Source organism: Saccopteryx bilineata, chromosome 2, assembly GCF_036850765.1.
Source record: "Saccopteryx bilineata isolate mSacBil1 chromosome 2, mSacBil1_pri_phased_curated, whole genome shotgun sequence".
NCBI classification, from domain to species: domain Eukaryota; kingdom Metazoa; phylum Chordata; class Mammalia; order Chiroptera; family Emballonuridae; genus Saccopteryx; species Saccopteryx bilineata.
In genome coordinates this window covers 311,085,127-311,229,305 of record NC_089491.1, presented here as the reverse complement: position 1 = coordinate 311,229,305, position 144,179 = coordinate 311,085,127, and the positions used below count along the sequence as shown (strand labels likewise).

Below are 144,179 nucleotides of genomic sequence, written 5' to 3'. Positions count from 1 at the left end.
TGAAATCTGGCAACATTGTGACACAGGGATGGGGATGCAGATATCACAGCTCTCAGGCTTTTGACTAACTCCCTCTTCTGGGTTAGTCCTATGGGCACTTCTCTTAGAGCCACCAGGGGTCTTCAGAGAGCTCCCTGATGCCTGAGTGATGGGGATCCCAGATCTGTGTTGTACTGGGCACTGGAGGCAAAGCAGCCCAGCCCTGTGCCCTTTCCTCCCTCCAAAATGTCTGTAAGAGTTGAAAGGGGTTCTTGTTTTCCCAGGCCAAGGGTTATGGGGAAGGAGAAAGCTGAACCTTGGTCTGACTACCATACCTTCTGTGGGACTCCTGAATTTACATTTACCTTTCTCTTCAAGTCTCCAGATCTTAGCACTTAGGAAGAAAGTCTTTGATCTTTCCAGGACCCAACGACTATCCCCTGATTGGCATTTGCTCAGGCTGCAGACAGCTAGGCTCCCCAGACCGCTCAGCCCCACAGGGCTCCCACTAGGAAGTGTGCTCAGAAGGGCCATCAGACTAGCTTCCTCTGATCTTGGCAGTAGGCCTGATTCTTTCTGAAAGTAGTGTTGTTTTGTGCCTCACAGTGAAGCATGATAATGAGAACTCAGAGAGGATCTCACAGTGATATAAGTTTGAGAAACAGATCTATGCTGAATGCCTAGAGAGCAGAGGTAATTTCACTTAACGAAAAGGAGAGATGTACAGGGATGCCCACTCTCTCGATGACCGAGGCAGATTAACTTAGGCCAGAGGAGTGAACTTTGTATGAGAGGTTAAGGTTAGACAGAACTTCCCCTTGTAAAGGCTGTGAAGGCCTTGAATGTGGTAAGGAGGTGGGGCAAGAAGATTGTCAGAGAGACTGAAGAGAGAATTAATAGTATTTCTGCTAATACTAAAAGTTACAATAGTTTAAGGAGGAGTAAAGTCATGCCCACAGTCAGTGGTTGTGGTAGGCGTAAAGCTCTCTGGCCTTCAGTGCTCCCATCAGGGCTAAATTCTACCCTGTTGCACTTGAAGGTAGGTACAGGGTAGTGGTAAAGAAAAGGAGGAGGAAGAGGACAGTGGAAAAGGAAAAGTGATAGTAATTGCTGGGGGTACACTTCAGTGGTAACACAGATTGCCCACTTCCAGTAACCCTTAAGGTCTTCCATGGCCTCTGATATGGAATCTGTTTGAGAAAGCAGTATGGTTTAGGGTAATGAACACTGGCTTTGCAATCAGACCTGAGGGTCCCAAGGCTGTTGTATACAGGCTGAACAACTCTTGCTCAACAAGTACTTTCTAGCCTCTGTTTCCTCATCTAGAATGGAAGCCCCACGAGGACAAGGAGTTGGCCTTATTCACTATAATATCCCTAGAGCCTCATGGGGCACCTCGCAATACATATTTACTAAGTGAATAAATAAACCTATAAAACAGAATAATCTTGGTTTAACACTACTCCAGAGCCAATAAAACATGGTAATAAAGAACATGGAGCCTGACTAGGCAGTGGTGCAGTGGATGGAGCATCGGACTGGGACACAGAGGACCCAGGTTAGAAACCCAGAGGTCACTGGCTTGAGCGTGGGCTCATCCAGTTTGAGCATGGGCTCACTAGCTTGAGCAAGGAATTGCTGGCTTGAGCGTGGGATCATGGACATAACCCCATGCTCGCTGGCTTGAGCCCAAAGGTCGCTGGCTTGAACAAGGGGCACTCGCTCTGCTGTAGCCCCCAGGTCAAGGCACATCTGAGAAAACAATCACTAAACAACGAAGGAACTGCAACAAAGAATTGATGCTTCTCATCTCTCTCCTTTCCTGTCTGTTCCTCTCTCTGACTCTTCCTCTATCTCTGTCAAAAATAAAATAAAATTTAAAAAAAGAACATGGACTCCCTTAATCTGAACTCAGACTCAAACCTTTCTACCACTGTCACTATAGCAGGTCAATGAATCTCTATACCTCTCTGTACCTCAGTTACAACTGTAAAATGGAGACAATAGGACATCTATTCTACATCAACAGATTGTGGTACAACTGAAAACAAGTTCATATCTGAAATGTATAAAATAGTGCCTGGCTCTATATTTGTTAGCTATTATTAGTGTTATGAGGATTAATTGATAAAATCCAGAATGCTCAGCATCTCATATTTATTGATTCTATATACTACTGAACTATTCAACTCTCTTATAATGAAATGTACCAGTTATTGTTATTAAATATTTTTAAATGTAAAAATAAGCAGTTAGCTCATCACCTATTATATGGCAAGCTCTCACTAAAGGTAAATTATTATTGTTGTTATTGCTGTTTCTGTTATAAGAAAACCATTATGATTTCACCAGGCCTGCAGGCTGATGATAAGGCCAAAGGTTCATCTTCAGAGTCATCTTGGAAAAGGAACAAGAAAAGGCAGGTATTAACTGAGGAAGAATAACCAGGAAAACTGCTGTTGGCATTGAACAAGATGGGAATAGTGGGAGCTGCACTGGTTAAAATATTTAGCCTGAAGCTAGAGACACAGCCTTGAACAAGAACAGAACAGGAGAAAAAGAGTGATATGAAGAAGCACAGACACTGGTTAGAATTTATTGTAATACATCAGACTAATCTCTGTGAAATTTGTTACTTCTATTACTCATCACAGAGGCTGGTTCAATTCCTCAAGAAATATTTACAAAATTGATACTGTTTTTTTCAGCACTGCTACCAGAATCTTGGGAAACAAAAACACATTATAAGGCAGCCTGTCTCTGGGGCTTACAATCTCTTGAAGAGAAAATAATGTTAGACAAAATAAACAAGATTATTTATAGATATGACCCAAAGTGGTCAAAACGGATCACTGCTACTATAAGTTAAGGAAGATATCAATTCATTTCTTCATTCTTGCATACATTCATTATTTAATAGACACTGAGTACCCACTATGTTGAAGGTCATCAAGGATAGGGAGCTTGGAAAGCTACATGCCTCCCCTCAAGAAACACGTACTTTAATAAGTTTAATAAGAAACTGATGGTGATATGTATGAGAATAGCTTCAATACACAGCAGAATACGATCTTGTGTAAGAGTTGCTTGGTGTTAGTATGACTAGAGGAGTCTACTTGAATAGTCTTACATGGCTTTCTTCTTTTTTCTTTTCTTTTTTTTTTTTTTTTTTTTTGAGAGAGAGGGAGGAACAGACAGACAGGAAGGGAAAGGGATGAGAAGCATCAAATCATAGTTGCAGCACCTTAGTGGTTCACTGATTGATTTTTCATATGTGCCTTGACCAGGGAGGCTCCAGCAGAGCCAGTGACCTCTTGCTCAAGCCAGCGACCAAGGGATTATGTCGATGATCCCATGCTCAAGCTGGCAACCCCACATTCAAGCTGGTAAACCCACACTGAAGTCAGCAACCTTAGGGTTTTGAACCTGGATCCTCAGCATCCCAGGATGACACTCCATCCATTGCACCACAGCTCATGACCAGGCTCATACAGCTTTCTGAGGATGGTGGGACTTGATTTGACTTGAACAGTTGATATAATCTAAACAGATGGAGGGGGCATGCAGAAATACAGTCACAAAAGCAGAGATAAACTTGAACTTTATTTTACTGATTCATCAATGCATTGAAAAAAATTTTTTTGAAAATATCTATTACAGCTAGATATCCCTTATAAGGTATTTTCCCCGCCAAGGAAGAAAGAAGGCCATACCCACCAAGTGTGAAATAGCAAAAGCTTTATTTAGTAGAGTGCTTCCCGGACGAGGTTCTCTGGTCCACGAGACGAGACGGGGGCCAGAGAAGTCATGCGGATTCTTCCGCATTTGTAGGTCAGTAGAGTGATGGCAAGTTGATATGATGTGGCGAAATTTCATTGGCTAACAGACAGTCATTCTTTTTCAAAGGGCTCCTGGGAAGTTTCTTTTGGTGTGCATGAGTGTGGGCGGTTCCAGCCAAAGTTCCTGGGCCTGGTTCCCCATGTGACCCTCCACTATTGCCAACTGACCTCACACCGCTGCTACCCAAAAGTAGAGTGTTCCTATGATACCTTTGTAAGTCAAAATGGGGTCAAGCAAAGAAGCAATTACCATTAATTTATACAGAAAAAAATTTTGAGCATTCCAGACCCCAAAAATAACCTGCTATAAATCATACCAAATAAACTCAATTACATCTAGTTTTACGCTATGCTTATCACCTTTACAAACTCTCTTAAGCTTTTTTGATATCTCCAACACACCTTGCTAAGGGATACATAAAATGAATCAAGATAGAGCACAGATGCTCAAACAGTTCAAAGCTATGTAGCTTGATGCTAAGATGCTGAGTGTAGTTCCCAGGGAAGGAGCTTGGGGAGGACACTCTGTGGCTAAGGGTACACACCACCTCTGTAAGAAACAGCTCACACAAAACAAACACCTTTATTTAAATTTTTTGTAAAAGTGGAAATCCTCTTTGTATTTCTTTTAGTCAGCAAAAACAGGTACTATTGTAGATCTTTTGTAAAAGCAAACTGGCTTGACCCAAACTTTTTTTTTTAAGTGAGAGAAAGAGAGGGACAGACCAACAGGAAGGGAGAGACATGAGAAGCATCAGTTCTTCATTGCAGCAACTTGGTTGTTCATTGATTGCTTTCCCATATGTGCTTTCACCATGGGGCTCCAGCAGAGCCAGTGACCCCTTGCTCAAGCTAGCAACCATGGAGTTATGTTGGTCAAATAAATTTGTAAATATGATATATATGTTTGCTCGCTTATAGTTTGCATTGGGTGTGGGGGACAGGCTGTAAGCAGGCAGGGACATTATAACCTAAGGCTCAGTTTTAAGACTAAGCTTTTCCCCACACCCTTGACTGTTGCATGATGTGGGGTGGTGCACTCTCATGAGGAATCCCATTATGCCTCAGATAAGTGACTTTGTATCAGAGACTTTCTTGTTTGTATATTGGATTAAAGGTTTTTATTTCTACACTATAAAATGGGGCAGAGAAGCCCATGAAGGAGGAGAGCAGAGAAAGGCCACGTAAAGGAAAGGAGAGGCAGCCAAGATGGCAGAGTGCTGAAGGAGAAGCCAGTTTGTGCAAAGAGGAGATGGGGAACAGAGGTGAATAAGGCTGGTGAGGTACAAACTTTTGATTCTAGGAAACTCAGATGAGTCAGTGGCTTTGGGAGCCCTGAATGGAAAGGGAAGTATTTTCCCACTGTGTGTATTTCTTGCCCGCTGGGTGCAAGCTAGGATTAAAGCTAATGGCCCACCAGTTCTTGGATCCATTGTTTCATTACCGTCTGTCTGAATCAAACCCAAACCTGCATGGGTCAGGCAGCTGTGATGGTGGCCGTGGCAACTGGCTTTACAGGTTATATCTATGATCCCATGCTCAAGCCAGTGACCTCACACTGAAGCTTGTGAGCCTGCACTCAAGCAAGATGAACCTGGGGTCAAACTGATGACCTCGGGGTGTTGAACCTGGGTCCTTAGCATCTCAGGCCAACATTATCCACTCTGCCACTGCCTAGTCAGGCTTAACCTAACTTTGGAAAAGCAGGGATTATTCCTGAAAGATGAATAAGACAACATTCCTTCCCTCAGATAGTTTGCAGTGTAAAGCAGAAGTCAGACACAAAGAGAAAAGTATATTACAGTGTGATAAATGCAGTATTTGAGGTGTTGGGAATCACCTCTATAATCTTGGACCCTCTATAACTTAGATAAAGGAACTTTAGTTAAAAAGTCCTGAGTGTGGCCCTGGCTGGTTGGCTCAGTGGTAGAGCATCGGCCTGGTGTGCAGGAGTCACGGATTCAATTCCCAGCCAGGGCACACAGGAGATGCGCCCATCTGCTTCTCCAGCCCTCCTCCTCTCCTTCCTCTCTGTCTCTCTCTTCCCCTCCCGCAGCCAAGGCTCCACTGGAGCTAAGTTGGCCTGGGCGCTGAGGATGGCTCTGTGGCCTCTGCCTCAGGCACTAGAATGGCTCTGGTTGCAGCAGAGCAACGCCCCAGATGGGCAGAGCATTGCCCCCTGGTGGGCATGCCAGGTGGATCTCAGTCAGGCGCATGCGGGAGTCTATCTGACTGCCTCCCCGTTTCCAACTTCAGGAAAAAATAAAAAAGTCCTGAATGTGAATGGTGATCTGAAGGTAATCCCCTGCTGCAAACACAGGGAAATAGGTTTCTTGGATGCAAACACCAAAAAACTGAGTGGGTGACCTTTGTGTAAACACAATGGAATGCATGTGAATGGGCTTTAGGAAATTAGCCTAAAGGTTATAGGTTGCCCCTCCCTTTGTGTTTTTTAATTAGCAAAAGAAAATAAATGTACTGCCCTTTTTCTATATGAATAAAAAGTACCTTACTTATTCTTTCTCCTTATCACCTAATCTCCCACCCTTGCAATCCTGTTATCTTTGTTCTTGCAAAAAAAGTTTCTGCTTCTGATCAATAAAAGCTGTGGGAGAAGGAGACTCAGGAGGTTAGTCTCTCTTGACTGCCACTCCCTCTTCTCTTGATAACAGTTTGTCTTGAGCAGTCTTTCCACATGACACTGGTAGTTCCCAGTGGGCTGAAGAACTATATCGAGGTATGTGTAAAATTGCATGCAGAAGGGTATCGTTCTCCTGGGTAATGAGGTAGGGGCTCAGTGAGTGACAAGGGAAACAAGACAGTGCAGGCACAAGGGACAGCCCGTGCAAAGCCTCTTTAGGAAGAACATTGGAGGCCAATGTATAAGGGCAGATGAAGAGTGACAGGAAATGTAAGGCCAGTATCCCCGGCCACCATCACAGCCACCCGGCCTGTGCAGGTTCGTATTAGATTCGGATAGATGGTAATGAAATAATGAAGCCAATAACTGGTGGGCCATCATCTTTAATCCTAGCTTGCGCCCAGTGGGCAAGTAAAAACACACACTGGGCTCCAAAACCCTCTCATTCAGTGCTCACAAAGCTACTGACTTATCCGAGTTTCCTAGAATCAAAGGTTTCTAGTTCACCAGACTTATTCACCTCTGTTCCCCATCTCCTTCCTTCTCCCTGCATGAACTCTGCACAAACTCACTTCTCACTCAGCACTCCACCATCTTGGCTGCTTCTCCTGGCCTCCACCATGTGGCCTTTCTCTGTTCTCTTCTCTAATGCTAATCTCAGGAACTGAGAGAGAGAGAGAGAGCAAGCTCCTGGTCTGCCCCACTTTGTAGTGTAGAAACCAAAACCTTTAATCCAATATACAAACAAGGAAGTCTCTGATACAAAGTCACTTATCTAAGGCATAATGGGATTCCTCATGAGAGTGCACCACCCCACATCGAAAAGATTGGGAAAATCTTAGTCCCAAAACCAAGCCCCAGGCTACAAGGATCCTGCCTGCCCACAGCCTGCCCCCAACACACATTAATATAATCACACCCATCCCAAGCAAGAAGGGCAACTAATATCATCACGACAGGCTTCCACATGGGCAGTGCCATCTTTAACAAAGGGAGCATAATATATTTTATCTGCCCAACAGGAAATAAGGTAGTTAGGTAGAAATCAGATCATGAAGGCAGAGAGGATAGTCTGTGACTTTGAGCTTTATTCAAAAGACTGGGTAATTAATGCAAGGTTTCAGGGAAATGACATACCAAATTTGCATTTGGGAAAGATAATAATAGCAATGTCTTAGTTATTATGATTTAGGGCCAGCTGTGGTTTATAAAGCTCTAACTCACAATTACCTTTATTGCCCATGGTCACCCAAGTAGTAAGAAGTAAAATAAGAATCTTCTGTTTTGAAGGCCAAACCCTTAACCCCTACATTTTGCTATCTCTCTGAACTTGTGGGAAGTATGGGAAGGATAAAAAAAGATATGTCAAGGGAACAAGCAGAACTTTAGTCATAACTAAAGTGGTGGGGATGTATAAGGAAACAGTTGTGTTAGGTTTTCTGGCTATAAGCACTTTACACGATTAGTACATGAGTATGTGGTGGAAAGCCACATGTGTGTCTTTATGAAAAACTATGGGTACTCAGCAGGCAGATAAGATATATTTTGCTCACCCTGTTAAAGATGGCCTCTGCCCACATGGGGTGCCTGAATGCCCTTCTTGCTTGGAAGGGGTGTGGTTATGCTAATATGTGTTGAGGGAGGTCTTTCACCCCAAAAGGTCTTAAAAGGAGGAGCTGGGAGGCCATTTTAAGAGAGTGGCTAGTTCTTGTAGGGAGAAGGAGCCCAGGCTGGAGCAGGGTAGGGAAGCCACGTGGACGAGGCAGCCAAAATGATGGAATAGGGGAAAGAAAAGCCAGATCGTGGAGGAGAAGGAGATGGGGAACAGAGGTGAATAAGATTGGTGAGGTGGAAGCCTTTGATTCTAGGAAACTCGGATGAGTCAGTGGCTTTGGAAGCCCTGAATGCAAAGGGAATTGTTTCCCGCTGTGTGTATATTCTCTCCCACTGGGTGCGAGCTAGGATTAAAGGAAAATGGAACGCCAGTTTTCGGCTCAATTGTTTCTTTGCGATCGATCCAAATCAAACCTGAACCTGCATTCTCCAGGCGGCTTTGATGGCGGCCACGGTTACTGGCCGTACAGTACTTTTCCTCAGCGGTGATTCTCCCAGATCACTCTCCTGCCACAGCAAGATGCAGTTTCCTGATCCCCTCAGCCACCACTGCCACCATGAGGGGTGGTGTAATGCTGGTGGTTGAGGCCAAGCAGGTTCAGGTTGAATTCAGACAGACAGTAGAGGAACCTTAGAGCCAGAACACATCAGAACATACCCAATTATTGGGGGGCTTGCAGAGGCAGGTAGGCAAATAAATAAAGGGAAACCTGCTTTTCACAGCGGAGGGCAAGGGATCAGGAATAATGCCCCTCATGGTGGCTGATGCTATGGTCATTCATTTTGCCTTAATTAGTGTCTTGATACCTTAATTGAGTGTGTATATCCTGCCTCCCAGATAAAACTGTGAACAATTCAAAGGTAGTGATGTGGAAAGTACTTGACTATATCCTCCACAGTACCTCCTGGCATACTGAAAGCAGGTACTCAATCCCAATATAATTTATTAATTGGTGTGAAGGGTTAAGATTGATTTTAGGTAAAATTATAAAATAGGCAGTTTGCTCACAGGAACTTCCTACTTTCCCTTTTCCCTTGACCAATATCTGTGCCACTTGCTCTTTCTCTCCCAGTCTGAACCAAGCCTCACAAAAACATATGCTTTCCCTAAAAACCCAGAGTTCTTTCCTCTGCCCCTTGGAATTGATAGGCAATTCTCAAAAAGAAGTTTGGTTGAAAAGGAGAGAAGTGAAACAAGGTAGAGTAGCTAGAGATGGGTAGGAGGTCCGAGAAGCTTTCTATTTTATTTTTTAAGATGAGCAAGACTTGAGTTTATTAAATACTGAAGGAAAGAAGCTAGCTAAGGAGGAGAAGTGATGGTATAAAATGAAAAGATATAATATTTATATATACGGGGGCTGGGAGGTGTCTATTAGAAAGAGGATGGGTTGGATTCAGAGTGCAAGGAGAAGAATTAGCTTAGAGAGGAATAGGGACACTTCTCCCACTGTAAATCAAAAAAGGAAAGAATTGGTTTAGATGCAGAAACAATAAGGTTTTAGACTCTAGGTGACTCCTAGCTCTAACATCTTATGATTCCATGAAATTAAATTGCCACAGTGTCAGTAATTTAATATGTCACCTCTCCTTGGCAAATCTCTAACCCAAAGAAATAAATCTTTCATGAGAGACAGTCAGGCTATGGGAGGCCTGCCAGTGGGGTACTGGGGCCTTCCTAGTGAATTTGAACACCTACCATCTTGCTATACAAGGTAGAATTGGAAAAACAGGACAAATATATCCAACTGTGACAATATAAGGTCTGGAGCAAGGTCACAGAGCTAATAACTAAGTGCCAGAACCAGATTTAGAACCATTCTTCACCTCACGCCAGTAGCCACCTAATCCGCCCATCTCATTCATTCTCCAACCACCTAAAATTGCAAGTAAGGGAAGTATTAAGAACAGCTTCTTCCTAGCCCTTGGAATGAAGACTTGGGATGCCATGTCCATCCCAGACCAATGCAGCCTTTTCCCATCTCTGGGGCTCTGGAAAACACATGATGGCAATAGAAATAATAACAGCAATAATAAGTTATCAAATGCCTCTTTGATTAAATTAACATGCAAAGTGTTTGGTACATTATACAAGAACCTGGGTCATAGGAGGAGGTCAATAAATATAAGTTGCCTGACCTGTGGTGGCGCAGTGAAAAAAGCATCAACCTGAAATGTTGAGATTGCCAGTTCAAAACCCTGGGCTTGCCCAGCCAAGGCACATACAGGAAGCAACTACTAAGAGTTGATGCTTCCCACATCTGTCCCTCCCCAAAATCAATAAATAAAACCTAAAAAAAAGAAAATAAAAAAATAAATGTAAGTTGTCATTAGCATCTCCCACTTCCTCCTCCTAGTATCATCATCACCATCATCACTATGTGCCCAGGCACCAGTCTATGCATATTTATTTATTTTTAAAGTACTATACATGTTTTTCCTAATTTCAAAAGTAATAGATGGTTAGTATTAAAAAAAAAAAAATTCTAGCCCTGGCTAGTTGGCCCAGCAGTAGAGCATTGGCTTGGTATGTGGAAGTCCTGGGTTCAGAGGTAGATTTAACGGTGGGTGCACCAGCCATGCACCCTGGACCCCGACTTCTGAAGGGCCCTGCAAAACGTCAACTTTGTACTTTTTTTCTAATGACACCAAGTTTGGTTTCATATGTGCAATTTTAACATTAATAGTACATAATGTTTTTATTTATTTAAAAATATAATTAACATGTATTTTTATTTTCCCCATCTCTATCTTTTTTTTTAAGGAGCCCAATATTTTATTCTGTGTCTGGAGTCTCAACCAACCTTAATCCCAGTCAGGGCACACAGGAGAAGCTACTATCTGCTTCTCTACCCTTCCCCCTTTACACCCCACAGCCATGGCTCAAATGAACAAGTTGGCTCAGGTGCTGAGGAAAGCTCCATGGCCTCATCTCAGGTGCTGAGCAGTGGAGCAGTGGTCCCAGATGGGCACTGAACATCAGCTTCAGACAGGGGTTGCCGGGTGAATCCTAGGCAGGGTGCATGCAAGAGTCTGTCCCTCCACCTCCCTGCCTCTCACTTGATTAAAGAAAAAAAAAAGTTCTAACAGGAAAAGCATAACAAATCCTGACCAGATGGCTCCATTGGTTGGAACAACATTCCGACACACAAAGATTGCCAGTTTGATCCCCTCTTGGGGCACATACAGAAACAGATTAATGTTTCTCCCCCCCCCTCCCGTTCCTCTCTCTAAAATCAATAAATTTTTTTTTAAGTTTTTTTAAGCATAACAAGATTCGAAGATAGTAGAAGTGACACTCATCTGTTTCTGGCACCAAACTGGATTTACAGCTAAATTATAGAGCAATCAACCTGAGTAACCAACTGAAGGCTAAATAAACTGAAATACTATAACTAAGATTTACAGAGGAAGACACATAATGACTGGTAAGAGGGGAGGAGACAAGAAAAGGGCTGGTCCCTGCACCCACATACAGTGGGTGAGAAGCCAGAAAGCTATCTCAACTGCAAAACTCCCTCAGCCCAGGAACAAGAGATCTCAACCCCTTGCAAGAATCCCCAAACCAGAGCAACAACAAAGGGAAGAGGAACTGGCATAGCATCTGGTGGTGAAAATCGGTAGGAATTCAGTCCACCTGGAAGAAAAGGGAGTCTATTAGCAATCCAGACACCACCTTCCCAGGGCCAAGCATTCGTTCCAGCACCACCGTGGGAAGTGCACTGCTCAGTCTCTCAACTACTAGCAACACCACTCTGCTGTGTTCAGGTCCTGCATGCAGTAGAGAAGTTTGGGGTGCTTTTTCTTTTTTTGGAGAAGATTTTGGTGGAGATTCAGACAGTAATTGAACTGTGTAGCTTTGGAAATGGGACCGTTCTTTTCCACCTCTAGTACCCTGCTTGTGTGATACACTCTACCCACCAATAGAATCACTGGGCCTGCCCTGCCGCTCTCGCCCCAATCCTGCTGAGTTCAGTCACACAGTGGGGTCAGAGTACCACACAAGCCTGAAACTTTTTGGAGTGGCTCCTGGGGAGGTTTTTGTCTGGGAATGAGACAAGAGGCACTGGGTTGTATGACTACATCATGTAGCGTGAGAGGGTCCCACTCCTATCTCCCCAGCTAAATCAGCCCACACTATCTTAAGAAGGGAAAGAAGTGCCTGCACTTCTCTTACAGGCTTGCTGGCAACACTCCTAAAGGGTAATTGCTTGGATCAGGTTTCCCAAGTCCCAGTTGCCTCACTCAGCTGAGCTCAGTTCCACAGGTGGGACAGGTGTGCTGCTGGGAGCTGGGACATTCAAAGTGTGTCTCCCTCAAAGACTGTTGTCTGGGTCTGGGAAAAAGTGCTTGGCCACCTCTAGTGGGCTCAGCTGGCACCACACCCAATGGGAGTCTCTTTAGATTTATCCTCCAGAGCCCTGGTAGTTCCACCTTATTGAGCTTGCTCCTATAGAAGGGGTGGCTGGCTGCACTCATCCTGAACCTACAGCATGCTCTTCCTAGGGGAGCTATAATTAGAGAATCTGGCAAAGACTGAGGGGTCACTTTTCCCTCAATGAATGCCTGATCATGTGGCCCCCAAGTAGGGGTCCACTTGCCTCATCCTCCCAACCCCTGTTATCCTGCCCTACTGAACTTGTGACCTATATGAGAGACTGTACATGTACACCATGGCCAGCCTGGGCTCAGTCCACAGTCTTTCTTTAGAAGGTTCTGGAGGTAGACCAGGCAACCTCTGGGGGAGATGGAGTAGCTGACAAGTGGAGGAGGACCTCAAGAAGCCTCAAACCTTTTATAGATCTTCCGCCAGCTCTAAGCTGAAGGAAGCTGACCCTATACACAGATCATTCCCTCCCATGCACACCCAGGCCCAACCGACACCACCAAAAACAGTGAATAGTGTGATAGCTCCAGACAGGTAGCCTAAGGCCAGTTATACATAATGTCAGACATTGACTGGTACCTGAACCCCACCCAAGTGGACCCAGAACTAACAAAACCAGTGGTGAGCTTCAGACCACACCAGAACTCAACACAGCTAGTCACACAAGGGCGATTCCAGCAGGCACCAGACTCTGCTGGGAACAACTCCTCCTCAGGGGTGTGGGGGACAGCCTCTGCACAGCAAATCATACACAGTGATTGAGGCTTATCCTTGTGCTTAGTAAGTCTAAAAGGTTAACTCCATCTGAAAAAAGGGCCAACAGCATTTAAAACACAACTACAATAGGAGGGTGCGTATATTCCAGGAGCACCAAGCTCAGGTGATCTGGAAGATAGTTCCACTGAGATCAACAAGACACCTACATCATAAATCCACCATATCAAGTTTGGGAGTCATAGCAGATCTACCTAATACACAGAGACAAAATGGGGAGATAAAGAAATATGTCCCAAATGAAAGAACAAGAGAAATCTACAGAAAAAAAAAATTAAATGAAATGGAAACAACCAAGACACCAGACACAGAATTTAAAACAATGGTTATACTGATGCTCAAGGATTATAGGAAAAAAATGAGTAATCTAATTGAGAACTTAAACAAAGAGATATTAAACATTAAAAAAGGGCATAGAAACCATAAAACAAAACCAGTCATAAATAAAGAAACCAGTATCTGAATACAAAAAGACTTTGCATGAGGTACGGGGTGGGGGGCAGGTAGACGGGTGTTGTATTGAATGGGACACTTGAAACCATGTCAACACGATACATTTGATTTTTTTAAATTTTTTTAATTAAAAATTTTTTTAAATTAAAGATCAGTTAAATATTTCATGCATAATATAATAGAAAGAATCAACAGCAGATTAAATAAAGCAGAGGACTGAATCAGAGATTAAGAGAACAAGATAACAGTAAGCATCAAAAAGAAAAAAGAAATTTAAAAAATGAGGAAAGTCCAAGGGACCTCTGAGGCAACATCAAACATAACAACATCCTCATTATAGGAGTACCAGAAGAAAAAGGGCGTAAATAAAGGATAGAAAACCTATTTGAAAAAATAATGGCTGACTGACCTGAGGTGGCACAGTAGATAAAGCATCAACCTGGAATACTAAGGTTCTGGGCTTTCCCAGTCACGGCACACTTGACAACCAACTGATGAACAGCTAAAGTGAAACAACTATAACATGGTACTTATTTCTCCCCACTCCCTGTAAAATCAATAAATAAAATCTTTTTTAAAAATGAAAGATAAAGAAAGGAAGAAAGAAAGAGAGAGAGAGAAAGGAAGGAAGGAAGGAAGGAAGGAAGGAAGGAAGGAAGGAAGGAAGGAAGGAAGGAAGGAAGGAAGAAAGGAAGGAAGGAAGGAAGGAAGGGAGAAAGAAAGAGAGAAAGAAGAAAGAAAGAAAGAAAGAAAGAAAGAAAGAAAGAAAGAAAGAAAGAAAGAAAGAAAGAAAGAAATCGATGCAGAGTCGATCCATTGCATGTGATGTGACGTATTTGTATCTAAATGAGTACTTTTTCTTACAATTATTATTAAAAGTTAATAGGCATGTAAGCATAGTTACAATATAAAATATTACAGATGTTCTTATTATGCATTTGTTATATTATAGGGTATTATTGTTGCAATGAATAAAATGTTTTTTATTTATTATATTGCTTTCTTCAATTTATTTTTGTCTTCCTTTTCATTGTAAAAAAGTTGGTCACCTTACTCAATAGAAACACTTAAGGCCAAAAAAAATTAGTATGAAATATTCAGAGTGATGAAAAACAAGAAACTACAACCAAGACTACTTTATTTAGCAAGGTTATCATTGAAAATTGAAGGCAAAGTAAAGATCTTCTTAGACAAAGAAAAAAAAAGCTAAGAGTCATTACTACCAAACTAGTGTTGCAAGAATTCTTTAAAGAGGCTGCCTTAGAAGAAGATGAAGAAGAAAGAAAGTGAGAGAGAGAGAGAGAATTATAGGTATAAAGAATAAAATGGGAGTAAATAAGTACCCTCTTGCAGCCAGTGGCTCAGTTGGTTTAATTTTTGGCCCCAGGTGCTGAGAATAGCCTGGTTAGCCGAAGTGCATCAGCCTCAGGTGCTAAGAATAGCTTAGTTGATTTATTGGCCCAAGATGGGGGTTGCTGGGTGGATCCTGGTCAGGCACATGTGGGAGTCTGTCTCACTATCTCTCCTCCACTCACTTAAAAAAAAATCTGACCCTACACCTCAAAGAATCAGAAAAAGAACAACAGACAAAGTCAAAATTAAGTAGAAGGAAGAAAAGAATAAAGATTAGAGCAGAAATAAATACAAAACAATACAAAAGATCAATGAAACCAAGAGCTGGTTCATTGAAAAGGTAAACAAGATTGAAAAATCTTTAAGCAGACTAATTACAGGAAGAAAAAGCCCTAGCCAAATAACCTCGTTGGATAGAGCATCATCCTGATGTTACCCTGAGTCAAATTGCTGGCTTGAGCCTAAAGGTCACTTGGCTTGTGCCCAAGGTCACTTGAGCAAGAGGTTCACCACTAGCTCAGCTTGAGCTCCCCCCCCATCCCCAGTCAAGGCACATATGAGAAGCAATCAATGAACAATTAAAGGAAAGCAAGTATAAGTTGATGCTTCTCATCTCTCTCTCTCTTCACTCTAGCCTCCTTCCTGTCTCTTTATCCCTCTTTCTCTCTCTCTCGCTCTTTCAGAGAGAGCGAGAGAGAGAGAAAGAGAGAGAGGACCCAATTAAATAAAATCAGAAATAAAAGAGAAGTAACAATTGACACTTCAAAAATACAAAGAATTGTATAAGAAAATGTTACGGACAGCTATAGGCCAATAAATTGGACAACCTGGGATAAATAGATAAATCTCTAGAAACCTACTATCTTCCAAAACTGAATCAAGAAGAATCAGAAAATCTGAATAGACCAGTTACAACTAATGATATCAAAGCAGTAAGCAAAAAAACTCCGAGCAAACAAAAGTCCTGTACCAGATGGCTTCACAGAAAATTTCATCAAACATATAAGGAAGAACTAATACCATCTTTTTTTAAAGTATTCCAAAAAATTCAAGAGGAGGAAAAACTTCCAAGCTCTTTTATATAAAGCCAACATTATTCTAATTTCAAAATCAGATAAAGACACTACAAAGAAAGAAAATTATAGATCAATATCCCTGATGAACATAAGTGCTAAAATCCTCAACAAAATATTAGCAAACCATATCCAGCAATACATTAAATAGATCATACACCATGATCAATGGGGATTTATTCTGGGGATGAAAGGTTGGTACAGTATTCACAAATCAATAAACACAATATGTCAAATAAACAAATAAAGGACAAAAATCACATGTTTAAATCAATAGTTGCAGACAAAACATTTGATAAAATCCAGCACCAATTTATGATAAAAACTCTCAGCAAAGTGAAAATAGAGGGAACATAGCTCAACATAATAAAGACCATTTATGAGCCTGACCTGGTGGTCTGGGACGCAGAGAACCCAGGTTCAAAACCCCGAGGTTGCCGGCTTGAGCATGGGCTCATTCGACTTGGGCACGGGCTCACTGGCTTGACCCAGAGATAACTAGCTTGAACCAGGGGTCACTTGCTGTGCTAGAGCCTCCCGGTCAAGGAACATATAGGAAAGCAATTGATGAACAACTAAGGTGTCACAATGAAGAATTGATGTTTCTCATCTCTCTCCTTTCCTGCCTGTCTCTCTCTCTGTCTCTCTCTGTCACTCTTGCTAAAAAACAAACAAAGAAACAAAAAACAAAATAAAGGCTATATATGACAAAACCACAGCCAACATCATACTTAATGGGCAAAAACTACAAATGTTTCCCCTAAGATCAGGAACAAGACAGAGATATCTGCTTTCACTACTCTTATTCAACATAGTCCTGAAAGTCCTTGACATAACAATCAGATAAGATGAAGAAACAAAAGGCATCGAAATTGGAAAGAAGAAAGTAAAACTGGCATTGTTTTCAGATGACATGACACTGCATAAAGAAAACCCTAAAGACTCCACCAAAAAACTCCTAGATGTAATAAATGAATTCAGCAAAGTAGCAAGATATAAAATTAATATTCAGAAATTGGTGGCATTTTTATACACCAATAATGAACTATCAGAAAGAGAAATGAAGACAACAATCTCATTTGTTATTGCAACAACAACTACAACAACAAAAATACAGTACCTAGGAATAAATTTCACCAAGGATGTAAAAATCCTGTACTCAGAAAATTATAAGATTCTGAAGAAAAAAATTGAGAAAGATACAAACAAGTGGAAGTATATGGACAGGAAGAATTAACATCATTAAAATGTCTGTACTACCCAAAGCAATCTATAGATTCAATGCAGTTCTTATTAAAATACCAATAATGTATCCCATAGATCTAGAACAAATATTCCAAAAATGTTTATGGACCCACAAAAGACCCTGAATAGCCTTAGCAATCTTATAAAAAAAAAACACACAAAGTTGGAGGTATCACACTACTTGATGTCAAACTATACTATAAGGCCATAGTAATCAAAACAGCATAATTTTAGTACAAGAACAGGCAGATACATCAATGGACTAGAATAGAAAGAACAGAAACAAATCTATGCTATTATGGTCAATTAATACAGTAGGTCCATAAAGTCATGGTGCACTTTTGACTGGTCACAGGAAAGCAACAAAAGACGATAGAAATGTGAAATCTGCACCAAATAAAAGGAAAACTCTCCCAGTTTCATACCTATGCAGTGCAGTTCGATGTGGGCTCATGCACAGATTTTTTAGGGCTCCTTAGGTAGCTATCCCGTATAGCCTCTACAGACTCATCACTGACTGATGGCCTACCATAACGGGGTTTCTCCACCAAATTGCTGGTTTCCTTCAACTGCTTATCCCACTGAGTAATGTTATTCCTATGTGGTGGTGCTTCGTTATAAATGCGCCAATATTCACGTTGCACTTTGGTCACGGATTCAAATTTAGCAAGCCACAGAACACACTGAACTTTCCTCTGTACCGTCCACATCTCAACTGGCATGGCCGTGGGCTGCTCCACTGTATACACAGTGTTATGTCATCATCTGCACATGCTGCCACATCATCCTACAGAAACTGGGAGGGTTTTCTTCTTATTTTGTGCAGATTTCACATTTCTATCGTCTTTTATTGCTTTCCTGTGACCGGTCAAAAGTGCACCGTGACTTTACGGACACACTGTATTTGACAAAGGAGGCAAGAACATGCAATAGGGTAAAGACAGTGTCTTCAATAAATGGTGTTGGGAGAACTAGACAGATACGTGGGAAAAAAATGAAACTAGATCACCAACTTACACTGTACATAGAAATAAACTCAAAATGGATTAAAGACTTAAATGTAAATTGCAAAACCACATAAATCTTAGAGGAAATTACAGGCATTAAAATTTCAGACATTTATTGTAGCAGTATTTTTGTTGATATATCTCATTGGGCAAGGGAAATAAAGGAAAAAATTTAAAAATGGGACTATGTCAAACTAAAAAGCTTTTATACAACAGAAGAAACCAGCAACAAAATGAAAAGAGAACCCACTGAATGAGAGAACATATTTGCCAATGATACATCTGATAAGGGGTTATACTACTCAACACCAAAAACACAAACAACCCAATCTAAAAATGAGAAAGGACCTGAATAGACACTTCTCCAAAGAAGACATACAGATAACCAATAGAATATAAAAAATTGCTCAACATCAGCAATCATCAGAGAAATTAAAACCACAATGAGATATTACCTTTCACCTGTCAGAATGCTATCATCAGTAAATCAACAAACAACGGCTGGTGAGATTGTGGAGAAATGGGAACCTGTGCACTCTTGGTGGGAATGCAGACTGGTGTAGTCACTGTGGACTATAATATGGAGTTACCTCAAAAGATTAAATATGGAACTGCTTTTTGACTTAGAGACCCCACTTCTGGGAATATATTTGAAGAAACTCAAAACACTGATTTGAAAGAATACATGCATCCTTCTGTTCATTGCAGCATTATTTGCAACAGCTAATATCTGGAAACAGCCCAAGGGCCTATCAGTAGATGAGTGGATAAAAAAGCTGTGGTATACAGTATTTATACAATGGAATACTACTTGACCATAAAAGAAGGAAACCTTACTTTTTAAGGTAGCATGTTTGGACCTGGAGATTATTATGCTAAGTGAAATAAGCCAGTCAGAGTAAGATAAATACCATATGATTTCACTTACATGTGAAATCTAATGAACAAAATAAACTGACAAACAAAATAGAGACAGAGGCATGGATACATGGAACAGACTGACAGTTGTCAGAGGGAAGGGGTGTTGAGTGGCTGGATGAAAGAAGATAAAGGGATTAGCCAAAAACATATGTATATAACACATAGACAACAGTGTAGAATAGCCAGAGGGAATGGAGGCTAGGATGGGTAATAGGCAGAAGTGGGCAAAGGAGGGGAAACGAGAATGGAAAGACACTTTGATTAGGGCAGTGGTTGTATGATGCAGTGTTCAGATGCTGTTTTGTTCATGTGTACACCTGAAACCTGTGTGATCTTGTGAACCAATGTAATCCCAATAAAGTCAATTTTTTAAAAAAATATAACATAAAAATTTTAAATGTGGTGTGCTGGCAAGACAGTAATCTCTGGATAAAGATTGCTTGTGTTTACATTATGTCTCTACTAGTACTAACTGTGATCTTGGACATGTAACTCTTCTGTGCCTCAGTTTTCTCTTTTATTAAGTAGTAATAATTCTTATATCACAGATTTCTTTGGAAATTTAATAAAATGATAAATAGCCTGACGAGCTGGTGGCGCGGTGAATAGAGCATTGGACTGGGACACAGAGGGCCCAGGTTCAAAACCTCGAAGTCCTCAGCTAGAGCCTGGGCTCATCTGTTGAGCGATGGCTCGACAGCTTGAGTGTGGGGGTGCTGGCTTGAGCTTGGGATCATAGGCATGACCCCATGGTCGCTGGCTTGAGCCCAAAAGGTCGTTGGCTTGAAGACCAAAGTTGCTGGCTTGAGCAAAGGGTCACTCACTCTGCTGTAGCCCCCAGGTCAAGGCACATATGAGAAAACAATCAATGAACAACAAAGGTGCCACAACGAAGATTGATGTTTCTCATCTCTCTCCCTGCCTGCCTGTCTGTCCCTGCCTGTCTGTCTGTCTCTCTGTCACAAAAAATAAAATGATAAATAAATAAAGCATTGAGCACAGTGCTTGGCACATAGTAAGCAGTTGATATAAAGTGGTTATTATTGATACTGTTGCCATCTTATAAATAAAGTTCTCTATAATTCACATCTTAGGTATAATCAGTATTGATAGCTCTTTGCATATTTTTTCAGGTTTTTTCTATTTATATTTATATCTCTATATCTATATATAATACAGGATCCAAAGAATATATACTATTTCACAATTCTTTGTTTACTTCACAAATATTATGGATGATTCTCAAAACAACACTACAAAGTACATAATAGTATACCATTTCATCTATAAATGGATATTAGATCTTCATATACCAAATGTTCAAAGGAAATCTCTGGAGGCTGAAGTATAGGGCATGGGTCAGCAACCTTTTTCTGCAAAAGGACAGATGGAAATAGCCTAGGCCCTAGGCTGTGGAGCTCACATGGTTTCTTTTGTAACTGTTTAACTCTGCAGTTGCAGTTGGAAAGCAACTACAGACAATATGTGAAGGAATGATGTGTTCCAATAAAAGTTTATTTATGGAGAACAAAATGTGAATTTTATATATATATAATTTTCACATATCATGAAATATGATTCTTCTTTTGATTTTTTTCAACCATTATTTAAAACTGTAAAAACCATTCTTAGATTGCAGGTTGTAGTATACAAAACAGCAACAGGCCAGATTTGGCCTGTGGGTCAAAGAGAACAACTAGATTGCCATTCTGAGCCTGGTTGAAAATTAGAGATATACCCTCACTGGTTGGCTCAGTGGATAGAGCATCAGCCTGGTGTGTGGATGTCCTGGGTTCAGTCCCTGGTCAGGGCACACATGAGAAGTGACCATATGCTTCTCTTCCCCTCCCTCTTCCCTTTCTCTCTCTCTCTTCCCCCTTCTTAGCCAGTGACTTGATTAGTCTGAGCGTTGGCCTCAGGCACTGAGGATAGCTCTAGTCTGAGTGACAGTCCCAGGTAAGGGTTGCCACGTGGATCTCAGTCTGGGTGCACGTGAGAGTCTGTCTCTCTGTCTCCCCTACTCTCACTTAAAAAAAGAAAGAAAGAAAGAAAATTAGAGATGCAGTGAAGTGTAGCAGTAATATCTTAATACAAATTTCCTGCCTTCCCAGTTGAAAGTACCTTCTTATTTGCATTATCTCACCAAATCTGTTTAAATCTTACTCAAGGTCTAGATCACATGCCACATCCTTTGGGAAGCCTTCCCAAAATTCTCCTGAAGAAATAAAAGCTGTTTCCTCCTCAAAGTCTAATGGCACTTCTTTTGTAGTACTATATACTGTACTGTTTTCACTTACCAAACTCACTACTGGGCTTCAACATCTGGAAATCAATTTATTTGATGTGCTTGGCAACTGAGGTTCCCTATCACTCTACTGGCTGAAAGAAAAAGAAGCCCACTAGAACTAGTCTAAGGGGAATATTAGGAATCAGGAAGATCTAAGGGACTTAATTCAGGAAGCCTCTACCTAGGCTAGAGTCATGGTTTGGAAAGATAACAACCAAGATCTACCTATCATCTATCTATCTATCTATCTATCTATCTATCTATCTATCTATCATCATCATCATCATCATCATCTATCTATCATCTATCTATCTATTATCTATTTATCTCTCTCTCTCTCTCTCTCTCTCGGCACATGGACTTTCATCTCTACTTCTCTGAATTGCTTTTTTCCCCCCTCTCAGCAGTCTGCTCAATTCAAAAATTAATAGAAATCAACTAGCTTCTGTGAATCTTAATTTTAAATTTCTGGAAGAGAGAATCTTAATGACCAGGAGAACTGGTTGTATGGTATAAAATGCATGCTGGAGCTTATTTGAGTGGGTAGTACGGGGATTATTCTCTAAGAATGGAGGGAATGCATTGAGCATATACCTCAAAATGCCTGTAATACTTGCTGGCCTCAATTATCTCATGATGGCTTGTACTGTGGTTACTTGTGGAAGCTCCCACTTTCCCACTGTCTAAACAATGTGCTTCTTTAGAGCAGGGACAGAGTCTTACTCATTTTGGTGGCCCCAGTCCTATCAGTGTTTTTCACACAGAAGGTAATAGCAAATGCTTATTGAATTGTATTGAAAACACCACCTTCTATTCAGTCTCTAATGCATCTTTCATCTTTTAAAAAAGTATACATTCCATTACTAGACAAAGGCATGTGGCATGAAAGACAATTTTTTTTTCCTGGCTTTAATTTCTTTTTTATTCAATTGTTCTTAACTCAGAGAATTGCAATATTTCCATTCCAGGTTTTCAGAGGTCAAACAACCTCAGGTCCAGATGTACTATGAAGGCAACATTGATAGATTCAGATCAATTATCTCCTTCCAGCTTTGCAGGGCAGAACAACTCCAGCTCTGGAGCCAGACTAGTAAGAAATCTCTTTATAAGTACATCTCTCAGTGTCATCCCAAAGTGAACTAAAGACCCATTTGAGCAGAGAATTACTTAGCTGTGGCGAGTACCCTTGGTAGCTGCTGCGTATGTTGGCTTCTAAGCAGGCCTGGGAGCAGCTGAGTGCCCCAGTTCACACCTGAACCTCTGTCCATAAACCAAGGCTGGGGTAGCTCAACCACTGCAGCCACCAAGGTCAATCAAGAGAGACAGTCCTTTCCTGGCTGGCTCAGTAACTGCTGGAGAGTTTTTCTCCATTATTGATTACATCTACTCTGATCTGCTTTCTTAGAAGAGAAGTTGACTCATTGTTTACCAAAACCAATTGCTCCCACCAGTGGCACTGCCGCCTCTTTCTGCTCTGATAAGCTGTAAAATTCACGGAAAAGCAGATTTCAGGGAAGGAGACACAGATACAGCCATGGCAAATGCACTGTGTTTTACTTTGTGTCTTTCTTGTCTTGGCTAACATTGATTCTAAGGTCTTTCTCAAGGTCTTCTAAACTCCCTTCCACATCCTGATTGGAAGAGAGGGGACACAACACAAAATGGCTTTTCTGTCCCACTAAAATACCAGTTGTGTGTGTGTGTGTGTGTGTGTGTGTATTGCTCATAATAGATAAACACCTTAAGACTTTCTTAGTTGGGATACTTAATAATGTAGATCAAGATGATCTTTCTCTGATTATCCTTTATCCAGCTGCTTTAAAAGCATTCATAGGTCTTTCACAACAATTAGAGCTTTTTCAAAAAGTTACCTGGAAAAATAAAAATAAAATAAATATGGTTTAAAAATATGGTATGTTGTATATGGATGTCCTGGATTCGATTCCAGGTCAGGGCACACAGGAGAAGTGACCATCTGCTTCTCCACCCTTCCCTCTTCTCCTCCTCCTCCTCCTCCTCTTCCTTCTTTTCTCTCCCTCCCTCTAACTCTCTCTCTCTCTCTCTCTACTCCTCCTGCAGCCATGGGTCGCATCTGACTGGTCACTGAGGAAGGCTCTGTAGAGCTTCCACCTCAGGAGCTAAAAATAGCTTGGTTGGGAGCATGGCCCCAGATGGGCAGAGCATCCACCCAGATGGGGGTCACCAGGTGGATCCCAGTGGGGGCACATGTGGGAGTCTATTTATGTCCCCTCTTCTCACTTGGAAAAAGAAGAAAAAATGGTATGTTAATACCTTGAGCCATTCAATCTGTTGACTACTTCTAGAATAGTTAGTACTTCAGCCTACCCATATGAGCCCATTCTTCTAATTTATTAAGGTGACCAACTTTTTTACAGTGAAAAGGAAGACAAAAATAAATTGAAGAAAACAAATCGTAAATAAAAGAAACACTTTATTCATTGCAACAATAATACACTATAATATGATAAATGCATAATAAAAACATTTGTAATATTTTATATTGTAATTATGCTTACATGCCTATTAACTTTTAATAATAATTGTAAGAAAAAAGTACTCATTTAGATACAAATACGTCACATCACATACAATGGATAGACTCTGCATAGATCGAATATGGACATTTACAGATTAGTCTTCCAATATCAAAAAGGAGGACATGTAGGAGGATACTTTTCGAAGGAGGACAGAACTTACAAAAGAAGGACTGTCCTCCCTAAAGGAGAATGATTGATCACCTTAGATTTATAGTAGTTTAAGGAAAATGAAGAAGCTGTATTCATTGATCTTGAAGGAGGGGGGTTTCTATTTCTCACTATAATAATGGTCTATTTTTACCTGTCACCTCTCACCAGAGTTCACTAATGTGAATCTCTTATCAATACATTTTTTAAAAAGTCAGGTATGGGTTCTGGCCAGTCAGTTGAGTGGGTAGAGCATCAGCAGGCATATAGACATTCCAGGTTTGATTCCTAGTCAGGACACACAAGAAAAGCAATCATCTGCTTCTCTCCCCCTCCATCTTCCCCTTCTGTCCCACTTCCCCATCCACAGCCAGTGGCTCAATTGGTTCGAGTTTTGGCCCAGGCACTGAGGATGGCTCTGTTGGTCCCAGCACATCAGCCTCAAGAGCTAAAATTATCTTGGTGGATTCAAACATCAGCCCCAGACAGGGTTGTGGGGTGAATCCTGGTAGGGGCACTTGTATGAGTTTATCTCACTATTACCCCTCCACTCACTTAAAAAAAAAAATAAGTCAGGTATGTTTCCTTAAACTTTTTTGGAAGTAGGGGCTATAAAACTGTAGTTCTCAATTTTCTACCCATCTCTTAAAGCTTTGGGGTAGAAGTATATTACAGTTTGTGGATTACTAGATGCCTCTGTCTTCTTTCTCTTTTACTGTAGCTTTTGGCCACTTTATTTACTGACCTGAAGCTTCTCTGGGAAGAGAAGAAGATGAAATTTAAATTAACAATTTTTAAGTTCTAAAACATGAGTTTATTATGTTCTGAGTAACTTGAACTCTACTCAGGATTATTTTGAGGGGATTCTTTCATGGAGTATTTTCAAATAACGACATCATTTCTCCTAAGATGTTCTGCATAGAAAATATTTTCCTTGAGTGGTTATGTTTACAGTCTGACAACAGTTCAACTGAAACCTAATAAAGGTAAAACAAATGATAATGCAATTAGTACATCCTTTAATTATCTGTGGTTCAGAAAAATCAATGGCAAGATAGATAATATGAAAGCAATAAAGAGCAGGGGCTCTGCATCAAACAGAACCAGGTTTGAGATCCTTATATTTATGAGCTGTGTGGCCTTGGGCAAAGCATTTAATATCACCAAGTCTAAAACGAGAACAAATATGACATCTAACATTTGTTGCTTTTTATGTGCTGGGCACTGTGCTAATTATGTTACATGCATCCATTATCTTATTTTTTCCTCACAATCATCCCATGAAAAGGGTACTATCAATATCCTCACTTTACTAATGAAGAAATTGAAATTCAGAAAGGTTGAGAAATTTGTCCAAAATCACAGAGCCACAGAACCTGAAATGCAATGCCATGTTTGCCTGGCTCTAGAAACCAAGTTATATTACCAGCTAAAGTTCTGTATAGCACTTTACTATTTATAAAGCTCATTGACATAGCAACTCAATACTTCATGATTTCATAGAAATATCAGAAAAGTATGGCTCAGAAAAGTTAAAAGACTTTGTTAAGGTCATTTAGCTTACAAGCTCACCAGTATCAAAATTCAGATCTTTTAATTCCAGAATCCAGTAACTGCATCTTGCCTTTTAATCATTGAGGGGTGGCTGTATTTTCATATAATTTATTTATTATTAGAAGAGGGGGCTATTTTAAGATTAGGTAAATACTAATCTTGCCTGCCTCTAAATTGCTGCTTTATCTGGGTAAATCTTGAAACTGGTTTTTCGATTTTCTTCTTGATTCTCTCTTTTATGTCAGACTATTTACCTTCCAGAATTGCAGAGAAGCCTCTTTTGTCTGACTCCTACATTTTCTTCCACACTTAAATGTATATGGGCAGAAAGATTTCAAATTATAAATGGGCTGGGTCTTTTCGCTTTAACTTTTAAGTTGGATGTTTGGAAAGCTGAGCGGCTTTCCTTCATTAAAGAAAAAAAAGTGAGCATCGGCCTGGCGTGCAGAGGTCCCGGGTTCGATTCCCGCCCAGGGCACATAGGAGAAGCGGCCATCTGCTTCTCCACCTCTCCTCCTCTCCTTCCTTTCTATCTCTCTCTTCCCCTCTCGCAGCGAGGCTCCATTGGAGCAAAATGGCCCGGGTGCTGGGGATGGCTCCTTGGCCTCTGCCCCAGGCGCTAGAGTGGCTCTGGTCGCAGCAAAGCGACCCCCCCCCCAGGGGCAGAGCATTGCCCCCTGGTGGGTGTGCCGGGTGGATCCTGGTCGGGCGCATGCGGGAGTCTGTCTGACTGTCTCTCCCCATTTCCAGCTTCAGAAAAATACAAAAAAAAAAAAGTGTTTTAAATGGAACTTGAGCTCCAAAGACCCTGTAGGAACCTATCAAGAGCATGTGCTAGATGCAAGGAACAGGGGAGAGTGTGTGGAAGAAGAAGCCAGAGCCTTCTTCCTTTAATTCTAGGCTTACCCCAGATACAATTTTATTTTTAGGAATAAAGAGAAGCATCACTCATTGTTCCACTTAGTTGGGTAGTGATTAGTTGCTTCTCATATGTGCCCTGACCAGGGTTCATCCAGTGACCTCAGGATGGAGCCAGTGACCTTAGCACTTCATGGGGATGCTCTATCCACTATGCCACTGGCCAGAGCATCCCAGATAAAATTTAGAAGCAGACTATTTGCCTCTAGTAGCTCCTCAACCTCTCATAGCTTATGCCATCTCTCAGTGCCCTTTCTCTTTCTCTTATTCCTATCAATCCCCAGGTCAGGCCTACCTTACACCAAAAAGTCTTCTAAGTTCTAAAATCATCTACCTGCTTCCCCTTGTCTTTCCACTTTATCTTCTACTCTAAATGACTATTTGGTATGAACGAGGTGAGGAAGGTAGCCTAATGAAGTAATTCACACTAAAGTCTGGGAGACCAATTTTCTTTATCCTCTCCAGAGGTGTTTTCATTTAAAATGATTATTACTGATGCAAGTGAATTTGTTATTGGTGGGAATTCTAGCAGGAAAACAAAATAAAGTGAAAAATGGCTGTTATATAGAATTCTTTGGAAGAGAAGTGCCATAATATGGGTATACCAGCTTAATGGGGGGTGGGGTGGGTCTTTCTTGCTCTATCTCGTTATGCTACCACTGTCTCCAGAACACATATCATCTTCTACCTTAGCTTTTAATCTTTTCATCATCAACTGAATGATTATTAGAATGATAACATTTTGGTGCTGGAGAGGGTTCTAGAGCTAATGTAATTAGTTCATTTTATAATTAAGGAAACCAGGCTCAGACAGCAGGACCCAGTTCACACACTGGTAAGTGCGAGAACTGACTCTAGAATCAACAATTCCTGGCTGAGGGAAGTTAGCACATTACTGAGCCTCTATGCCTCAGCTTCTTCATCTAGAAAATGAGAGCAATAATAGTTTATACCTTATGGGGTTGTTTAATATATATATATATATATGCTTAATAAATGTTAGTTGTTGTCAACATCATTATCATCAACACGTTGTGGGTGGATTTAGTTTGCTTTTTAAATATTTTAAGGAAGGAAAGTCTTCTAGGTCTTTGTAATCCATTGCCTAGGAATCTGTAAATTGTGCAGTCATTACAGGTTAAGTCGACCCTTTATGCATTCTTGCCTAGAAGATTTCATTGCAGGGGTTGGGAACCTTTCTGGCTGAGAGAGCCATGAACGCCAAATATTTTAAAATGTAATTCCGTGAGAGCCATACAATATGTTTAACACTAAATACAAGTAAATGTGTGCATTTTATGTAAGACCAACACTTTTTTTTTTTTATTTTTTTATTTTTTACAGAGACAGAGAGTGAGTCAGAGAGAGGGATAGACAGGGACAGACAGACAGGAACGGAGAGAGATGAGAAGCATCAATCATTAGTTTTTCATTACGCGTTGCAACACCTTAGTTGTTCATTGATTGCTTTCTCATATGTGCCTTGACTGCGGGCCTTCAGCAGACCAAGTAAACCCTTGCTGGAGCCAGCAACCTTGGGTTCAAGCTGGTGGGCTTTTCCTCAAACCAGATGAGCCCTCACTCAAGCTGGCAAGCTCAGGGTCTTGAACCTGGGTCCTCTGCATCCCAGTCCAACGCTCTATCCACTGCGCCACCGCCTGGTCAGGCAAGACCAACACTTTTAAAGTACAATAAGTCTCTGAATTCTTTTTAATAACATTGTTATGCTGTTGCTAACCAATGATGAATAAAGTACTTTTTACCATTAATGCGACTTCTGGTGCTGCATGGTTTTGCTGATGGCTTTGTAGTCTGGTGATACGTGGTGAGGTTAAGCTTCATGCAGGCGTTGAGACTTCCAGCCGTTAAACGTGATCATAGGTTGGTCTGAACATTCTTTAGATGTGAGAAAGACTGCTCACATGCATACTTAGAGCCAAACATTGTCAGTACAGCAATACTCACACGCTGCAGTGTGTGGTATGTGATGGGAAGCGCATTCCAAGTTTTGACAATCAGCTGGTCCGTGGGTTGAAGTTTTTCCATTTCTCCCCACTTGTGTTTGCTCGTCAACTCTGCTTGCTGTCATGCAAGTCTTTCCAAATCTTCATTCAGTGACTTGAACTTATTCACCCACATGTCTGAGGCCTTCAGGTCAGCAGCTTGTAGTTCAAAATCTCTGACAGAGACACCGGGGATGTAACTTAGGTTGGCACTGTCCACTGCACACTTGTGTGGATGAGTGATGAACTTAAAAAGACGAGTGTGTTCACGAAATTCTCCAAAGCGTTCTTTGAATGACTGCAGTAGATTAGATGTGAAGCCTGCTAGCTGCTGGAGATCAAGATGTTGAGCAGGGTCACTTGCTGTGCATGCATCTTTAAACTCTCCCAGTTTTTCAAAGTGTAGTAAACGACCTGTTTCAATGTTGGCGATGAAGAGTTCCAGTTTGTTTTCAAATGTAAACACTGCTTGTCGAAGGGTAAGACTGTATTTCCAATGCCTTGCATTTTCACATTGAGCTGGTTCAGATGTTCAGTCATGTCCACGAGATAATAGAACTTCAGGAGCCACTCAGTGTTAGCTAACTCAGGATGCTCAGCATATTTCATTTCAAGAAAAGTCTGGATTTCTCTCAGACAAGCCGCGAAATGGCTGAGCACCTTCCTTTTGACAACCAACGTACACTGCTGTGCAGAAGCAGACCAGGATAATTATTCCCAACTTCATCCAGCAGTGTTTTAAACTGGCGATCATTGAATGCTCTGGCAACAATAAAGTTGTCGCTGTCGAATGTCCAGCGACATCACCTCACCAAGCTGCTCATCACATATCTGAGTACCAAGCACCTCCTGATGTAGGATGCAGTGAAAACTTAGGAAGGGTCTCTTTTCATGTTCAGGAAGAAGCGCTATGAATCCTCTGTTTTTCCCCACCATGCACGGAGCACCATCAGTACACACTGAAATAAGTTTATCCATCGGTAGATTTTTTTCTTTAGTGAACTCAGTGAAAGACTTGAAAAAATCCTTCCCTCTTGTTGTCTCTTTCATAAGCAAAACAGCAAGACTTTCCTCACATAGTGTGTCACTGACAGCATACCTTGCAATCACGCTGAACTGGGATAAATGGCTTATGTCTGTTGACTCATCCAAAGTGAGAGAAAAGAATGGTGCTGCATTTATGTCCTTCACTGTGTTGCCTCAATTTGATTTGCCATCATGATGATATGATCATGAACAGTTCTTGCCGACAGAGGCATGTCTTTTATTTGTTTGATCAAATTGTCTTTATCCTAAAAGTCGTCAAAAAGTTCATTGGCAACATCAAGCATGAATGTTTTGGCATACTCCCCATCTGTGGATGGCTTTCCATTTCTCACAATTGCTAAAGCACCAGCAAAGCTAGCCGAGTTCCAGTCACCTTGTTGGGTCCAAACGGAGTTGCTGCTGACTAGCTTGCAATCTGCACAGTAGCTCTTGACATGCTTTCTTCTTGCTGTCCCCGCTGGATATTTCGATGTAACTGTAGTATGGCGTGTGTCAAAGTGCCGCTTTATATTTGACAGTTTCATCGATGCAATTTTATCATTGCATATTAGACACACTGCAAAACCTGCTCTTTCCACAAAGGCGAATTCCTCTGTCCATTCCTGCTGAAAAGTACAATAATCCTCATCTTTTTTTCTTTTAGCCATCTTCTTCGTCAAAAGGATTTCTGCAATTAGCTAGCTGACTACTTGATTAGAAGGAGGGAAGTTTACTTCCTGACCTCACAACGACCGTGTACATTATGCATTATCCAATAAAAATTTGGTGTTGTCCTGGAGGACAGCTGTGATTGGCTCCAGCCATCTGCAACCCTGAACATGAGCGGTAGGAAATGAATAGATTGTAATAATGAGAATTTTTATATTTTTAATGTTATTATTTTTTTATTAAAGATTTGTCTGCAAGCCAGATGCAGCCATCAAAAATGCCACATCTAGCTCGCTAGCCATAGGTTCCCGACCCCTGCTTCATTATGTATAATGAATCACCACTCTTTAGAAGAGGACACTGAGTCTGTTGTCTGTTAAGGGGTTGTCAGAAGCTCCCCTCGCTCAGTGAGAGAATCCAAACCCAGCACTGGGGTGCAGAAAGAAAGAGTGTGCTTTTATGGCTAACTGTACTGGGGTGCCATGGAGAAGCTGGGTTACTCAAGACAAAAGGCATAAAGAGATGAGTAAATGCTGGGGCGTATGAACTGCAAAAACCTGAGTCTGATTTCAGCTTCACTTCTACCTTTCTGTGTGATCTCAGTTAACTTATTTAACCCTCTTGGTGCCTCATGTTTTTTATAATTTCTGAATGGAGATGGTTTTAATAGAAATAACCTCCTGGTATAGCTGCTTGGGAAGATGCTGAGAATCAAGTAAATATTCAATCAAAAGTAGTTGTGATTACCATTATCACCACCACCATCATCATGAATGGGAATCATCAGGACACACAGTTCTAGGGATCAGCCATGATGAAGAAGCACACTAAGGAGAAAAAGAAGCAGGAACAAGGATGTTTCTTGGATGTGGTGAGTTTTAGGTAGTGACAAGCCATTTCATTAGTATTAAATGTAAAAAGTCACAATGTATTCCCTGTTGCAGCCCCGCCAAGGAATGAGTGATGTGTGTTCACATAATTTGCATTTTGAAGAGAAAGATTCCGAAGTATTTATTATAAGCCACCTTCATGCAAAAATACAAAACTGGTTTAGCTCCAATTAGTTGCTGAGCTTCCATTCAGATCCTGCCCCTAAAGGGGTAACCATCCTGGTCTGGGCAGGAGACCTTGTCAGTTCTGTGATTCGACAACATGCTAAAATTATGAATGTCACATAATCATGCTGTCGTTCATCTTGATCTTAACTGGCCCTCCTAATTTCATGCCATCTGCAAATGTGCACATCCTTTGTGTTCCTTTTTGCTCACATTTTATACCTTCCTCTGCCATCTCATTTACTACGCATGTTTCAATTTCTGGGCTTCCATTTTTCTTCTTCCTTTTTAATGCAGTGTTTTTTATTCCTCTCCACCACTCTTTACACCCCCACCTTCCTCCTCCCTCTACACCAATCAAATTCCTGCTTGCTTCTTGTATTCATTATCCTACTTCATTCCCAACCCCCCCCCCATTCCTAGAAAACAGTTCACAGAAACTCCCCCTCCCCCCTGCAACTCGCAATGCCCACCCTCCATAAATTCCAGCAGCCTGGCAATCAGTAACTTTAGCATTACACTTCACAGCTCTCAGAGTTTACACTACTTGTTACTACTCTCCTTGCTCTCTAGGATTTCTGCTTTTAAAAAAATTTAAAGATCCACTTTAAAAATAAGTTTACTCACACATTTACACATGAAATAGATTTATTTTAACTAGTAGTTCAGGTCTTTGCTCAGCTATGCAGTGAAGAAAGGCTAGATCCTTGGGGAACACATTTTTCCTTACTATAATGAAGAAAACCACCTAAACATTCAGCAGCAACCCCGGTACTGGGTCCGCCCACTCTCTTATCTCCCCACCCTCTCACCCCCCAATCTCAAGCTGATGGGACATTGCTTTTTCCTTTGTGGAGTCATTTTCTGCTCTTCATGGAGCTTAGACTGCCTCCCAGTGTGTGTATGTGAGCACATATGTGTGGCCACCGCTGTTTCTCCAAAGGGCTCACCTCTCTTCTGCCATTTTACCAGGACCCAGGAGGTGGCTCTCCCGCTCTCCCTCTGCCTCTGCTTTCCTGCTCCCAACTCAGCTTGGGCTTTTCACTGTCTCATAACTCCACCAGTGCAGTCTGCAACTAGCTTAACTGCGTGTGTGTGTGTGTGTGTGTGTGTGTGTGTGTGTGTGTGTGTGAGGGGGGGGGGGCGGGGGGGCGGAGAGAGAAACGGCACATACAGCTAGGCCAAGCCTGTGAGCCTGCCGGTCACTGGAGAGTTTTACTTTGCATTCAGAAGAAAGGAGGAGGGGAGATAGGGGTGGGGGTGGGGGGGGCGAGGAGGAGGAAAAGGTGGAGAGGAGAGGAGTGGGGGGGGCTCAGAGAAAGGAGGGAGAATGTCTTGTTTGTGGCTTGTCAGCAATTGCTTGAGACAAGCTTCCATGTGTGAAAGCTACTTGGCATGAATGCCTGGGCCGTACCAAGTGTCACCGCAGCAAGAGGGGGAGTCAAAAGAAAAACAGATCAGACCAGAGCAGACAATAGGCCCCTAAAGTGTTCCCCCTAAGTTGCTTTGATGTTGTCCTAGTGTCTTGATACCAGAAGGCCAAGGATTGCAGGAAAAGGGTCTTTTTTGTCTTCATTCACTTTCCCCCCTCAGTTTCTGAAATGATTCTCCAGAATTTCTCCTCATAAAAAAGGTAAGAGCCCTAACAATTCCTTCTTCTGTGGCAGGGTTGTCTGCCCATGCCTGGAAGTGGGGGTCTCATTCCTGCGCTGCTCAGGAGCCCTGGGGTCCTGCGATGGGAGCTCCTGCCTTGCCCCTGGAAGTCTTGCAAGGCGCTCTGGGCTGGGGGTGGCCCCTCTTTCTAGGGAACCCCAGTAACACGATCTGTGCCTCTGGGTTGGAGAGGGAAAAGGGGTGGATGAAGAGGAGTGGGAGGATGGTAGGAGAGTGGAGGGTGTGAAGGGAAAAAAGAAGAGAAGCCTGAGAGAGAGGAAGAGGAGGGCAGAGCCCTCGTTCAGAGCAGCCCCAACGAGAGCCCAAGGCCTTGCGAGCTGGAGTTGTGCGTCCTCAGGCTGAGCAAGGGCCACCCGGGGCTGTGCTGAGTGCCGGCAGAGGATGCATGGAGCTTTGTGTGTGCGAGTGTGCCCGTGGGTCTGTGCGTGTTTGCGTGTGTATGGACTTCCCACACACTGCTCTGGCGTGCCCCATTGTAAAGGGGAGGTACCCCAAATCTCATCCCGAGCCCAGATTCACCGAAGCAGAGCGGCAGAGCGGCATAGCAGGCAAGAAAAGAGAGCAAGAGAACTCTGCCACAAGACAATCCAGAAACTTTTCCAGTCTCAGGGATTTCTCTGGGGGTGGATACAGTAAAGGAGCTGAAGGGTGCCCCGTGCCTTAGTTTCCCCATCTGTAGAATCCAGAGAGCTTACTGGAGATGCTGGCTGCCTCCCTGGGATTGGGCAAAAGAGGACAGATCATTCTGTCTAAAACGAGAAGAGAAATCTTCCAGCTAGAAGTGTTGGACATCATAAAGGCAGAGGGGTTATCATTATTCTTGATCATCACCATCATGATAATAAAACCATCATTAAAGACACCCTGAGACAAATAGATCGGGGACACAGATCAAGTGTTGGAGCATTTCTAAGAAAACAAAAAGCCTTTTTCCACCTGTTGGCTTCTGTCCTTTTCTCTTGTGTCTTTTTGTTAGATCTATTGGCCGATTTGTTCAGAGAATGGGGTGGGAGGGGTTGGGTTTTCCCCTTTCCTCCTCCCTTGTACATATTTTTTTAAAAAGAAGGTCAACTGAGATGCTTGGGAGAGAAAATGTACCTCCTGTTCTAGTAGTTTATCCAAGACCTTGTGTTTCCTGGCATTGGCAGGGCATGTAGACACATCTGTAAACTCTGCCTTGGAGGTTAACATTTTTTATTGTAGCTTTTACAGTTAAAATGAGATTTATTTACAATTGCTGTTTATCAGAGAGTATGTATCTTACTGTGTGTAAGAAGGTGAGAATGTGAAGGCTGTTTACTCTCTGGCGGTTTTGTGGATAAAAACCTTTCACTTTTTAAAGTGACATCTTGAATGATGGGAGCAGAGGTCTAAAATCAGTGCGTGATACTCAATTTTAAAAATTTTTTGAAGAAAAAAAAATGTATGCTTATTTTCTTAAATTGTGGCTTTTCTTTCTCCTGTTCTCTCACAGTGGCTGCTTCCAGACTCCCAGTTGTAGCTCTCTTTGAATTCTCTCAGGGAATTTTGTTTTCTTACCTAATTCTGGATTTTCTGTGACTCTACTAATTGTCCAGAAAAACCTGTAAAAGTCTGGAGATCATGTCTCCTTCCATTCTAACTACAAATCAGACTGATTCCCTGTGATAGCTAGAGATTGAAGCAAAGAGCCAATTCCAGTCGAAAATATTTATATTTACGTCCTTCCTGTAGAGGCCTGGAGAACCTGACTTTTCTGGGTTTGAGGAAGGATGAAGGCAAGATATTAATTGGTCTGGATCTGGCAAGAAGCCATTCTCCCCCTCTGACCTCCATATAATGATTTATTTGAAAGAACTGAAATTCATATTTTAAAACTTAATTGTTTTCTACTTTGTAAGCAGAAGATCATACCATGGTTTATCTCTGGCAAGATTTCAGGGTGCAGAAATCTTCCAAAAATGTTCAAATTTCAGAACTGCAAGGGAAAAGAAAGGTGATTCATGGAATTTTTAATGAGGACCAAGCCTGACCAGGGAGGTGGCACAGTGAATAGAGCATCAGCCTGGGATGCTGAGGACCTGGGTTTGAAACCCTTAGGTTGCCGGCTTGAGCATAGGCTCACCAGCTTAAGCACAAGATTGTTGGCTTGAGTATGGGGTCATAGACATGACCCCATGGTTTCTGGCTTGAGCCCGAATGTTGCTAGCTTGAAGCCCAAGGTTACTGGCTTGAGCTTAAGGTTGTTGGCTTGAGCAAGGGGTAACTCACTCTGCTGTAGCTCCCCCTCATCAAGGCATATATGAGAAAGCAATCAAGGAATAACCAAGGTGCTACAACTATGACTTGATGCTTCTCATCTCTTTGCCATCGGTCTGTACGTCTCTCTCTCTCTCAAGTAAATCAGTAAATAAGTGACTAAAGCCCAGGAAAGTTCAGCAATGATCTCAAGGGGCTCAGTAAAGCTGAACACCACAGGGTTCAGAGTATTCTGAGGGTCCTTAGGCTAGCTACCCTTTCCCTGGCCTCTACACTTGATCTTGCACACCTAGCACTTGGTTCACCCAAAGACTGACAACCTTTTGGAGTTCTGCTTGCTATGCTAGATTATAGCAGCACACTCAGCCCTGCTCATGGCACAACACGCATACATGGCACATATGCATCACAGCATGAATTTTCATGGATTAATTCATATATTCATTTGTTTATTCAACTCATTCCTTAGGGGCATTTACTATGCACTAAGCATTTTACTGGGCATGAGGACGTAGGAAAGATTAGATTAAAGCCAATGTGCCCTGTTCTTAAGGAGCTTGCTATCTTGGTATAATCAATATTAACTACACAGTTAAACAAATTATAATAACACTAATAGCCTGACCAGGTAGTGGTGCAGTGGATGGAGTGTCAGACTGGGATACAGAGGACCCAGGTTCAAAACCCCAAGGTTTCCGGCTTAAGTGTGGGCTCACCAGCTTAAGCGTGGGGTCACTGGCTTGAGCATGGGATCATAGACATAACACCATGGTTGCTGGCTGGAGCCCAAAGGTTGCTGGCTTGAAGCCCAAGGTTGCTGACTTGAGCAAGGGGTCACTTGTTCTGCTGTAGCCCCCCTGCCAAGTCAAGGCACATATGAGAAAGCAGTCAATGAACAACTAAGGTGCCACAGTGAAGAGTTGATGTTTCTCATCTCTCTCCATTCCTGTTTGTCTGTCACTATATGCCCCTCTGTCTGATTCTCTCTCTGTCTCTATCAAAAAAATAATTATAACACTGATAATATACATTAGATGGCATGCGGATACTATAACGCAGGGCATAAAGTTGTATAAATAACTGACCTAAAGTTTGTAACTAGATACAGCTAACTGTTCTTTTCCTTTTGTGGCTAGTTCTTCTTGTCCTTGCATTTTCAAAGACACTAGAAAATTTCCTCTCCTTTTCCCTGACCCTTATCTCTCTACACAATACAACAGAAACAGAAGTAATATCTGCTAACCCTTTACACTTGTATCATTAAAGAATTTCACACTCATGAGCTGATCTCATGAGATTCATAAAGTGAATCTGGTTGATTCACTTTAGTTATAGCCCTGTGTGCTGTGAAACCCTAATGAGCATTGGAGGAGATGTATAATCCCTGAGGCTCTCCTCATTTTACTTAGTCTATAGTTCTTCCAGTTCATGCTAAAGGTTTAGCTGCAGGAAATGCCACCATTATCACTGTCATCTTGGAATTCCAAAAACAATAGAGTAATGAAATGATTTTTCCCATGTCACCCAACAAATAAAGGGAAGTTTTTAGAACCTCTTTAATGGGTCTCCTTTTGGTAGAGTTATTAAAATCTTACTGGTTTCCTGAAGTAAAAAGGTAGGAACACCTTCCCTTCCCAAACTCCTCACCCCCAGTTTGTGGTCTGGAGAGAATGTAAGGTTGCTGCCAGTCACTTCCTTGGAGGCAGATATGTGTTAATGTTTGTATCACAGGTTTCAACATTTTCCCTAGCACTTAGAGGTGTTGTCTTCATTGTTATCAACCTATTTTTTTAGGTTAATTTAGCAATTTAAAAGGAAGAGAGCCATGTCCACCCACACATAAATCATAGGTTTGGTGCCTGTACCTTGGGAACCCATACAGGTTGTGTAATTAAATCTTTTGATGAACAAAATAAGAGTCACTTCTGTGCACCCAACATTATTAGGCAGTGAAGAAGTAGTTGGCCCACATTGTACATAACTTGCCACCATCTGCATTTGGAACCTGTGGCCATTGCCTTCTCCTATGAGCACTATGACTTCATTTGCGAGTCTTTGATCACTTCCGGACCCCTACCCTCCCTGCGGGGGAGGCTTCTGAGTCTCCTCGGAAGTGTAATCCAAAGAGAGGAGTAATCTGAGTGGAGAGTTAGTTGCAAAGTGAATAAAAAAACAAGAATCTGGTTGAGGGGAAGATTTAACAGAACCGGGGGAGCCAGACAGCAATGATCCAGGTCACCCTTAACTCTGGGGAATAAAAATGAAGACTGATGACATTTTAAAAGGTTCAATATGTGGATACTGTGTATAAATAAAAGTGTTAAAGCCACTAGTACTACTGAAGGTAAAATCAACACAATGTGTAGGACATCCCCAAAATTCCTAGGTTACAAATACCATTTTTGCATGTAGCTTTATTGAAGGAATTTTTGTTTGTTTGTTTTTCCTTCCCAGAGACATAAAAATAAGGTGTAAAATGGAACTTTTCTCCATTTCTTTTAAGCCTGGACATGTTAATACACTCTAAAATAATATCTGGTTAGCCCTGACCAGGTGGTGGTGCAGTGGTTAGAGCATTGGACTGGGATGCAGAGGACCCAGGTTCAAAACCCTAAGGTCACTGGCTTGAGTGCAGACTCATGCAGCTTGAATAGGGGCTCACTAGCTTAAGTGTAGGATCATAGACATGACCCCATGGTCTCTGGCTTGAGCCCAAAAGGTTGCTAGCTTGAAGCCCAAAGTTGCTGGCTTAAGCCAAAGGTCACTGGCTTGAGCAAGGGTTCCCTCACTCTGCTGTACCCCCTCTCGTGAAGGCACAAACGAGAAAGCAATCAATGAATAACCAAGGTGCCGCAATGAAGAATTGATGCTTCTCATCTCTCCTGTCTGTCTCGCCTCCCTTCCTGTCTGTCTGTCCTTATCTGTCCCTCTCTTTGTCTCTCTGTCACAAAATAATAATAACAATAATAATATCTGCTTAACCCTCTTTTATAATAGTCCTGTCAAATAAGTAATATTACTATTCTTATGTTATATTTGAGTAAGGTTATGTGACTCACTCAAGGACACACAAGAAAATAAGGGATTAATAATGAAACAATCACCATCATATTCAGGTTAAGGATATTGTGTTGACATGGCATTTAAATAATTGCCTTAGTTTATCTCCATTATTTAAAAACTAAGATTTAGAGTGTTGATCAAAAAAAAAAAAAAAAAAGAGGGATTTTCCCAATTTTAATTTAATAATTACATGTTTTTTACAAAGTACATTGGAGAGTTTCTGGTTTGGGGGTTGCTAGTTTGTAACCCAGGACTTTCCATTCTACTTCTCTGAATTCAGGATGGAGGGATTAAACCAAATCATCTCTAAGTTTTCTTCTGGCTCTGTTATTCAGTATTTTTCTGATTCTATGAATAGAATCTTCTATGCCTCTGGTCTTTTGGTCACCTTATACAGGTCCCAATTAAAGAACTGCAGTTTCCAAAGTGGAAATGTAAGTTTTGTGGATATATGGGACTCATTCCTATACATCCAAACTATGCTGACATTTTGAAGTGAGAAGTACAATAGAAAAAAGTGAGATTTTTATTTATGGATTTTAATTTTTATTTATTTTTTAATTTTTTTATTGATTTGACAGAAGGAGAGAGAGAGACATCGATTTGTTGTTCCACTTATTTATGCATTCATTGGCTGATTCTTATATGTGCCCTGACCAGGTATCAAATCTGCAACCTTAGCACATCGGGATAACAGTCTAACCAATTAAGATACCTGTCCAGGGCTAATTTATAGATGGTTAAAAAATTTGGCAGTTAGCAGGCAGGCACATGTGTAAGGAGATTTAAGAACCATTTTCAAAAGAATAGGCTGTTATGGATGCATGCCCTTCTGTATAATAATATGAGTTTAAAATGGATGGGCACTGAATACGTCTCTTAGCCCCACCATTCTTACTGATTTTTCACGGACATCTTACTGTCCTTTTGGATTTTTTTTTCCTATTATGCTTACATATTGTTTTGAGGATGCAAGGGAACATTTTAAGCAACTGTACTGCTGATGCTCCATGCTGTGTGTTTTATACTATGCTTTTGGGGATGGCAGGACTCTTGACAATCTTTACAATATGCAGCTCCTGAAGAATATTGTTGAAGACTTGCTGATACGATGATATATCTATTACATGTACCTTCAGGATGTGAGTAATAAACTGCTTCTGAAATGTGGCCAAGAGTGGGACAGAGAGGGTAGAGAGTGAATGATGTTTTCATTAATCATGTTTCCTATGAGTAATTCTAAACACTATTCATTTGAAATTGGTTAGAGCTTTAAATGAATATATTTTAAAATTTCATGTGGTGGCTATTAGTGCAATTTTTAGATCCTCAGAATAAGTTCTTCTACCATGTTTTAGAAATATCAAGGCTGCTTTAACAATTAGTAAATCAGTGACTCTTTGAATTGGTTACCTCTATCTGAAATGAAAATAAAAGTATGTAAGTTATAATTACTTTCTAATTGGGAAAGGGAACTTAAGTCTTTTGATATCTTTAATTTTTAAACATTTTTGTTTGGTTAAACCTGATTGCAAACTTGAAAATAAATGTTAAAAAAACTTTGCAGTACACATGCCTTATATGCATTTCTTTTTCTGTAAGTATAGTAATAGAAGTTTCTTTTCCTGTTATTTAAATTATTAAAGATAATGTAGGTCAAATATATATAAAATATAAAAATATAAAATAATTTTGACTAATTTTATTCCTTTATTCTTGGTTGCTTAAAATTCTTTTTTTAAAAAAATATTTTTAAGATTTTATTTATTGATTTTAGAGAAGGAGGAAGGAGTAGAAAGCATCAACTCAGAGTAGTTGCTTCTCACATATACCTTGACTGGACAAGTCCAGGGTTTTGAACCTCAGCATTCCAAGTCGATGCTTTATCCACTGTACCACCACAGGTCAGGCTTAAAATTCATAACATTGGATATCTTGCTTAACTTCATAACAATCCTGGAAAGTAGATACATAATATAAATGTATTATTAACTGTAAAGATTGGAAATAGATTTGTGAAATGGTATACCAACAAATTTTTTAGAATGTAAGAATATACTCTGAAGAAATATGTGACATGTTTGGTTATCAATGAAGGGAAAGAAAAGCAGGTTATATGCATTATTACCAATTTAATTCTTAATGGTTTAAGTAATTATCAAAAGTATTTTTATGCTATTCACTTAAAGATTCAAAATGCCTCTAATATAAAGTGTTGGAGAGTTTTAGTAATTTCCGTAAAGACCATAATCACTCTTTTTCTTGAAAAATAAATACACAAACTGAAAATTAACAGTAATGACAGTAGAAAAAGACCAAACCATCATTTGCTCAGGAGAGAAACTGGTGAACCTTGAGGGTTTTTTTTTTTTTTTTTTTTTTTTTTGTCTAATACTAGATATATTGGATTTTCTATCCTTGGGGCTTGTGTAGTTAGTATATGTTTGAGGGGAAAAAATTGCTAAGGGTCTGTGGACAAGGGGCTTTTTAAATGTGAGTCAAAGGCATGCTTGCTCTAAGGATGCCTGAATTGGTGAATTAGTGTGTAAAAATCTGTGACATACTAGGGTGTTTAAGGCAACAATCATCTAAAGAATGCAGGATTTTAGCTCCTATACCAGTGCTGTACCAGCTACCTCTGCCTGAAACTTCCTTCTGCCTCATCTTTTCCAAGACAACTCCCAGAGCTGCTTCAAGACTTATCCTGAGCATTTCTTCTGAGATGCTTCTCAGACCCAAACCACCCTGTCGCTGCTCCACTGCTCCTGGACTGGGCCTGCACGTATACAGCCCTATTATACTGTCCTGAACCCATCTGCTTCCTGCTCTGGGCTGTGGCTTCCTCAGGGTTTAGGACTGTCTTTAGTTTTTGTACCCTCAATGCTAACACAGGGCAAAACAGATTAATAAATGTTAAATGAATAACCAGTTCACACAGAAATATGTTATTAATAAATTTAACTGAATATAAAAAGAATAATAGCTAAAAATCTGAAATTTTACAACCTTATATACCATATCAGAAAAAAAAGAATTTTTTTTTTATATTGAGGTATTCACTCATCTCCCCCCTTGCAAAGTATAAATTGCACATTCATAACAAAGTACTTTGTATATCCCTGAATCCTTACTTTTCTTATGCCTAGCTTTTCTACTCTAAAGTTTGTCATGTTTCCATTCTTGGGCCTTGTGGTTCTCTACTTAAGAGTTTATTTTTTATGTCAAAGAATCATAGATGATAAATGAGTTGGTGAAGTTTGTGTTAACATTTAGATAGTAGCTAAAAAGAAGTAGAAGTTTCTCCTATCTTAGAAACTGGAAAATAAAGAGATCTTTGAGGAAGTCTGGACAATCAGAGCATAGTCAGATAAATGACTGATTTCCAGGAATCTGCAATTGTGACTCATCTGAAACAGAGATGGGGCCATACAATTTAACTTTCATCTTCTAAAAAGGTTTTACATTCTGAACCTTCTAGAAAAAAATGCCTTCTGGTTGCAAAGAACTGGCTCACTAAAATTTCCTTCAGGAAAGGGGCGTTGGTTATGAAGATGCTCTCAGAGGGAACCTGAAATCAGAACTGGAAATATTTCAGATTTTTTAAAATTTATTCATTTTAGAGAGAGGGAGAGAGAAAACGAAAAAGAGAAAAGTGGGGGGAGGAGTAGGAACCATCAACTCCCATATGTACCTTGACCAGGCAAGTCTAGGGTTTCGAACCGATGACTTCAGCATTCCAGCTCTCCGCTTTATCTACTGTACCACTGCAGGTCAGGCTGGAAATGTTTCAGATGCTGACACAGCTCTAGAGACAACCACCTCTCTCATCAACCTTGTTCTCTCACTGTGTGTTTGCTTTACCTGGCCTCCATTTGCTTCCTGCTGTTTTTGGGTCTTCAAGATTTATTCTGAGTAACATCTCTCAATCTCATAGCTTTTGCTTAACCCAAGTGTTCCTTTTTTGTCTTGCCAAGACCCCCATATCTAGAACTGTACACTCTCCACCTTACTCCCTTCATGGCTTTTTTCCTTATATTTTTTCATTTGTATTCCCCCCTGATAATTGCTTTATTCTCTCAGAATTTCCTAATTCAGATTCCCAAGAAAAAATTAAATTAATTCACCTCATCTTTTCATTGCCTTGTCTTATAGGTTCCTAACCAGCTTATGGTTGGTATTGCTCAAGGGTCAGAAACACACCTCTTATCAAATTTGCTATGGTGCCTGGCCAGGCGGCAGCACAGTGGGTAGAGCATTGGACTGGGACCCTAGAGGACCCAGGTTTGAAACCCTGAGGTTACCGGCTTAAGCGTGGACTCATCTGGTTTAAGCAAGGGTCACCAGCTTGAGCCCAAGGTCGCTGGCTTGAGCAAGGAGTTACTCGGTCTGTTATAGCTCCCCAGTCAAGGCACATATGATGAGAAAGCAATCAGTGAACAACTCTAAGGTGCCACAATGAAGAATTTGATGCTTCTCATCTCTCTCCCTTCCTTTCTGTCTGTTCCTCTCTCTGTCTATCTGTCTCTGTCACAAAAAAAATTGCTATGGCAAAGGGAGGTGGGTCAGGGTAGGGTGATTGTCACTTGGTATAAAACTGGATTTTCTTTCAGTAGGAACTATAGAAGAGCTATCTTCCCTTCTATGTAGCTGGCAACAAATGTATTTGACATATCTAATATAAGTCTATTGGGGAAGTCTAAAAAATTAAGAATAACTAGATTATTAAGAATTAAAATGTTTCATGGATGCCAGGCCTGTGGTAGCACAGTGATTAGAATGTCAACATGGAACGCTGAGGTCACCAGTTCAAAGGCACATATGTAGTTGCCCGGTCAAGGCTCATACAACAAATAAGCAATGAACAACTAAAGTGAAGAAACTATGGGTTGATACTTCTAGCTCCCCACCTCCGCTTTCTGTAAAATCAATAAATAAAATCTTTTTCTTTCTTTCTTTTTTTTTTTTTTTTTTTTTTTACAGAGACAGTGAGAGAGTCAGAGAGAGGGATAGATAGGGACAGACGGGACGGACAGGAACAGAGAGAGGTGAGAAGCATCAATCATCAGTTTTTTGTTGCGACACCTTAGTTGTTCATTGATTGCTTTCTCAGATGTGCCTTGACCGCGGGGCTACAGCAGACCAAGTAACCTCTTGCTCAAGCCAGCAACCTTGGGTCCAAGCTGGTGAGCTTTTTGCTCAAACCAATGAGCCCGTGCTCAAGCTGGTGACCTTGGGGTCTCGAACCTGGGTCCTCCACATCCCAGTCCAACATTCTATCCACCGCGCCACCGCCTGGTCAGGCAACAAATAAAATCTTTAAAAACAAAATGTTTCATGAATGATGATTAGTATAGCTGAGAGACCATGGGAACAAATATCAAATTTATAACCAGGAAAGAAATTGGAAGAGGGAGGTGTATTAGCGTTAGTTTTAGAAGAGTTACATCATTTCATGCATTTATTTAAAAAGCAAGAGTAGGTAAATAGTGAAAGTGAGAATATATTGACATGGATCACAGAGGCTAGTTTAAAAAGCAAGCATAATCTAGAATCCTTAGTATTTCTATTAATTAGGTTAATATTAATTAGGTCAACCTAATTAATAGAAATACTAAACTTCTTAGGGAGTTTCTGTCTATATTTTCTTCCTCTACTTTCGTATTTCCTCAATCCTTCTTACCTTTAATTTCTGGAATAATCTGTCACCAACTAGTGATGTGACCTTGGACTGATTATTTATTCTCTCTGAAATTCAATTTATTCATCTATATAATAGGAATAATGATTATTATTTCAATAGCTTTTTATAAGACTTCAATTTTATGGCATACTATATTTAAAGTGACTGGCACTCTTTACCCAGTACAGGTGCTTAGTCAATTGTAGCAATTATTCTAGCACATAGGAATGAAGGAAACTTTAAACAATGTGCTGGGAAAATTTTGTTTGTTATATTGTTTACTCCTTATAACAACCTTTAAAGACAAAACTATTATTTCTATTTTATGAATAGAATGCAATAATAATATTTAATTTGTATTTTCTGTGTGCAAACCACTGAGCTAAACCCTATATGTGTTGCATTATTTATTTTTTATTTTATTTTTAATTTATTGATATTTAGAGAGAGGAGAAAGAAAGAGGAGGGAAAAGCGAGAAGCAGTAGTGGTTGCTTTCTGCATGTGCCTTGACCAGGCAAGCCCAGGATTTCTAACCGGTGACCTCAGTGTTCCAGGTCAACGCTTTATCCGCTGCGCCACCACAGGTCAGACTGTGTTGTATTATTTAACCCAAGATAGGTGCTATTAATGTTCTCATCACATAATTGAGGAAACTGAGGACTAGAGAGTTTAACTTGCCTGAAGTCATACAACTAGTAAGTGACCATTAGAGTTTGTGTATAAATTTACCTAAATTTTGGTCAGTCTGACTCCAGAGTTTTCCAAAGTCATATTTGATGAAAATTCATGTGATTGAGTCAAGACTCAGGTCTTGTTTAGTGCAGTACTTCTGCAATTCACTACCAGAAATAGGTGCTGATTCAATAAAGGGTTGTGGTGCTTCTGAATCTGGGTGCCATGATTAGACAGACAAGGGCAAATTTGGGAAAGAGTACAAAGGAAAAATTATTCTACATAACTAAAATATGTCAAAATAAGGTCTCTCAGACCCAATCAAACACTTTGACAAATGTGTTGAATGTCTATTGTGTGACAGGCAATGAAAAATGAGCTTGGCATTGTATGAATGCAAGATGACTAAGGCACCTGTAAGGTGCTTTCATTCTGGTAGAGAGAGATATTCATACAACTAATTATAAAGTATATAGCAATGGATCAAGGAATGGTGGTAGGGCCTGACCTGTGGTGGCACAGTGGATAAAGCATCGACCTGGAACACTGAGGTTGCCAGTTCGAAACCCCAGGCTTGCCAGGTCCAGGCTCATATGGGGGTTAAATGTTTCCTGCTCCTTTCCCCTTCTCTCTCTCCCCTTTCTCTAAAATGAATAAATAAAATCTCTGTAAAAAGGAAGGAAGGAAGGAAGGAAGGAAGGAAGGAAGGAAGGAAGGAAGGAAGGAAGGAAGGAAGGAAAAGAAAGAAAGAAAGAAAGAAAGAAAGAAAGAAAGAAAGAAAGAAAGAAAGAAAGAAAGAAACAGTGGTAGTTAAGAAAGAGAATAATTTGGTGTTGAAAGTAATGGTGGAGGAAGGGATAGGGGAAAGCTTCACCTAGAAGATGACAATTGCAATGGTCTTTGAGGGGATGAATCTAGAAGGACTAGAAGTCCTCCATAGTTTCCCTTTTCTTCACATCAATGGTTTTATAAAAGGTACTATAAAGTAGCTAATTACTAAGGTAATATGTGTTTTCAAAGCTTAGGTTCTTTGACTGAAAGTGAAACATCTACTCTTATTAATCATAAGAATATATTGGCACTAATTTATATTTCTATTCAAAAAATAAGAAAATAGAATTCTCTGTTCTGGGCATCATAGGTCTGGGATTTATGGTTGTCTGGCAATTCAACAAGAGCCTTCAAATCCCTCTGGTGGCCCAATGGTATACCATTACCAGTTTTTGTCTGTATTGTGTGGTAGTAGTACTAAGATGCTGGAAGGTAGTTCATTTATCCATCTACACTTTGGTTGAGATTGTACTCTGTAGTTGTGAACTACCAGTTTCCTTACATGCAGTACCGGATTTCTTGATTTTTATTTTTGAGACAGTCCTAATTTAAAACATTCTGTCTTGTCTTCATAAGTATATTTATGATTGGTAGTTCATGTATTTTAATTGTTATTTCAGGTTTCTAATTAGAGTTTCTACAGTTTAATCCTGTTTAAAGACATCTTCTGCATATAGACTTTATCCACCTGCACTAAGAATGTACATATCTTTATGCTGTAAGGTAAAAACCCAGCTGAGGTCTTTTGTTTGGTTTGATTTGGTTGTTTGCTCAAATCCTCTTTTCTTAGTCTCTGTCAATGGACATTATGCTCACTCTTTCTTCAAGGCCTGGCTCAAAAGTTACTTTCCTCACAAGTCTTTCTCCATTCCTAGATCCAGCCCCATAATTTAGCATGGACTATTTATATAATTATAAAACATTTTAATAATATACATTGATGTTATAACTTCACTGTAAAAAATCAGAACTTGGCATTGGGCTCTTCCATTTCAAAGAAAACAAATGTTTTCTTGTGCTTTTTTTGGAATGATCATAATAGCTATATGTGTTCACTATCAGAAATACCTTAATGTGTGATAAACAACACAAGGGCAGGGCTTCAGGTTCTCTGCACCTGTCTCTCAAATCACCCAGCAGGGATTCTGCCTTACAAGTGACTGGTTCTCAGAGATGTTAATTGAACTAAATTGAATTCTTAGCTTTGTTGTATTGGCTTTGGGTATGGTAACATTGCTGTCTGAGCCACAATTCCCTTTTGGAAAAGAAACATTACTTAAAATAAAATCTTAACTGAGGCCCTGGCCGGTTGGCTCAGCGGTAGAGCGTCGGCCTAGCGTGCGGAGGACCCGGGTTCGATTCCCGGCCAGGGCACATAGGAGAAGCGCCCATTTGCTTCTCCACCCCTCCGCTGCGCCTTCCTCTCTGTCTCTCTCTTCCCCTCCCGCAGCCAAGGCTCCATTGGAGCAAAGATGGCCCGGGCGCTGGGGATGGCTCTGTAGCCTCTGCCCCAGGCGCTAGAGTGGCTCTGGTCGCAACATGGTGACGCCCAGGATGGTCGCAACATGGCGACGCCCAGGATGGGCAGAGCATCGCCCCCTGGTGGGCAGAGCGTCGCCCCATGGTGGGCGTGCCGGGTGGATCCCGGTCGGGCGCATGTGGGAGTCTGTCTGACTGTCTCTCCCTGTTTCCAGCTTCAGAAAAATGCAAAAAAAAAAAAAAAAAAAAAAAATCTTAACTGATTTTAGGATGAAATCACATAACATAAACAGTAGTTGTAATTATTATCAATAAACATCATTAATATAGCATGAACTGATAGAATTACTTCCTCTGCATGCTTTTGCTGGCAGAGTGGGCAGTCTTTATATCCTGATATCTGTGATTCTTTGAAATTTTATGTAGACAAGTGCAAGCTAATGTACACTGGAAGGAACAATTGAAACAGCTCATACTCACTGATGGTCTCTGAATTACTCTACTTATACGTGCTCAGGAAAAAGATCTCGAATTCATTGTAGATTGCTCAATGGAGACAGACATCTGCTCGCTGTGCAGCGGCAGTCAAAAGAATGAATGAGGTATAATAGGCTGTATTAACTTTGAGAATGAGATAAAAAATAATGCATAAAATAATATGGTGCCCACCATTTGGCATTGACTGTTTCTATAATTACAATGAAACATTTTAATGATACACATTGATGTTATGACTTCACCTTAAAATCAGAATTCTGTGTTGGGCCCTTTCATCTCAAAGAAAACAAAGCAGAAATACAAAAAAATCCAGAGAAAAACAACAGAACTCTAAGACATACAAGGGATTTGCCTGTAATGAGAAACTGAAAAGACAAGGACATTTTAATTTGGGTAAAGAGGGGGAAATTACATTGTATGAATTTACTTAAAACTAATAAAAATTTCAGAAAATTGCTAGCTTCTGATTATCCTTGGTAATGGAGGTCAGAGATAGGCAGGATAATTGAAATCCCTGATAATCTCCAACCCTCATTTTAGCTATTAGTTGCAGAATCCTGTTCTCTGAAAAGTTTTAACAGATGAACAAATGCAAGACACCATGGCCCAGGGTTTGTGTACTAAATGGCCCATGAGAAAGACAGCCTGGGGTATTGGGAAGCACACTGAATTTGGAATAAGCTGACCAGAGTTTTAGAACCTGTTCTCTATCATGTTCTCTATCTTATGTGTCCAGTCTTGAGTGATAAGTTTATCTTCTGTGAGACCTAGTTCCCTCATCTGCAAAATGGAGATGATAGTACTAGTTATTTTATGGGTTTGTTGGGAGAACTAAATGAGCTCATTGGAATTAGCTGGTGAGCTGTGATGTATAATGTCGAGAACTGGTTCTTAAGAGCCTGCTTCAAATTTGCCTTGCTCATCTCAAGAGTAGGCATGGCTCCCAGCACCTGGGTGCTTACACCAGGCCTTCCCTTCTTTTGCATCTTGTACTACTTATATTTACAGCAGGAGATTTTTAGAAGATGTATGCAACATTTTTCTTTATCTCCAAAATCATCCTCACTGTACCTATTCCCTTGCTTCCAGGAAGGTTTAAGATAATTTTACATGTTTTTACTAATGCATGATTATTTAAAGATCATATCTCATGATTTTTACAATAGCCCTTTGAGATACATACTGCAATTATACTCATCTTCCAGATTCAGACATTGAAATACAGACAGTTTTCTTTAACGACACATAGTAACAACAGAATAAAGAGTTAAGCCTATATTAACTTGATTTACAAAGTCTAGAAAACTGACTTATGTGACTGTACTGATCCCTCCCCTGGGGAGTGACTGGCCTTTCCTTATATTTCCCCAGGAACTCCTGTTCTGTCTGGCATACGATTCACCATGGTGCATGTCCTAAGCCCTCTCTTTCCCTGGAAGAAGTCATTTGTCTGCCTTAGCACCCTGTATTGTAGCTCTTAACAAATTATTATGTTAACAATAGTAGAATTCCTCATACCCTATTCAATTAATGTTGGTGATTTAGCTGAATAATTTAATTAGAGCAAGAATCATACAATATGATGGAATCATTTCTTAATCCTTTATTTCAACTTACAACATCCCTTGAGGTTTTTTTTTAATTTAAAAAATTTATTGATTGATTTTAGAGAGAGATAGAGAAGGATTGACTTGTTGATCCACGATTATTTATTGGTTGACTTTTTTTTTTTAAGTGAGAGGAAGGGAGATTGATTCTGTATGCGCCCTGACTGGGATCCACCCAGCAACCTCAACTGGGTGTCTGGGGGTGATGATGGTTGAATCAACTGAGCTATTTTTAGCACCTGAGGCTGATGTGCTGCGACCAACTGAGCTATCCTCAGCTTTCCAGCCAATGCTCAAACCAATCGAGTCACTGGCTGTGGGAAGGGAAGAGGGTGAGAAGGGGTAGGCAGAGGAGGGGAGAGAAGCAGATGGTTGCTTCTCCTGTGTTCCCTGACTGGGAATCGAACCTAGGACATCCATATGCTGGCATGTTCTATCCACTGAGCAAATCGGCAGGGCATTGGTTGATTTTTGTATGTGTCCTGACCAGAGATTGAATCTGCAACCTTGGTGCATTGGGACAACACTAAGCAACTGAGCTACCCGGCCAGGACTCAAGTTTTTGATATAGGGCCAAAGCCTCATTATTTGAGTATGGGGCTTCCATTAAATCTTTGTGTCTTATTTATTGTATAAGCTGTATCTCTGAAGTTTTCATAGTGTTTTAGTTTTGGTTTCTTTAAAGTGGAGCAGGATCTTAAAGACATTTTGTGAAGCAATAAAATTTTTCCAGATTTAATGATGTTTTACAGTTAGCTCTCCCAATGCCTAGGTTAACAGCACTTTTTTTTTTACTAATTCACCTTTAATGTGTCTTTTCCAAACATTCAGCCTAGATCTTGTAGATACAGCTGATCTCTTTTGCACTCATATTTCATTACTGTAAGTAAGTTTAATTAAATTGTGTAATTATAGTATAGGCAGAACTAGCACAAATAGGTTTGGGAACAAACATACTGGCTTCTGATGAGCAGACAGCTCTACTGGTGAGAGTAGTGGAGGCTAGGCATCCTAGATTAGCCTACTACTAGCTGTGATCAGTCAGCATGTCATGGGCATCATTTCTTCACATTTACTGAGGGAATAGAGACCACAAATTAATCAGTAAGTGTTGGTCTCTTAAGAGAGCTCCTGCTCAGTGTGGCTTCTGCTGTTTCATGTCTGGCTTAGAAGATAAATGCCTTAAGGTCTAGCTTGTATCTTTCTTGCTAGTCCCAGAACCTAGTACAGTGATAGGTATATAATGGGCCCTCAATAAACATTGACTGACTAGCTAACTGACCATACCAACAAAAACAAAATTCAGGTTTGCCATTGCACATCTTCTGGTGGGGTTTCTTAGCAACAAATAAGCCACTGTCCAGAAGAGTTGGATTAGGGAGAGAGTCAAAGAGCTACCAAATGAATTTCTAATATTGCTGTAAAATAAGATATAAATACTTAATGCAAGGCAGCCTTAAAGAAGTGTATTTGGTGCAATAGGTAATTAACCTGCGTAACTCACTAACATAATAACAATGAGACAACGCTCTTGATACAATTTTATAAAAAATTAGAGATGTTCTTATATGAGAAAAAAACCCACACTTACAAATGCAATATCTGACTTCAAAAAGCCTCTGTCATGATTATGTTCAGGTCAAGAAAAAAGTTTCCTAACTGATAATATCCTTGCAGCATTGAGTTTATCATATGCTTCTTGCAACAAAGTAAAACAGCTTGAATTGGCACCAGAAGAGGGAAGAAGTCAGATATGAAGGTTATTAAACTTGACAAAGACATTCTGTGATGGATGATTGGTTTGGGAGATGGAGGTAAAGTGTTGGTGAAGGCAGGGATTCCTCTTTCCTAAGATAAAGCAAGGAAAAGCATTTAGCCTTGTACTCAGTAAATGTTTTGACTAAATATACTGAACAAGCAGAGATGGAAAATTGCAGAAAGTTTACATGACCATAGGAAATGGAATGAGAGAGAGGGGGGGGGGAGCGCACAAGGTGTGTGTGTGTGTGTGTGTGTGTGTGTGTGTGTGTGTGTGTATAGGAATAATCCTCCATAGGATCTGGTGTGAACCTTCTCATTAATTTTTCATATTGAGAATCTGTAGGCCAGTTACAATTAATAATTCTTGAGGACCTCCCTGTTCCTTAAGAAGTTATGAAGCCGCCCTGGCCGGTTGGCTCAGTGGTAGAGCGTCGGCCTGGCGTGCAAGGAGTACCGGGTTCGATTCCCGGCCAGGGCACACAGGAGAAGCGCCCATCTGCTTCTCCACCCCGCCCCCTCTCCTTCCTCTCTGTCTCTCTCTTCCCCTCCCGCAGCGAGGCTCCATTGGAGCAAAGATGGCCCGGGCGCTGGGGATGGCTCCTTGGCCTCTGCCCCAGGCGCTGGAGTGGCTCTGGTCGCAACAGAGCGACGCCCCGGAGGGGCAGAGCATCGCCCCCTGGTGGGCAGAGTGTCGCCCCTGGTGGGCGTGCCGGGTGGATCTGGGAGTCTGTCTGACTGTCTCTCTCCGTTTCCAGCTTCGAAAAAAAAAAAAAAAAAAAGTTATGAAGCCATTGTCTGAAAGAGAAAGAATGAAATTAACATTGTGTTGAGAACCTGTGTGCTTATGCTGTGTTTAATACATGTTAGTGTATTCCTTTGAATATAAATTGCTGTTAATTTTTGTAAGATCCACATTAGTTTATATGCCACTGTGAAAGGAAAAGAACACTCCCAATTAAACTATGGCACAACATTAATGTTAAAATTCACCTTTATTTCAGAACTATTAAAATGTGAAAAATATGGATCTTGAAATCAATGAGACATGGGATGCCACCTAATCCTCCCAACAATCTTTAAACTAACTATTAATATTTCCAGATGAATAAAATGAGGCTTAGAGAAATCAAGTCATTTGTCTAAATTCAAATAGCAGGCAATTGTCAGAGCTGGAGTTTGATCCAAATTGGTCTGTCTCCAAATACTGCCCTTTCCCAAATATCATGCTGTTGATTGAAAGCAGTGCTTGACCAGGACTCAGATATTATTTAAAAATAAGTAATAAAAATGTTGTATTCTACTAAAAGTATTTATCTTTGGACTTCTCTCAGAGACATTGTCTTGGGTGGGATGTGGGGAGGCGTATAATTGACACCAGAGTCAACAATAACTATGAATTATTAAGGACAGATGGAAAACTTGAGTTCCTGTGATCCAGTCTCTGATGCTTAAACCCCTGATGATAACTCTCCCCTATGGAGTCATGCAGCCTCTGAGTAGCACCAGCAGAACAGGGTTACTCAGGCAGCTCTGTGTGCCTCTTGTGAGTTTTGCTCACTCATTGGTCCTAGTTTTGTTTGTGGAGACAGGTAGAGTTTGTCTCACTGTATCAACACTACATCATTCTTCCCATATTTTTTTTTCTTCCATTTTTCCGAAGCTGGAAACGGGGAAGTAGTCAGACAGACTCCCGCATGCGCCCGACCGGGATCCACCCGGCATGCCCACCAGGGGCGATGCTTTGTTCCTCTGGGGCATCGCTCTGTTGCATCCAGAGCCACTCTGGCGCCTGAGGCAGAGGCCACAGAGCCATCCCCAGCGCCCGGGCCATCTTTGTTCCAATGGAGCCTCGCTGCGGGAGGGGAAGAGAGAGACAGAGAGGAAGGAGAGGGGGAGGGGTGGAGAAGCAGATGGGCGCTTCTCCTGTGTGCCCTGCCTGGGAATCAAACCCGGGACTCCTGCACGCCAGGCCGACGCTCTACCACTGAGCCAACTGGCCAGAGCTATTCTTCCCATATTTGTAAACAACTATTAGAGTCCCTCTAAGACTTTTCCTTCCAAGTTGAGTTTTCAGTTCCTTATTGAACATGGTATAGAAATCTCTCTCTCTGGCCTCTGTATGGAATACACTTCAGTTTTCTATATTATTTTAAAAGAGAGGCATTTAGAATTGATCGTTTTGCTCCATATAGAATAGACAGCTATCACCTCTCTTGCTTTAGGCGCCATACTTCTCTTGGTACAGCCTGTGAGTACATTTGATTTTCCAGCACCTTACACAGAAGTGTAATCTCCTTCTTCCCCTGTTCCTTCTCCTTTACTCTTCTGTTCCTTACTTTTCTTTCTTTCTTTTTTTTAAAAAACACATGTTGCTATGTAGGCAACTTGGACTTAAAATTTTATTTTGTTAGAATTTACATGTTGAGGACTTTTTACTTTGGATTCCCCCCCCCCCCATTTAACAATCATCTCTTCTAATTTTGTAACAGACACAAATGAGATTTTAAAAAATTTTTTCTATAGCTTTAATTAAATTATTGGTATACAGGCTTGACCTGTGGTGGCGCAGTGGATAAAAGCAGCAACCTGGAAATGGTGAGGTCGCCGGTTCGAAACCCTGGGCTTGCCTGGTCAAAGCACATATATATGGGAGTTGATGCTTCCAGCTCCTCCCCCCCTTCTATCTCTCTATCTCTCCTCTCTCTCTCTCCCTCTGTCTCTCCCTTTCCTCTCTAAAATGAATAAATAAATAAATAAAATTTTAAAAAAAAAAGGAAAAAAAATTATTGGTATACAAATTAAGCAGGACAGGACCAAAGAGCTCTTTGGGAAGTCAAAGGAAATCTTTTAGTTGTTTATGCAGTTACCAATCCATCACATTCTTCTGTCACGCCTCTTGTTTCTCTACCTTGTTTATAAGAATATCAGAGTTTTACATGCCATTCCATTTAACTTGGGCAAAACCTCCACATACCAGATATTATTATTCTCATTTTACAGTTAGGCAAACTGGGCCTCAGGCAGGTGAAGTAGCTTGCCCAGGAGTACCTGTTGGAAGCAGAATCAGGTTTGTACCCCAGTTTTCATGTTCCTTCTCCTCTACAATGGCCATACCCATTGGGATTTACTTTGCTGAAACCCAGAGATGGAATTTTTACCTCCTTTTTCTGAGCTACCGAAGAGCATTGCTGACCTCAAACAGCAGGAAAGTGAACATCACACTCCTTGCTAAGGATAGGACTCACACTCCTACCCTCCCATTCACCTATCTAGAAACAGACAAAAATAGTGTTCAAAAAAGAAGATTCTTTCCTGGACCTCTGAGCAGTTGAACATTAGTTGGTCCTGCAGTCCAAGCCCTAAGTCCAGAGAAAACAGATTTTAAGAAGCCAGTGAAAGCTAGTTACCCAACTCTTTGTACTAAAATCCCTCTCTCACTCTCTCTCTTTTTCTCTCCCCCTCCATCCTGCTTTCTCTCTCTCTCTCTCTCTCTCTCTCTCTCTTTTCACTCTCTCTCTAGAAACCAAAGTTAGAAAGCCTTGTTTTCACTTCTTTCCTTAGACATGCTATGAAGACTTCATATTTCATAATATATTACTATTATAAAGTGAAAAGAGAAAGAAAAAACCCCATAAATGTTACGAGAACCACCCAGGCTACCCAGACCAAAACTGGTATGCAGCTTGTTGGTAGGCAAGGAGGCATGGGTGGGATTCGTGAGGGGCTGTAGTACAGGGCCAGGTAAGCCACATACTAAGGAAGTGTTCATGGTCACATTTTCACATTTCTCTTTTGCTGTGGGGCTAATCTTTGGAGGATCCCTTACTCTTTCAGGAGGAGTCCTTTTAGCTATTAAGACATAGTACAAATGAGGCAGTATTACTTGGGCATTTTATGATTCTCAGACATAACTAATAACAGATGGTTTGCAACTAAACAATGTACGAACAATATGAATAATTTAATAACAGGCTCATCTAGTTATCCTCTTTCATAAAGAGAGTCAAGGTCAGTTCATGAAGCAAAAGATAATGAGTGAGGAAAGTTTGCCTTGCTTCCCAGGTGAATGTTGTACCCATTTTTTACATAAATAGAAACCTTTGCTCCATGATGTTCATTAAGTACCTTTCTTCTAAAGCAAAGTCACTTAAGATAAATGAATTCACCAACACAATTGATTGAGGTAAACCCCAGCACACTAATACAGTCTTTTGGACTGCTAACATAGTACAGTGAAGAATTAAGGAATTAAGTGGAACTTTTTTCTTTCTTCTGAAAAGAAACTGCTCAATTCAAAATTAATTGCTAAGGGAAATGGTTCTACATTATTCCCCATAACCTACCTTGGGAATTGCAGGACTGTGAGTAGTGGGAAGCCACAGACACAGAATCTATGTCCTAAGGCAATGTTAACACAGTATGTGATTTTCAGTGACTCCCAAATGATTTTTTCTGACATACATTCCATGTAAAACAATAGAAACCTATTTCCATGCTTATTTGTGTTTCCCAGGAGCCCTTAAATGCCATGGTGAAGATTAAAGGACTAGACCCTTCTTAGTCCCTCTTATGATTATTCATAATTATCTAAAATCATCTTATTGAGCAATGCAACCTAAAGATAAATTTTAGGTTTAATTATCTATGTGTTTATTTATTCATTCAACAAATACTTATTCAACACCTTCTACACACTGTGTTCTCTGCTAGGGACTAGCAAGCATAAAAAAATGAGTAAGATTTAGTCATTATCATCAAGGAGCTAATAATTTAGTAGAAAATAAGATAGGTACAGAGATAACTAGAATACAAAGAACAATATAATAGAATAAATGCCTCAAAAAGGTTCAGACAAAGTCCTGACCTGTGGTGGTGCAGTGGATAGAGCGTCTACCTGGAATGCTGAGGTCACTGGTTTAAAATCCTGGGCTTGCCTGGTCAAGGGACATATGGGAAGCAACTATGAGTTGATGCTTCCTGCTCCTCCCTCCCAGTCCACCCCTTTCTCTCTCTCTAAAATTAATAAATAAAAACTTTTAAGCCTGACCTGTGGTGGCGCAGTGGATAAAGCGTCGACCTGGAAATGCTGAGGTCGCCGGTTCGAAACCCTGGGCTTGCCTGGTCAAGGCACATATGGGAGTTGATGCTTCCAGCTCCTCCCTCTGTCTCTCTCCTCTGTAAAAATGAATAAATAAAAAATAAAAATAAAAAAAAACTTTTAAAAAAGTTAAGATAAAATCCCATGGGAAGTTTACATGTAGTCAGAGGAGCAAAGAAAGCATGATGGAGGTGGTTTTATTTAACTTTGGGGATTAAACAGTATAGGATCTCAGTAGATGTAATTGGAAGAAGGATCAGTTGAGGCCTAGCAAACAACAAAAATAAAAGGCATGTTCTGAGAAAAGCAAGGAGACCATTTAGCGAAAGTGTAGGATGGATGTAGGTAAATATGAAGATAATAGCAGTTCAGTATACATGAAGGATCTTAAACACTGGTTAGAGAATTACAATTTAGTTTCTTGTGCAATGAGAGGCATTGAAAGTTCTTGAGTAGGAAAGTGATATAAGCAGAACTTTACTTTTAGGAGATTTATCTGGCAGTGGCAGTGGTGGGATTCAATCAGTTCACACTGGTTAGGCAGAACCAATACCTAATTTTCTGTTGAGTTCAGCAAACCGGTTGTTAAAATGGCACTTGTAATCAGGGTTCTCTCTAAGGTGGGGGCCTGGGAAGCTGCCCAATGTGGAAATCACAAATTTACATTTCTTATTCTTTTTTAACCTTCATCTGTGCAACAGCGTATTCTAAGCACCTGTAGTAATGTTCATTCCGTTCATAGGTGAAAAAAATTTGACAAAACTATGCTTGTGATATTTATTTATTCATTTCATAAAACTTATTATGCCTTTGATGAAATACAACATTTTAATTCCCTCACGTTTGTTACTTCAATAGACAAACATATAACGTAAAGAGAAAAGGTGCCAAACAATCAGAGGAGACAACTTGTATTGTTCTTTCGTCAGGTATTATTTAATATTTTATTATTACTAGTTTAAAACTCATTCTTATAACATAATCTAGTTTTGTGTACCTCTTTTATTGTTCTTATTTAAGTATCCGATGCATGAAATAATAAACTACCTTTTGGTATATCATTTTTTTATACTTAAAGTGGTCATTAGGGCCGAGGACCGGTTGTTACATTATTTGAATCCCACCACTGGGCAGTGGTACATGGAGGAGAAGGGCTAGACAAGTAAGAGAGCTTTGGGACGACTTCTGGTGAGAAGTGCTGAAGACTTGAATTAGGGTGATGGCAGTGGAAATACAAAGGAGGGGTTGTGCTTCAGAAACACTACATAGAGGCAGACTTGATAGGATTTGGCAACGAATTAAAGGGGGTTGAGCAGAGACTCACACGTGACAGATAACTGGAAAAATGATGATGCTCTTAAGAGAAACTGAGTGCATGCACTGTGTACTCCCACTTATGTGTTTGGGCAAGGGGATACCAGGATTAGGAATAATCTTTTTAAAAGGCAAATCAGATTTCATTGCTCCCCTGCTTAATAATATCTAAATGCCAATCCACTGCATTTAGACTAAAATTCAAACTGTTTACCATGGCCTGATGTAAGCCTTACTTGATCTGGCCCCTGATCCACTCTAACTACATCTCTGCACTCTCCAGTGCTTCAGCTTTAGTCACACTGGCCTTTTAGTCTCTCAAATGTACCAACTTCATTTCTACCTCAGCACATTTGCATTGCTATACTCTCTACCCAGAACACTCTGCCCTCAAATGACTGGCCCTTTCTTGTCAGTCAGATCTCAGCTTAAATGTCATCCTCTCAGAGAGACCTTTCCTAACCAATCAGTTACCATGCCCTTAGCATACAGCCACTCTGTAGCCATTGTCCCAGGTTTTGCTCTTTAGAGCATTTACCCATAATCTGAAATTCTTATGTATTTGTTTACTTTGTGCCTGTTTCCCTCTATCAAAAGTAAGCTTTTAGAGTGTGTCTTAGCCCTGGCCAGTTGGCTCAGTGGTAGAATGTCAGCCCTGTGTGTGGAAGTCTCGGGTTTGATTCCCGGCCAAGGCACACAGGAGAAGCACCCATCTGCTTCTCCCCTTTCCCCCTCTCCTTTCTCTCTATCTCTCTCTTCCCCTCCCGCAGCCTAGGCTCCATTGAAGCAAAGTTGGCCTGGGCACTGAGGATAGCTCCATGGCCTCTACCCCAGGCACTAAAATGGCTCCAACTGCAGCAGAGTAATGCCCCAGAAGGGCTGAGCATCATCCCATGGTGGGCATGCCCAGTGGATCCCCATTGGGTGCATGCGGGAGTCTGTCTGCCTGCCTCCCCCTTGCTTCTCACTTTGGGGAGGGGGGAAGGGTGTGTCTTGTTCATCATAGTTTATTAGAACCAAACCTACTACATACCAGGTGTTTTATAAATAGTTGTTGAATGAATGAATGAATGGGTTATCTTTAGAGAATATTGGCTTTTTATGTAGATATCGCATTCATATAGAGACAGGCAACACAGCAACAAGGACTTAGAGTTGAAGAGAGGGCCAGGAAGTTTCTTTCTTGCAAGAGATGAGAAGGCAGGGCAAGTATTTCAGCTCCTGGGCTTTTTTGAGCAAAAGCATCACTTCACTGCTTCTGCCTCAGTTACCAATCCTAAATAAATCCTCTCCAACTTCATCAGTATGTCCAAGTGAGTATCTTTTGTCCTCCAGAGATTGTGTACTTGGTAGACATTCGCAAAAATTCTACCTTGTCTGAATAGTTTACAGATTCCTACTTTAGAATTGCCCACAGAATCTTCATTGCCTTAATAATATTGTGAAATATTAATAACTACTATTTGCGGCCCTGTACTAAGAATTTTCATAAAAACAGTATTTCATTTAATCTACCTCAAAAACTTGTAAAGCAGTCAAGGAAACTGAGACTCAGAAACATTAGATTCCTTGAACAAGGTTAGAACTGAAGTTCAAATTCAGTCTGACTTCAAAGCCTTCATTCTTTCTTTTTTAAGATATTATTTATTGATTTTAGAGAGAGAGGGAGCAAGAAGCATCAACTCATAGATGTTTCACTTTAGTTTTTTATTGATTGCTTCTCATATGTTCCTTGACTGGGTAAGTCTAGGGTTTTGAACTAGTGACTTCAGCACTCCAGGTCAATGCTCTATCTAGTGCACCACCACAGGTCAAGCCAAAGCCTGCCTTCTTTTTTTCCCTTAGCATTAGAGAGAACAAGAGATGGACAGACAGACAGACAGACAGGGAGAGATGCAACTCGTAGTTGCAGCACATTGATCCTGCCTTGACCATGCCTTGATGGGGGGGGGGGGTTCCAGCAGAGCCAGTGACCCCTTGCTCAAGGGGACAGGTGGTTGTGGGAGGGTGGAAAGTGGGTGGGAATCTTTCTCTTTCTTTAAACACAAATGTGATTTTGAAAACAGCCAGAAACTGTAGAACAGAATCTATCTTTGGTTGTACCTTGATAGGTATGTAATCTCAGAGTAGTAACTTTCTCAATAATAAAATGCTGCTGAGAATGCCTTCTCATAGAATTGGTCTGTCAAGTACAATCTGTAACACACCTGGCTCATAGTGGGACTTAATTTTTCACTTCTTTCTTTTTCTCAAAGAGTCACAATAAAGTTTTGATTCTTTCAGTGTTTATCTAATTGGTGGATTATTGAACCCCTTGCTTTTCCTCTTCTTTTATATTCTTATCATATTTAGGAATATTATATAATTTGTTACCATTTCCATGATAAAGTTAGGCAAGAGGAAGAATCAGAGTTTGTACTGTGTGTGAAAGGAACTAGAGAAATGAAGCCTGAAGTGATTGAGTTAAATTACTACTTCATTACTGCTTTAAGTCAGAAAGCTTGGGAAAGCATGCAGGTCTCAATTTCCTCACTTGTCTTCTATATCACATGGTTGTTGTGAAGATCAAATTGTAGCCATGGAGAGCATAAAGTCATATACAATTGTAAAGTAGTATTATCATTGTCATTACTACAAAATAAGAGTCCATCCTTTTTAGAAAGTATAAAACAGTAAATACACTGTTTGTAATTGATAAGATCAAAACCATGCCTCCCTTTATTCTTATATTGAAACAATTCTCAAACCACTCCCTTATTCTTTTATCTTTATACTTAATGTTCTGGCTTAAATGAAGTTGATATCTGCCCTACCCAATATGGTAGCAAATAACCACATGTGGTCATTTACATTTAAAATAATTATAATTAAATAAAATTAAAAGTTTAGTTCTTCAGTCACACTAGTCTCATTTCAAGTACTCGATAACCACATGTAGCAAATGGCCAGAATATTATACCATGTACCAGATAGAGAATATTTTCATCTTTGCAGGAAGTTCTGTTGGACAGCATTACCACTGATTTTCTTGAGTTCCATATTTTCATGTTTTCTCATAATCCTTCAGCCACAATAAGGCCACATTGGTTGTTCTTTAGATGAGGAAATTGAGACCCAGTGTATTGTACTTGCCAGTAACTATATGATAGGCTATCAAGAAATGAAAGAATATTAGCCATTGTCTATTTCAACTTCCTAATTTCATAAGTGAGAGAATTTAAGGCCAAAGAAATGAAGTCATTTACTTGAGCCCATACAACTCTTCAGTGGATTTCCACTGTTCTTTTCACAGTATAACTATGAGCATGTGAGTAATAGAGTAGGCTTATATTCCTCTGGCAGGGGTACTAACACCATCCATCTCAGAACCAAATGTGCCTGATACAACTCAACAACAAAAAAACAATCCAATTAAAAAACGGGCTAAGGACCTGAATAGACACTTCTCCAAAGAGAATATAAACATAACCAATAGAAAAGATATTCAATGTCACTAATCATCGGAGCAATGCAAATTAAAACTACAATGAGATTACCTCACACCTGTCAGAATGGCTATTATGAATAAATTAAAAAATAACAAGTGTTAGGGAGGAGGGAAAAGGGAACCCTAGGGCACTATTCGTGGCAATGCAGATTCATGCAGCTACCATGGAAAACTATATAGAGTTTCTTCAAAAAATTAAAAATGGAACTGTCTTATGACCCATTGATTCCACTTGTGGGAATATATCCAAAGAAACTTGAAACACTGATTTGAAAGAATATATGCACCCCTATAGTCATTGCAATGTTATTTACAATAGCCAACATTATTTACAATAGACACTGGATACAGCTCAAGTTTCTATCAGTAAATGAGTGGATAAACAAGCTGTGGTACATTTACACAATGAACTACCACTTGGTCATATAAAAGGAAATCTTACCTTTTGCAACGGCATGGATGAACCTGGACAGTATTATGCTAAGTGAAATAAATCAATCAGTCAAATAAAGATAAGTGATTTCACTTATATGTGGAATCTAATGAACAAAATAAACAAAATAGAAACAGACTCATAGATACAGAGAACAGACTAACAGCTGTTAGAGGGGAGGAGGGTTGGAGGGCTGAGTGAAAAGCATGAAGGAATTAAGCACAACAGAAAACAAAACTCATAGACACAGACAACAGTGTGGTGATGACCAGAGGAGCAGGGGGATGGGGCAGGTAGAAGAGGGTAAAGGGGGAGTAAATGGTGACAGAAGGAGATTTCACTTTGGGTGGTGAACACACAGTACAATATACAGGTGACATATTATAGAATTGTATACCTGAAACCGGAATAATTTTATGAACCAGTACCACCCCAGTATATTCAATAAAAATTTATTTAAAAAAAGAGAAAAAATATGCCTAAGACAGATGATAAAAGTTGCTTGCTGTTGTCACTTGGCATCCTTCTCCTGCCTGGCGGGTGCTGCTGGGGAGCCCTCACTGCATGTCAACAGTAAAAATATGTGGAAATCCAGAGTGCGTGCCCTTTCAATGGCTGCTTCTATTAAGTTGTTTCTATTAAGTGCCCTAGAAGACTTGATAGATAGAGTATTCTGTGATTCACAATTTGAATACATTCCCCAGACCAGCTCAAATTCCATGAGTTTGGCTTCACTTCCTCTTTACACTAATTTAAATCATGAAATATTGGATTTTAAGCAAACTGCCAAGGGATTTAGAATGGGGGTTGTTGTTCTGCATGTTTATATACAATATTAATGTAAAACACTAAACAGTTCTTGGTACACAGTAGTTGCCCAGTGGATGTTTAATTCCCATCCTTCCAGCTCAACCCACTTCCACACTAGCTGTCAGCCCTTTCCTAGATAGACAAGACAACACTTACATTTCCTAAGTTTAGCAATATGGAATTGTCTCAAACTACTGTTTTTAATTAAAAATTCTTATTCCTTTGATTAATCCTCATTGAGAGCCTATAATCAAGAGCCAGTTTATTAACAGTGGTGAAGTTAAGGGAGGGACATATTTCAAAATTTATCATCAAGACAAAGAATCTAGGTGGCATGAAAGCATTTCTGGAGACAATAGGATACATTTCGAGTAGGAAGTGTGCCAGAAAGTCTCCCCTGTGTGGTTGCTCTATCCCACCACATATATGTGTGGACTGAGAAAGCATGGGGGTCCATTCTTCAGGTGAAATGCCTGTTGGGGCCTTACTGGGAAAAGCATTAGCTGGGTACTTGAGAACAAAATGTGTACAGTACAGTACAGGCAGAGAGATAGGCCCAGGTTTTGTGGAGCTTAAAGCTTACTCAATCTGTGGGAACTTCCTGAAGAAAATGATACTCAGAATTACAAAAGTACAGGACCCTGGAAGTGGCTGTGAAAGTGAGGGGCCCTAAAGCTAAAGCTTCTTTGTCTTTTGTCTTTGGGGAGGGGTTTACACCTATGTGTGTGTTTATGTTTAAGATGTCCCACGTGGGAGGTGTAAGGGAGATGTGCTAGGTGGAAGCTAATCGTTGAATGATTCTAGATACATGAGGTAATTGCATCAGGAGTCATATTAATTAATCTTGTTTAGAAGTTGGGAGTGGGGGGTTGAATTAGACCCTGTAGAAAATAGAGTCTAAGAATAGGGATAAGGATCTCTTCTAACGAGGGGGAGGGACTGCTGCTCCAATACTAATGTTATCTGTTCGCAGTTTTTTTTGACTCGATGTGATCTTTTTTTACTTGATGAAGTGTATTTTTGTTTTACTTAATGAAGTGTATATTTTCCCTTCTCTTGTTTTCTAAAGAAAACAATTCCTTCTCAACCCTCCCTTTTCACACACACACACACACACACACACACACACACACAGATTTTACAAATCCATTGGCTTTGATAATGATTTCTTGTAATGCCAGTGACTGAAGCCAGGCAGGTTTACATTGGATTTGGTTAGACAGTAGAAGAATTGCGGAGCTGGAAAGCTTTGGGCCAATTCCCTTTTAATCGAATTTCCCAACGTTGGATGAGCAAACAGGGGAAAACCTCTTCTCGTGGCGGCAGGTGAACGAACAGCAAAACGGCCCTTCACAGTGGTGGGCTAGTGATCCGCCATAACTACCTTGAGGACAAGCACCCCTAGCCTTACATAGACTGTACACACATGGAGCTGCCCTGCGCTCATGCGCCAGTCAGGCAAAGTGCCAGCGAGCAAGCCCAACACACCCGTTTTCCCTACACTTGTAAAAGTGAATTTATGGACTATACAGAAGCTAAGAAATCAAGCTAAGTTTTTCAGAAAAATCTTAAGATTCTTTTAAATCTCCTCAACATGATGATATTACAATAGCAATATCATCAATAAGTTTAGAAAAAGAATTCTACTCTGGCTTGCTTTTCACAATCACAGATAACTTATTTCCAAAATATTCAAATTGAGTTGACATTTCTTACATATTTGGTATCTGCCTAAGGGAAATTTAGGAGGGAACCTCAAAATGGAACCCATTTATTTATTTTTGAGTCAAGTAGAAGTCAGGAGAAAATACTTCATTTAAAAAGAAAACAGATATGTTCAACTATTAATGTTACAAAAATCGATATATTTTTAAGGCATCAAACTTGGTATGTAACTGACCCTCATCAGGGAATAATGCCTAACTCTGATGAAAGAACACATGTGAAGAAATAATGAGACCATAAGAAGCAAAAGCAAGTAGTGTTCCTGAATAATGAAGCCTAAATCTATTCTTGTCCTAGGCACCCCCACCAACCTCAGGAACCAATCTCTCTCTCCTTCAGAGATTCCCTTATCTACTTTGAAGGTGGCATTGCTCGTGACCCAGCAGGTCTACTGCCTTTCCACGCAACTGCTGGCTATCTATTTCAAGTTTTATGTTCCTTTTCAGCTTTAATAATCGCACTTTCAAATGCAGCCAAACTGTTCTGCAATTTACTTTCATACACAAACTCAAGCAAGCCCCTTACACTCTCTTTGACAAAGCATGATGTCTCCTTTCTTTTTTTTTTTATAAACTGGTTTTTTTACATTATTTATTTATTTATTTTTAGAGAAAGGAGTGGAGAGAGGGGTGGGGTGGGGAGGAGTTGGAAGCATTAACTCGTAGTATAGTAGTTGCTTCTCGTATGTGCCTTGACTGGGCAAGCCCGGGGTTTCAAACCAGCAACCTCAGCATTCTAGGTTGGTGCTTTATCCACTGCGCTGCCACAGGTCAGGCTGTGTCTCCTTTCTTTTGGAGTCTCTTGCATAGAGAAGACTCAAGCTTCAGATGTGCTTGCTCACCTACCTCTGTAGCCAACATCTTATCTTTTTAGATGTTCAAGCTACCCAGTCATCCCAAGAAAGTTCTAATCATATTACTTCTTCCAATAAGTTTCTATCATAGGATTGAAGTGCTTTAGGGAAGATCTGTGGTCAAATTATTTCATAAGAGATATGTTCTCCAGCCTTGAGGGGATTGAACTCTTAATAGAGCAAATTCTTCCTAACAAATGCCTTGTTGACTAATGTACTGATTCTGGGCTTCATGGAATCACAAAAGTTCAGAGTTGTAAGAAATCACAATTTAGTCCACCTTCTAACTGAATGCTTAAGTCCCATCTTTCATTGAATTTCATACTTGGGCAATGCTGAACCAGAAAGGTTGTTGGGAAAAAAAGCAAAAAGACAAGTAAATAAAATAAATAAATAAACAAACCCACTCTTCAGTTTCTTAGTCATTTCACTTGCATTTAATCTGAATAAAAATTTTATTTTTATTTTTTAAAATTTTATTTTTAATTCAGTGAGAGGAGAGGAGGCAGAGACAGACTCCTGCATGCGCCCAACCAGCATCCACCTGGCAAGCTCACTAGGGGGCAATGGTTTGCCCATCTGGGGCATTGCTTTGTTGCTCAGCAACTGAGCTCTTAGCGCCTAAGGTGGAGGCCATGGAGATTTCTCAGTGCCCTGGGCTGACTCACTCCAATCAAGCCATGGTTGCAGGAGGGAAAAGAGAGAGAGAGAGAGAGAGAGAGAGAGAGAGAGAGAGAGTAAGAGAGTAAGAGAGAGATAAGCAAGAAGGGGAGGGGTGGAGAAGCAGATGGGTGACTTCTGTGTGCCCTGACCGGGGATTGAACTCAGGCCATCCACATGCCAGATTGATGCTCTACCGTTGAACCAACTGACCAGGGAGGGCCTGGATAAAAATAAATAGCTTGTGATTTCTATACACCTACCCAGTGGGAAACCTTTCACTTTTTTTAATATAGAAAGAGATCATGTGAAATAGGAAGACAAATTCAAAAAGATTACTAGTAATCACATACCTGTTACCCTCTTTCCCACAGATCTTTCTAAAAGACATAGGAAATGAAATAATTAGATTTGAGGACACCTTTGAAGAAAAGCCACCTTTTGTCTAGGCCCTAGCAGAGGGCATTCCAAGAGAAGATGTATTTCTTTATATGCATTGTTGTTGTATATGTGCTTACATTTTTCCCATGGCTTTTTTTTTTTAATATGTCTTTCCTGCTTTCTCACCATTCTCATTCATTCATTTATTTATTCAGTTATTCCTGAGTACCTACCACTGTGCCAGGTGCTAGGAATCCCTAGATAAATGTCTTCCCTTCAGGGTAACAATGAATAAACAGTCCAATATAAAGTGGCAAAAATTATTAATAGAAATCTAGAGGAGGGAAGGTGACCACAGGACAGCTGAGGGAAGCACGGAAGGAGAAAACTCTTAGAACTTTATAGGTCTAGAGGAGTCCTCTGGGTAACAAATGAGGAAGGGTGGCAAGTGGAGGAAAGGCACCCAGTAAGAAGGAACAGACTGTGTGAGGTCACGGAGCCATTTGAGAACAAACCTTCTTAGTAAATAATTATTTTCTTGAAGATTACTTTTGGGAAGAGTAGAAACAAACGAGCAAGAGTCCAGAAAAGGAAGAAACTGTCCTGTGATAAGGAATTTGAACTTTATCCTGTAAGATTCTGACTGTACTTTGGAATAGGGCACGACTGGAGTCAAAGATAATTAGGAGAGATGGTAAGGGCCATTGGCAGTGAGAACAAAGAAGAAGGGGTATATTTAAAGCATTTTGGAGGGAGAATCTTTAAGATGATGTGGGAATGAGGGAGTGGAAAGAGTCTAGGGCAGTGGTTCTCAAATGTGAAGTCGGGGCACATTTAAAATCCTATAAATAATTGTAGGCACACTATATACAAATTTCTGAGAAATATGTTATAATAATTAAGTCAAATATTAAAGAAAAAAATATAAATTCCAAGCACGCTTTTATGGTAATTAAATGAAATAAATACAACAAAATTAAATTTATTCTGCAATTAAAAAACATTTTTATGTTATATTTTCTGAGTTATGCTTTTTAGAATTCATAAAAAAGAGGGGTTAAAAAATTTAAAAATGACAAAAAAGTTATCTTTTTATACAGGATTCCCCAAACTACAGCCTGCAGACAGCATGCAGCCCCCTGAGGCCATTTATCCGGCCCCCGCTGCACTTCCGGAAGGGGCACCTCTTTCATTGGTGGTCAGTGAGAGGAGCACATTGACCATCTCATTAGCCAAAAGCAGGCCCATAGTTCCCATTGAAATACTGGTCAGTTTGTTGATTTAAATTTACTTGTTCTTTATTTTAAATATTGTATTTGTTCCCGTTTTGTTTTTTTACTTTAAAATAAGATATGTGCAGTGTGCATAGGGACTTGTTCATAGTTTTTTTTATAGTCCAGCCCTCCAATGGTCTGAGGGACAGTGAACTGGCCCCCTTTGTAAAAAGTTTGGGGACTCCTGTTTTTATATATATATATAGATACATTCTTAGTAAGATTTAATAAATTTGGCAGGTCTGACACAAATGTGTTAAGTTTTTTCATTCTTGTGTTTATGAGAAATATGAGCCTGATGTGTCCTAGTAATTTCTTCAATGTTTGAGCATATATTTGAAAGGCAAAGTCACATTTTCTCATCAATACATTGAAGAATTCTTCTCTTTTTACTCTTAATTATGTTGAGTGCAGAAAACCCCCACCATACAGATCATCTTAACTTGACACCAAACAAAGGATAGAAGAAACTTGCGTCCAGTCTTTCCAGGGAACATGGGGGGTAGTGTAAACAATCTAGCACCACAGGTTAACAGCCTTTTGCAACTTAATTAGGCAAGTGAGGTGGGGGGTTGGGCAGACTGTCAGTTTATAGCCAATTCCCCACACCTCTGTCCCCCAAAAATCTAAACTCCAAAAACCCTGTTGATTTTTTGGTCCCCAACAGGCACATATTTCTCTGGAATACCATAGGGCAGGGGTCGGGAATCTTTTTGGTTGAGAGAGCCATGAACGCCACGTGTTTTAAAATGTTAATTCCATGAGAGCTATACAACGAGCCGTGTACATTACGCATTATTCAATAAAAATTTGGTGTTGTCCCGGAGGACAGCTGTGATTGGCTCCAGCCACCCGCAACCATGAACATGAGCAAGTAGGAAATGAATGGATTATAATACATGAGAATGTTTTCTATTTTTAACTTTTTTTTTATTAAAGATTTGTCTGCAAGCCAGATGCAGCCATCAAAAGAGCCGCATCTGGCTCGCAAGCCATAGGTTCCAGACCCCTGCCATAGGGCACACCTGGAAATCTTCTAGGGTGCACCAGTGCACCCTGGTGCACACTTTGAGAACCACAGGTCTAGGGTGACTGGTTTCTGGAAAAGGTGCCATTTTCTGAATGAAATAAAAAGTAGGGGTGATAAAAGGCAGATCAGCTGCAGGAGAATATTTGCTCTGTTTATGTTGAGTTTAAAGACTGTGGGACATCCTGATGGTAATGTCTACTGGATCTTGTGGTTGGAAAATCTTCCTAGAGCTCAATATGGTTCAGCCAACAAACAGTTATTGTCTACTTTCTATATGCCAACTATTGTGTTCAACAGGATGTCTGGATTAGGGATATTGGTTGAAGAGCCATCTGTTTGTAAGTAGTAATTGAAACTATAGAAAATCATCCAGTGAGAGCATGTTGAATGAAAAGAGAAGGCTTAGGGTGGAGCTCTGGTGATCTCGATAGTTAATCAAAAGGCAGAAGAAAGCTGAGAAAAAGTGAGAAGGAGTAGAAAGGTGTCATCACAGAAGCCTCATTGGAAAGAGATCTGCAAGAAGCATTGAGGAGTCAACTGTACAAATCCCACGAAGTCATTTGTGAACTGGTTGAAGACAGTTTCTACCAAGTGGGGCAGGTGGGAGCATTGCATTGTCATCTTCTTTAGAGGACTATGTTTCCCAGTTCTTACATATTTATACTCTCTACCTTTCACTTCTCTTCCTCATCCTATCCCTTTGCCTACCCTACAGCCACTCTCCCTGATACATTGTTGACTGATTTTTATCTCCTGAATTCCAGGCACATTTTTAACTACTCATGGACCCCTCAACCTTGATCTTTGTTGGCACCTTGAACAAAACGAAACACATTTACTTTGATGTTAAAAAAAAAATTGAATCTCCTCCTGTTTTCCCTTTCTTAGTTTTAAGACCAAACTTTTATCTAGTCTCCTAAACTAGAAACCTGTACTCATTGAATTCTCTTTCTCTCTTACTTTCTACATCCAAATTGTCATGAGGATCTGTTGTTCATCTTAAAAATGTCTGCAAATTCATCATTTTCTTTCTCTATCTAGCATTGTGAACATACTTCTTTTAGGACTTACTTTATTTTGTCATAATTTTATATGTGTTCATATTTTCCCCTCTAAATCCTAAAGAGTAAGGTTATTCCCTTATTTAATCTTATAACCCTGTCCTTAGTATACTGCCTGATACCTGGCAGATGGTCAACACATATTTGTTGAATGAATGAACCTGATCTTTTCATAATTGACATTTGCTTCACTGTCCAGAAGCTTATGAAACACTTTTCTTTTTGTGGTTCTGTCCTTTTTATTCTCTGATTTGCCTGTCAACTTACTGTCTCACTTTAGCTATGTTTGGATAACATGTGACCTTTGCCTAAAGAAAATCAGCTGCATTAAACCAACAAATTATGACTATTCCCTTCCACCTCTCCAATAGAGGAAAACATTTCTCAAATAAGAAGAGTGATAGATAATCTAGTCGTCAGGGTTTAAAGATGTGGATAATTATTGAAGAGTAATTACTTCTTCATTGCAGGGACACTATCTTCCCAAAGTTACCCTAATGTGTGGCTTAGAATAGGAACCTAGCAAGTGCCAGGTGAACAAATGAATAAATTAATGAACAAAAGCTTAAATGCAGAAAAAAATGTGCATCAGACTTCTAGCTTCAAAGAAGAATCACTTTTATACCACCAGGGAAGATTAGGTTTAAGAACTTTTTAGATGGACCCATTTTAAGGTTGGGCCTTTAGGAGAGGTTCTTACCAGGGAGAGTCTAAGCCTTCAGTCCCAAACTACGTGGTCATATTACTTTTAACTGATACTTGAGATAACAATTTTAGGAACAGGCATATTCTTTAAAGGGGACTGGATAGATATACACAGTCCTGAAGAAATCAGCCACATTTGGCTAAATGAGGGAAGAAGAATAGGCAGGACACGGACTCCTTGACACATCTGCCTCAGGCAACTTACTGGTACTATTGTCATTTGTAGATGTCAATCTCATATTGCTCAGAGTTCCATATTCATTGGGCCATTTCTCTGACACCTTTAAATGGGAGGTCTTAATTCTTTGGCAACTTCATTGACATTTTTTCTCCCTAAAGCAACAAGTCTAAAACATTTTTTTATTTTACTTTGCCTCAGATGAGGAAAGCAGTATGTTTTCTCAGGCAAATATCACAATATGGCTGTCTTCAGAGGGGCATAGTTTTATGGACTTAGGCACATCGTGTAACCTTTCTAGGCTACAATTTTCTCATCTGTCAAATGAAGGGGGTGGTTGACTTACCCAAATTCTCCCTTAGAGCTGCCATGCTGTGATTTGGAATTTAAAATATTTCCCTCACCACCTTAGTCATAGAGGCTCTCTCTCTCCCTTCTGTCTGGCATGCTCTAGTAGCACCAAAAATGATTAATTGAAACTCTATATTCACACAAAAGACAGAATGAGAATCAGGACAACGGCACGAGAATTTCTCTTATAAATGGTTCCTCATTTTGTCAAAACATTTATTTACTCATTTTTCAACTTCCCAACTTAATTACTAATTCATCATTATTTAAATGTATTAAATGATGTTTTATGGTTTGTTCTAAAAGGCAGGTTCCTGCTGTCTTTCAGGATTCTCTAAAAGTATACTTTTCTAATATGTCAAACACGGTTCCCTGTGACCAATGGCCTTCCCGAGTCTCTCTCTCTTACTAGGATTGCCCATGCTCTTAGCAATAGTAAGGAACCAATCCTTGTGACCAGTAGAAAATGAGAAAGGAATCCTTAGCTCCTGTAGATCTTCACCCATAAAAAATCTCTCCCAGCAAAGGAAGGGGTGGAGGCCAGGAATGCCATTTGTGTGTCATCCACTGTTGAGGGCTAAAGCTCTTGAGCCATCCTGCTGGATGAGCAGCTGAAACCAATCTCTGCCAAAGACAGAATCTAACTTGGTCTCAGGTAACCTGCCTGGGCATCTTCCATCCACCAGGCTATACACCATGCCCCCCCCACGTGACCCTGAGGACACAGTGGGTCACAAACATGACTAAGCATGTTCCATTACAATAAGAGACAATTAATTAGTGGGCAAGAGGTAATGCTCCGTATAATGTGACATTTGCAGTGTGCAATTGGTTGTGGCATTCATGATTGCTTTTGGTCTTTAAAACTCCAAGGTGGGGAAGAGTACTCTTAACGCCATTTCAAATAGGGAGAAAGTGAGGCCACCTGGTCTGAGACCTGAGTTTTCTGATTCCAAATCCATTGTTCCTTCCTTCTTATGCTTTCTGGCCAACCATCACTGATGCTCCCACCCTGCAGGTGTGGGACAAATTTGACACTGCCACTGGGCAGTGTATTTCAGACACAGGAAAGGGTGGTTCAATGTTTTAGTCTCTGTAGAGTTAGCTGCAGACAGAGATTCTCTTTTCCATCAAAGCCAAGCCCCCAGGTTGGGAGGAGATGAGTGACCTAGGCCTTTGCTCAGGGTTTACCAGTCCCTTCCCAGGGTGACACTGAGGTCCCTGGGTTCTTCCTCAACAGAGAAAAAGCATCCTCTTTTCTGCATCCTACTCCCATTTTCCTCAGCATGATGGGGATCTGCCTGTACAAGGTGTAGCTGTAGGCAGTCCTCCAGACATAGGAGTCAAAGAACAGCCCCAGCTGCTGAGGGTTGCTCCCTGATGAGATGCCACACAAAGCATTTGCCCAAGGCCAGGGGAAGTGCACCTTCCCAGACCTCCATGATTCTGAAGAGTTATATAAACTTGCTTGGTTTTGCTCCAAACTCATGCACATTTGCTCCACATAACATTTATTGAACATCTACTATATGGCTGACCCTGTTCTGGGTACTGGAGACGAAACACTGTACAAAACAATTCTGTCCTCCTGGAACTTACTTCCTAGAGAAGTATAGACTAAACTAGGCTTTTGTTACAAAGTCCCCTAAGAGCCAGGTGACCAATGTTTTTTTTTATCCTAGCCTCTTTAGGAATCAATAGAAATCACTTCTGGGATAGGCTACAGCTCAGGTTGCTGAGGAAACCCTTGACCTGAATTGACCATAGGTGACCAGCCAGTATTGCAGTCTAATCCCCTTAACATTCCTCTAAAAATCCACAGGTTGAAGTTTTCAATTCTCTGTAACATTTAAGATCAGAAGCTTGGGCTTTGTTTGTTCTTTTTGTTTTCCATTGATAAGATAATCTAGCAAAAAACGGTTGTTTGTGTGTACCACATATTTGTGGAGTCTCTTTTTAGACTATGAGAATTAAAGAAAATCAGAGAGTCCCTAGAACTTTTTGCACAAGAAAAAAAATAATACGACCTAACTGCTAGAATCCAGAGAAAAGAGTATAAGTGAAGATTTTCCATAAGATGGGAGTTATGAAAAGGAAAAGAGTAAAGTACATAATACTGATAGGGTCGGCCTGACCTGTGGTGGCGCAGTGGATAAAGCGTCGACCTGGAAATGCTGAGGTCGCCGGTTCAAAACCCTGGGCTTGCCTGGTCAAGGCACATATGGGAGTTGATGCTTCCAGCTCCTCCCCCTGTCTCTTTCTCTCCTCTCTCTCTCCCTCTCTCTCTCCTCTCTAAAAAAAATGAATAAATAAAAAAAAATTAAAAAAAAAATACTGATAGGGTCAAATATTTGTCACAATATAGGAATTCTAAGGTAGATAGTCTATTGAATATAAGTTCCTCAGGGAGTTTCTGTTAGGGTGTGGGGAAGCATCTTATTCTCTTTAGGATAGAGCATGTATATATTAGACACACAATAAAGACTTCATAATTGATGAATATTGCTGACTAAGAATAAGGTTAAGAGGCTCACCCCATAGACTAGAACCACAGATTTTCAGAACCAGAAAGGACCTTGGAGATTTCTTCTTCAGTTCCTTCAATTACAAATGGGAAAGGAGGGTTAAGGTAATTCAGTATAACAGTGATTATACCAATTACAACAGAGAGGGGGCTCTGAAGTGAGACCTGGGTTCAATTCCTGACTTTGTCATTTAATAACAGTAAGGCGATTTTGCTTTTGTTTTTTAAAAATTACTCATTTATTTAGGTCTCCATTTCCTCATCTCTAAAATGGGGAGTATTGCTGTGAAGGTTAAATCAGAAAATTCATGTAAAACAGTCATCATGAAAGGAAAAGTGTCTTGCTTGAGTCATACAACAAGTTAAGAGGTAAACCTAGGCCCTGACCAGTTGGTTCAGTGGTAGAGTGTCGGCCTGGCGTGTGGGAGTCCCGGGTTCGATTCCCAGCCAGGGCACACAGGAGAAGCACCCATCTGCTTCTCCCCCCCTCCCCCCCTCCTTCCTCTCTGTCTCTCTCTTCCCCTCCCACAGCCAAGGCTCCATTGGAGCAAAGTTGGCCCAAGTGCTGAGGATGGCTCTGTGGCCTCTGCCTCAGGCACTAGAATGGCTCTGATTACAGCAGAGCTAAGCCCCAGATGGGCAGAGCATCACCCCCTGGTGGGCATGCCGGGTGGATCCCGGTCAGGCGCATGCGGGAGTCTGTCTGACTGCTTCTCCGTTTCAACTTAAGAAAAATACAAAAAAAAAAAAGGAGATAAACCTAAAAACAACAGTTTCTTATCTCCCTGCCATGTACTTTTATCTACAACTGAAGTATGCCCAAAAGAGGAAAAGACAGGTAAGACGTAAGTTTAGTTTAGAAGCGGGTATTCCTATTAATTATTGAAGGCTACTATGTGCCAAAAAGTACCCTGCCTTGCATACATGTTAACTTATCAATACTCACAGAAACCCTACATGGCATTATTATCGTCCCTAAGCTAGAGACAGAAAACTGAGGCTTAGGTAGAATAAATAATTTACCTAAAATCAGATCTGTCTGACCCCCAAGCCCATGCCTTATTCTATGCTGAGAAGACTGTGGTAAGACTTTTGAGGTAAGTAAAATATAAGTACAAGGGAAAGGTGACTTTGAACAAGGCTGTTGGTAGATCAGCCTTCACAGCTGTCACTGCTCTTAGTGGCTGTCCCCCCCCCCCCTTCATGAGACTCATTTGTAGAAGGACACAGTATAATGTGAGTGGAGTGTTTTTACACTATTATTTTCATTGCATAGGAGAATCTGTGTAGATAAATGAAAGTCCCACTGCCATCTGGGAGCAGAATTCCAGAAGAACAAACTCTCTGTTCGCCTTGATGGCAGGTGATGGTGTTTTATTTCCAGTGTGAAATGCCAAAAAGTTCACGAATGATAAAATCACCCTAGTTTTTCTTATGAACTCCTAGAAGTCATCTTTGTTGGTATAAATGAGATCATTTAGCCTAATTAGTTCCAAGCTTAATTAGCAGTAATTATCCCAACATGGGAGTAATATCTAAAGCAGGAAGTGCCGAGTCCTCGATTAGATAGATCTCTAATTGGTGTTACAATATTGTAATTAAAGCGTGTTTGTACGCCTCTGCAGCTACACGTGATTTGTTTCATGTCTGATTAAACAGGGAGACCCATCAGCCTTTGAGGGGGCCAGGATTTTACAGCTGACTCATATAACATGTTGAGCCTGTGACAAAAAACATTTGGGACTTGCCTTCATGGTCATGGTGAATGTGCAATCCTAAGTAAGCAGAGGGCACTCCTGCCGAGAAAATGAGTACTAGATCTACTCATCCCTCCACTCCCATGTAGCATGTGCTGGATAATTAAAACTTAAAAAATTTAAAAACATGCCCTGGCCGTTTGGCTCAGTGGTAGAGCGTCGGCCTGGCGTGTAGAAGTCCCGGGTTCGATTCCCGGCCAGGGCACACAGGAGAAGCGCCCATCTGCTTCTCCACCCCCTCCCCTTTCTTCCTCTCTGTCTCTCTCTTCCCCTCCTGCAGCGAGGCTCCATTGGAGCAAAGATGGCCCGGGCGCTGGGGATGGCTCCTTGGCCTCTGCCCCAGGCGCTAGAGTGGCTCTGGTCGCGGCAGAGCGACGCCCCGGAGGGGCAGAGCATCACCCCCTGGTGGGCAAAGCGTTGCCCCCTGGTGGGCGTGCCGGGTGGATCCCGGTTGGGCGCATGCGGGAGTCTGTCTGACTGTCTCTCCCGGTTTCTAGCTTCAGAAAAATACAAAAAAAAAAAACAAAAAAATACAAAAAATTTAAAAACATAAGTATTTCGCCAAAGGGTAATTTTGTAAATTTTATACTTTTGAGAGCTACTTCATATATAACTCAGAGGAGAATATACAGAAAGAATAAATAATAATAGCTATCATTTATTGAGTATTTAGTATATGCCAGATGCTCTGCTAAGAGCTTTAAGTATCAAAACTCATCAAATCATCAGAGAAAATCTCTGAGGAAGCTATTATAATTCCTGTTTTACAGACAAGAACCTGAAGATGAGGCTAACTCCAAGATAGTTGCTTTAAGCTACTTGTTCAAGAATGCCACCTCTGACCCCTCGACCAGGTTAGCTCCCCAGTATAGCTCCTTGTCATTTTCCTTCGCATACTTTATTATAATTTTATTGTCCATCTTCCCCACCAAATGATTAACTCATTTGTGCCTCCCTCACTGCTCTGTACCCCAGTGCCCAGCACTTAGCAAAGTGCTAGCCATGTAGCAGTTGTTTAACAAATAAGAATTAAATGATTTATCAGAAGTCACCCAACTTGAGTGATTCAAACTCAGCTTTGTGTGCTTCTGTAGTCTGTGTGTTTTCCATTGCATTATGCTTCTTCTTTTAGTATTTAAATTTCCAAAGTTAACTTTCTAGGTAGAACAAATACAATGAATATGTATTTTGGGAAGACATAAGGGAATAGATTATTTTTCCTATAATTTCAAAACGTTGCATTACAATTTTGCAATAGATCCCTTAACCATTCACCATATTTATCTATTAGAGATTACAACCTTGTGTTATTATTTAACAATATTTCAGTGATTCCCAGCTATGGTTTTAGCACACCCCAAGAATGTCCAGTTATTTTGGACAGTGACATAAAATTCTCTGGAGTTCTTTTCATGTTAGCGTTGCTGGGTATGTAAAAGACAATGTGGCACATAATACATTGTGGAGGAATAAGAGGCAAGCTGGATTAGAATGAATCCAATGCCTATAAAATATTGGAAATCAACTGCTATTTAATCGTGGTCACTGCTGTAACATATTTAGGGATTAAGAAGCTCAACAAAGATACTTGTTTGCTCATTAAAACAAATTTTAAACTTAAAGTATAAAATTCATAAATGGGTATAAAGGAAAAAAGTCCCCTACCCTCAGTCACTTCAGAGATAACTAATTTTTCATCTATCTTTCTGGAGATATTCTATGCATATACAAATATATACATTTTAAAAGGTAATATTTCTTGATAAAACACCATAGTACACACTGAGTCATTAAGATAAATGAGCTCACTTCCTAGTTTAGGCAAAAACAGGAAGTGAGAATGAGAAATTCAGTACATAAAAACTAGCCTGGCCAGTGCTGGTGCAGTGAATAGAGCATCAACCTGGGATGCTGAGGTCCCAGGTTCGAAACCCTAAGGTCACCAGCATGAGTGCAGTATTTCTGGCTTGAGCGTGGGATCATAGATATGACCCTATGGTCACTGGCTTGAGCAAGGGGTCACTGGTTTGAATGGAGCCCCTGGTCAAGGCACACGAGAAGCAACCAATGAACAACTAAAGTGCCGCAATTATGAATTGAGGCTTCTCATCTCTACCTTCCTATCTCTGTCTCTCTCTACCTCTCTCTAAAAATAAAGTATATAGAAACTAAAAGTATAAAGCTCTGTAAGTCTATTTTCTTACAAAACTATTACTAAACATTGTGATAGATTGAAATTTGAAATATGGTACTAATGAATGAGACATACTGTTTGATTACAAGAATATTGACATCATCAAGTGTGAGTCTTGAGTTTCCCTGGGTTTTTCTGTTCTTACTCTTCACATGATGTGACTCTTTATTTAATACCAGCATAAGACAGAGGTGATGGATTCCAATCATAGCAAGCAGTTTAATTTACTGCTGGCTTCTGTCACTAGAGGAGTTAGGCGAGAAAGTAAGGATGAATTTATGCAAATACTGTACCATCATAAGAGAAAAAAATTTTTTTTGACAGAGACAGAGAGAGAGAGTCAGAGAGAAGGTCAGACAGACAGGAAGGGAGAGAGATGAGAAGCATCAACTCTTCGTTTCAGCACCTTAGTTGTTCATTGACTGCTTTCTCATATGTGCCTTGACCAGGGAGGGTCTAGCAGAGTGAGTGACCCCTTGCTCAAGCCAGCAACCTTGGGCTTCAAGCCAGCGAACTTTGGGCTCAAGCCAGCAACCATGGGGTCATGTCTATGATCCCACGCTCAAGCCAGCGACCCCACACTCAAGCTGGTGAGCCTTCGTTCAAGCCAGATGAGTTTGCACTCAAGCCAGTGACCTCGAGGTTTCAAACCTGGGCCCTCCGCATCCCAATCCGACACACTATCCACTGTGCTACCACCTGGTCAGGCAAGAGAAAAGTCTTTATATAAAGGACTTCATCATTACATTATATTGTGTGAATTTTTTTTAAAGGTTCTTTTTTTAAATTTTTTTATTTATTCATTTTAGCGGGGAGGGAGAGAGAGAGAGAGAGAGAGAGAGAGAGAAGGGGGAGGAGCAGGAAGCATCAACTCCCATATGTGCCTTGACCAGGCAAGCCAGGGTTTTGAACCGGCAACCTCAGTGTTTCCAGGTTGACGCTTTATCCACTGCGCCACCACAGGTCGGCTGTGTGAAGTTTTGATGCATATTTTGGATGACTATTTTGGTGCAAGAAAATCCACAAAGCTTCCTGCTGTTATTACACTAATATCTAGGATTTCTTTTCTTTTTTGGCTTTTGAATAACCAGAAATGACCTAACCATGATATTAAAAAAATTGGATTTGCTTTTATACAAGTAACAAATGCCTTGACTGGGATGTGTGTGTGTGGGGGGGGGAGAGGTGCTCCAGTCAAGCCAGTAACCCCTTGTTCAAGCCAGCAACTTAGGTTTCAAGTCAGCAACCTTTGGGCTCAAGCCAGTGACCATGGGATGATGTCAATGATCCTATGCTCAAGCTAGCGACCCTGCATTCAAGGATGAGTCCTCACTCAAGCCAGCGATCTTGGAGTTTCAAACCTGGGACCTCAGCATCCATGTCGATGCTCTATCCACTGCATGACCACTGGTCAGGTTTCTAGATTTTACATATTGATTTTTAGAAAGAGGAGAGAAAGAGAAAAAAAGGCAGACAGGAGGGAGAAGCAGGAAGCATCAACTCACAGTTGCTTCTCATATGTGCCTTGACCAGGCAAGCCCAGGGTCTTGAACTGGTGACCTCAGCATTCCAGATTGATGCCTTATCCACTGCATCATGACAGGTCAGGTCCAATTGTCTTTTTGTGTAGTGTGTGTGTGTGTGTTTTTAATGTCTTTATATTGGCCCTGGCCAGTTGGCTCAGTAGTAGAGCATTGGCCTGGCATGCAGGAGTCCCGGGTTCAATTCCCGGCCAGGGCACACAGGAGAAGCACCCATCTGCTTCTCCACCCCTCCCCCTCTCCTTCCTCTCTGTGTCTCTCTTCCCCTCCTGCAGCCAAGGCTCCATTGGAGCAAGGTTTGCCCAGGTGCTGAGGATGGCTCTGTGGCCTCTGCCTCAGGCACTAGAATGGCTCTGATTGCGGCAGAGCAACACCCCAGATGAGCACAGCATCACCCCCAGATGAGCACAGCATCATCCACCTGGGCGTGCCAGGTGGATCCCGGTCAGGCACATGCGGGAGTCTATCTGACTGCCTCCCCGTTTCCAACTTCAGAAAAATACAAAAAAAAAAAATGTCTTTATTTTAATATCAAGCTCTGAATGAATCTGGCCACAATTCATATGATGAATCAAGACATTATGTTTATAAAGACAAACTCCAAATATTTTTGAAATGTAAGTTAATTGATTATTTTCCTTTTACCCAGCTTAAATTTAGAAAACCTTATCCCTCTGTAAAATCTTAATACAATTTGAGTTCTCTCTCAAGGTATAGTTCCTCATGGCTTCTGGCCAGCTTTTCTTTGCTATTATGATATTTCCAAGAATCTGCCTTTCTCCTCCTGCTAGCTAATAACTGTCTATGTGACTTACTTCAGTTGTTCTCCTTTTACCATTAATAAATTGAGTCAGTACTATTGTCTTTTAGGGCCAGGACCAGGTGACATTAATCTTATTGGGTTTCCTCCTCTCTATGCCGACAGCTTTGTACATACAGGGCATTCAGAAAATGGTGGTTGAATTTCTGACAATTCTTCTTTATCACATCCTTCATACCCTCCTCCAAAGAAACCTTTTAGTTCAGACTTTGCATTCCTCTCATTTGCATTCTGTAATGCTTCTGTACACACGGTTTGTATCATATTAATTTGTATAGGTATTTGTTCTAGTTACTCTTTTGAAGTATAAGTAAAGCAGAAGAGAAAGGTACCCAGGCTTGGAGTTCGGCAACTATCTATAGAGTTAGAATTCTATCTCTCTGATAATTTACTTGTTGAGTGACCAAGGACAGTTTATTCAACCTCCATTGGTTCCAATGTTGTTGTTGTTGTTGTTTAATCAGAAAGGTAGAGGGAGGGAAAGAGTGAAGATGGATCAAATGATTCTAGCGTTAGAATTCTGATTTGGGGCATACTGGTTCCTTACAAGATTATAAACTTCTCTCCCTGGCCGGTTGGCTGAGTGGTAGAGCATCGGCCTGGCGTGCAGGAGTCCCGGGCTTGATTCCCGGCCAGGGCACATAGCGCCCATTTGCTTCTCCACCCCTCCCCCTCTCCTTCCTCTCTGTCTCTCTCTTCCCCTCCCACAGCCAAGGCTCCATTGGAGCAAAAGATGGCCCGGGCGTTAGGGATGGCTCCTTGGCCTCTGCCCCAGGCGCTAGAGTGGCTCTGGTCACGACAGAGCAACACCCCGGATGGGCAGAGCGTCGCGCCCTGGTGGGCGTGCTGGGTGGATCCTGGTCGGGCGCATGTGGAAGTCTGTCTGACTGCCTCCCCGTTTCCAGCTTCAGAAAAATACAAAAAAAAAAAAAAAAGATTATAAACTTCTCAAAGGCAAGAATTTCCTTTTTTCTACAATATGGAATAGATATACTGCTTGACATAAATGGTGCTTAATAAATTCATTCTTAGAAAATGATTGCTATTCTACCCCTTCCAGTGAGAAAGTGAAACGTGAGAGTGTCCCCCTGATATCAGAGCCCATAAACACCTGAAGGGGCTCTCAGATCCACTCTGGGAAATGTTGTTCTGGACTTGGACTTCAGCAACTAATACCAGCACACCGTATCAGTCATGAAGTTGAGGAATACACCTAACACCTAACAGCTTTGCCTTTTCAAGTAAATGTGTTTATGGTTTGTGCTGCTTTCCTCAGTCAGATCATTTCCTTACAAGTAATGAGAGCTGTGTATGCTATGGTTGCAATCCTGTCCCTTGGCTGAGATGGGGAACTCACGTGATGCTGAGCGGGGCCCATTATCCCACTCACAGGAATGCTAAGTCTGGCAAATATTAACTCGGGAACCACAGCAGCAGTTAGGAGACAGCAGTCTGACCACTTTCCGATTTTCATTTTCTTAACTTGAGCATTGTGCTTATTTTTCTTTTCATTCATTCTTCTTTCTCCTCTCAAACAAAAAGCAAAACAAGACATATTTCCTCTGTTTATCTCCAACTGGAAACCCTGATATTCTCATTCATTTTAGGCTAGAAAGCTTTTCCTCTTTTGCCCAAGTGGTATACAATATATTTATTCATCTTTCCTGCCTCTAGTCACAGATCTGGGCATTGGAAGAACTCTGTAGTCTTTCAGACATCCTTGGGAACAGCCGCTCATGCAGACAGCTATGGGTAGAATAGATGGGTTGTGAGAGCAGCTCAAAACCACTCTTGAGTGCTGGAGAAGCTTTCCTTGGAAGAAGAGAAGCACATGATGTTTTTCCATATGGCAGAGAATGGAGTGACATATTAGGTGGAAGAAAGCTAACACACACCTGTATGTAAAGAAAAGATTTATAACTAACAGGGAGGAGTTGTGGTTTAGGTTAAAACCACAAAGGAAGTGAAGAAAGTTACCACGTTCCTCTTTGTGGGTGAAAGATTCTCTTTTGGCTCATCTCATGGGCTCTGAGACCGAGTCTCCTTATAGGAATATGTTTATTGCTCCTACCCTTCTAGAAACGCATCATATGAAGTGGTTTGTGGTCTTAAATAGTTTAGACTTGATTTTTAAAACATAAACATGCCATAAAGTATCCCCATTTCCAAATCTGTTTTCCTAAACATGCTTCCCTTATCTTATATAGAAAGCAAAGAGTTAAAGCTCTCTGGGAAATGAAGGAAAGGAAAGTCTTTTTACAAATTATCCAAGCAATTTCCCAACTGGACTTTAATTCTCCTTTGTTATCCTGGAAGAGAACTTCTAAGTTTTGACTTAGCAAAGAAAAGTATTGACTAGCAGTTGTGTTCTCCTAACAGCAGACATTTAGGACGTACTATACATTGGGTATTTTCCTTATATTATCTCAAAACTTTCAAAAGTTATGAGAGATAGATTCTATTTTTATTTCATTTTTATAGATGAGAAAACTGAGGGTAAGAAAAATCAACTCATACTATGATCTTAAAGCTTAAACTGAGGTGTGTTTGCTGGTGACATTTGTGATCTCCCCTGCCTTTCCTTAAAATCTGATTTTAAAAGTATTTCAGCCACTGATGCCACAGACTTGTAAGATTTTGACCCTGGGCATATTATTTGACCCCTCTAGATTTGTTTGACAATTGCTTAGGTAATGTTGGGAAAAGTCCTCGTTAGTGGCCTTTTATTAAATGAAGCAACTGATATAAAAGTGTAGCATATAAAGTGGCGTACAGTAAAGTCCCCTTAATACAGTCATACACTAACTGTGTATTGGTTAGGTTCTAGATCAAACTGAAATTTGCTTGAGGAAACCTTTGATTTCTTTAAACTGCCCTGTCTAACTTATCTTACTCTCTAGCAAAAGACACATGTAGGTGTTAATGAGTATGTTATTACCTGGAAGAGAAAAGACTTACTTCTCTTAAAAATAAAAACAAAAGAAGCAAGCATTGTAGAATTCTGTCCTAAAGCTGGAGACAAGGCTTGTTTCTTGGTTTATTGTTGGTGGAATGGTGGGAATGTTCAGAGGGGACTAAAAAGAAGCCATCTTTCAAGAACCTAAGGCAGCCCTTTAATCTCATGCTGCTTTTTCTGGATATGTTCAGTGTAGGGTCGGTCATAGATTCCAGGTCTCAGCTGCTTTTGATCAGATTTTTTTTCCTTTGGTGATTTTGCATGAATTTTAGATCCTAGCGACTTTCAGTTGCCCCAGGTCTGTTTCTCATTGCAGATTTTGTCAAGATTTTACATTTAGGTTGCATTTGAAGGATTTTTCTTTTTCTTTTTTTCTTTTTTGTCTTCCTCTGACTATTGTATGTGAACCTTCAGATTCTGGATATTTTTTTCAGTTTATTTTAATTTAAATATAATATTAGCATATTTTCCTAATTGAAAAAAGTAATAACTACTCAGTGTCAACAATTAGAACAAAAGATTAAAGAAAAAATTGAATCATGCATGAACTCAGCATTCACGGTTTAATGCATTTCCTTCGGTCTTTTCTCTATACATATATATGTGTTTTTCTATCTGTATAAATTGTATGTACATATATGTTTTGTTAAAATTAGGATGTACACATTTTGTATCCTGCATTTTTCACATAACTATATCATGAACGTATTTTGCGTGCAATGAAATATATTTTGCAAAATATATATTGTTGCATAACAGTTCACTGCATGGATGTACTAGGGTATATTTAACCATTCTTTGTATAAGTTTCTGTCTGAGTCTCTACATTGGCTTTCATAAATAATTCCTAGAAAAGAAATTATTAGGCTTGACCTGTGGTGGCACAGTGGATAAAGCATCAACCTAGAATGCTGAGGTCTCCAGTATGAGACCCTGGGCTCCCCGGTCAAGGCACATGTGACAAGCAATCAATGAACAACAAAAGTGAAGCAATTATGAGTTGTTACTTCTCACTCTACCGCCTCTCCTCTCTCTGTAAAATCGATAAATAAAATCTTTAGAAAAGGAAGGAGCCTGACCTGCGGTGGCGCAGTGGATAAAGCGTTGACCTGGAAATGCTGAGGTCGCCGGTTCGAAACCCTGGGCTTGCCTGATCAAGGCACATGTGGGAGTTGATGCTTCCAGCTCCTCCCCCCTGTCTCTCTCTTCTCTCTCTGTCTCTCTCCCTCTCTCTCCTCTCTAAAATGAATAAATAAATAAATAAATAAAAATATTTTAAAGTCTCTCCAAAAAAAAAAAAAAAAAAAAAGAAAAGGAAGGAAAGAAAGGGAATTATTGGGATAATTAAGGAAAAGAGTATAGACAGTACTTTCTATTTTTTATTTAAAAAAGTATTTGTACCTTATTATTTTAATATTGATAGCCCACATATACTTTTTAAAAAGCCTCTTAACATATAATGCCAAACTGATTTCCAGAAATGTAGCTCTAGCACAGGGCAAACTATGACCCATGGGCCAAATCTGTTCATGGAGTGTTTTTGTATAGCCCAGAAGCTAAGAATGGTCTTTACATGTTAAAATGGTTGGGGAAAACAATCAAGAGAAGAGTTTTTATGACATATTAAAATTATATGAAATTCACATTTCAGTTTCCATAAATCATTTATTTTTGGCACACAGTCATCCATTTACATATTGTCTGTGGCTGCTCTCATCCTACAATGACAGAGTTGTATAGTTGTAACAGAGACTGTATGGCTTGCAAACCCCCAAATATTCATTGTTCGCCCTTCACAGAAACAATTTGCTGACCCCTGCTTTAGTATGTAGTCCTACAAGTTGCATATGCACATCCATTTTACCACACTGAACACTGGGATTTTTTTATTCTTTGTTAATATGAACAAGTCAACAAATATTTACCAAGTGTTTACCATGTGCCAGGGCTTCATAAAAAAATACAATTTACTTATTATTCTTTGATTACTAGTTTGAATGAATGTTTTCAGAAGTTCAAGTGATTTCTTTTTAATTTTCTGTGTGTGTGATACGTTAAATTTCAACTCAAGTATTTATGTTTGTCATAATGGCTTTGCATGAGCTCTGTATAGACTAAGAACATGAACTTTCAGTCATATATGTTAAGGTCCTATTTGTTGGAAATATTTTGTTTACGTTACCTTGTTGGTGTTGTAGTTTTATAATTTCTTTTTTACAGAATTGTACACTTTTATGTAGTCAAATCTCTTGTTTACTTTTATTCTTTGATTTTATTCTAAGAATATTTTTCCCTGTCCCCAAGGTCAGATAAACATTCATTTATTTTTCTTCTAGAGTTTGCTACAAAATGGATTCATTTTTGTATTTATCTTTAATTTACTATCTCTGAAATTTTTTATTATATGGAGATGAGGATCTTAAATTTTTTCCAAACACTAGAACAGTTATTTCAACATTATTTCTAATCCTTTCATGCCCTAACTTATGTGTGGCATCACCTTTACCAAATTCTTATGTATCCTGGGATGTCCTGGCCCACATTCCAGTTCTCTTTAATGGCACTTGTGTGCATAATTGTGTGTATGTTTCACTGCTGATTCCTTGTGGATGTTCACTTTGTTGTTCCTGATTAGTCTGTACAGTATACAGATTCTGGATGGGTTTTTATACATTTTTGTTCCACCAGTGTATTACTCCTTTACAATTGTAATTTTCAGGGGGCATCGCCCCTTCTTGTGGTCAATTTGTCAGGAATGCAGTATAAGCTTATCTCATTAAAGTACACAAATAGTAAGAAACCTTCCTACCAAACAAGAGATAGAGTTAGGGCCAGGCCTCATATACATGTGACCTGCGAACTGTGGTGCTCATTCATAATCACTCCAGGTGACAGAGGCTTTAGCATTTGTAGCCTAGGAGGTTGGAGGTTTTCTGGATGAAATAGTATCAACTGGCATAAAAAGAGCAAATCTGTGGAGGGGGTTCCCAGAAGAGCTATTGCATGATGAACAGCCCCTAACCTTCTGTTAACTGCTCACCCCAACTCGACCTTGGTTCACTGTGGAGTTTTTCATTTACCAGGTGTGAAAATTGGATTTCACCACAGAGGTGGGGAGTTATTATCTATCAGGTCTGCTCTTTAGGGAAGCAGAGACTGTGATGGGATTTGTTAAAAGATTTGCTATGCACGCAACATATAATTAGAGATGTGTTCCTTTAAAACAGATTTTTAATCTTTGTCATTTTAGGAGTGCTGGGTTTTTTGTTTTTGTCCTCTTTTTTCTTTCTGACAGCCTTCTTTCCCATGTAGGTTGCACACATCCTACCCAGGATCTGAATATTTTATATGGCACCATTCTGCCAAGAGAGGAAACTTGGGGTGAGGAAAAGAGTACAGTTTAGGGAGATGTTGGGGAATGCCTGTAGTTTGAATCTGAAGAATGGAGGGGAGATGATTAAATAATTTTCATGTTGATTAACTACTGTCTGGTCCAGGCCTCAGTTTGATGGAGGTGTTAGGGTCACTTTGAGACTCTAATGAGGGAATTCTTGAAAATCAAGAGTTTAGATTGAATTACTTGTTAGAGACTATATAGACAGCCTCAAAGTTAACCACATCTGCTTCTTTAAAAAGACACCTTGTTTACTATTGTGGAGAAGTAGGTGGCTGAATTGATTACCGGTTAGCATTTCTAGCATACTTTGTTCTCAGTGAGCGCCTTGAACTTATTTATGCATGTGTATTGGATGCTCTCCACAGCACTCCCATGAGATGAGTGGGTCATAAGTTTTATTATCACCTGCTTTTCCAACAAGGAAAGGGGTGCTCCTGAGAAGAGAAGGGACCTACCTGGGTTGGCAGCTCTGAGTTCCTACACCTTGTTAGGAAATCCTCAACAAAATGATAAAGGCAAGCCCTCACAGCCTTCCTCTGCTCCCTCCTCCCAATCCTGATGTGCTTCCCATGCCTCATCCTGTGTCCCACAGACCACAGTGAGCGTTCCCTCAAAACAAAAATCATCACTGTTTCTTGACCTCTCTGTGTAGGCATTTTACATCATCTTTCTCACAAAGGCACCTTACTCCCCAGCTTTGCTTTTAAAGGCCCTATTTTCCTCAGTACCCAGCTCAGATCCCTGAAGTCATCTGTGACTCAGCCCCTCTATCCAGTGAGCCATGTAGATCCTGTCCTCCAAATGTCTTCACATGTGCCCCTTCCCTCCACTTCCCCCTGCCACTACCATATTCAGGCCCACATAACTCTCTACCTGGACTACTATAATAGTCCTTTACCTGGGTCTCCGCACTTTCTGTCTTAAATTCTGCAGTCACATAAATCTTCCTTAAGCAGGGCTTTGATAAACACCACTCTCCCTCTGGGGTCATTTCAGGAGCTCCCTCTGCCTTTAGAAGTAAATGCTAATCCTTACCCTGCACGCCTTTCTTTTCAGCCTTCTCTCCTAAGCCAATAACCACCTTTATTTCACATCAAGATCACCCGTGGAACTGTCTAACTGGCGCCTGAGCCTCAGAGGTTCTGACTTGGCGAGGTTCTGACTTGACGAGGTTCTGACTTGACGAGGTTCTGACTTGACTAGTCTGCTCCCGCCCTGGAACCTTAGCGGGTACTACGCCGTCCTGCCTTCCCGCGCCGGTAAGTGCGCAGCGGCGCTGTTGTTACCAAGCTATACGCTTTTAACCCCTGTGCTTGACTAGGCTGTTCCGTGAGCCTCAAAATACTCGCCTCCCCGCCCCATCTCCACCTGTTGAAATTTTTGTCATGCTTTAAGGCCCAGCTCAACTATCTCCTTCATGAAGCCTTTCTGATTGTTCCAAAGAGATAGGACGCAAACTTTTGACCATTAAATACAAGGTCCTTTCACAAAGTACAGGCCCGCTTTACGATTCCAGCCTTATCTCCTGCCTGGTTCCCCCACTATCCCTAAACTCCCACTGAAATGCAGTCTCAGAATAGGCTCTTTACACATACCGCTCTGCCTGGTATGCGGTGCCCCTCCCCCTCTTCCCTCCCTTCCCCCATCTTTCTCTCTCTTTTAAAAACTTTATCCTACTAGGATCAGCTCATGTGTCACTTCCTCCGCGCCACCATTCATCACAACCCACAGTCTTTCTAGACTCTTCCCCTCCCCCACAAGCACTAAGTCACTCTTCCGTGCTTCATCGGCCCTTTACACCTAATGGAGAATTCAAGGGCTATAGGTTACTTCTGGTTTACCTGTTAAACTTAACCCGAGGCAGTGAACTTGGCTAAGGTTGTATTCTGAGGACCTGGCACAAGTTCCATAGTTAGTTCTGAAATGAATGCATGAAGCAATCACGTTCCTCCCCAGTCATCCCGCCCCCAGAAAGATCTTTGCTCTTTGCACTTCTCCCGTAGCATTTCTCTTCCCGTCTCTTCTGCACCCTTTTTTTTTTTTAATACCCCTTACTAGATCGCAAGCACCCTTAAGGGGAGAAACATGGGAAGATTTCGCTCTCTGCCCACCTAGTCTTTTTCCTTACCCGTGGCAGGAGCAGCTCGATAAATGTTTGTTTAATTCAATTGTAGGTGTTGTGCTCAGCTAGCTGTTAAAACAATCCCATTTAAGGGGTTAACTAATAACACTCAACATTCTTCTGCTTTGGGAGTATTTACATTTAAATGGGAATCTTTAAAACACTAAGGAAAAGTGTTCTTAACGGTGGGATTGCTGGATTGTAGGGAGGGTCACTTTGGGTGGTGCTGGATGGGAACTGGAGAAAGTTGTTTTTCCAGTCCAGGAGCCCGTAGGCAGCGTTTTTGTGACACGGACCCCCATGGGCAGTCTGGTGAAGCCTAAGGACAGAATAATAATTTTTAACTCATAAAATAAAATAAATAGCATTACAAAACAGTTACAATGAAAATGGATCAATACTAAAAGCATCTAGTTCGTGATGTAGTAAAATATGTACTTCTTTATTAGAGTATTAATGAAAAAGTCCACTGGCAGATCTAATAACAATTTTGCCGTAGTGATGAGTATAAGCGATATTTGGGACATCTGCCACAACTGTAAGGTGATATGAAAATACCTGTGGTTCTGTTGGCGAAGTCATGGACTGCTTATACTGTAATTTATTGCCTTCATCAGTAAATGAAGGAAATGATAACTTTCAGTTAGAAGTTGGTGAAATAAAGGTATACAGTATTTTTAACTCCATCTAAATTCTAGCCTTAGATTCCATCATAGAACTGGGATTAAGAGACGCTCTTTAGCCGACATCCTTCTCCCTCACATGATGTGGGTGGTGGGTGGTCTGGAAGTCAGTGTTGTTCGCCTTGGGCTCTGTTTTCTATACTCCATGGCCTCTATCTTGAACCCCTAGAGTCTTATATTGCTTTACCCTTTATTTTCACAACTAAGGACTGTAGTCTAAATTTGCTTCGTTTACACCAGAAATGTAAAAGGAAAAACAAAAAGGATTGTCAGGCCTTGGAAGAGGGAGGGGACCTTTAGTTCCTGGGCCCCTCCCTCAAGGTTCTAAGCGTGGGGTAAGGGTGGGGGAGGGGAAGCTAGAGGAGGAGCAACCTCTGAGGAGGAACATCTCAGAATGAGGATTCTGAGGTGGAAAAATAACCAGTTTTCCTGAGAGTCTCCACTGGCACTTTTTTTTTTATTTGCACCTCCCTCCCTCTTTGCCCCCCTCCCTGCCTCTTCCCTGAGCACGGTTGGGTTTTTTTGTTTTAGATTTTATTTATTCATTTTTAGAGAAAAGAAAGAGAGAAGAGAGAAGGGGGGAGGAGCAGGAAGCATCAACTCCCATATGCTCGTTGGCCGGGCAAACCTAGGGTTTTGAACCCACGACCTCATCATTCCAGGTGGATGCTTTATCCACTGTGCCACCACAGGTCAGATTCTGCTGGCACTTTCTTAATTCAGAAGTCAATATTCGGCCCAAAGAGCCTGATTCCAGGGATGGTTCAGCATAATACCCATCTTTCTTGGTGGTTAGTTACTAAGTGAAATATCATTGCTCTTGAAACACGGCACTCCCTACTGCTGATGTTAATTCTAATTTGGATAAAAGTGTTTGTGCAGTGTTTTTTTTTGTTTGTTTGTTTGTTTTTAGCTTCAAAATACAGGGAATAGATTCAGTCCATTCCCGGTTATCCTGTGTATTTAGTTACTTAGGGCAATTTTCCCCCAGATAGATTAACCCTACTGTTTACTGTGCTGTAGGGCACATACCTCTGCTCTGTTAATGTATACTTAATGAACACTCAAGTAAATTTGAATATTAACCAAACTTGAACTACCAGGGTAAATGCCACATTAATTAGCCTAGGCAAATCACTGGCTCTGCCCATAAAGATAGTGACACCAAAGGTTTCGCCCTTGACCTCTTCCTTTTCTCCCGCGTGCCTTTTCCTTTGGTGAGCTCATTCATTTTTATTGCTTCAGCCCTCACCTCTGCACCTCCAACCTGCCCTTTCCCCTGTCAGGACATCTCCACTTCAGTGTCAGATTGTCATTCTAAAACTTAACTCTCTTTCTTCTTTGGCAAGCCAGCTCCACCTTTCTATAAAAGCAGCTTTATTGGGATATAATTTATATACTTTCAACTCACCCATTTTAAATGTATAATTCAATGATTCAATAAATTTACAGTGTTGTGCAACCATCCATTTTGTTGTGCAAAAACCCATTTGCTTCACCCCCAAAAGATCCCTCATATTCATTTGCAGTTTATTCCTATTCCCACCCCCACTAATCTGCTTTCTGCGCTGGTGGGATTCAAATACAGGGGGTGTTAGAATACTATGTCAAGTTAGGACAGTTCTGTTCCACATAGTTCTGTTCCTACCACAGTAACGTAACCTGAATTTGGTGTAAGTCGAAACCCACCCTAGGCTAAGTCACCTATCTGTCCTAGCACAGTTGTAAAATCATAATCTAGAGCATAAAAAAAAAACACAACTAAGCCACAGAAAAAGAATACTGCATATTCTTCCAGCGCGCGCTACCAAATTAGTTCACCCGTGTTGTCATAAGTACGACACTAAAGGCATAAGCTGAAACACTTACATCTCAATTTTTTAAAGTTTTTTATGGGAGTGAGCATTGTAAACTTGAAACGTCCTATGTCGAGACTGTCATAACCCCAGGATTCCTCTAATTTAACAACTGGTTCTCTGCCCTAATGACTGTTTTATGTATAAAAAAAAGATATACCAAAAGGTAGTTTATTATTGCATGTATTTAATGCTTTTTCTTTTTTCTTTTTTTCTTTTTACAGTCAGAGAGAGGGATAGACAGGGACAGACAGACAGGAACGGAGAGAGATGAGAAGCATCAATCATCAGTTTTTCGTTGCGAGACCTTAGTTGTTCATTGATTGTTTTCTCATATGTGCCTTGACTGCAGGCCTTTAGCAGACCAAGTAACTCCTTGCTCAAGCCAGCGACATTGGGTCCAAGCTGGTGAGCTTTTGCTCAAACCAGATGAGCCCACGCTCTAGCTAGCGACCTCTGGGTCTCGAACCTGGGTCCTCTGCATCCCAGTCCGATGCTCTATCCACTGCACTACTGCCTGGTCAGGCTGCATTTAATACTTAAATAAGAACAATAAAAGGGGTACACAAAACTAGATTATGAGTTTTAAATATTAATGAAAAATATTAAATAATACCTGACAAAAAACAATAAAACTGTTGTTTAAGATATTTCCATATTGCTTCTTGATTGGTGTCTTCACCTGCAATTTTTTTCACCTATGGATGGAGTGAACATTACTATGAGCACTTAGAATATGCTGTTGTGCGGATGAACGTTAAAAAAGAGTAAGGAGCCCTGGCCGGTTGGCTCAGTGGTAGAGCGTCGGCCTCGCATGCGGAAGTCCCGGGTTTGATCCGGCCAGGGCACACAGGAGAAGTGCCCATCTGCTTTTCCACCCCTCCCCTTCTCCTTCCTCTCTGTCTCTCTCTGTCTCTCTCTCTCTCTCTCTCTCTGTCTCTCTCTCTCTCTGTGTGTCTCTCTCTCTCTCTGTCTCTCTCTCTCTCTCTCTCTCGCAGTCTCTCTTCCGCAGCCGAGGCTCCATTGGAGCAAAAGATGGCCCGAGCACGCTGGGGATGGCTCCTTGGCCTCTGCCGCAGGTGCTAGAGTGGCTCTGGTCACCACAGAGGGTCGCCCCCTGGTGGGCGTGCCGAGTGGATCCTTGTCGGGCGCATGCAGGAGTCTGTCTGACTGCCTCCCCGTTTCCAGCTTCAGAAAAATACCAAAAAAAAAAAAAAAAGAGTAAGGAATGTAGGTTGATTTTCACACTGGGCGGCTGCCCAGGAATCCACCTTAAGGAAAACCCTGTGCCATTTTTAACAACCGGTTCACCAAATTCAACAAAAAGTTAGGTATCGGTTCTGCCAAACCAGTGTGAACCAGTTGAATCCCACCACTGGCTTTCTGTCTCTACAGATTTGCTTTTCCTGAAAATGTAGCTGGCTTCTTTCACTTAGCATAGTGATTTTAAGGTGCATCCATGTTATAGCATGTATCAGTACTTTATTCCTTTTTATTCTGAATATATTCCATTGTATGGACGTACCACATTTTATTTATGTATTCATCAGTTGAGGGATATTTGGATTGTTTCTACTTTTTGGCTATTAGGAATAATGCTGCTATTAATGTTCACATACAAGTGTATGTGGACATGTTTTTATTTCTCTTAAGGGTAGAGTTGCTGGGTCATGGTAAACTTATGTTCAACTTTTTTTTTTTAAGTGAGAGGAGAGGAGATACAAGACAGACTCCCACATGCACCCCAACTGGGATCCACCTTAGGGCCGATGCTTGAATCCACTGAGCTATCCTCAGTGCCTGGGGCTGACTCTGGAATGAGGGAGGGGAAGAGAAGCAGATGGTGCTTCTCATGTGTACCCTGATTGGATCCAACCAGGGACGTCCCCATGCTGAGCTGACACTGTATCTTCTGAGCCAACCTGCCAGGGCCAGGTTCAACTTTTAAAGAAAGGACTAAGCTGTTTTTGAAGGTGGCTGCATTTCCACCAATAATGTATGAAAGTTAGTTTCTTTCCATTTTCACAACACTTGCTATTGTCTGTCTTTTTAAAATTTTTATATTTGTTTCAAGTGTACAGTATAATGGTTAGACAATTATATAATTTACAGAGTGATCCCCCGGATAATTTTAGTACCCAGCTGACACCACAGCAATAGTTATTATATAATAACTATTATAATATTATTGACCATGTACCCTATGCTGTTCTTTACATCTTGTCTGTCTTTTTTATTATATCCATTCTTAGTTAGTGGTAGCATTATCGCAGTGTGGACTAGTATCATTTTTGAACCATCTCTATTTTGGACCACAATGCCCCACTTTCCACCAATTTTATGGCTAGAAACCAAACATAATCTATTCTTTCTTCCTCTTATATTTACACGCTGCCAAAGTGTGCTGGCTGTAGCCTTCCTCGGATAGCACCTGGATTTGCTACCTCTTTGATCCCCCTTACGCTCCCCACCTGGGTCTGCATTATCTCACACCTATAAGTCTGCTGTCTTCCAGCTGTTCTCCCTGCTGCGTGTAGTTCTTTCTCCAAATCTTCATCCTGTAGCTGCAGATTAATTGTCAGAAAAATAGCATGGAAAGGGTATGCACAGATGTGAAATCAGGGGATTTGTGCTCTAGTCCAGGAATCACACTCGTTATCACTTGACTTTGAATTAGTTCTATAATTTATGGAGCCCAGCCTCCTTCATTGAGTTATTTAAACCTCTCTGAACCAGTTTCTTCAAGTGCAAGGTAAGGATAATAATAGAGACTATCTTATATAGTTGTTATAGGCCGACCATACAGTCCATGTAAAGTCCTTAGCAGTGTCAGGCGTATGGGGAACACTCAATCAGTGCTGGCTAGTATTATTATTTTTATGATTATAATGATGATTATTGTTATTCATTGTGATGGAGGTATCTTCCAAATATGTCATGTGGTTATCATAAGGACCAGATGTGGCTGGTCCTTAAATATATATTATTCAAAAATATATTATTTTATGAATATAAAAATGCTTTGAAGACTACCAACCATGCAAATTGCAGTGGTGTTATTCTTGCATTTTTTCCCTTGCTCAAGGAGAGAGACAGCAGGATAGCAGCGACACCACTAGCCTAGCATTCAAATCTGGACTGTGCTATGTAATAGTTGTGAGGCTTAGGCAAGTCATTTAACCTCTTCATTTTGGTTTTGTCATCTGTCTAATAGGATAATTATAAATCACATTCAGGATGATACTGTAAGGAAGGTGCCTGTTTCATATATAGTGTTCAGCAAACTGGCTTTTTTTCTTCAGTGTATCCTTCTTGTATGTTTATGTTCTGTGTAATGAATTCTCACCTTTTTTAACCAGCTGTATTCCCCTCTGTATGCCAACACTCACACTGATGAGAGGCTGGGCTGTAAGGCAGTGAGAGCTTTCTGCTCAGACTGCCATGGTTTTTAATCTAAACTCCCATTTAGCTACATGACTTTAAGACTGTTACTTACCCCTTGAAACATCTGGCCCCTCAACTGTAAAATGGGAATAACAGTTTACACTGCATGAATTATTATGTGTATTAAATGAAACAATATTACTACTTTTTTCTTTTTTTTTGCAGAGACAGAGAGAGACTCAGAGAGAGGGATAGATAGGGACAGACAGACAGAAACAGAGAGAAATGAGAAGCATCAATCATCAGTTTTTCATTGTGACACCCTAGTTGTTCATTGATTGCTTTCTCATATGTGCCTTGATCGTGGGGCTACAGCAGAGCAAGTAACCCCTTGCTCGAGCCAGTGACCTTGGGTCCAAGCTGAAATGAAACAATATTAATGTCGTATTTAGAATAGTGCATGGCACATGCACATGATAAATCCTTAATAAATGACAGCTGTCATTACGATTATTTGTAACCATCTTTACTATTATCATTTTCTGTCCACATATATGTTGTTCTCCTTTTATTCTCTGGCTTGGTTCCTTGTCTCTTCTTCCTGAGTAATCTTCCCCTCCTGGAATTGCCCCAATCCTATTCTTGAAGACCCAGTTCAACTTCTGATCCTTCAAACGATCACTTGCTTCTTCAGTCTCTACTAATTGCTTTTTTCCTTTTGGAAATTCAGAATTTATGAATGTCTATCATGTCTATAATATAGTTTAGGAATTAATTGTTGCTAAACTTTTTCCCCCCTCAACTAAACCGTAAGATTTGACAAGGTCTATTTCTTCATCTTCTAATGAAATTCTCACTCTAATTCAGCACTAGATACATATTAGGTGCTTATTAATTTTTGATTGGTAAATAATAACTAGGAATGTTAATGTCATTATAAAAATTTAAAACCAGGAGTTTCTTGATCACCTGTTAGTTTCCTTTATTAATATAATCCAGACTGATCCTGAGCAAAGTTATTTATTGTGAAACACAGCATGGAGTGGAAAAAGGGGTAGTAGATAGAGTCCCCATCTCAAGGTCAGCACTGTTTAACTTAGTAAAAGCTTGTCTTTATTGACACAGATGACCTTTTTTTCTTTTTCTTATCACTTCAGGGCATCTCTCTTTAAACTCACCCCTTTCTTCAATCCCAGAGGACCTATTGCCCACAGAAAGTCCTCTGAGTATTTCCTTCTAGCTTGACTTTCTGGGGAAGGTTCTCCAAGCTTCAGAATTAACCTTTTTCTTTCTTCCCCACAGGAGTCCCTCACTACCATTAGCAATTTAAGGAGAACAGAAGTCTGGCCAGATAAATTATTAAAATAAAACATAGCTAACCCTTTATTGTTTTATCCTTCCCAAGGACTTGGGGAGTTTACATCTTAAATCCAAAGGTATAAATTTGTAGTAGCAGAACTTAAAGGAGCATGTTAGGAAAGTTGAAGAGCTACCAATGAGTAAGATGAGATTTGTTGTGAAAACAAGTGAAGTATTGAGAAGATGATCTTTTTAGTGCTCCTAAAATCTCCCCTAAAGCCAATTCCATTGTAGATAATTCAGAAATACCACGTATAATAATAGTAACCAACTATGTGCCAGGCACTCTTCCTACATGCAGTCACTCATATATTCCTCACACTACCCTGTGAGGAAAATATTGTTTCTCCACTTTATGGAAGAAAAAGCAGAACCTTAGAGAAGTTAAGTAATTTTTCTAAGATCACACAACCCTCTAATGGCAGAGCTGGGATTCAAAGCTAGACAGTCTGATTGAGAGCCTCTCAACCCAGAAAACATTGTTGAATCATGAATCTTCCCTTGCAAAGGAAAAAAAACAACAACATCATCATCATCATCATCACAGCAGATGTGTGCATGCAGGGCACTGCAAAGAATACTAAAAAGACAAAGAGGCATCTGACCCCACTGCATGTCTTCTGAATCAACCTGATCCCTGACCCCTTCGGGTCGCTTCAAATACCACCACTTCCATGAAGCAGGTTCTGTTCACCTCACCCAACTCTTGAATAATAGATCTTCTATAATTGCCATTTTATTCTTTGCTTCTGTTCTGCCACTTATTTATTACTTTTTATCCTGTATTGTGGTTATTTATATACATTGTCACACAGGGGAACCTTTGCATATTGCTGAGTCCTTTACTTGGCTGGCTCCTGTGCATTCTTTAAGATTCTACTCAGGTCTTCTTGCATTTCTCAACTCTCCTGTCTGGATCAGATACCTCTCCTCTGTGTGTCCAAACACCTGATATTTACTCATATCTTAGCACTTATTAGAATTAATTATAAATGTCAACATTCCTAACTAGATAGATCCTACATCTCAACAGCAGGGAACATGTGTTATGCTTATTTGAATCTTCATTACTTTTCATGATACCTGGCACAAATGAGGCACTTACTAAACTCTTTTTTCGAATGAATGAATGAATGAACGAATCTCCTATATCAGTCTGATTACACTATAAGGACAAAATTGAATTCTGATTCATATAATTGCCCAAATGCTCTGCACATAGGTGTTCAATAAATATAACAATGACGAAATGACTGCAGAACACAAAGAGGTGTAAGGTCCTCCTCTTGAAATAGAGGAGAAGACTGGGAGCTATGACTAAAGGTAGATGATATTAAAAGTTTGCATATGTTCTAAAATTAGTAGATATAAACATCTACTACTAAAATTAATGAGAAATAAAATAACATTTTTTTTCTTTTGTTTGAGGTTACTTGTTGAGTAAAATACAGTCCAGTATTCAAACCCAGGTCCAGGTGACTCTAAAGTCCATATTGTTCCTGTTATTACACATTGTTGAAATCTTAGAGTAGAAGGGCCCTAGTTGGGCCCAGAAGAGCTAGTAGGCCTTATGTAACTACAGAGGAATTGTCACTGCATGAACTATATTATATAAAAATGGGTCTTTAAGGAAGAGCTATCTGGAAAAAACATGGAGAATTAACTGATGTAGGGAGAGGCTGGAGTCAGGAATGTCTACTTTGAGACTATTATAAGAGTCTCAATTTGGGCCTGACTAGACGGTGGCGCAGTGGATAGAGCATCGGACTGAGATGCAGAGGACTCAGGTTCGAGACCCCGAGGTCACCAGCTTGAGCGCGGGCTCATCTGGTTTGAGCAAAAGCTCACCAGCATGGACCCAAGGTCGCTGGCTTGAGCAAGGGGTTACTTGGCCAGCTGAAGGCCTGCGGTCAAGGCACATATGAGAAAGCAATCAATGAATAGCTACGGTGTCGCAATGAAAAACTGACGATTGATGCTTCTCATCTCTCTCCATTCCTGTCTGTCTGTCCCAATCTATCCCTCTCTCTGACTCTCTCTCTCTGTCCCTGAAAAGAGTCTCAACTTGGGAGAAGAAAATAAAAAAATGATTTAAGGATGAATTTGTGGACACTGGTGACTGAGAAGATATATAGACATATGAAGATTTTGAGTAAGGATTACTCCAAAATTTTGAGTCTTAAGTGAAAGACAATCAATTTAGAAGAAAGACTTAATTTTGAAACATGCTTAGATTATTCTTTGACATCTGAAATTGACTTCTAGATGGACAAGCTGAGTAGATAGAAATTCAGGATTTAAACTCAAGAGAAGCCTGAACTAGAAATGTAGACGTGTTGATCATCTGCAGAGAGGTGATGACTAAAGTTAGTGAGAGAGATATCCTAGGGAGAATTGGAGAGAGAAAGCTAAAAGAACCAAGGACTCTGAGGAAATAAAAATTAGAAGACAAAAGAAGAATTTAAATCAATAAAGAAGACACACCTATAGGTATCTATCTGCAAGAAATGATATCACTATCTTGAGGAGATATCTGTTCTTGCATGTTCATTGCAGCATTATGTACAATAGACGTGGAAAAAATCTAAGTGTCCATCACCAGATGAGTGGATAAAGAAAATGTGGGTGTATATGGTTGAATATTATTCAGCCACAAAAGAAAGAAAGAAAAAAATCCTGTCACTTACACTAACATGGATGGAACTTGAGGGTATTATACTAAGTGAAATAAGGCAGATAGAGAAAGACAAATACTATGTGATCTCATTTATATGTGAAATACAAACAAACAAACAAAAACTTCACAGAAACAGAGAACAGATTGGTGGGGAAATGCAAAAAAGTCTCCAAAAGGTACAAATTTCCAGTTAAAAGATGCATAGGTCCAGGCAGCATGGTGACTATAGTCAATAATACTGTATTGTATATTTGAACGTTGCTAAAAGAGTAGTTTTTAAAAGTTCTCATCACATAAACACAAATTATATCTATGTGAGATGATGGGTGTTAATCACACAATGCTGTAATCATTTCATTGTATATACCAAATCATGTTAAAAATTGGTGGGAGGAAGAAGACAATCAGAATATTATTATACTTAGAATTCAAACTCTAAGAGATTCAGAAAGAAAAAGATATTCATTTGATGGATTTGGTGATTAGGTTTGGTCATGCTGAAGAGAGAATTTTAGTACGATGGTTGGGTTATTACAGAGTGGGAAAATGAATTGCGGTGGCAAAGAATGTAGGCTACCCTCTGAATATATTGGGAATAGAAAGGAAGGGGAAAAAAGAACATTGGTATCAGAAAGATTTTACAGTAGATACTAAAACAAAGTATAAGTAAATGGAAGAGAGAGAGATAGCTAAGAAAAACCCTTCAGAGGTGGGATAAGATGACATGGTTGGTCTTCCAAAGTAGAAGTAGTAGATGAAATTTGGAATAAATGCTATAGGAAATGATATATGAGGCAAAGAGAATACTTAAAAGGATTTCCAAGTAAAAACTATTAAAGTTTAATTGAAGTTTTATCTCCTGAATTTTAGTTGGGGTCCATTTCTTAGTGATTTAATGTTTTTTTTCTAGTAATGTTTGGAAGCCCAGGAGCGAAAACAAAGAAATATGGAATACATTTCAGCATTAGGACTTTGCATTGCTGGAATGATGAGTGGTCTAAAATTCCTAAAAGGCAATGTGGCTAGTGACAGCAAACTGGATCCTAAGGTCAAAGCTGCAGTAGTTGAGGAGCAGTTTCATAGAAGCTGGCGAGGCTGATTGTGAGAAATGGAATGAGTCCAGCAGTGAAGGCAGAACCCAGGAAGAATAAAATAGGTGTATCTGAAGGGCAAAACTCCTAGAGAAATGTCTAGGAGAAGACAATGGAATGAAGTATTAGAAATACACAGAATTATTGTTGAGAAAGACGTGAAAAATAAGAAAGGAAATAGTAGTGAATTAGTGGAAATTGAAGAGGAAAAGTGATGTGGGACTCTAAGTACAGATGTAAAGAACTGTGTGTGTAAAGGACTGGCAGGAAGATCAAGAGATTGGGGGAGAAATGGTTAGAGCACATGGGAACACCTAGGTTGTTTCTTGTTAAGCCATATGAACTATGGTTAAACTGGGGGAGGGATCAACATTTATATGTTAGTCGTTTAGGGCTCAGAAAATAGCAGATGTCCCATAACTTGAATTTTAAAAGGCAAACAATGAGGGAAGGTTTAAGAGTGAAAATAGAGGGGAAACATTGGTGGTGCTTTCGTAAGGGATCTGTCACATCACAGATCTGTCAGAACTTTCAGATGTGGTACCTTTAATCCCCAAACTGTGGAAAGCAGATACCTGATGACACAGAAAAGGACCAGAGCTCAGGTCATAGTGCCAATGGCCCCAGGTGGAGCTGCAGGAAGAAAGGAGGTGGGAATATTGATTCCTACATTACAAAACAGACAGCCCTAAATTTTCCCAGCTGGAATAAAGCTCTGGGACTTCCCATTCACTTAAATGGATTGGTAAAACTAGGCGAGGGAGATTTGTTTCTCTTTCATAGGCAATCTAAAAAAAAAAAAAAATCACTTCCTGGCTATATTATTACAGCATTGCATAATAGCACTGGGAGAGTCTAGGTGCTGTTTTATTTTATTATTTTATTTTTTTAAGCGATATATATATATATATATATATATATATATATATATATATATATATATATGAGAGAGACAAACAGGAAGGGAGATAGATGAGAAGCATCAACTCATAGTTGCGGCACCTTAATTGTTCATTGATTGCTTTCTCATATGTGCCTTGAGGAGGGGGGGGACTCCAGTCGAGCCAGTGACCCCTTGCTCAATCCAGCAATCTTGGGCTCAAGCCAGTGACTGTGGGGTCATGTCTACGATCCCCTGCTCAAGCCTGCAACCCTATGCTCAAGTAGGCAACTTCAGGGTTTCGATCCTGGGTCCTCAGCACCCCAGGCTGATGCTCTATCAACTATTGCCTGGTTAGGCAGTGCTGTTCCATTTAATCCTTCATTTTCTGTCATAAATAAATGAGTCTCTTGGTAGTATTCCTTTGGGGTTGAAATTCACCAAATTTGGTTTGGACAGTGAGGTAGGGGAATTAGTAAGAAACAGTATAAGCAGCAGGAAATTGTGGCCAAACTGAGGGTTTTGACCAAGGGCCTCTTATAACACTAGTTATGAGTTTTAATTTCATCATTCTTAAGGTAGAACTTCATGTTCTCTCTTTCAACAATAAATATTGTTAAGAATGAACAATCTGTGGAAGTTAGAACAATACTGTAGGGTGTTGGATTTAAATTCTTCTCCCTAAAAGTGGGTATAATCTTGGCAGGTCATTAAACATCTGTCTTAGAATTCTTTTCTGTAAATTGGAGGGGGTTCTTTCCAACCTTAAATTTTAGGTATAAGTTTATCAAGAGCTAAGGGAACAAAAGCATTTTGAAAGTGGATTTTACAGGTAAAAACAGACTGGAAGCAAACTTAAATAACAGATGCTGTAATTAGTTGAAAAATTAAGAAGCTAGTCTTATATCATCCATGTTTGCATCACAGTGGCTGCTGATCATCATTATGAGAAATTTCAGAAAGCAAAAAAATAAAACCCAGGTCTCATTAGTGTCAAAAGCCTTCATTTTTTAAAATAGTTTTACCATTTGGATTAAAAAATGGTTTATGGCAGGGGTCGGGAAACTTTTTGGCTGAGAGAGCCATGAACGCCACATATTTTAAAATGTAATTCCGTGAGAGCTGTACCACAACCTGTGTACGTTACATATTATCCAATAAAAATTTGGTGTTGTCCCGGAGGACAGCTGTGATTGGCTCCAGCCACCTGCAACCATGAACATGAGCGTTAGGAAATGAATGGATTGTAATACATGAGAATGTTTTATATTTTTAACGTTATTTTTTTATATTATTAAAGACTTTGTCTGTGAGCCAGATGCAGCCATCAAAAGAGCCACATCTGGCTCGCGAGCCATAGGTTCCCGACCCCTGGTTTATAGTCTATCTTAGAATTTCTAGAATAGCAGAAATAGTTTAAACCTTTATTTATAAGATTCTTTAAAAAATGATTTCCTCATTCTCCATTAGTATACACACACACACACACACACACACACACACACACACACATACACAGTATGCTTGATCCCTATACAGCCAAATAAACAGGCTTTTTTCTTTCTTTCTTTATTCTTTCTCAGGTGAGATGGAATAGAAATTCATGGAAGTTGGAACATTCAGAGGATACAAATTCTAGTAAAATAGATATTTGACAGGATAAATCATGTTTTAAAACATTTCTATCCCAAGTGCAATGTAGTTAAATTATCATTACTATGGACCACTTAATCATTAGATTTCATGACTTCTAAGCATGCTTAAATTCTTAATATTAAATGCCCCTTTACCCTAGTGTTTCACATTTAATACTCGTTTACATTCTTCTTCTGGCTCAGTAAATAATTTTGAACTTTGACACATATAGTGGAGTGAAGGTATACTGCCTAATAAAATGGTTAAGATGTTCTGCACATGTATTATTGTTATAATGAGCTTGCTTTTGAGTATCCTGAGTAAAGGTGATCTGGCCTGGAATACCCCACTCAGGAGTTTATTTTAGTAGTGCTTTTATTCTTATAGAGACAGTCTGTGAATCCCTTCTTTCCACCTACATTAGCAATCCCAAATGTCTCTTGGGTTTAGTTGTTTTTTCATATGTCCATACCTGACTTTCCTCCTGCCTTCATTTACAGAGTTCTTATCTAGGTTACATCAAATGTTTTACTGCCAAAAAAACTAGCCCCCTAAAACATTTTATTTCAGTTATTTTCCACTAGAACCCTTTAATTGATCTTAGGTTCATATTGTTTATACCTACTATTGTCTGTTTTTCCCTATATTTATATCCTCAGTCATAATGGAAGACAGAGAAAACATCTTGCTATGAAAAAAAGTTTTTCATAGAATCTAAGCTGGGGAGACATGGTATAGGTAGTTATATGACCAGTCAAGAGTTTTAAATGGCTTCCAAGGCTTTATTATTATTATTATTATTATTATTATTATTATTATTATTTAGGGCTCTCCTGTATCATCTATAACCAGCACCATTAGTTCAAAGACTGCCCCAAGGAATGCTTCCTATTTTATAGACAGGGAAGCAGACACAGAAATAAGTAGCCTGGTTAAAAACGTGGGCAGTAGAAGCAAAAGCAGAAGAAAATTTATCTTCTTCTCTTAGCCATGTTGCTTCCATCTATCTTCTGGGAGAATAAAACATAGGCAGTCTTCACTTAGGTGATTCAGAAAAGCTGTGAAGCCAGTGCACATAGTTGCAGAAACATCTCACATTAAGACTCTACAAACACAGAGATGTCACAACAGTGTGTTTCTGGGGAGGGCTGTGGAGCAGACAGGTCTGTAATAACCATTTGTCATGGCAACAACAAGGGCCACAAAGATAAAACAGGAGTAGCCAGACTCAGTTTTATTCAGCAACATGCGCTCACCATGATGCTGTCATTTTTTCCTGCAGAGAAATAGTGCAACCTAATGGGTTACTTTCTCACTTCACAGGGGACAGCACCTAAATGCCCCGGCTTTGAGCTCTCCAAAGCAGGGGCCTCCCGGAAAATCTGGGGAGCGATACTGCAATTAAAAAGCGGTAGCGCAGCCATTCGAGGATTTGGGCAGAAGGTCCCCTATGGACATTAGGTAGCAATGCGTGAATGAGCCTGGGCTGGGCCGGATATGGAAGGAGAGAGCCCGCAGCAGCCACCTTGCAGGACCCTTGCGAGAACCTGCTTTGAAGAGGGTGGAGGAGAGTGCAACCCCGAGGGTGCTGCTCCTGTGGGGTGGAGAGAAAGCCTGCAACGCAAAGTCAGTGAAGAGATTGAGGGGTGAAGACAAGGGACCTTCGAGAGAATGGGGAAGGATGGAATTGCATCCTGGAGGGGGTAGCCTTAAAGATTGAGGACTAGGCCAGGACCAGGGAAGCAGGCAAGTGTGAGGGAAAGACTCATTTCAGCAGCTCCCAATTCGTTTCTGTCAAAGATGGCCAAATTCCACGCGGCTCTAACCCCCTCCGCGCCTTTTCCAGTACCTTTGGGTTGCTCCCCAGTGCTGCAGAAGCTGGTAGGGGAGGCCGGGTGAGTGTGTGAATGGGGAGGAGTGTGCGAGAAAGAAAATACCCTTCCTGGCTACCTCCCACCCTGCCGTCCTTTGGGGAGGTTCTTTTAAGTTGAGAAAGAGGGCTCTACCACTTTAAGGTAGGGAATAGGCGTCACCTCTGGCCGAAGGATTTACGGGGGAGGGAGCTCGCTGGGCGTGTTCATGCAAAGCAGGAGGTGGGCGGTCCCATAGTAAAATATTGGCGGGAGGGGCGGGGTCGAGGAGGCGGAGCTACTTGGGTGGGCGGGGCGGGCGCGGTACCTCTCCGGGAAGGCCGGGGATGGGGAGGAGGAAGCGGCCGGGTTGGTACCATCGCGCGCGTTCCGGGAGGGGGAATAAGTGACATTCCCTTGGATGGGGGCGGGCCCTTCCCAGCGGCTAGGCCCGTTGCTGAGACGGGGAGGGGCAGTCCCCTTCCCTCGCCGGGCGGGACGTCCGGGCCGGGGGGTGGGGGGACACTGCTCCGCTCGCGTCCGTGGCGTGGTCCGCGTTACTTTTCGTGGCGCGGCGCGGCGCGGCCGGGGGAGGACTGAGGGGAGGGGGAAGGGGCGGTACCCGGAGGGGGGAGCCGGAAAGGGGGAGGTACCGGTGGACAATGGATCCTATGTATGCCTGCGGGAGTGGGACGGCGCCGCTGCCGCCGCTGCCGCTGCCGGGGGGAGACGCTGCGCTGCAGCTAGCCCCGGCCCCGGCCCCCCGGGGCTGAGAGCGGCCAGGGACCGAAGCCCCCTCCCTTACTCCGCTCCTCCTCTCCCCTCCCCCACTCCTGCCTCGGGGGTAAGTGGCACCTCAGGGGGGAGGGGAAGGACGCGAGCCCGAGAGGTGCGGGCGGATTCAGGGAGACGAGTCCACGTCCGCGTGTTTTGAGCCGGTTTGGGGGCAGGGATAGCCAGGGGCACGGAAACCCGTGGGGCGGGGTAGAGAGGGGAAGAGAAAAGGGGGCGGTCGAGGTTGCGGATTTAGTGAGTTGAGTCTGGAGGGACCTGTGCGGGAAGGTGGGAGTCGTCCTCTACCCTGAGCTCAGTGAGCAGTGGGGAGAGTGGAGGTATCTCTCTATTTTTTAGAGGTGGTGTCCCAAGCAGTGCTTGGAGAGGCTGGAAGAGATGGAAAGGTCCTAGAGTTCTGGGATGAAGGGGCATTGGAGGAGCGAGATGAAGAATTAAAAAAGGGAATTCGGATTGAGTTTGATGGCGTCTGTAAGACCCTAAAGATGGATAGAGAGGTAAAGGGGACTTTGCAGGCCAGTGACTTGTTGAAGGGTCGGGGAAAGTGAAAGCTAAGAAAACTATATACGAGTGGTAAAGGGCCCCAGGTGAGGTAGTGATGTCTGGGTCACTGAGTCATTTTGGAAGTAAGTCGTGGATTTCCGAAATGAGCCTCAGTCACTGACCTTTGAAAGTTGTAAAGACTAGTAAGATGTCACTCACTGGTTAGTGTTGGGTGAGCCTGATGAAATGGAGATATCCTGACAAAAACAACAGCAGGTTATAATGTTCAGAGGGAAGAGCCAGAGGTTTGTAATAGTGTTGTTGGGGGCCTTAAGTGAAGGCTCCTAAGCCTGAAGCAGAAGTCCTGAAATCTGTCCTCCAAGAGCCCTGGTATGTGATGGAGAGGAGTGACTTAGAGCCTAAATTGCAGTCCATTTGGGGACTAAGCAGTTATTAGAGTATAGAAGTGAGCATAACTACCCGTTGGTGGAGAGAGACTCTGAGGTGGGAATGTTAGACTTTGGTTAAGGCAAACATGGATAGATCCCTGCCAGTGACTTTAGTGGGGAAATGAGTGGCTGTGCGAAGAGTTACATTTTGATTTATGGGCTGTGGTAGAGTATTTGCTGACATTTGATATATTCAAGAATTAAGTGTTCATTCTTGGGTCAGAGATTTGGATTTTTGTGCATTGAGCACAAAATGATAATCAGATTTAGCAGGTGGGAAAGATAAGTAGTGAAATAATTGAGAAATGGATTGGGGTAAAGAATATTTGGTGGGTAAGATTCATGTGCGGGTTAAGAAGCTTTGATTCTTCAGGGACATAACGTAGATAATAGTCCTGTTGATTTTTTTGACTGGGTACTAATAATTTGGGAAGTTTTAACAAGAAATTAATGCTAGTGTGAATAATGTTATGGTCCTAAGTACGAATTTAAGAGAGACCTCCTTCCTAACTAGTGAAAAAGACCCAAGCTGTTAAAGACAGATGGATTAATAAAAGGAGCAGGTGGTTAGATGGATGCTTTGAAGAATAAGGATTCTATTAATTGGTGGTTTGGATAAGAAGAGAAATTTTAATGTAAAGTTGAATCAGGGGTGACATTGCATAGCTTTAGGACCTGGAATCTATAGTACTGAACCATTAATATATTACGTTGTAATAACAGTTTTGAATGTAAGATGATAATGGTTCCATGAGATATGGTAGATAGATAAGAAGGTAATTGACTAAAAGTTGAAGGAACAATTTCCATACTGTTCTCTTGATATAAGGCAAGTTGTATGTAATTTAGCGTTTCAGCTAAGGATTCCTGACCTGGATTCTTAGATGACTAGCATAAGTGAAAACGTACTTATGTACATTGGAATTTATTCTATGGGATATTTTCCTCCTAGCCTTCAAAAATGTCTGCTTCTCTAAATGAAAAGGAAATTCTCTCTAGCTTATAGGGGGGAAAAGTATAGCAGTTTCACAAGCATATCAACCAAGTATTTGATTGTGGTGACTTGGATGTAGTCATCAAGAAGCTGGCATTCCCATTGACTTTTGTGTGACTTTGAACAAACCTGATTTATTCTCCAGTTTTCCTGTGTATGATGTGATACCACTGCCCAGACCTCTCATAATGCATTGCAGTGCTTAACAAGTTAATGCCTACCTGCAAAGTGCTTTGAACTTTTCTGAAAATGAGATATTATTATATATCCCAACCTTTTTCTCACTGTCTCAGGAACACAGACCAAATTCAGCTTTTGTAGCAATTATTAGCACATTTGAAAAAGAAGAAGCTTATACATCTGTCTTGTTCTATTGTCTGAGTTTTGTTTTTGTAATAGTTTTGAAAGGTGATGCTTCTTCTTCATTTAGTGGCAAGACAAAAATAGTTATCACAATTGTAGAAATGTAAGCAGATGTCCCTGTGGGAGAGTGGGAATAGATATGCTGTGAGTGCTAACCTTAGGCTGAGACCAACCCAAAATTTGTGTGACCTTGGATATGTTACTTGACTTTCTGGTGGCTTAATTTTCTTCAACTATGAAATAGCATTGGTAGAATGACCTGGTGCCTATGATGTTAGGGTCTATAGAAACTTTATTTGCTCTAGGTGAAGGGTTCTTAACCATACATGTCCCATGTACCTTTTTGGCAATCTACTGAATCATTAGGAACCCTTCTGAGAATTGTGTTTTTTTTAATGCATAAGAGAGAATTACAGATGACATGGAAACAGTTATTAAAACATTAAAAATTGTGATATGGTCACTTATATCCTTCTTTATAACACATTAAATAGCAAAAAGTAGCTGCAGTCTAATGAAAATATAATTTTGAAGTAAGGATGAGTATAAATACTATGAGGCCATACCTGCAACAACTATAATATGATATGGAAGTGTCTTTGGTTTCTCTTGGTGTCACAGGATTGCCACTGCCTGTCGTTGACTGTGTTCACAGTTGAAGGCAGTGCTAACTTTGACTTAGAGGTTAGTAACTATGAAGATGGAAGTTTACCCAGAAAGTTCACAGCTGCCCCCTCACACCTCAAGTCTCTCCACAGACCCCTTGGAAGGCAGTAGATCCCAAGTTAAGAATTCCTGCTCTAGACCAACTGATTTTCCAAAGTTAAATTACCTTATGGTCACTTTCATTTTAAGCTTTCGGTATTTTCCTCAGCATCTCCAACCATGCTAAGAACAGGACATAGAGAAGATAGGAAATAAAAGGTCATTTTGTGACCATTGGTGACTATTCTTGGTTGTGGAGAAAGAAAGTCAGAAACAATGATTAGAATGAGGCTTTTGTGTCAGGTGGATTCTGCAGTTTCTAAACTTCCCAAGTCTTCATCAGGATGGATTTGGGCTACAGTACTCCAGCTTGCATTTTGGGTTTTAGTGGTTTTTCCTTCCTTTCTCATTTTTGATCTAGACCTAATCGTTTTCTTCCAAATATTATTTTGGCCTCAGCTCCTTAGGGAATGGGTGTTTTTTGTTTTTTTTTGTTTTGTTTTTAACTAGTGTGAATTGGGGTGTGAACTTTTCCATTCCATTTCCTGTAGGACTGAATTTGGGACTAACTGTTGTTATTCCACTTTTTTTTTTTTTTTTTTTTTTTGTATTTTTCTGAAGCTGGAAACGGGGAGAGACAGTCAGACAGACTCCCGCATGTGCCCTACCGGGATCCACTCGGCATGCCCACCAGGGTCGAGGCTCTGCCCACCAGGGGGCGATGCTCTGCCCCTCAGGGCGTTGCTCTGCCTCCACCAGAGCCACTCTAGTGCCTGGGGCAGAGGCCAAGGAGCCATCCCCAGCGCCCGGGCCATCTCTGCTCCAATGGAGCCTTGGCTGTGGGAGGGGGAGAGAGAGACAGAGAGGAAGAAGGGGGGAGGGGTGGAGAAGCAAATGGGCGCTTCTCCTATGTGCCCTGGCCGGGAATCGAACCCGGGTCCCCCACACGCCAGGCCGACGCTCTACCGCTGAGCCAACCGGCCAGGGCCTGTTATTCCACTTTGACCTAAAACTTCCCATCTATGTGGGAGGCAGAGATCATTCTTGGGAAGTTCTTGTGTCCCAGTGTAGAAGAGATAGCAAATTGACATCTTGAAAGGTAAAGAGCCTGATGGTGAGCCCATTACTTCTGTGATTTAATCTGAGCATATTGTATTTTTGTGTCTTTTTCTGTAGGGTATCTTGTAAATTAAAACTGCTTTGTTTATTATTATAGCAGTTCCTAAGGCAATGTTACCAGGTAAAAAGCCAGTCAGAACTGTCAGTGCAGTTACCTTATACTTTTATTAGAGTAGGGACTTCTGCAGTAATGCACCTCATAGGAAAGGCAGGTTGTGAACGGTTTACCAGATGTTTGTCATGTCATCATTTGGTGTGACTTTGAAGCAAGGTGGTAATGCTCAAGCCCCACACTCATTATCCTACATGGGTCAACCAGCATTTATTCTCTGTGGTATGTCAGGTGCTAAGATGGTGAACTTTATTTCCAGGACTTCCCTGCCTGCATATCTAAGGATACAGTCTTACCTTTGTTATAACAATGTTGTGAATATAATATTGTGGGCCCATGAAGGACATTCCTGGGAGTAGTTGGGAATCAAAGGGAATTTCACAAAAAAGGGAACATTTGTGCTGAGATTTTTTTTACTTTAGATAGCTATAGTTAAAATTTATATTTGAACGCTTAAATTTTGTCAGAACGCTTTAGATTGATATACATTTTTATTTGCTTGCTTCAAATTTGGTAGCTTGAAGGATGATGGATGTGTATTTTTACCCTGTATGAGAACATATATTAGTATTTTGTTTGTGCCAAGGTTTTCTATATATGCCCATTGTGTGGTTTTCTTTTTGCCACACGTTGGGGAAGGCTTGGTTCTTCCTATTGTTTCCTTTTTCTGAGAGGAAGCCTTTTAGTAGTTGGCATGCCAAAAGTTAAAAATGAGCAAGGAGTGGAATCCTTAGGCCTTTTAATTCCACATTGAAAGTTTGATACTATGCCTTTTTTTTTTTCTTTTTAAGAAAGAAAGAGAGGAGGATAGACAGACAAGAAGAGAGAGAGATGAGAAGCATCAACTCATAGTTGTAGCACCTTAGTTGTTCATTGATTGCTTTCTCATATGTGCCTTGACAAGGGGGCTCCAGCTGAGCCAGCGATCTTGGGCTTCAAGCCAGCGGCCTTTGGGCTCAAGCCAGCCACCATGGGGTCCTGTCTATGATCCCATGCTCAGGTCAGTGACCCCGTGTTCAAGTCAGATGAGTTCACACTCTTGCCAGCAACATTGGTGTTTCAAATCTGGATCCTCAGCATCCCAGGCCGATGTTCTATCCACTGTGCCACTGCATGGTTGTACGATACTATACCTTTTATGGAGCAGTGGTCATAGCCTATAAAAACTTGTTAAACGTGGCATAGTTGTAATAAACTTGACTTCTTGGAGCAGTAAAGTGGGAAAGGGTCATTGGAAGAGTTGAAATTGGAATCAGAGAGGTGATTCTGGCCTTGGTCAGATTAATTTGTGAATTTATTTACAACTTCTTATAACCTTGTAGAGTCTTCTTTTAAAGTTTTCTAAATAATTTGGTTTTAAGACACTCTGGAACTTGGTTCTTCCTTGCAATTTTAAAACTATAAATTCTGGGCAAATGGGAAGGCCCAGTGTTATAATTCTAATTTACAAGGACACTTGGACATTGTTCTGCTTGACAAGAACCTGAGTTTTATCAACTTATCTAAAGTAGCTCAATTCACTATAGCATTTTGCACACAGTAGGCACTCAATCAAAGGAAATCATGTGGCCCAATTGTTCAGCCCCATCTTCCCCCAAAAGTGAGAATAAATTTTCTTGCTGAGCCCTGGCCGGTTGGCTCAGTGGTAGAGCGTCGGCCTGGCGTGCGGAAGTCCCGGGTTCGATTCCCAGCCAGGGCACACAGGAGAAGCGCCCATCTGCTTCTCCACCCCTTCCTCCTCTCCTTCCTCTTTGTCTCTCTCTTCCCCTCTCGCAGCCGAGGCTCCATTGGAGCAAAGATGGCCCAGGCGCTGGGGATGGCTCCTTGGCCTCTGCCCCAGGCGCTAGAGTGGCTCTGGTCACAACAGAGCGATGCCCTGGAAGGGCAAAGCATCGCCCCCTGGTGGGCAGAGCGTCGCCCCCTGGTGGCGTGCCGTGTGGATCCCGTTTGGGCGCATGCGCGAGTCTGTCTGTCTCTCCTAGTTTCTAGCTTCAGAAAAATACAAAAAAAAAAAATTTTTCTTGCTGAATGCTTGCCATGTAGAGTTCTAATTAAGAGTTGGGAGGAGCTGTGAATGGTATTCACTCTGTGAATTCAAAAGTATATCTGGAATTTTGTCTCTTTCAGCTTTACAATCGGCTTTTAATTCTCTATACTAATAAGGAATATGCAGAAGCAAAAATAGTCTTTTTTCTTACTAAATGCCCAGAAAATTAAAAAGTAGAAAAATCAGTTTTACTTGTCCTTAATATTTCTCCAGTCTCTGAAAATAAAATGTGCAGTTGGGAAGGAGGGAAAGTCACAGGGCCTTGAAATATCTACTGATTGTAAAATATACCCTTTATACTCATTCTGTTGACATGGGAGATGACAACTTCCTCTTAAACTCATATTCTAGAATAAATAAAAAAACCTGTTCTTCTTTTATACTATTCAGTAACAAAATGATATTGTTGATTTTTTAAATCCACTTAAGAATTTTTCTTTATCCTCATCCAGGTGAGGGTCACCTTTAAGCCAGGGCTTCCTGGACTCCAACTTCTCACCTCCAGGATGAGCACTACAATATCGTGACCCTGGGGGTTTTGGTAAGTAGGCTGATGGATACTACTAGAAAGCATGCTTGGATAAGAGAGATAATCTTGGGGAAGAACTTCCATTTTTATTCAACAAATATTTTCTGAGCATCTGCCATGTACCAGACACTGTGGTAAATGCTAGTAATACAGGGATGAACATATCAGTCTTGGTCCCTGCCTCATGGAGCCTAGTGAGAGAGATGAATGTTACACAGATGATCTTAAGATTATAAAAACATGGAAAATGTTGTTAAGGTAAAATAGGACGCTATGAAAAGAATGTAATAGAGAATTTCATCGACATTAGTGGCATTCAGGTATCCTTCCTCTCTGAAGAACAAACACCGAAGCTGAGATTTCAGCAAAATATTCAAACTTGGTATTTGAGTTAGAGTAGGGGAGAGATGAAATACTCCCACATTCCTGGCATGAGTTGGGTGGACGAAGGTGCCATTGACTAAAATGTGGAAGACTGAAGGAAAAGCACTTTTGGGAGAGAGACTACATAGAGTGGAGGAATTCATATTTGATCTTGTTAAGTTTGAGACATTGATGGTGAGGTCAGGTTGGCAGTTGGACATGTCTAGGTCTAGGTCTGCAGATGGACGTGTATAATGGGGGGTTGTTGGCATAGAGAGAACTTACAGAGTGAAAAGAGGAGAGAACCTAGGGTAGTCCTGAGGAACTCTACATGGTAGAGATTGTGTAGAAAAGGGTCCAGCAAAGGAAACAAAGAGAGACTGGAGTGGTAGGAGAAAACCTAGGATAGTGTGGTGCTTTGGAAACCAAGAGAGAGAGTCTCCACATCTGTGAAACAGGAATGGCAGCAGCCTTCTGGGGTGCCTGTAAATGAGCTAATGTATGTGGACAGTGCTTAGAAGAGAGTTTCAAGAAAAAAGTGAACAACTGGCAAGCTCTGAGAGATGGAATAAGATGATGTTAGAAAAGTGGCCAGTGGTGACCTTAACAAAAATAGTGATTTCCATAATCTGTGGGTAGAAGTTTGTTTAAAATGGTTAAAGGGTGACTGACAAGGAAGCGAAGACTGTGTGTCCCATCAACTCTGTACAGAAACTTAGCTCTGAAGGAGATTAGAATGCTAGAGCTGGGTTGTGTTTTGCTTTATTATTATTATTATTATTATTGAATTTGGAAGATATTACAACATGTCTGAATGCTAATTGGAAATACTCAGGAGATGTAGGAGATAGAGGGGATGGCCAAAGAAAAGAGTAAGAGTTCTCAGTAAGCTGGGGATAGACCACATGTGATGGAATACCTTTGGGGAAAAGTAGGTTATTTTCTCTGTTTCAATAATAGAGTAGAAAGAGGGGATAGGTAGTGATGAAAATAGGTTTGCGGATTTGGTGGCGAGGACTTCCTGCCTGGTGACTTCTCTTCTCCCTATTAAGTCCGGGGCAAGACCATGCAATAGAAGTGGGGAGGGAGGAAAGTGATAGTTGGGGATGGAGAAGGTATGAGATGATAGGCAAGTGAGCCTTCTAGACAATAGTGGGAGTCATAGGAATAGCTAACCTGAATGCTGTTTTGTACTGCTAAGCACTGTATGTGTACCAGCTCACCTCATTCCACAAGTCCCTACTTTTTTTTTTTTAATAAGTCCTTACTTTTGACATTACAGTGATGGGTGGCTGAGTATCAGTTGTATCTCTTACTAAGGTTTAACCCAACTTACTCAGACAAATCATTTAATATTTCAGAGCCTCAGTTTCTTATCTCAAATAGAGATAGCAGTGGTATCTGCCTTCTGGGGTGGTTGTAAATTGAGTGACAATGTTTATAAGACTGACTGACACGTAGTAAATATTTTAAGTATTATTTAAGAAAAAATGAGGGGGAAAATTAAAAACTAAGAGGGGAACATTGTATATTCAAATCTAAGGATTTAGGAGATTTAGTTATGTTGGAGTAAATAATTTCTCTCTGGCTATAATTAACCATTCATTCTGTTAAAGATCTTTTCCATTCCTTAAAAGTAAACAGTTGAGCACCAACTTGCAAATGTAGGAATTGAAAAGCCCAATTTTATTCTTTGGAACTATATGATAAGATACTTGGCTGATTTTTTTTTTTTTTTTCTCAGTTGATTTGAGTATGAGTTTGCTGAATTGTTTTGAGGCTGAAGCTACGGCGACTTATTTCAGCTACTTTCATGAATTAGGGGTTGAAACAATTGGGTTTTCCCCATCACTAGGTGAACCCATGGGCTTGTTTCAGCCGTCTGTGCTGTCTCTCCACCCATGAAATAATGGTAAGGAGGTGGCTTAGAGCAAAGTGCCAGGTCAGTGAGCACTGGCTGGACACCTAGAAGCCATTCACATGCATGTGCTCTGTCCATTTCCGTAAAATGCCTGTTGATGAGGTTGGACCAAATTGCGAGAATGAGAAACTGTATGAAGTACTTTGAAAATAATAGTGTTTTACGTTCACAGTATTATTATTATTAGAAATAATCTTTGCTACTAGCTCATTAGAAATGCCTGACATATTGAGGTGATTTGATATTTTAAATATGTTTTGAGTTCCTTTGGGAGAAGAGTACAGCTCAGATGCCAGGTGTTTCTGTTGTGAGAGAAACCGAATAAGTCACTGAGGGCCCAACCACCGTCTTAGTATGTTAGGCTGAGTAGTATATAAAAACCAAAGAACTTTAAAACAAAGTTCTTGTCTTCAGAGAACACAATGTTCATAGGGGGATACAATATACACGTAGACTATTCAATAGGACATATGATTGAGTGCTAGAATGTGTGATGCAGACAGAAGGTACTAGAAGAAGTTACAGGAAGATACTATGTAGGTGGGAACAACTATTCTTTCCCTGTGGTAAACGTTTTCTAATGGCTTTCTCCTGGCAAGATGCATTTGCTACTTCTATTTTACCAGTGATTTCTGATGTTTAGTGAGAGGTTACAAAATGGTTTTTGATTATGTCTGTCAAACTTGACAACTACAATCAATTTATTAGTCAACTGAAAGAAAGAAACAAACAAAAACTGAAAGTGTTGGGGAATAAAAATACAACCTTAAATGTAAGCAAGACCAAAATGTTTTGGGAGATTCTTTCTCCTAAGGTTGTCATAGAAATATTCTGTAGTATTTTATTCTAGTTCTTTTTTCTAACTTCACATAGAAAGAAAAGAATGTAGTTGTGTGCCTTAGAATGTCAATAAATTCCTTTTTGTGCCTTCGTTAAAGTAGCTGGGACTGTTGCATACTTCTTAATGAAGCAGACATTTCACACTTGACAGTGATCATACTTAGTGCCAAAACCTAGAATATAACTAATCCTCTCAATTTTAGTCCAGTTCTTGATTCTCCCAAAGTAGATGTAGGCTGTCACACCTGAGCTACTCCTGACTCTCTGATTCTCTAGCCACTATTCCTGCATCTGATACCCTCTTTCTTCCCTGTACCCCATCGGCGAAACACCAGAAAGTAAGGAGGTAGGTGAAGGAGCAGTGGTTACACAGAACCATATTTTCCCTAAATGAATGGCTTTCTCATTTGTTCTCTGACTAGGTTTGGGAATATTTTCTTGACCTTTATGGTTCAAATTAGCCTTGCAAACTGGCTTAAAAAATATCTTAGCCTTCAAAGATGTTCTTTTACATTCAGCATTATGGATCATTCTGATGCTTACCCATGCCTGCAGTCCTTGTCATTAAGCAGTGAGAACACAAGACACATACTTGGCATAATTTAATGGAAAGATCATGGAAATCAGAGGGAAGAACTGATTGTATTTGGCTCAATGGTTGATTTCAGAAATACCTCCATTAATGTCTCCCTGCCCCAAAGCCCTGAGAATATAAAATAGATTAAGTTGTTTCATGGTTTAAAGTCGGGATGGGTTTGTTTCATTTTGGTGCCATTGTTTGTCATCAGAGGTGAAACACCAGATAGTTGTTATGGATTTGGAGTACTCAATGGTTTTCAAAGCATTGTTTTGCAAAAAGAAAGACAAGTTTCTGAGAGTATTGTATTTGGAAGTAGAGATATGTAAGGGAGAATATGTGACTCAAGATCAAAATGTTCTTGAATCTGCCTGGTACATGATGCTTGCTTGGGTAGGAGGCTCATATGCTTGGCAGAGAGTCTTAGTCACTCTTCAGCTGCTTTAGCACCAGAGCCTTCAGGCCAGAATATGAACATTACCCTTTCTGAGGAATGACTTAGCTTTCACATTGTTGAGTTGGCTAGTGCTTTAACCGTGATCCTGTTCTAAGGGTGTTTTGTCTCTTGTGTTTTTGTTCCCAACTTCTTTTGGGTGGCCTTTTCTCGCAGTGTACCCTGGAGATGCGAGATTTTCCTTTGGCGGCAGGAGGCACACACCCAGAGAATGCTGGAGCTGCAAGGGGAAAGGACCCACTTCCACAGCAGAGGAAAACAAAGAGGAAAAAGGCATACAGGTGGCCAGCGCTAAGGGTCCCACCCAGCAAGCAGTGGGCCACTGCCACTGCCCTCGGCAGTTGTTTCTGCTGTAGCCCGAGAGGAACTCGGGGAGCCTGTCCTGGTTTGTGACTGGAAGCTCAGGATTTCAATCAATGCATTCCAGTAACCCTAAAGTGAGGAACTCTCCATCAGGAAACACACAGAGGTAAGGGCAAGAGCTGCCCCATGGCCCCTTGGGCACGTTGTAGGTGGAATAATGTTTGGAACTAGAAGTAAATGAGACCCAAATAGGGAAAGGAAGAGAAAATAGATAAGTAGATAGTAATAGAATAGTAAACAGGCAATGTTTATATTAGAGTTTTTCTTTCTTATTCTTTTGTGCATTATCCCCTGACCACTTTTCTTATCATACCCTCCTCACCAAAACACAATGTCCTAAATTTGGCAAATGAGGGAACTGAGGCCTGGAATGGTGAGGAGGCCGAAGTTCCCTGAATTAAAACAACAGCGCCGGGACTGTGAAGCTTTTTCTTCTGGTCCATAGTATCTACATTGACATTTTACAAGAATTTTTCTTGATCTCCTAGGACAGTGGTTAGTGTATCTACTCTGGTGTGATGCTGTTTGTTAGGGGGTTTGGTGGAGGGTATGCTGCCAGTCACAACGGGGGTCCTTGCTTTCCTGGACCTGTTTGTATTTTCCAGCAGGGAAGCTGGGCTCCATTATAGCTGTCCCCTGTCATCCACTGCCGGGGTGGGGGGTGGGTAGTATTTTGATTTTCGTGATGCCTGTTTGTTTACTCTCTGCTAGTCTTAGTGTAAGAGTCACTTCTCTGTGTACATAGAAACCATTGTCCTTTATTGACAGAAGCCCTAGAAATGGGTGGGTCCCCATGTGGCTCTAGGGTTCGTGAGACCTGTTAGGCCAATGTCTTTGATCCTCCTCTCTGAGTGGGAGCAGGAGTGGAGGGAACAAGAAGGTAGCTGAGGTGAAACGTGGGTTGGTTACTGAGTCCTCAAGTTCTCCTTGACCCATGATAGAAGCTGCTTTTCTCTGATTTATGCTGACCAGATGTATCCAGTGTTTGATCTCCCTTTGTTATTTGTCTCTTTTAGTAGCCCTAAGTCAAAGCAGGAGGTGATGGTTCGTCCCCCTACAGTGATGTCCCCATCTGGAAACCCCCAGCTGGATTCCAAATTCTCCAATCAGGGTAAACAGGGGGGCTCAGCCAGCCAGTCCCAGCCATCCCCCTGTGACTCCAAGAGTGGGGGCCATACCCCTAAAGTGCTCCCTGGCCCAGGTGGGAGCATGGGGCTGAAGAATGGGGCTGGAAATGGTGCCAAGGGCAAGGGGAAAAGGGAGCGAAGTATTTCCGCCGACTCCTTTGATCAGAGAGATCCTGGGACTCCAAACGATGACTCTGACATTAAAGGTATGTCTATAAGATCTTTGAGACTCAGAGGGAAGTAGGTATTCCTGAGGGCAGGCCTCTGATATTGGTGGATGTTGGAGAGGCTAATAGCCAAGTGGAGAGAGTAGGTGTCAGATTCAGGAGTTTGTGGTTTACGATGGAGTTATTTCTTCTCATTCCCCTGTACTGAAAAGAGTAGTTTGGAACCACCTTGTTGAGGAATTCTTGCTCTTGAGGATGCTGGTGTTTTTGGGGTACGGTCACATGTTTCATGGCCCAAAACATTTTCTGGTGGAAGTTTCTGGCTTCTGTACTATTTGTACTTGAGTATTGAGCCAGTAGTTCTAGTTTTTCTATGTGTGTGGCCTACACTAGAGTAGTTTTTCTTGCCTCTTCTCCTCTTCTCCATCAGATTAATCCTCCAAGTCTTGGGTTTTGTGCTGTCTGGTTGCCACTTTGCCAGAGTTATAGGCACAAGGGGAAGCCCTGGCACTAGTCGGGTTTGTCACAGCTGATTTCAGTGTGGTAGGAATTAGTGGCTACATGTGGTAGAGATTTGGTAAGCATGAATCTGGGGTGAGCCAGAAAGAGTATGGGACCAGGGGCTGTGGTTTTATGCCTTTTTCCTTTTGATAAACCAAAAATCTTAACTACAGACTAGAACATAAAATTAATATTTGAGAAGTGGAAATGTGATTCCCCAACCCAAATTAGAAATGAAAACCTGGGTGAATGTTCACCCATCTTTACTTCCTCCCTCAGGTGTTTGTGGGAAGCCTGTTATGAGTGCCAGCACTATGCTGGTTGTGGGCACTGCCATGGCCCAGAAGACAGATACAGTTACTGTCCTCACTGACATTAGACCATTAAGCAATTATGATAAAATTTGTAAAATGCTAAATGCTGAAATAAGAGAAGTTAGGGGAATGTGGGTTCAACCAGTAGGGGTATCCAGTTCAGTCCAAGAGGCTCCAAAAGGTTTCCAAGAAGGGACATATATGCTAATATTTGAAGGATGCGTGATAGAGAAGGGGGTGGGGGAACACTGCTTTATAATGAGTCATTTATGGAGAAGCATATTTCAGTTTTTATGAGTAGAAGAGGTCTTAGCAAACTACTTCCTCCTTGAAATTTTCAAGGTGGGTTTGTGTTATGTATTGAATATGCTGGCAGAAGAGAGTTTTATTTTATTTATGACATGAGTCTTTTCATTCTTTTAGAATGTAATTCTGCTGACCATATAAAGTCCCAGGATTCACAGCACACACCACACTCGATGACCCCATCAAATACTACAGCCCCAAGGTCTTCCACCCCCTCCCATGGCCAGACTACTGCCCCAGAGCCCACACCTGCTCAGAAGACTCCAGCCAAAGTGGTGTATGTGTTTTCTACTGAGATGGCCAATAAGTAAGTTGATGGCTGTGTCTTGCTGTTGCCATGGCTTGTGTGTTTGGGCACTTACTGTATTTCCCCATGTATAAGATGCGCCTTAATTTTGGGGCCCAATATTTGAAAAAAAATGTATTACATAAAGTTATTGAACTCAAGTTTTATTCTTCATAAAATTCATACAACTCCTCATCACTGTCACAACTCCCATCCATTAGCTTGTCCTCATCTGTGTCTGATGATGAATCACTGTCTTCAACAAAGAGTGCAAAAACAAGTGCGAAAAGTGGGAAATGCAGGTAAAATAAATCTACCACCACTGTATAAAAAGCACCCAGTTTTTAGACCTCAAATTTTTTGGAAAAGGATGTGTCTTATACATGGGGAAATACAGTAAGTTCTTATTCTCATTGAAAATAGATCCTTTTTAAAAAAAATGTTTGCCCACTTTTATTACTACTTAAAGCTAACAGCATAGAAAAAGCTGAAATAAAATATAAACCTCCTACCCCTACACCCCTTCCCCAGAGGCAGCCACAGCGATACTTCCTCGGCTTTCCTTCCGGAAATACATGTTTTGTGCTTATGCAAGTATACATACATACCTTTTTAAACACGAAAGGGATTGATTGCACCATACACTTTTCTACAACTTAGTATTCTTTTTTAAATGACATAAGCAATGCATGTCTATTTTATAATAATTAGAAAAACTAAAAAGAATAAAACCATCTCTGGAATTCACCAAGATAACTACTCTGAACATTTTGGTACATGTGTTTCTGATGGATGGATGGATGGATGGATGGATTTTTACTTACTTACTTATTTATTTATTTAAAGAAAGTGAATATACCATACATAAGTGTTCTGAGTTTTTAAAGATTTTTAAATTAAGATACAGAGTGAATTTTGATGTAGTTTATCAATAAGCGTTGTGAGAATTCATGTTCTCCCTTCTTAGGTTGGGATTTTGAAGTAGGATTTTCTATAAAACACCCACCACAGTGTATTGGTTTGAGGGAAAAAATCTTGGGGTGTTTTAATGCCTCTTTTGAAATTTGCTAATGGCTATCTTTTAATTTCAGAAATTTGACAGTAAATGGTAAACATATAATGAAAACATTTCTTCTCATTATGCTGATTTCTTCTCATTCATCATTTCTGGTGGTTTTTTATACTTTTTCTTCTTCTTACAAGTTCAATCTGGGGTGAAAGTGCTTTGGATTTACAGTTACTGAACTAGAAACAAGTCCCACTGTTTGCATCTCTCTGTCTTTGCAGAGCTGCAGAAGCAGTACTGAAGGGCCAGGTTGAAACAATTGTCTCTTTCCACATCCAGAACATCTCGAACAGCAAGACAGAGAGAAGCACAGCCCCTCTGGTACGTTGTTTTAGAATTGGAATAGTGGTTTAAAGGTTCTGCGGCGATTAAAAGTGGGAGATGGTGAACATCATCGATAGGGCAATAGTCCTGATGTTATAAGCTGCACTCTGGGCATTTAACCTAATTCTGGGATTGTGTTGTTTGAGGCCTATCATACTGCACTGGCCTTTCCTACCAGCATGCTGGTATACCGATGAATTACTAGAAAGGAAAAAGTGCAAAATAAGACAGGAGTTATATAGATATCTTAGGATTTCCTTCATTAACTCTCTGGGAAAATCTGAATTCAGATCCTGTGTATAGAGCAGAATTTTTTTTCTTTAAATAAACACTCTTGAGTTAGTTGAAGAACAGAAAAAAGCGACAACTAAAAAACTACAATAGTAGAATACATGCCAGTAAATCATAAAGTCATAGAGTCATAAATAAAGTCATAAATAAATCAGGGAGTCTTGGTGACTTTCAAAATGATTTTTATTTATTTCAATGTGAGAGTACCATTGAATGCTTTTTTAAAAAAAATCTAGTGAGTGGCATGAAGGTGGAGAGACAGACTCCACATGTGCCCTGATGGGGATCCACCTGGCAACCCCCATTTGGGGCTGATGTTCTGTCCATCTCGGGGCGATGCTCTGCTGCTTGGCAACCAAGCTATTTTTAGCACCTGAGGGGAAGCCATGGAGCCATCCCCAGTGCCTGGAGCTAACTTGCTCATTCAAGCCATAGCTGTGGGAGGAGAAGGGGGGGCTGGCATGGAGTAGCAGATGGTCACTTCTCCTCTGTGCCCTGACCAGGAATTAAACCTGGGACTTCCACATGCTGGGCTGATGCTCTACCGCTGAGCCAAATGGCCAGGACCCATTGAATGCTTTTAATTGCTTGATATTTCCAACATTAAAATGTTAGTCTGTACCCTGTCTGTAACTTAAGCCCCTAATATAAACTACATTAGAAAAAGCATACAATGGTTGTTTTAATACAGGTAGTGCTTCACATTGAACCAAAAGGTATCTCTTGTGCCTAGCATTGTCATGGCATTCTACTGAATGCTGTGGGGACACTAAGAGGTTCAAGACACAGTTTCTGCTTTCAGGAAACATAATATTTTATATTGGGATCAGTCCTGAACATGTGAAAAGTTAAATGGCAATCAATGACTGAAGTGACAATTTAGGATAAAATAGATGATGTTTTATGTATGTTCTATATCAACAAAGTCCTTTTCTGTTGACATAACAGCTTGGAGTATTCCTAGACTTAGAGAAGAAATTTCATGTTCCTCATATATCTATACTACTTAAGCGCAGAAGATGGATATATTTAATATTTAAAATTGTGTGTGTGTATTTGTGATATTGTCCTAGAATGCACAGAATACAGTGCAACTCAAACTAGTGTTTTATTGACTTAATGACAGATTTAATACAATTTTCACCTCACCTTCTATGATACTAAAATGAAATCACAAAAGGAGTTAAGCAGGATATTGGGAATAGTCAAATCACCACTGCTCCAAATCTAAAGTAAAAAGCGTGGTACTTAAGTATTTCTTCTGTCATGGTCATCCTATGTGAAATCAGTGGCCACCCCAAACAAACAAACAAAATCTGATCAACAAAAGCAAACTTAAAATGACAGTGGAAGGAAATGAAGGTGACCTCCACACTGCAGTGAAGGAGTCAGGGAAGTGGGAGACATTTTGACCACACCAAGTCCTACCGGTTCAGGTACTCCTGACCCACACTAGTCACCCGTCTCTGAGACATATGTGCATGGATACCTGCAAGTGAAAGGTTTATACACATAGTCACAGAATGTGAACAGAGATGTGTCTTTGTGTTTAAGGCAACACAAACTGTTCCAAGGCAGAGATACACATAATGATTTATGTACAAATTTACATACAGGTAAACATTACAGAGAGAAAGTGAGGATATAAGTAAGAGCCTTGGGGTTTTATAAATACAAACTGGATTAAGTGAACAGGTAGGAGCAAATGGACATCAAAAAGGGATCATATTGCTCCCTGGAAGCTGGTGAAAGATCCCTGAGGCAGAGTTTGTAGGTTGGGCCCTTCTGTTCTTTAGAACCTTGAGCGGTGCCAAGATTTAGTACGCAGAACATGGAGGTCCTTCTTTCAAACACTGGCAGCATCCATGTCACCTGCTGCAGGTTAGTGTACTTTTATTTAGGACTCAGAATAGCATTAGTACTTAAATAAAAATGTGATCATCTAGCCTGTAAAAAGGACAATCTGCTGTTTCTTGGAAAGAACAGATCAAGAGACACTATGAGCTAGATAGCTTCAGATTTCTCCACAGACGCTTCCTGCCTACAAATTATCTTACTACAGTTAATGTACAAATTCTTATCAAATATGGACTCTGATCACAAGCTGAAAACAAACCAGAGATGTCAGGCTGCCTGGAAACTCAAGGAGAGGAACATGTTGGTCGTCGCCCTGCCAGAGGATACACTGAAGACGGCCTTGCCTGCTGCCTCTGGCTGGTAGAGGATGGAGCTGTGACAAGTACTTTCTCTTTTAGTTGAAAACATCAGGCTTTTTGATTGACAGTGAGATGTCTGCATACACAGTTATACTTTTGGGAAAAAGAAAAAGATGTTAGATACAGCCTCCCACGTACCAAGAAACTAATCTCGCCCTGAATCAAACACATAGTAGACCTGTGATATCAAACCTGTTTCTTGAAATAGATACTCATAAGTATTCACTGTGGCAGAGTGGCTCTCCCTGGCATGCCTATAAAGTTATTGAAACCTAATTTTCAGTGAGGGGAAGAGGATGCCATTTGACAGTAAAGTAGAAGGAAAAAAGTCAGAATGTCTCCATGTCCAAATTGGGATTGTATGTGAACAATTTCTTCCTTTTCTTTTTGAGAGAGAAAGAGAGGGAGAAGCTTCAACCCATAGTTGCTTTACTTTAGTTGTTCATTGAGCTTTTCATACGTGCCTTGACTAGGGGGCTCAAGCAGAGTGAGTGACCCCTTGCTCAAGCCAGCGACCTTTGGGCTCAAGCCAGTGACCTTGGGATCATGTTAATGATAGTATGCTCAAGCTCAGGACACCAGGGTTTCTAACTGGGGACCCAACCTTCCAGGTCGATGCTGCATCCACTGCACCATCACTGGTCAGACTACATGAGCAATTTCTATAGAATGTGTCAGTGTAAATTTGTGTGACTGGGATGAGTCCTACCATATCTCACTTTTTTTTTTTTTTTTTTTACAGAGGCAGAGATAGACAGGGACAGACAGACAGGAACGGAGAGAGATGAGAAGCATCAATCATTAGTTTTTCATTGCGCCTTGCGACTTCTTAGTTGTTCATTGATTGCTTTCTCATATGTGCCTTGACCGTGGGCCTTCAGCAGACCGAGTAACCCCTTGCTGGAGCCAGCGACCTTGGGTCCAAGCTGGTGAGCTTTTTGCTCAAGCCAGATGAGCCCGCGCTCAAGCTGGCAACCTCGGGGTCTCGAACATGGGTCCTTCCGCATCCCAGTCCGACGCTCTATCCACTGCGCCACCACCTGGTCAGGCATCTCACTTTTTTTTTTTTTTTTTAATGATAAGAGACACAGGAAGGGAGACAGAGAAACATTGATCTGTTGTTTCACTTATTTATGCATTCATTTGTTGATTCCTATATGTGCCCTGACCAGGGATTGAACCCGCATCTTTGGCATATTGGGGTGATGCTCTAACCAACTGAGCTACCTGGCCAGGGCGCATATCTTGCTCTTTCAATTGCCCTTCTGTTCAATTTACCAATGACTTTTTAAATCTTGTTTATTCAGAACACACAGATAACTGCCCTTCGGAACGATCTGAAACCTCTCCCACAACAGCCCCCAGCTCCAGCCAACCAGGACCAGAATTCTTCCCAGACTATCAGACTGCAGCCAACTCCACCCATTCCGGCACCAGCACCTAAGCCTGCTGCACCCCCACATCCCCTGGACCGGGATAGTCCTGGGGTAGAAAGCAAACTGATTCCTTCTGTGGGCAGTCCTGCCAGCTCCACTCCACTGCCCTCCGATGGTACCGGGCCCAACTTGACGCCCAACAACCGAGCAGTGACCCCTGTTTCCCAGGGGAGCAATAGCTCTTCAGCAGATCCCAAAGCTCCCCCGCCTCCACCAGTTGCCAGTGGAGAGGCCCCCACACTGGGAGAGAACCCCGATGGATTGTCTCAGGAGCAGCTGGAGCACCGGGAGCGCTCCTTACAGACGCTCAGAGATATCCAACGAATGCTTTTCCCTGATGAGAAAGAATTCACAGGAGGACAAAGTGGTGGACCTCAGCAGAATTCTGGGGTATTAGACGCACCTCAGAAAAAACCAGAAGGGCCAATACAGGCCATGATGGCTCAATCCCAAAGCCTAGGTAAGGGACCTGGGCCCCGGACAGACTTGGGAGCTCCATTTGGCCCTCAAGGACATAGAGATGTGCCCTTTTCTCCAGATGAAATGGTTCCACCTTCCATGAACTCTCAGTCTGGGCCCATGGGACCCGACCACCTGGATCATATGACCCCTGAGCAGATAGCTTGGCTGAAATTGCAGCAGGAGTTTTATGAAGAGAAGAGGAGAAAGCAGGAACAAGTGGTTGTGCAGCAGTGCTCCCTCCAGGACATGATGGTCCATCAGCATGGGCCTCGGGGAGTGGTCCGAGGGCCTCCCCCTCCATACCAGATGAACCCCGGTGAAGGCTGGGGACCTGGGGCCGGAGAGCCATTTGCTGATGGGATCAACATGCCACATTCTCTGCCCCCGAGGGGCATGGCTCCCCATCCCAACATGCCAGGGACCCAGATGCGCCTCCCTGGCTTTTCGGGGATGATAAACTCTGAAATGGAGGGGCCAAATGTCCCCAACCCAGCGTCTAGACCAGGTCTTTCTGGGGTCAGTTGGCCAGATGATGTGCCAAAAATCCCCGATGGTAGAAACTTCCCCCCCGGCCAGGGCGTCTTCAGTGGCCCTGGGCGAGGGGAACGCTTCCCAAACCCCCAGGGATTGTCTGAAGAGATGTTTCAACAGCAGCTGGCAGAGAAACAGCTCGGTCTTCCTCCAGGGATGAGCATGGAAAGCATCAGGCCCAGCATGGAGGTGAATAGAATGATCCCAGGCTCCCAGCGACACATGGAATCTGGGAATAATCCTATTTTCCCTCGAATACCAGTTGAGGGCCCTCTGAGTCCTTCCAGGGGTGACTTTGCAAAAGGAATACCCCCACAAATGGGCCCTGGTCGGGAACTTGAGTTTGGGATGGTTCCTAGTGGGATGAAGGGAGATGTCAGTCTAAATGTCAACATGGGATCCAACTCTCAGATGTTACCTCAGAAGATGAGAGAGTCTGGGGCAGGCCCTGAGGAGATGATGAAATTACGCCCCAGTGGCACAGACATGCTGCCTGCTCAGCAGAAGATGGTGCCTCTGCCATTTGGTGAGCACCCTCAGCAAGAGTATGGCATGGGCCCCAGGCCGTTCCTTCCCATGTCTCAGGGTCCAGGCAGCAACAGTGGCTTGCGGAACCTCAGAGAATCAATTGGGCCCGACCAAAGGACTAACAGCCGGCTCAGTCATATGCCACCACTACCTCTCAACCCTTCCAGTAACCCCACTAGCCTCAACACAGCTCCTCCAGTTCAGCGTGGCCTGGGGCGGAAGCCATTGGATATATCTGTGGTAGGCAGTCAGGTGCATTCCCCAGGCATTAACCCTTTGAAATCTCCCACAATGCGCCAAGTCCAGTCACCAATGCTGGGCTCACCCTCTGGGAACCTCAAGTCCCCCCAGACTCCATCGCAGCTGGCAGGCATGCTGGCGGGCCCAGCTGCTGCGGCTTCCATTAAATCCCCCCCTATCTTGGGGTCTGCTGCTGCTTCGCCTGTTCACCTCAAGTCTCCATCACTTCCTGCCCCGTCACCTGGATGGACCTCCTCTCCGAAACCTCCCCTTCAGAGTCCCGGGATCCCTCCAAACCATAAAGCACCCCTCACCATGGCCTCCCCAGCCATGCTGGGAAGTGTAGAGTCAGGTCAGTATGCTGCATCCGCACAATTGCACCGTATAGCTGGAGGTTGTAAAAGCCTGTTTTATTTACTTTGCTGGTGTCCTACCTTGATAGTGCAACCAGAGGAGGTGGCCTTTGCCAAGATAGACATATTTGTTGGCCAGGTGCATGACCAGTACTTCCATGGGATTATGCTGCACAAGTGTCTGATCCTGGCAAAGAAAACAGGCTCCTAGTGCTGAATATATTTGTCAGGTAGAACTGTTAAAGGAGACTGGGAAATTTGTGTCATTTCACAGAATAATTTACATTTGCACAGTTAACACATGTTGGCAAAATAAAATGTCAACATTGGATAAATCTGGCTTCTTTAAATACTAGACCCACCCACTTCAGGGGGCCGCCTTCAAGTCAAGAGATTCTGAGTATAATCCCAAGGAGAGAGGAAGCTGCTGAGATGCTTCAGTGGTTCTCATAGATAAGTGTTGACCACAGAAAGTTACCAAAATCTTTTCCTTGGTAGACTGCTGTTCTCACAGATCAACTATCATTTATTGGTATTTTCCTCCTAGGAGAAGCTCTGATGATGGTGGTTTTGTGAATGGGACCAGAGGTAGTCAGTGGAAGATGAGCACTGAGGTGTAAATACTAGGTCCAAGCTATCTCCACTTGAGAAAGACTACAATCAGAATAAGACAGGAGATTTATCCTACAAGCCAAAGTGTTTTTCTCTGTTGGATAGCAATTCACAAAGCCATTCAGTAGAACAGGCCCCTTGGACCTTTTTAGTTCAGCATCTTGTGGAAATTAATCAAGAGCATGTGTAGGGTGATGGGTTAGTACCTGGGGTCAGAACATTAGTCTGGCCTCACAGCATACTAATTAATCCCTGAGTTGAATTCTGAATCGCAACTACAAGGGAACATTCCACTTACTTCACATTCTTACCAGTGAAATAGTTGTCTGTAAGCCATGTTTTTCCCAAGCTTGAACTAATATTTTTAACACACTCATGGTATGTTTGTCTTCCCCTCTGCGATCTGTCACCTCCACATCATGCTGCCTTCTCCCTTTGCACACACACGGATCCTGACTAGAAGATTGATGATTTGTGTCCTGGGTCTAATAACACTGTCCTGTTCCTCTGGCTCATCCTGGCCTTGCTAGTTCATAATCATAGGACCACTACCCTTCAAGGGGAATTTAATTCCCTGCCCACTTTTGTTTTCTTTTGCTTTTTCTCCTAGGTGGCCCCCCACCTCCTGCAGCCAGCCAGTCTGCCTCTGTGAATATCCCAGGAAGTTTACCTTCTAGCACACCTTACACCATGCCTCCAGAACCGACTCTGTCCCAGAACCCACTGTCCATTATGATGTCTCGAATGTCCAAGTTTGCAATGCCCAGTTCTACCCCATTATACCATGATGCCATCAAGACTGTGGCCAGCTCAGATGACGACTCCCCTCCAGCTCGTTCTCCCAATTTGCCATCAATGAATAATATGCCAGGTAAGAAATCATGAAGACGGGATGTGGAGCAAGTGCTAGATGAGAAAAACTTCTTGCATGTTTTCTCGATGACTATAGACCTCAGTAGATGGAGGTTCAACAAGTTGAAAAATATACCACCTGAGTTTCAATAGAATTAAGTTCCTTGACTAGAGGAAGATTAACAATAACAATTTTTTATTAGCTGATTCAGTAGGTGTTTATAAGAAAGCAAGTTTTTTTGCAGTTTTTTTTTTTTTCATTTTTCTGAAGCTGGAAACAGGGAGAGACAGTCAGACAGACTCCCGCATGCGCCCGACCGGGATCCACCCGGCACGCCCACCAGGGGCGGTGCTCTGCCCCCCAGGGGGCGATGCTCTGCCCATCCTGGGCGTCGCCATATTGCGACCAGAGCCACTCTAGCGCCCGAGGCAGAGGCCACAGAGCCATGCCCAGCGCCCGGGCCATCTTGGCTCCAATGGAGCCTCGGCTGCGGGAGGGGAAGAGAGAGACAGAGAGGAAAGCGCGGCGGAGGGGTGGAGAAGCAAATGGGCGCTTCTCCTATGTGCCCTGGCCGGGAATCGAACCCGGGTCCTCCGCACGCTAGGCCGACGCTCTACCGCTGAGCCAACCGGCCAGGGCTTTTTGCAGTTCTTTATACAAGTTCTGATGTTTCTGTTACCTGGAATTTTAGGGGCAGGGCGGTTCTCCTGCAGCAACACTGAAAGCAGATTCTTTTTAACATGCTGATTGTGATGTCTTCAGCTCTGAAGGATTTTCCTAAAAGGCAGCCTCAGACCACAAGCAGCCACAAGATTTCAGACAGTGGAAAGCCCCTGTTTCCTGGAGAAGCACTCTATTTAGGAATAGAGAGAGAAAATTTCTTCCACACTCTTCTACTCCTTCACTCCTCTCCACCTCCTGTCCCCAAATCTTACTAAACACTAGGTAAATAATCTGGAATGATGAGGGTGATCAGCATAGAGACCATAACTTTTCAGCCATCTGGTTTTAGGAATGCTGTTCATCAACATCCTGATTAATCAGGTTAGGATATAGCGTGTGGACAGCACAGCATCATTTTTACACACTCGGGTAATTCTATAGAGGCCAATTTAAATGTCCCGGAGACTATAATAGAATCTGTACGTTTTCCTTTTTCATTAAAAATGACCATTTCTTTAACGTTTCATATAACCTAGAGTGTGAAACCCTCTCTCTGTAAGGCAATATAAAATGATAATGCCAGAAGTCAATTGATGAAGGCCTGTTTGGTTTTTCTTGTTATTTCTGATTCTTGGACCCATAGAACTACTTAATCCTCCTTCTCAAGAAAGGACCATACTTAAGTCATTCACAAATTGTTTGCTTTTATATTAGATATCTCCAATAAAGAAGACTGTGTACTCATTTGCATATTAATTTGTAACTTTTCACATAGGAGATTTTCTTCCAGTCTTCCACATACTTTTATATCATATAATTTAAGACAATGCTATATTGTCTTATTATAGAGCTGTTGGTTTGTGTGCCCCTAAGTATTAAATCTTATTGAGGGCAGGGATTGTGTGTTGCATGTTTTCCTAGTATAGTACCATGCACATTTGATGCACAATAATTTTTTTGTTAACTTGATTTATTATAGTTCTCCTGAGTTGCTTTCAGTTGTTGATTCCTTTGATATTTTTATTTTTCTAGGAATGGGCATTAATACACAGAATCCTCGAATTTCAGGTCCAAACCCCGTGGTCCCGATGCCAACTCTCAGCCCAATGGGAATGACCCAGCCACTTTCTCACTCCAATCAGATGCCCTCTCCGAATGCCATGGGACCCAGTATACCTCCTCATGGGGTCCCAATGGGGCCGGGCTTGATGTCACACAATCCTATCATGGGGCATGGGTCCCAGGAGCCTCCAATGGTACCTCAAGGACGAATGGGCTTTCCCCAGGGCTTCCCTCCAGTACAGTCTCCTCCACAACAGGTTCCTTTCCCTCACAATGGCCCCAGTGGGGGGCAGGGCAGCTTCCCAGGAGGTATGGGTTTCCCAGGAGAAGGTTCCCTTGGCCGCCCCAGCAACCTGCCCCCGAGTTCAGCAGATGCAGCACTTTGTAAGCCTGGAGGCCCAGGGGGTCCTGACTCCTTTGCTGTCCTGGGGAATAGCATGCCTTCAGTGTTTACAGACCCCGACCTGCAGGAGGTCATTCGACCTGGAGCCACCGGAATCCCTGAGTTTGATCTGTCTCGCATTATTCCATCTGAGAAGCCTAGCCAGACACTGCAATATTTCCCTCGAGGGGAAGTCCCAGGTCGTAAACAGCCCCAGGGTCCTGGGCCTGGGTTTTCGCACATACAGGGGATGATGGGCGAACAAGCCCCCAGAATGGGACTAGCATTACCTGGCATGGGAGGTCCAGGGCCTGTAGGAACTCCAGACATCCCTCTTGGGACAGCTCCAACCATGCCAGGCCACAATCCAATAAGACCACCAGCCTTTCTCCAGCAAGGCATGATGGGACCTCACCATCGGATGATGTCACCAGCACAATCCACAATGCCAGGCCAGCCTACCCTGATGAGCAATCCAGCTGCTGCTGTGGGCATGATTCCTGGCAAGGATCGGGGACCTGCTGGGCTCTATACCCACCCTGGGCCTGTGGGCTCTCCAGGCATGATGATGTCCATGCAGGGCATGATGGGACCCCAACAGAACATCATGATCCCCCCACAGATGAGGCCCCGGGGCATGGCCACTGATGTGGGCATGGGTGGATTTAGCCAAGGACCTGGCAATCCAGGAAACATGATGTTTTAAGCTGCTAAGATTGGATGTGCCGATCCTTGTCAAGATGAGATTTCAGATCCTGAGAGCTGCTTTGGGGGAGTTCCAGGAGACTGTTGGTCACGCAATAGGAAAACAGAGCGCCTAGGGCTGCTTTGGGGGAGGGGGGATTTGAGAATGTATGGATTTACCTGAAAACAAATGATTCATTTAATCAACAGGTGTGTTTTTTTTAAGATTTATTTTTTAAAAATTATTTTTGTGGACTTGGGTATCCCATGATGGCACCTACTTTTGGGAATCTGTAGCTGTGCTTTGAGAATTGCCATCAGTCATGTGTTGCACCATTCTCTGTATGTTTACGTCCTTTGGACTGGCTTCTCCCAGGATTCTTTTCTGGTTTTGACTTTTGTTTTGGGCTTTATTTTTTGTGTACTGTACTATATTGTAAAAGGGATTGTAGCAGAGACTTTAGTCTTTGGGACGAGAGGAGAACAGGAATGCTGGGCTGTTTACTTTAGGTGGAGAATCCATCTTCAGATCTTTGGACTATTTTCTTTCAACTCCAGTGTATAGAAAAACCAAACTACGACCTCAGAGCAGAGTATTAATGAAAAGCACAAAAAAAGGAACTAAGTTCAGCGAGGGGTGGGGGGAGGGGAAAAACTTTTCTTTTGAAAAATAATGACGTTTAGGACATTTTGTTTTTCAGTTCAAGTGCTCTTCAGCACTGTCTCTCCCAGTCTGCAAACCCACTCACATTTTTCTCGTCCCCGCCACCCTTGCCAACCTTCTTGGTTAAGTGTGTTTTCTTCCCTGTGTTCCCATGGGTGACCCTTGCTTCCTTCTTCTCTTTTTCCCCTTGGCAGCTGCAATACACGGTGTTATTTTGGGGAAATAAATCTGACAAGTGCTCGCTTTCCATGCTGGGCATAGTCCTGGCTTTGGGAGGGGGGCCTGTCTCTGGGTCTTCTTTTCCCCTGTCCTTTCTTCCCCAGTATACCCTTCCTTCCTACCTTGGTTTTTGTTTGCCTTTTATTAGGAATTCCCAAGTGAATTTTATTAATGTGGGAGTGGAACAGATGCTAAAAGCTACCAGGATTTTGTTTTTAATTTTGTGGTTATTCCCCTCCCCCCTCCCATGCGTAAAATGTTCTGTGTAAACTCCATTAAATTTGGTACAAACCACTCACCAGAGCTGTGGTGTCAGAAAAATAAAATATATTGTTTCTTACAAAACTGACCTGCCTTTTTTATTTATTTTGATTCCTGTTGCCACATGACTGAGAAGCAGAGCATCTGTGTATTGGAGTTGATGGATAGGGTTTAGGTTAGGGGAAGTACTGTATATCTTCCTTGCTGTTGAATATCTTACAGATTTATCCCATACTGTTCTTAGCTCAGCCATGAAATCCCAGTTGAAGGCAGAGGAGCAACCTTGGTCCCTACTGTTGAATGTTACCTATAGAGCTATTAATGGTCTTCACTAGCATTTTTTTTTTAGAGCCAATTCAATGGTGTGAAGAAATTAAGGCCAAAGGTATAGTCATTAGAATAAGTTATGAAAGATCCCTGGATCTTGTTAAGGAAAAATATACTTACTAAACCTGCAAATCACAGGTTTGCGTAGTCTGTGGGTTTCTGGTCCTTTCCATCTCCCTGCCTTGCTGCCTGCTTAATGTTCTCTGCCAGCCCTCAGTCTGCACAGTTCACTTCCCACCGCACATGCCTTCAGCACTCCAGTGTGTGTCCTGCGAGGGACGTGTCGAAGGGACTAGCTGTTTGTGTTTCTGTGCAGTTAGATTTGTTCTGCTGTGGCTGGCTATTCCTTTGAGTTGTAGGTGTTTTTAGCTGAGTGAGTGGGCATCTGTGTGCGTGTTTGTTCTTAGGTGAGAATGTCAGTGAGGAGGGGCAGGTGTAGAGTCATCTGCAAACTCGCACAGATTGGTCTCTGCAGGTGTTCCAGTCTGTTTTACCTGTGATTGTTTCTCTCCATGAAGTGGTTTTAAAGAGCTTGTTTTCCTCTTCCACCTTCAGCAGCCCTTTCTTAGTAACACAGGAGCCCCAGACAACAAAACTGATATGACCATTTGAACACCTATTCAAACAGTCACCTGCCATGTGTTCTTTTGCTCATTTTTGAGGGGCCCTGTGAAGTAGGTGGTAATCCTCTCGTTTGCAGATGAGAAAATTGAGCCATCAGTAGTTTAAGAATTCTGATACAATCGGATCTACTCAGTCGTAGGTGGTGAAAATTTTATGCTGTGGAATGAGGATTTTGTGTCATGAGTATAGCTCTTTTCCTAGGTTCTCTGGCTTTGAGTACGTAGAAAAGAATAGGATGAGAGAAGCTGGGGGAGCATGAGGTAGAGCCCTGACTAAGGAAATTCGGGACCTGGCATTCGCCCTCTGGTCTGGCTTCCCAGGCAGTCCCACTTCCTGCTGTATATGAGAGTGTTCCGGGCACCAATGGGTGTGGCCTGGTTGCTGTTGTCTCCGGGAGAGAGCCAAGGGCCAGCAGCTGGTGAACCCCTCTGGGAAAGACGGTATGTGGCACTGCTGGTGCTGCCCCTGGCTGGAGAGCCTGCAGCAGTGCAAATCAGCTTTCCATTTCAAAGTTGTTGAGTTTTGAAACAAAAAAAACTCCATAAATCTTCATTTACTTTGTCAGCATATACCAACAAAATTTCATCACGATATCTGATCAACTTAAGTTTATTTGGGGTTTAAATATAACAATTTCTAATTTACTAAGATTGCTATGAGATAAAATCATATTTGAGAAATGGTGCTATTGCATGAAAAACATGCTAGATTTTAAAAAGTCAGTGAGAGGGTGATAACATAATCCTGTGAAAGCCCAGCCAGCTCTCCATCCCCCAAATTTTGGTGTTGCATGGAAGTGTAATAATGATGTATTCATTTCAGGGGTAGCTGGGGGTGTGTGGATCATAGCGTTATTTCTTAAGGACTATTGAGGAATATGTGGTATTTTCCTTAAAACAATGTGAAATAAAATAATTTACAATACTCTTTTTACAGAATCTGCACTTACAAATAAAAACAAACTATTGTAGGGGGCATTATGAAGGGAGAGCACGAGAAAGTAAGGTTTAAAACAATTTTACCTACAAGGGTGGGCAAAGGTAGGTTTACAGTTGTGAGTATGCAAAACAGAATTTATTCTTGTATTGCTATGCATTAATTATAGCTGTAAACCTACTTTTGCCTACCCTTGTGTTTGAAACCTACTCTTAAAAAGCAATACAAAGCTTCTCCCAGGCTCCCAAATCTGTCATCAGGGCTGGCTTTGTGACTGTGTGACCTGTGCTGCTTGGACAGGGCCCTGGTTTAATGCTCTGGCTGTCATTTTTTTTGAAATTCTTAATAATCCTTGAATAGGGAAGTCTACTTTTCCATTTGTACTGGGCCCCATATGTAGCCAGAGCTGGCTCTTGTGAACAAGCAAAATCGCAGCAGCTGCACAGAGGTGCTGGTCTCCTGGTCTCTACATTCTTACTTTCCCCTTCTCAGTGCCTCTACCTGAGGCAGCGCGATTGCTTGTGTCCCACTTAAACTGTCTACAGTTTAGTCATTTCCTTTACTTTTTCTGAGTACTTTCAAAGTGCTTAGGGCAGAGGAAAGCTGTATTTGAAAGGACTCATTTATTCAGCAACAATTTAGAGCATGCCCCCCCCCCCCTGTGTGTCAAGAACTGTGCTAAGGCTCAAAGAAGGAAATACTCTGAGAAATTGATCATTACAATACAGTATGATCAGTACTCTATTGAAAGTGCAGACAGAGTGCAACAGGCCAGAGTAAGGTACAGTAGAGCCTCGGGAAAGGTGACTTTTGAATTTACTCTTCAAAAAGGGAATGTTTCAGTGGAGGACAGTGGTGGGCATTAAACAGGACGTGGGAGCAGCAAAGGCCTGGATGGGGTTTCTAAGGTGGAGGTAAGAAATGAGCTTAGGGTGAGGTGGGTCACAGATCCTGGAGGGCCCACTAAGGGGTATGAACTTCAAAGTTTTAAGCAAGGGAATCAGATGATCAGATTGGCTCTTCAGAAAGCTTACTGCACTAGGGTGTGGAAGATAGGCTGGGACTGGGGTGACAACCACAGGAAGACCGCTTGCAAAAACTTGCTTATTCTACAAAATCCTTAGACTCACCTCTTTTGCTTTAAAAAACATCAAATTATATATCCCATGCTGTTTAAATAACTTGAGCCTCACTGCCACTTTTCTCTAACCCAGACCAGTAATTTTTTTCAAAGTCACAAACCCCTGTATTTAAGAAAAATTGTGGAATCTTAATTTGGTAGTAAAATGATAATGACACATTTAAAGCAACAGTTTATAAAGCATGAGAAAAAAAGCCAGTTTGTAGCCAAACATTTCATATTGGAGAGTGTTAAATAATAAACTAGGTTAAAAAGTAGGTATGTGATCAGGATTATATAAATCAAAATTGTCTCTCTTTAACAGGGCTCCGTATCTGGGTCTGTGTAACAGACGTGATCTGTTTGCTGTGTGTAGGTAGGTGACCACACTTCAACTACTAACTTTCTGGATCAGTGCTTAGTTGTGCTTGGCAACCAATATTGCTAGAGGAAGAAAGTTAGTGTATGATCTCAGAAAGAGAAGATAAAAAGAAGGTTCAGAAACAATTTCCTCACACGTATTTAAAGCATGGGAAAATTCAGTTATTTCACCAAACAGAAATTCAGTCTTCCCTTGCAAAATACCCCCGCCAAGCCCAAAGCAAATATGAGGAACCCTGGGCTTCCAAAGAACAGGTTTAAAAAAATCAGCCCTAGGAAAGGAGGGAGGGGGACGATGGGATTGGCTCTGGGAGGCTGGGTTCTCGTACCTTACAACCTGCCCACAGCTCTGTGCTACACAGTGTTTTCCTTTCTCTAGTGTCTGCAGCTAAGGTTGAGGGCAGGAAGAACTTACAAATCTCAATGGTATTTGGTGTCTAATTAATTAGTGTGGAGGTTGGATTTAAGTTTTCAAGATTTTTAAAATTATTATTATTTTTTGCCACAGCCTAAGTTCTTTCTGTTAAAAAGACTCCAGGGAGCTTGTGTTTATTTCTCCTTTTACCAAGCTTCCAGGAGCTTCCATTTTCCATTCCCTCTCCTCTCTCCCCTCCCCACTTGCAACACAGAAACACCACAGCTGCTTGGGGAGCCGCCTTCCCCGGGGACTCCTGCCCATCCCCGTGCATCAGGAGCATCTAAGCCCACAGTTTCAGCTGTGCTTTAAGAGCTTGGAGTGTTTGGCATCTCAGTTCTCCACATCAAATGCAGTCAGCCTGGGCCCAGCACCTTGCTAGGGACTGAGTCATCACTGTTGCATTCAGTCAAATGTATTTGGTTACAGGGGATCATGGATTACTGTGATTTATTTTTTTCTCTATACTGCAAAAGGTCTCCCAGGCTTTGGAGAAATTCTCTATTCTAGTTGTCAGTATAAAAATTGTTATACACATAGATTTATTTATACAAGTGTATATGTGCTTTTAAATACTAAGGTATGCAAATAATTAAATGCCAGTTCTGAAATGCCAACACACTGCCATGAAGATTAAGTTTTTTTCCTTGTCAATGAAGCTGGAGAATCTCCAGAATTTTCTTCATTCCTTTTGTAGTTAGTGCCTGCAAAACCTTTCAAATATACTCATAATTATTTTAAAAGTTAATATCAATAAAGAAATACAAGGATCACATTCCATACAAAGTATGAGCCAGGCATCACTTGGCCCAGGAAAAAAAGATCTTGAGCACTGTGTAACAGAATTCATGGTTGTAGCAAGGACCTTTATAAGAAGGTCTTAGCATTACTTAAGCTCTGAGCATCTACTTTACATCCTGCACTGAAATGGCACAATGGAGTATAAGGAAAGTTTAATAGCTGCCTATAAGGAAACTGAAAGTTCTTGAAGAGATATGTACTAGCAGTGACTGCAGAATGTAAGTATATTCTATTCTCAGTATTACCACATTCAATATAGAAATAATTACTAAGATAGCCAATAAAGATAAGACTAGGGGCCCTGGCCGATTGGCTCAGTGGTAGAGCATTGGCCCAGCATGTGGAAGTCCCGGGTTCAACTCCTGGCCAAGGCATGCAGGAGAAGCGCCCATCTGCTTCTCCACCCTTCCCCTTCTCCTTTCTATCTCTTTTTTCCCCTCCTACAGCCAAGGCTCCATTGGAGCAAAGTTGGCCTGGGCGCTGAGGATGGCTCCATGGCCTCCACCTCAGTCACTAGACTGGCTTCAGTTGCAATGGAGCAACGCCCCAGATGGGCAGAGCATCGCCCCCTAGTGGGCTTGCCGGGTGGATCCCGATTGGGTGCATGTGGGAGTCTGTCTTTCTGCCTCCCTGCTTCTCACTTCAGAAAAATACAAAAAAAAAAAAAAAAGAAAGAAAGAAAGACAAGGCTAGGGTCATAGAGAATGAAGTTACTGGTCTTGTAACCTATTTCCCACATTATCAATCTCTTTCCTTCCTTCAGATCATTCCCCTTAGCATACAGCATGCCCTAGGCTTGGTCTTAGGCCTCTTGCTGACTCTTCTAATTAATCCAGTCACAAATCACTAAATACCATCTGTATGCTGGTAACTCTAGATTTACTGTCTCTCAGCCTATTCATGTTCTAGATTCAGCTAGTCAACTGGCACCTTGACACTACCTTTTAAGTGACTTGAAGCCACCTCAAATTCAAATAACTTCTGAATTTTCCCCATGTACAATCTCTATACCTTACTTTCCATCATGGTAAATGTCTATCCACCTAGTTGTTTATTTATTCATTTTTAGAGAGGAGAGAGAGGGAGAGAGAGGAGAGACAGAGAGAGAGAAGGGGGAGGAGCTGGAAGCATCAACTCCCATATGTGCCTTGACCAGGCAAGCCCAGGGTTTCGAGCCGGCAACCTCAGCATTTCCACACCTAGTTGTTATATAAGACACAAGGGGATCATTCTTAATTCTTCACTCTTCCATAAAACCATCAGCAAATCCTTTTCTATCTATTCCCAAAATTGATCTTCATTCCATCTACTTTTCTCTTTCACTCTATCCAAGTTACTATCTTTCAACTGGCTTTTAACATTAGTTTCTTAACTTCTACTTCACTCTTCCTCTCCCTTAATTTATTCTCCATATAGTAGCCTTCTCCATATAGTAGCCTAGTTATTTTAGAAAGTATAGATCATATAAATCATAAAGCATTTCCTTCCTTAAAACACTGTAACTGCTTCCCACTGTAATTTATATCAAATCCAAGCTCTTTAGCATGGCCCCATGTCTCTCTCCAATTCTACCTCATGCCCTTCTCTCACTTGCTATGTTACAGCCAAACCATTCTCATTCCAGTTTCTTGCCTCAGGACCCATGCACTCTGGTTCTTTGGACTGGCACTCTTGATGCCAGCCCTTCCTAGTGACTGACTTCTTCATATCTATCATGTCTTCGTTTATTTGTTACCACATCAGAAAGGCCTTTTCTGATTAGCCCATCAAAATACCCACCCAGCCTCAACACATACACACACACACACACACACACACACAATCATTTTGAATCACAACATCCTGTTTGTGTCCCTTCATAATAATTATTTACTCTATCTCACCCACCCCATGAAAAACTGAACTTTTCATGCTCATCACTTGTTCACCAGCATCTAGCATAGTGCCTGCATTCTAAGAGGGATCCATTGGTGGCCAAGACATGGAATCAACCAAAGTGTCCCTTGATAGAGGACTGGATAAAGAAGATGTGGTACATATATACAATGGAATACTATTCAGCCATAAGAAATGATGACATAGTGACATATGACAACATGGATGGACCTTGTGAGCATTATGCTAAATGAAATAAGTAAATCAGAAAAAGCTAAGAACTACATGATTTCACACATAGGTGGGTTATAAAACTGAGATGGGCATAGATAAAAGTGAAGTGGTTACCAGGGGGAGGAAGGTGGGGGAAGGGAAATAAAGAGGGACAAACATGGCAACAGAAAATGATTTGACTTTGGGTGATGGGCACACACGTAATCAACAGTTCAAATGCTATTGAGATGTTCACCTGAAACCTATGTACTCTTATTGATCAATGTCACCCTGTTAAATTTCTAAATAAGAAAATTTTTTAAAAAGGAGGAATCCATAAATATTTGTTAAATAAATGAAAGGAAAGATCAGTGTTTGAGTGGCCAGGGAAGATTTTATGGTGGTTGTGGTACATGAGGTGGCCTGCACAATAAAGCTGGCAGGGTGGGAACACAAAGAGGAACAACAGAAATGAGGGAATGGAAGTGGAAATGAACAGGTGAAGACAATCAGGACAGTTCACATCGAAGGGAAGAGCTTAGCCAATATAGTTGTTTGAGCAGTAGAAGGCAAAATTGAAAAGAGAGGGAAAGAATGGCCCCAAAAGCCAAGAAATTTGATGTGGGAAGCAGGGTGAAACCACTCTTTGGTCTTGATCAGGGGAATTATGTTATAAATATTCTATAAAACAGGCCTGGCACAGGTATGCAGAATGGACTGAAGCAAGGGGCAGCCCTAATGCTGGACTCTTGCCCGGCCACATGCAGAAGTCATGTGGTGAGGCTGCTGATGGAGACGATGATGGAGAGTAAAGGGTGAAGGCCAAGAGAAATATGAATGAGGAACCCCTAAGACTTCATTAGATATTGGAAGAAAGAAAGGGGAGAAGTTAAACATGAGGCCAAGATTTTGAGACTGAGACACTAAAAGATAGAATCCTGGTTTTGGAAAGGATCGACCTACTGCTCTACAGCATTGTTTTTCAACCACCAGTGCTGGTTCACAAGAAATTTCATGCCAGTCCACGAAAGAGTTAACCACCCTGATGTTGTATGAAAACTATAGACCCAATTATCTTAGTTGATTTGCTTATGCCACTTATCAGCCTGTATCATCAATGAAAATACTACTGAGGTTGTCTTAGATATCTTTTGAACTTCTAGGCTCATTTGAACAACCTTTTGCACCATGCAGAGCATTTGCAAACAGGCAAAAAAACATTCAGGCAAATTTATGTAGTATCCAATGCATTGTACACGTGGAACTTTGAAATCAAGCACCAGCTTGTACCATGTTGCACTGTTATGCACAGTAAGACAAAACTTTATTGTGTGTTTCTGTTTAAGGCCAGCAAGGTTTTTCTTTTTCTTTTTTTTTTTTTTTAACAGAGACAGAGAGAGAGTCAGAGAGAGGGATAGACAGGGACAGACAGACAGGAACGGAGAGAGATGAGAAGCATCAATCATCAGTTTTTCATTGCGACACCTTAGTTGTTCACTGATTGCTTTCTCCTATGTGCCTTGACCGTGGGGCTACAGCAGACCGAGTAACCCCTTTCTCAAGCCAGCCACTTTGGGTTCAGGCTGGTGAGCTTTTTGCTCAAACCAGATGAGCCCGCACTCAAGCTGGTGACCTCAGGGTCTCGAACCTGGGTCCTCCGCATCCCAGTCCGACACTCTATCCACTGCACCACCGCCTGGTCAGGCTAAGGCCAGCAAGGTTATGCACAGGCTCTAACTCCCACCCTCTCTCTGGAGTTTATTTTTTCCACACTTGCACAAATAGCATTTGAACAAACTTATGTAGTGTTCAATGCATCATACGTGTGGTATTGGAAACCAAGCACCAGCTTGCACTGTAAAGCACTATCATGTGCAATATGATAAAACTTCAACTGTTGTGTGTTTCCATTTCCAGCCTCCTCCCTCTCTCAGTACATATTTTTTTTCACACTTGCGCAAATAGTCATGCATGTACTTGCCTATTCAGAATGCGTCCATGTTGTTTGCAAATAAATTATTGTGTATTTTAGTGTCATTGTGCTGTAAATTTTAAACCGTACAAAATGGAAAGAAATAAAACCATTTTAACCTTCTTCAAAAGTGAAAACAATAGCCAGAACAAAAAAGTAGTGATGACGTTGAAAGTAAACCAAGTACTAGTGCTTCAAGTTTAAAAGAAATGTGTTGATAATTTGGAAGGTGCAATGGAAATTAAAAAAAAGGAGACTTTGTTAGGCAGTACAATAAGGATTATTCAAAACTTGGTTTCACTGTAGTACCTGGTAGTGAATTATCACTAAAGCCCTTGTGTGTAGTATGTTTTGAAATTCTGTCAAATAATGCAATTAAACCTTCCAAGCTTACTTATCATTTGCATTTGAAGTATAGAGATATTTTGAGAAGTCACTGGATTTTTTTTTTTGAAAGATTACACAATCAAATGAAAAGACAGAAAATTCAAATGAAGAAAATGATGACTAGTTGCTGGCTTGTGTGTGGACTTATCCGGCTTGAGTGCAGGCTCCCTAGCTTGAGCATGGGGTCGCCAGCTTGCATGTATGATCATCGGCATGATCCCATGGTAAATGGCTTGAGCCCAAAGTTTGCTGGCTTGAAGTCCAAGTTCACTGAGCATGGGGTCACTGGCTTGACTGGAGGCCCCTGGTCAAGGCATGTGTGAGAAGCAATCAATGAACACCTAAAAGTGCTGCAATTATGAGTTGATACTTATTATCGCTCTCCCTATCTCTGTCTCTCTTAAAAAAAAAAAAGTGCCTTTGAGCATTGTCCTAAAGTGCAGATGTTGCTGGTTCTATTCCGAATCAGGGCACATATAGGAACAGATCAGTGTTCCTGTCTCTCTTCCTCTTGCCCTTCCTTTCTAAAAATTGTTGATATAGCCAATGATATTGAAGAGCAAGTTGTAAAAGGAATGAAGAAATTGAATGTTTTGCCATTCAACTTGATGAATCAACTGATGTGAGTAACCATGCTATTCTACTTCATGAGGTATAGTGACAATAAACTACTCTATTGTCTTGATCTATCTGGTCAGACCACTAGTTCAGAGCTATTTAATGTTCTTAATGAGTACTTTGAAGCAGAGAGCTTATACTGGGGAAAGTGCATCGGTGTGTATACAAATGATGCTGTGAGCATGTTTGGACATCACTTGGGTAACTGCAAAAATAAAGGCTGTTGCACATTCAGAAATGCTGTCCATGTACTGTATGATTCACCGGCAGCATTTAGTTGCAAAGAAATTTTTTTCCTCTGAATTGACACAGTGACAAATGACACAGTGAAGATCATTAATGATATTTGCAGTTGAGGTTTGAAATCCAGACTGTTCCTGACACTATGGGAAAGCATGGATTCACAACACCAATATTTCCTCTATACAGACATGAGATGGCTCTCAAAAGGAAAGGTTCTTTCATGGCTTTTGGAGCTGAGAAAAGTAAAACAGTTTCTGCAAGAGTGAAACTCTGCATTAGTAGAGCTTTTGCTGGATGAAGAATGGCTAGCTAAGCTTGCGTACATAGTGGACATATTTAGGCTTCTCAACAAACTACATATTTCTCTTTAGGGGTTTAATACAACATTTTTACATTTAGAAATAAGATGGACACTTTATTCTAGGATGGAAGCAGAGCAGATGAATTGATGGTCTACTCATCTTCTCCTAGGACCAAACAGGAGTTATAACTAAGTTTAAGAAGCATCATCCTAAAAAACCAACCTAGGACTAGAAGAAGAGGCGTCTAAAGCCAAGGATTCGCAGAAGAAGCTACATTGAGACTGGTAGAAAGGGCAGAGATGCGAAAAGGGCTGTCCCTGCTCCCAACAGCAAGTTGCCATGGGAGGTTTTCCCTGAGAGGCATGGGTCCTAAGCCCCAGGCCAGGTACGCCAGCCAGCCTAGAACACCGGAGCCTAGGAGAGGTGCCCATATAGCATTTGGAAGTGAAAAGAGGCATGGTTTCTGTCTGCAAGAAAGAGACAGGAGATCTCAGAGAAGCTGGTACCTTCTTAAGGGGCCCACACAGAAAATCTTGTCACAGTCAGTTAACCTGGGTTCTAGTGGAGGAGGGCTGAGAGGACTAGAGTTGCATGAGGAGAATGTAAAATTGGTGAACTTGGGGGCAGATGAGGCGGCGGAAAGCCACCAAAACCCCTGCGCTGAATCATTCTCTAATACTGTAGTCATCATCTTTCTTGGGTGGACCAATCCCCTCCATGTAGCATTAGCATGGGGGGAAACAACTGCTCCACCCTTAGGAATCTCTCTTGCTCCACCTTATGAAGATTGGGCCTCGCTGAGAAGTAAGCAGCTTTGGCCAGGAAGCAGGAGAACTGAAAAGACTTGGGATGACAGTGACTCAGTTTCCTGGTGTTGAGCAGAGCTTTCCCTCCAACTTTCCTGAGAATATTGCTAGTGCTCTGGCCTCACAGGAGATTCGGCAGAAATCGTCTGAACTGTAGGCAGACCAAATCTCTGGGATTCAGAGGCCACACTCACCAGACTCGTAGTGGCCACACCTTATTGAGGTCTGTGAAAAACTTCAGTACAGACTGACATTGGAGCCATGGGTTGGGAGTCATATGCACCACCTTTCCTAATCCCTGAATTGCCACAACCTCAATACTCCACCAGAGTATTTTTTTCAAGGCCAAGCTTCTCAATGTTTTAAAATACTTCCAAACCTGTAAGAATTTTTTATGAGTTTATTTGAGCCAAGCTGTCAATAACTGCTGGGAAGCAGTCTCAACAGATCGAGAAAATGCTCTGGAAAATGATGATTTCATCACCTATTTTATACATCAGAATCAAAGAGAAGATGTAAGGGAATTACATAAAATTGGTGACAGATTAGGGAGGCAGGAAAAAACAAAGTGAGGAAATCACTGGGATTGGATAAAAAGTAAAAACGTATATACTGAAACTTCTTTTACATAGGCAGGAATAATATAGTTAACATTTAACAATTGACATGATAACAATAACAATGAAGGGATTTGTGTTTTCTGCTCTGGTGAGGTGGCTGCACCCTGAGGGGCAGGAGAAAAATATTACTCTTACATTTCAAAGGCATGTTATCAGGTAGGTTATTATAGATGCAAAAGATAACAGACAGGCTCAATTAAGTTAAGCATTTACCTTTGTTAGTGAAAAGACCTTCCTAGGACATGACTACCCACCACAAACAGCTTTTAGTTTGAAAGTTTTAATTTCAGACCATCCTATGTGGTTACTTTAGGTTCCTGAGTTTTCAAGGCCACCATGCAGGCTTTTCTTGAGCTTGTCAGGTTCAGCGTGTGACTCTTTTTTGTCCACAAGCCCAACAAGCAGCCAGCAGGCAGAAATAGCAGAAAACATATCTCAGGGAACCTTAGGCCTTTTGCTGACTTGCCCCCAGACCTGGGGCTGGTAAAAGCATGCCTCATGCCTAGTAGTGCACCTGGGTCCTTCCATGTACACTAAAGCTCAGCAGAGGCAGCCATAAACTCTGGATTGCTTATAGCTCCAAAAAGGTTGCTGAGCACCAGTCATGGGCAGTGTCTTACATTGGTCTGTACCAGGTTTCCTCCTAAGAGGCCCAGAGCCAAAATACCCAGTGGCCAGCTACAGAGGACATCAGAGCAGGACCCAACTACCCTTATTAGCAGCATATCCAAAGGAGGAGTTAACTAGGTACCAAACCCAGCTAAGGCAAATTCCACTTTCTGTGGTCAACACTCACACAGAAACTCACACACATTGAACAAGGTAGAGCTTCACAGTCAGCCAGCCCAAGTCCTGAATATCCTGTCCTGCTGGGCTAAGATCCACAGGGGGAAGTGAGAGAGGCTTAGAGCATAGGCATTTAAAGTGTGAGTTCCTTGGAGCCTATTGTTGGGACCAGCTGAGGGGCTTAACCACCTTCTGGGGGGCCACAATCAGCCCAAATGAAAGACTCAATTTTCCTTCCTGATACCAGGGGCTCTCCAGCTGAAAGAACTTCTGCAGAATCAACAATTAGCCCCACCCAACCAAAACCTGCTGCTCACCTTGCTGGGAGAAATAGAATTGGAGTATTCAGCAGTGTCTGAGATATTAGGCTTTGGAGTAGGGGCCACTTTTTCTGTACTGAGCTCCTGACCAAGAGACTACTAAAATAGAAGGTCCCACTAATGTTGTCACCCAGCCTCAGCTGCCCTAATTCACCAAACTTGCAAACTGTGAACAAGTTGGTGGGGGTGAAGCTAGTCTGAGCCCACTCTACAGTATTTCTACAGAAGATTCTGTGGGAAGACCAGGCAGCTGCAAGAGGAGGTGGAGCAGCTGAAAACTGAAGGCAAATCTTAAGAAACTTGGACCCTTGCCTGACCAGTCAGCGACACAGTGGATGGTGCATCACCATGGGACACAGAAGACCTAGGTTTAAAACCCCAAGGTCACTGGCTTGAGCATAGGCTCATCCAGGTTGAGTGTGGGCTCATCCGGTTTGAATGCAGGCTCACCAGCTTGAACACAGGGTTGCTGGCTTAAGCCCAAGGTTTCTGGCTTGAGCAAGGGGTCACTGGCTCAGCTGGAGCCCCCCCCCCAGTCAAGGCACATATGAGAAAGCAATCAATGAACAACTAAGGTGCCACAACAAAAAAACTGATGCTTCTCATCTATCTGCCTTTCTGTCTGTCCTTCTCTATCTCATAAAAGAAAGAAAGAGAAAAAAGAAAGAAAGAAAGAAAAAGAAA

The 144,179-nt window shown here is 41.3% G+C and overlaps 2 protein-coding genes across 6 annotated transcripts; both read left to right on the top strand.

Annotated features, from left to right (window-relative positions):
* Positions 1 to 32,862: 32,862 nt before the first annotated feature.
* Positions 32,863 to 115,231, top strand: LOC136326190 (uncharacterized). Of its 5 annotated transcripts, none has more exons than XM_066261745.1 (3): positions 32,863 to 33,133; positions 110,607 to 110,695; positions 114,995 to 115,231. In XM_066261745.1, exon 3 carries the CDS (start codon positions 115,007 to 115,009, stop codon positions 115,229 to 115,231), a length of 225 nt encoding a protein of 74 aa, XP_066117842.1. In that variant the 5' UTR covers positions 32,863 to 33,133; positions 110,607 to 110,695; positions 114,995 to 115,006. The 5 variants fall into 5 exon arrangements, with proteins under 5 accessions (XP_066117842.1, XP_066117844.1, XP_066117841.1 ...); XM_066261747.1 differs by lacking the exon at positions 32,863 to 33,133 and adding an exon at positions 86,790 to 86,812; XM_066261744.1 differs by lacking the exon at positions 32,863 to 33,133 and adding an exon at positions 103,732 to 103,934.
* BCL9 (BCL9 transcription coactivator) lies at positions 115,171 to 130,833 on the top strand. The gene is made up of 7 exons (XM_066261743.1): positions 115,171 to 115,307; positions 116,218 to 116,534; positions 117,734 to 117,923; positions 119,190 to 119,289; positions 123,107 to 125,348; positions 126,572 to 126,832; positions 128,510 to 130,833. The coding sequence occupies exons 1-7, from the start codon at positions 115,255 to 115,257 to the stop codon at positions 129,625 to 129,627; spliced, it is 4,281 nt and encodes a 1,426-aa protein (XP_066117840.1). The 5' UTR covers positions 115,171 to 115,254; the 3' UTR covers positions 129,628 to 130,833.
* Positions 130,834 to 144,179: the final 13,346 nt, after the last annotated feature.

What these genes read in the sequence shown, in the direction of transcription:
- LOC136326190 (XM_066261745.1), top strand. Translation starts at nt 115,007, where the DNA reads ATGCGAGATTTTCCTTTGGCGGCAGGAGGCACACACCCAGAGAATGCT.
- BCL9 (XM_066261743.1), top strand. Translation starts at nt 115,255, where the DNA reads ATGCATTCCAGTAACCCTAAAGTGAGGAACTCTCCATCAGGAAACACA. An exon ending in CCATCAGGAAACACACAGAG is followed by an intron (nt 115,308 to 116,217) that starts GTAAGGGCAAGA and finishes TGTCTCTTTTAG; the next exon opens with TAGCCCTAAGTCAAAGCAGG. An exon ending in ATCAATGAATAATATGCCAG is followed by an intron (nt 126,833 to 128,509) that starts GTAAGAAATCAT and finishes TTATTTTTCTAG; the next exon opens with GAATGGGCATTAATACACAG.